This window comes from Carcharodon carcharias, chromosome 11, assembly GCF_017639515.1.
Source record: "Carcharodon carcharias isolate sCarCar2 chromosome 11, sCarCar2.pri, whole genome shotgun sequence".
Taxonomy (NCBI): domain Eukaryota; kingdom Metazoa; phylum Chordata; class Chondrichthyes; order Lamniformes; family Lamnidae; genus Carcharodon; species Carcharodon carcharias.
The window spans coordinates 12,418,129-12,562,307 of NC_054477.1; the positions used below are offsets into that span (position 1 = coordinate 12,418,129).

The 144,179-nt window shown below is 44.3% G+C and overlaps 2 protein-coding genes and 1 long non-coding RNA gene across 6 annotated transcripts in view; 1 reads left to right on the forward strand and 2 right to left on the reverse strand.

The window, feature by feature from the left end:
- Positions 1–10,829: 10,829 nt before the first annotated feature.
- Positions 10,830–82,662, reverse strand: gucy2f (guanylate cyclase 2F, retinal). Its single transcript, XM_041199335.1, has 17 exons — positions 81,918–82,662; positions 63,504–63,805; positions 53,327–53,681; positions 50,285–50,369; positions 50,019–50,115; positions 44,718–44,852; positions 42,135–42,215; positions 34,486–34,662; positions 30,991–31,147; positions 29,173–29,322; positions 27,579–27,727; positions 25,313–25,476; positions 22,642–22,834; positions 18,105–18,279; positions 15,716–15,814; positions 13,251–13,345; positions 10,830–10,919 (listed from the first exon to the last, which is right to left on the reverse strand). Exons 1-17 carry the CDS (start codon positions 82,660–82,662, stop codon positions 10,830–10,832), a joined length of 3,249 nt encoding a protein of 1,082 aa, XP_041055269.1.
- Positions 82,663–137,564: 54,902 nt separating this feature from the next.
- The window catches only part of LOC121284142, a 16,751-nt gene continuing 10,136 nt past the window's right edge, over positions 137,565–144,179 (reverse strand). The window contains exons 2-3 of the long non-coding RNA XR_005944441.1: positions 141,193–141,299; positions 137,565–137,582 (exon numbers count right to left, since the gene is read on the reverse strand). This is a non-coding gene — a long non-coding RNA (uncharacterized LOC121284142). The remainder of the gene's footprint in view (positions 137,583–141,192; positions 141,300–144,179) is intronic.
- The window catches only part of tsku (tsukushi small leucine rich proteoglycan homolog (Xenopus laevis)), a 10,627-nt gene continuing 4,270 nt past the window's right edge, over positions 137,823–144,179 (forward strand). The window contains exons 1-2 of one of the 4 annotated variants that reach the window (XM_041199322.1): positions 137,823–138,136; positions 143,798–144,179. The exon at positions 143,798–144,179 is cut by the window's right edge and continues 4,270 nt beyond it. In XM_041199322.1, the coding sequence (XP_041055256.1) occupies positions 143,805–144,179 (375 nt within the window). In that variant the 5' untranslated portion in view covers positions 137,823–138,136; positions 143,798–143,804. Of the gene's footprint in view, positions 138,137–138,582; positions 138,647–138,909; positions 139,002–142,160; positions 142,292–143,797 lie in introns of those variants that run through there. The other 3 variants (XM_041199325.1, XM_041199324.1, XM_041199323.1) reach the window with 3 other exon arrangements.

Below are 144,179 nucleotides of genomic sequence, written 5' to 3' on the forward strand. Positions count from 1 at the left end.
ATTGGGTGATCACTCCATTGAATATGTCTGTTAATCCACCAGACTGAGATTCTCATTATCCCAATAGCACACTGACCTCTCTCATGGGCTAAGAATTTATTAGGAAGAGGGGTTGGAAATGCAGGCTAAACTTTTTTTTAATTCATTAATGTGATTTGGGCATCATTGGCTAGGCCAGCATTTATTGTCCATCCCTAATTGCCCTTGTTCAGAGGGCAGTTAAGAGCCAACCACATTGCAGTGGGTCTGGAGTCACATGTAGGCCAGACCAGATAAGAATGGCAGCTTTCCTTCCCTAAAGGGCATTAGTGAAGCAGATGGGTTTTTATGACAATCAGCAATGGTTTCATGGTCATCGTTAGACTTTTAATTCTAGCTATTTATTGAATTCAAGTTTCACCATCTGGCATGGTGGGATTCAAACCCCAGTCCCCAGACTATTACTCTGGGTCCCTGGAATACTAGTCCAGTGACAATACAACTGTGCTAGTATCTCCCTCACTGGGAGGCCTGCCTGCCTGCCCTTGAGCCTAATGAGGCACTTAAGTAGCCAATTAATGGCCATTTAAGGGTCTTATCCATGGGGCTATCGGTATTTGATCTGCGATGAGGGGAGACCCATGACCCCATATAGGGAGCCCAGTAGCTTTAGCTGGGCTGGTTTTGGGCATGTTCAGGGGGGGCAACCTCCTTCACGGGCCCTCTGGGCTCTTCAGAGGCAACCCCCCAAGGTTAGCTTCCCCTTTAACCTTCCCTCTGGTCTCTTGCACCTGGCCCCAACCCTCCTCACCACTCACTGAGTACCCCTCTGTACTTACCTGGACTCCTCAGTATTGGGGACTGCTTGTAGTCCCAGCAGTAGCCACTGCCCCAGCTGGCGCTGCTGGGATTACAGATCTTCCAGCCAATGCTATTGGCCAACAGCTTTGCAAGGCAGGACTTCCTCATGAGAAAGAGGGTGAAGCCTCACCTTAAAGCAATTAATACTCCTCCCAACGTTATATTGGTGCAGGGCAGGCTTTCTTCCTGTGGGCGAGCTTCCTCCAATTTGAAGATAACACAAATCTTAGATGTATTATGAACTGTGAGGAGAATAGTGATAGATTTCATGATGACACAGGCAGGCTGGTGGAATGGGCAGACAAATGGCAGGTAAAAAAGTGTGAAGTGATTTATTTTGGTAGGAAGAACAGAGAAAGGCAGTAGAAGCTAAAGGGTAAAATTTTAAAGGGGTGCAGGAACAGGGAGACCTGGGCGTACATGTGCACAATTTTTTTTTGATATTGTTCATTCATGCAATGTGGGTGCCGCTGGCTAGGCCAACCTTTATTGCCCATCTCTAATTGCCCCTGAGAAGGTAATGATGAGCCGCTTTCTTGAACTGCTGCAGTCCCTGTGGTGTAGGTGCACCCACAGTGCTGTTAGGGAGGGAATTCGAGGATTTTGACCCAGCAACAGTGAAGGAAGGGTATATGTTTCCAAGTAAGGATAGCGGGTGGCTTGGAGGGGAACTTGCAGGTACTAGTGTTCCCATGTGTCTGCTGCCCTTGTGCTTCTATGTGGTAGAGTTTGCGGGTTTGGAAGGTGCTGTTGAAGGAGCCTTGGTGAGTTGCTGCAAGTGCATCTTGTAGATGGTACACACTGTTGCTACTGTGTGTTGGTGGTGGTGGGAATAAATGTTTAAGGTGGTGGATGGGGTACTGGGTTGTTGAAGGTGGCAGTACAGATTAAGAAAGCAATTAAAAAGACATGCAGGATCCTGGGCTTTATATATAAAGGCTTTGAGTACAAAAGCAAGGTAGCTATCAACCCTCTTGAAACACTGATTCGACCTCAACCGGCGTATTCTGCCTATTTCTGGGCATCACACTTTTGGAAGAGTGTGGAGGCTTTAGAAAGGGTGCAGCAAAGATTCATGAGGCTGCTTCCAGGGATGAAGGACTTTAGTTACGTGGATAGATTGGAGATGCTGGGATTGTCCTGCTTAGAGGATAGATAGTTGAGAGGAGATGGGTGTTCAAAACCATGAAGGGTCTAGATAGAGTCGATAGTGAGAAACTATTCCTGTTGATGGAAGCATCGAGAACCAGAGAGCACAGTGATTGGAAAAAGAACCAAAGGCAACATAAGGACAAACTTTTTAGGAGTAAGTGGTTAGGATCTGGACTGAGAGTGTGATGGAGGCAGACTCAATGTGGTCTTTCAAAGGGAATTGAAATAGCTGAAAAAAACTTTCAGGGCTAGGGTGAAAAGGTGGGGTAATGGGACCAGCTAAACTGCTCTTGCAGAGATCCAGCACCAGCTCAATGGATCGAATGGCCTTCTTCTGTGCTCTAACCACCCTATTATTCTAGGAAATTTCTGCTCGTTTATTACTGGTCACTGGTCGTCAGACAAGCAACATAAGAAATAACAGACAGTGAAGGGAGGTAGAGCCTTGGGGCATTTTACAATGTTAAAGGCACTAAATGTAAATTGTTGTTGTTATGATCCTCTGGCTATAACTGGATTGATAGAAATGGAACCAGGAGAGAGCAGTGCCACTTAGCTGGACAACGGGGGAGAGATAGTGGAGGGTGTTGTGGTCAACAGTGTCCAGGCCACAGACAGGTTAAGAAGAATGAGAAGATAAAGCATAAAAAATGCAAGTTCTTTCTTTACCTACTTCCACTGCTTAGTTGTGTTCAATAAAGGTGAAATACAAATGTTTGTTTCATTCCAGTTGATGCTTTTGGAAGAATTGTGCAAGATTAAATTACTGAAAATGAGAAAAGACCAGTATGAAAGCGATCAATAACTGGCTTTCATTTCCATTGGATAACCCCAATATTCATGCATTCAAGAGGCTTTTTTATTTATTCTTTCATGGGATGTGGGTATCATTGGCTAGGCCAGCATTTATTGCCCATCACTAATTGCTGTTGAGAAGGTGGTGGTGAGCTGCATTCTTAAACGTCTACAGTCCATGTGGTGTAGGTACACCCACAGTGCTGTTAGGAAGGGAGTTCCAGGATTTTGACACAGCGACAGTGAGAGAATGATGATATGGTTCCAAGTCAGGTTGATGAGTGGCTTGGAGGGGAACTTGCAGGTGGTGGTATGCCCATGTGTCTGCTTCCCTTGTCCTTCTAGGTGATAGAGGCTGCATGTTTGGAAGGTGCTATTGAAGGAACCTTGATGAGTTCCTGCAGAGCATCTTGCAGGTGGTACACACTGCTGCCACTGTGCGTCAGTGGTGCAGGGAATGAATGTTTAATGTGATGGATGGGATGTCAATCAAGATGGCTGCATTGTCCTGGATGGTGTCAAATTTCCTGAGTGTTGTTGGAGCTGCACTCATCCAGGCAAGTGGAGAGTATTCCATCACAACTCCTGACTTGTGCCTTGTAGATTATTAACGGGCTTTGGAGTCAGGAGGTGAGTTACTCACTGCAGAATTCCCAGCCTCTGACCTGCTCTTGTGGCCACAGTATTTATATGGCTGGTCCAGTTCAGTTTCTGGTCAATGATAAACCCCAGGATGTTGATTGTGGGAGAGATTCAGTGATGGTAATGCCATTGAACATCAATGGCATGGTTAGATTCTCTCTTATTAGAGATGTTCATTGTCTGGCACTTGTGAGGCATGAATGTAACTTGCCACCTAATAGCCCAAGCCTGGATATTGTCGAGGTCATGTTGCATTTGGACACGGACTCCTTCAGTATCTGAAGCATCGTGAATGGTGCTGAATATTGTGCAATCATCAGTGAACATCCCCACTTCTGACCTTATGATGGAAGGAAGGTCATTGATAAAGCAACTGAAGATAGTTGGGCCGAGGACACTACCTGAGGAACTCCTGCAGTGATGTCCTGGAACTGAGGTGATCCCATCTAACATGATGGTAGTGCAACATAACACGATGGAGGGTATCCTCAATGTGAAGGTGGGACTTTGTCTCCACAAGGACTGTGCAGTGGTCACTCCTACCAATACTGTCATGGACAGATGCATCCGCAACACGTGGGTTGGTGATGACGAGGTCAAGTAGGTTTTTTTCTCTTGTTGGTTCCCTCACCACCTGCCAGACCCAGTCTAGCAGCTATAGTTAGCTCCATCTGTAGTGGTGCCACCAAGCCTCTCTTCATGATGAACATTGAAGTCCCCCCCACCCCCCACCCCGCCGGAGTACATTCTGTGCCCTTGCCACCCTCAGTACTCCCTCCAATGGTTTTCAACATGGAGGAGCACTCATTCAAGATTCATTGGCTGAGAGATTGCTGAAGATGATAACTGGCAAGAGGTTTTCTTCCTCATGTTTGACTTGATGCCGTGAGACTCCATGGGGTCCAGAGTCGATGTTGAGGACCCCCAGGGCAACTCCCTCCCGACTGTATACCACTGTGCCGCCACCTCTGGTGGGACTGTCCTGCCGGTGGGACAGGACATACCCAGGGATGGTGATAGTGATTTCAGGGAATGTAGAAAAAACATTATCCAGGGTTCCTGATGACTGTTCAAAGATCCTTGTTGGAAAGGGCTCATATTCAGTTTGGACTTTTCTAATTTCAGTGAACACCATATTGTTTCATGGGATGTGGACATCACTGGCCAGGCCAGGCGTTTGTTCCCCATCCCAAATTGCCATTGAATTGAGTGCCTTCCCAAACCACACAGGACAGTTATGAGTCAATCACATTGCTCAGGATCTGGAATCACATGCAAGAATAGCAGATTTCCTCCCCTAAAGGACCATTAGTGAACCAGGAGGGTTTTCTTTTAATGATAGTTTCATGGTCACCATTACTGAGAGGCAATATTTTAATTTCAGAATTATTAATTGAATTGAGACCAGTTGCTATGGTGGGATTTGAACCCAGTTCCCCAGAGCATTAGCCAGGGTTATTAGGCCAGTGACATTACCATTATGCCACCATTTAACCAAATTAGTCCAACTTAACATTCTAGACTGAAAATGTCACCTCAGAAAAGTGTGAGAGAAGCAGCTGGTATCTTGGACCTTGTACCTTAATACCTTTAGAAAGAACATTAGGAAAAAATGAAAGATATTTTCTTTAAGTAAGGCAGAAGCATTCGCTCTCTCTGAAGTGTTAGTTCCTGATGAGTGGATCAGAGCTGGCATGGTTTTATCCTTTGGGTACCAACCTTCCCACTTCTGGTGAACAACATGCAACATGCACAGGCCCAATGGGCCAAATGGCCTCTGGCCCTGCTGTATCATTCTATTACTCTATGATAGCATCATAAATCACTGCACTACTAACAGATAATAAGGATAAGTGTACACACCTGCGTAACAGCTATTATTAGGATTTCAGGAGCAGAGGATAGTGTCTCTGAATCATGGCCCAAATAATTTACCATCCATTAATTTCAATGAATACCATATTGTTTCTGTTGTGTATTGGGCACACTATCATCCACACCTGAATTCTTGATACACATTCCTTTGGATAAAGCTCAGCACCAGAGTGAGTACGTCAGAGGACTTGCAGTCCAGATACATGAGTTCACAGCACAGCAAAATTAATTAATAATTCTGGAATGAAACAAAGCTAGTACTGATAATGGTGACCATGAAAATATCAGAAAAAGACATCTGATTCATTAATATCCTTAGTGAAGGAAATCTGCCATCATTACCTGGTCTGGCCTGGTCTATATATATGATACCTGATCCACAAGGCCACCTGAAATGGCCTAGCAGGTCAGTTAGTTGCTGAGGAATGGGCAATAAATGCTGTCATTGCCAGTGCCACCCATTTCCCATGAATGAATTAAAAAAGGGAGTACAGAAGGTGATTGTGTGGAATTTCCAAGTACAGCTCAATATCTTACTGTAGCAGCACTCCATGGTAACATGCTGTCCCATGAAGTGTTGGAACACAGGCCTTCATCTTCAATTCCCCACAAAGTCAACATCTAAGTTCAATCTTGCCAACTTCTCAATTACAAAGGCAATGCAGCACCTTTCACCACTTGGGGCTGTCCTGGAGCATTTTAGAGGCAACTTGGGACCTAAAAAAAATCATTATTCATATGGCTGAGATGATCTGCCCGCAGACACTTTTTGTGATGTCATCCCATGATTGTGGGATGTCCTCCGAACATGGACCAACAATCCTCCAAGCACCTTTCAGCACATACCACTAGGTGAAGGGCAATATACAATAATTACCTCTTTAGTTTGGAGGTTCCTCACAGGCAAGTCATAGAGTGACAAATGCATTGCAAGAAGGAATTTCAGCATTGATCTATACTGAATGAGGCAATTCTGAGCTTGAAATGGTCACTGTTCACAAAGGCACCAACAGGGAGGAGTTAGTGACCTTACTGCTATAACTGAACCACTATTATATAAAATTATTATACACAATTTGTATGACTGCCCTGATTATTGGAATATCCTGAAGATTGCAAGCAATGTATGTCAGACCTCTCATAATCTGAAGTGATACAGATATGGAGCCCTATTCATTGACAATTTCCTTGATGTATGTTATTATACCGTGAGCCAAATCTTTTCAGCTCATCGCTGCGAGAACTCATTAATAAGCAGTCCTGCATGGGTGAGCTCTTCCTTTGTACACTTGCTTGGAGGAGTCCAGCTCCAACAACACTGAAGAAGCTGGACACCATCCTGGACAAAGCAGCCCACTTGATTGGCACCCCATCCACAAACATTCAATCCCTCCACCACCGACACACAGTAGCAGCAGTGTGTACCATCTACAAAATGCACTGCAGCAACTCACCAAGTCCCCTTAGACAGCACTTTCCAAACCCACAACCACTACCATCTAGAAGGACAAGGGCAGCAGATAGATGGGAACACCACCACCTGGAAGTTCCCCTCCAAGTCACTCACCATCCTGACTTGGAAATATATCGGCATTCCTTCACTGTCGCTGGGTCAAAATCCTGGAGCTCCCTAACAGCACTGTGGGTATACCTACACCACATGGACTGCAGCGGTTCAAGAAGGCAGCTCACCACCACCTTCTCAAGGACAACTAGGAATGCGAAATAATTGGTGGCTTAGCCAGCAATGCCCACATGCCATGAATGAATTGAACAAAAGAGTAGACACCTGAGAGAGTTTGCTAGTATTATAACTCAAAAGTACTATTCCCTTTCATGCTCAAGGCATGCCATCAGGGCAGTATCATCCCATGAAGTCTTGTAAGTTAAAATCTCAACAGGATTTGGGGAGGTGGATCTCAGCATGACTGCAAAGGTGGAATCTGCTGTAAGCTTCAGAATGTTTGAGGTGCCACACAGAAATTTCGTGATCAATCTGGGTGCCTGATCTCGGGGTCACTATGGAATTTCCATGGGGATAATTTTACAAGACAATACAGCCCTTTTGGCAGAAGACCCACTCTTGCATGTTACACGTTAATACAAAGCACCCGTCTCACATGAAACAAAGAGAAATGATACTGAAGTAACTGAGGAAGCCACCAACACCATCACAGCTTAAAACATCACAGCCGAGAGGTAAAGAAAAAAAAAATGACACAAACCAACCAAACAATCCTATGTACACGTTGCACATGTTCACATGTACCAGCTACCTTAGTTACTACTTCACTGCAAGGAGTTGCTCTGCTTTTAACCTTCTGTCCTCTCCAATTTCATCCAGTTGCAAACCGTGACCATTACTTCTGTGGAAAATATTTAGACAGCTGCATGACTCTTGTACAGTTGGTTCTACTCATGGGAATCCCATTGGATGTGTGAGTTTAGCAGAGCAGTGAATACGGCTGTCATAGTAACCATTGTGGTCAAACCTCCTTTCTCTGCTTTGCCAATGTCTCAACTTTGCCGAGCCCTCTCAACTTCCAAAGCTGAGAGTTATCGGTTTTAAACCCCAATGCAGGGTTTGAGCGTGTAATCTAGGTTGGCTGAGAGAGTGCGGCACTGTCCGAGGCACTGTCAATGGGAATGGAATTTTAAAGGCATCCATCTTTGATAATCCATCTTTTGGATGAGATATTGACACAATTTGGAAGAACAGTTCTCCCTGTGCCCTGAACAATATTTGTCCCACATCTAACATAACCAAAAAAGAAAAGAAAACCTGGTCCTTGTCACATTGCTGTTTGTGGGAGCTTCCTGTGCACATATTGGCTGCTGTGTTTCCTACATTACCAAATGACTTCATTGCCTGGAAAGCATTTTGGGATGTTCTGTGGTCATAAAAGATGTTATGGAAATTAAAGTATTTTTAAAAAATTAATGTGGTATCTGCTTGTATTGCTGGATGTTAAAAGGGACACAAAATCATACAAGTGCCCAGGTTCATTTTTTAATCTCTGCGGAGCTAACTTGTCATATCTATGGCAAGAGGTGGGTTGTTATAACTGGATTTCCAGGCCATGATCAAGGTTTCTCATCCAGATCATTGGGATGTGCATGTGCACAGCATAGCTGCAATATAAAAGCGTGGATGTGAGGTGAGGACAGGATTGGGTTTGGCTATAACATCCTTCCTGGCCAAAGCACCAGTCACATGGAACCACTAAGCTACAAAACTGTCAATAATCTAGATCTATAAAGCTAGAGAACAGCAACACACACTGTCAACTTTGAACGAAATGTTGAAGAAAGTACTTGTGTTTGTATAGTGCCTCAAGATATCCTATAGAACATTACTGTCAATAAATATTTTAAAATGTAATCACTGTTGTAATGTAGAGGATGCAACATTCAATTTGTTCAGAGCAGGCTCCCACAAACAGCAGTGAGATAAAAGACCAGATAATCTGTTTTTTTTAATTGATCTTGGTTGAGAGATAAGTATTGGCCAGGGCATCAGAGAGGATGCCTCTGTTCTTCTTCAAAATAGTGTCGTGGACCTTTTACGCCCACCTGAAAAGACAAACAGTGCCTTGGGTTATCGTCCCATCCAAAAGCTAACACCTTCAGCAGTGCAGCATGCCCTCAGTAATGCACTGGGAGTCTCAGCCTGGGTTATGTGCTCAAGACTTTGGAATGAGACTTGAACCCGCAAGCCTTTGAGGTGAGCGTGCTACTGCCGAGCAGCTGAGAGTGGCTGGTCAGTTGCCCATCACGCACACTGTCCAGTTTACCTTCCCACAAGGTGGACACACTCTCTCCCAGTGGATTTGAAACTCAAAGCCCATTAGGCATGGGGCGTGAAACACATTAGTTTATTCTGTGATCCCACATTTCCAGCAGTTAACCACACCTCCAGGACCTCAGGTCAGAGAATCAGGGCCGCATTGTTGAAGCCTTAACTTCAGCGTGTACAGTGCACAAGTGTGGCCTCCCTGCTCGAAGTGTGGGATCACAAGGTCAGCCCATTAGTCCAGTATATGTTACATATTATAAAGTTAAAGGTTGAATCTATCATACATAGAGTTATTTTTTGCATTGTGATTAAGTGTCTTTGATTTGTGCTGTAGATTTGACCACCTATCTGCTACTCTGCATTTCCTCCTTTATAGGGCATAGGGCCATCATTAACTTGGCATCAGATATATCAATGGCCGTAACTCTAAGGGACACCACACCGTCCACGACATCAAGGTGTTAAGTACTCTCAATGACAGCAGCTCTTCATTCAGTGTCTCCTTTAAATGGTATCCACAATGACCGAAGGCACCCCTGCTGCACCCCACCCCCCCCCAACCCCAACCACCCAGCCCCCCTACAAATAAAAGATTTCTAACTTCTGTCTGAATTGTTCTTTAGGGCTTTTCATCTCCCCCAGTGGTCTTGCTTTGATTTATTAGTCCTCTGTTTGACCTGCATTAACACTCCAAACCCACCTATCCCTTCCAAACACACCATCAGCCTACATGATGCACTCAGCCTACCATTTCACTCAATGAATGGAATTCGAGACCTGCCAGTTTTATGACAGGGTGGCAGATTTTGTGGTGTGGTGGATAGCGTCCCTGCCTCTGTGCCAGAAGCTCTGGGTTTGAGTCTCATTTTGAGAAAGTAGGCCACCTTACAACCACAGAAGGTGCGCTGGTAATGTGATCTATAGTAGGTGGTAAGAGCAGGAGAGTCTTTTGGTCAGCCAGAACCATGTGGTGGCTGCAGGACCAACAGCATCCCCATGTTAAGAGACTCCATGTGCAAGCTCTTGTCACAGGCTGTACTCTGTGGCAAGCGGCCTCCTTGCCCCAAGGGACTCATGCTGATAATGACAGGATGGTGACATTACAATTGCTCCATTATGCTTCCTTGCTTGCTCAGCCATTGCCTGTTCATTCATGACACATAGGAGTGTTTTGAGGTACTGACCCCTTTTCAAGATTAACCACCTCACGTGTTTTCACCCATTTCCTTTCAGAAATGTATCTAACTGTTTCGCAGATTCTTTTTACCTGTCGACTGTAGCCCAAACAAACCAGCAGTCAACACAACAGAATTTCTTTTCTAGCCCATTAACTATTATGTCCCTCACATTCTAACAGGATGATTCTCTCTCCACCTTCACCTCCAAAGGCTCAGGACGGTAGTGATGCGCACATTCGCAATTGATGTTCCCTTTGTTTTCAACAGGAGAGCATAAGATATGGATGCAAGCTGCCTCCAATGAATTCCAGGGCATCTGGAACTCAACAAAATCAAAAACCATAGACTGCCATTGAGATAGGCAACTAGATTGAGAGCCTTTGTATGGGTCAGAGAAGGATTTCAAGTCTGTAAGATGTCTTGGACCCTTAGTCAAAAACACTCTGGTAACCAACAATCAGCCAGGTTCATTCTGGAACTATATGCCGTTCCACTTTTCACATTGGCCTTCCTCACTGATAGTTATCTCTAAACCCATTGATGAGATGTCCTTACCCTGGTTTGATTGCTGGAGGTTCAGGTAAAGGTGCAGTAAAGTTATCTTTTCCTACAAGCCAATAGGTTTCTTGTATGCCTTTACCCTGAAATATGAAGAACAAGGGTCCATATTTTCCTCTGGCTCTTAATCAGCACAAGAATAGATGTACAAAAATCGGCATGAATAAACAGATGAACAAGTATCAGTAACTGGCATTTCATATAATAGCACTGCTACAAGACTTGCATTTAACTAACACCTTTAACATAGAAAAATACGCTAATGTGCTTCACAGGAACGTAGCCAGCCAGAAATTGGCACTGAGCCAAAGAATGAGACATCGAGAGAGGTGATTAAATGCTTGGTCAAAGAGGTAAGTTTTAAGAAGCCTTGTAAAGGAGGAGAGAGAGAGAGAATCGGGGCAAGAGAATTCCAGAGCTAAGGGACAAGGTGGTCACAGGCTCAACCACCAATGGTGGGACAAAGGGAGTGGGGAATTACAGAAGAGGCCAAAACTGGAGGAACATAGAGATCTGGAGGAGTTTGCAGAGCTGTACAGAGTAGAGATCACGGTAGGCCATTGCTTCAAGTTTTTGTCAGCGATGAAGAAACTGTAGTCAAGAGATTTGAGACACTGGGATTATTTTCACTGGAGCAATGAAGGCTAAGAGAAGATTGAATAGAGTTGTTTTTAAATTATAAATGGTGGCATGAATAGGGAAAGACTGTTTCCTCTGGTCAATGAGAGCAAGGATAGAGTTTAGATCATTGACCCGAAACATGAACTCTGCTTCTCTTTCCCTCCACAGCATTTTCTGTTTTCACTTCAGATTTCCAATCTCCACAGTATTTGGCCTTTGTTACAGAGTTTAGGAAGATTGTTGAAATGTGAAATGCATTGTAGTAGTTGAGATGGAGAGCATTGCATCGTTTAGGAGAAAATGGGTAAATGTTTGAATCAGACGTAGATACAGGGAGAGGGCTGGTTTCAGAATGTTCCAGCAAGGAGCTGGTATGGATATAATGGGCTGCAAATGCATATCATTCTGAAATATTAAAACAGAAAATGCTGGAAATGCTCAGCAGGTCAGGCAGCATCTGTGGAGAAAGAAACAGAGTTAACTTTTCAGGTGGCTGACTTTTCATCATTTTATTATTCTTGTTCTCATCCCATATAGGTTCAAGCACTGGTACAATCTGTGAATGTGTTTTGCTAACTCAGTTTAATGTGTTGTGCTGACTAAGTGTAACCTGTGAATGTGTTTTGCTAACAATCTGTAATTTATTCTCAGAACACAAAAAACTCACAATAGAGAAAAAAACACTGAAGATTATTGCTGCAGTTAGGGAGCTAGCACCTGCACAGATGTGATGGGCCAAATACCCTCCTCTTGTGCTGTGACTTCAATGGTTGACAATTGTGCTAGTTAAGTGAAAACTTATATGTTTGAATGTTTATTAGGAGTTTTATACCCTTGTTTCTCTGCAGTTGCCACTTGTAAATTTGTGGTTGAAAGAAAAATCAGACAGTCACTAAAAGAAGCAAACACCTATTAGGAAATCAAATATACAACAATGAGAAGCTTTCTGCTGCCCTCCGATGACGCTAGCCCATTTTACATCATGCCTGTCATGTTGCTTGACCCAAATAGGTTGATTCTACTCAGTTTGATGCTGATTACCTTCAATTTTTAAAATTTATTATTATGCATTGCCGAAAGGAGACATTTTGTCGAAGACTTTCATCTTGCACTCATCACGACAATCAGGCAAAGCGACAACTTTATACTGTATGGGGGGCAATTGGCTAGGTGGTTGGTGTGCCTCAGGTTGGTGCCAGCAGCATGGGGTTAGATTTCCCTGTTCTGGCTGGGGGTGGATTCGGGACTTGCCTCGTTGCCCTGCCTGTGGTGGAGGCACCGCGCTGTGGGTCGGACCTGCCTTTAGGCAGAGAACTCAAGGAGAAGATGGCCATGACACACTATTGTAGCCCAGTTTCTGTCTTAGGCTTGGGCTTGGGTTTAAATCCATTCCAGGCTGACGTCTGCCAGGATCCAGAACGGTTTGCTGGGTGCGGGCTCTGCGGGAAAGGTCCTGCGCCCTTCCAACCTCAGACACTGAGGATCCAAGGAATGAATTTGTAGGAGGAATGGAAATGTCATATTGGTGTAGTGGGGTCGTAATCTGAGATTAAGGCTTACCAGTGGAGCAAAAGAGGGGGTTCTTTATTTTGAGTAGCATGGGCTTTACCTGGTGTCATAGTGCTTCAGACTGACGGTGGGTGTAGGTAGTGGAAAATGACCCAATCGTCAACATGGACATCCCCACCTTGAAGAGTGTGGTGTTTTGCATGCAGCGTGTTTCTCAAGTAGCAAAGGAAGAGGGCCACTAATGCACAAAAGTTTGCAACTTGTTGAGAAATGATCGTCCTCACCTTCAACTCGGTTTTCCCTCTGACCTGTATTCGATAGCCGTCATTCAAACTGTGGAGGATTTTTACTGTGCTCTGATTGACATGAATTCGATAAGCTGGAATCCAGAAACAGAAAATTAAATCGAGAACAAGAAATACTCTCCTTGCTTTGTCAGGCTGCCTGGATTTGAAAGAAAGCATTTTCATTTATATAGCGCCTTTCATGAACTCAGGACCTCCCAAAGCACTTCCCAGACAATGAAGTGCTGTTTGTAGTGTAGCCCCCATTGCAATGTAGTAAAATGTGGCTGTCAGTTTGTACAGAGCAAGATCCCACAAAGAGAAATTAGATAAATGACCTCATACTCTGTTTTAGTGATGTTGGTTGAGGGATAAATGCTGACCAGAATGCCAGGAGAACTCCCTAACTCTTCACTGAGATAGTGCCATGGGATCTTTTCCATGCATTTGAGGGGGCAGACAGGGCCTCAGTTTAACATCTCCCCTGAAAAATAGTACCTCTGACAGTGCAGTAGCACTCCCTCATAATCCATCCTTATAATGGTATTCATTTCTAAATGTCTAGTGACTTATGGTAGGCTCACTTTCAACCTTTCTAACTGGGTGGTTATTCCTTCACCACCTCCCACCCTCCCCACCCAATGTGAAGCAATGGTCTCCACTCACTCCCAATGGTCGTCAAGCACTATTAGTAACAGCTGAGAGAATGATTTAGTTTTAAGAGCTGAATTCTCACTGAGTCAGGAAGACTCTGCAGAGCGTTAAAAAGGCGGGTGGAACCCAGAGGTACCCACTTGCAACAGATCCAAACTTTGCTGGCAGGGGAAGGGGCTGGGGTGTAAATCACACAAAAGAGAAACCTGAACTCAGCAGGACTATTTGAACTTAGTGCTGAGTTCAAACATGCCCCATTTTGGTTGCTCCTTAACCTGCAGTTTGGGAGTCACAAATTGATGGAGTAGTTGTAAACGCTCTTGAAGGGTGGATAAGGCCTGCTTAAGTGTCATGATTTGAAGTTTTTTAAGTGCCCCGTTCTTTACACATGAAAAATGGATGAAGCTGTCAGAGTTAAAAAAAAAACATCTGCTGTATTGCTTTGATTGATAGACCACCTATCTAACCGTATAGGTTAGAAAAAAGCATTATCAGCTATTTGTGCAATTTCAATAGAGTTATTTATTGAAATTTCCCAAGGGGTGTTGTTATGTCATTATGAACATTTGGCTGAATTTCAAAAGCTACAATTATCCTGGCAGGAGGCTCTGAAACAATAGTTTTATTGACAGTTTAAAGGGACAATTAATGAATGAGCTGCCTTTGATGTGAGGTCTGAATAGAAGTTTGTTTGTTTTTATAATAGATTAACCACTTGATATTTAAAAGTTCTGAATGGGTTTCATGATTTTTTTTTACTATTAGGTGTGTATGAGTGAGAGCCGTACTAGATTGTTAGCGGCTTAATTTTTTTCATCTCCACATGGCTCCTGAGCTCTGCCTATGGTAGATAGTGGGTGAGTGGCTGTGGTGGGAGCACGGGGTTATGAGGAGCCATGGGGGTATGAGGGGACATGGAGGATGGGTGGGGGGGCATGGGTTGGTATTGTAAAGCCATAGAGGACATAACAGAGTGTTCAGGATGGGTGGGGACATGAATTGCCATGGAGAGGCCATGGGTGAAATGTGGTGGAATGAGGAGGTGTGAGGGGTGAGGACTTGAGGACCTACCAGCTTCTAACACAACTGGGACAAAGCCCTAGAGAACTGAGGCGGGGTTTCTAACCAGCCCTCTTTGGCACTTGTCCACCCACCCCCACATCCCCCTGCTCTGCCCCATGGCCGCTAATGAAGTGCTTCTTGAGTCAGCAGGCCTGACTCCATCCAGCCCACTGCTCCCTGGAGAGAAATTTGTGTCTAACGGGGTCCTTTAAACTGATGCGGGTCTGCCGAGTTGGGAATACTTAGGGTCAGGTTTTCACTATCAAGGTCGGTAGCTCAAGTTGGGAAGTTTTCCAACTCAAGTTACCCGCCACAATAGCACAAATCTGGCTGTGAGTATTGGACAATTGATGAAAGAGCCAGTGGAGATAAAGACCTTTTTTTAACACAAGAAGTTATGATCTGGAATGTGCTGCCTGAAAGGGCAGAGGGAGCAGATTCAATAGTGATTTTCAAGAAGAACTTAGGTAAATACTTGAAAATTTGAGCTGTGGGCGAAGAGGGGAGGAGTGGAATAAATTCCATAGCTCTTTCGAAACGCCAGCACAGGTATAAGGGGCTGAATGGCCTCCTCTGTATGAATCATTCTATAATGCTCAGGGTACAAATGACAAAGCACGACCGTGTCTGTTGGAATGGGTGGAGACACGTTTAACATCAACCTCAATAAAATCCTCTGCTTTCTTTTTCTTGGTAGCCCCAGTTAATATCGGACACCACAAACATTAACCCGACTCAGTAATACTCACGCAGGGCTGTAGATTCCATGCGTGAAGCTGTGTTAATTGTATCTCCAAAGAGGCAGTATCTGGGCATGGTGAGTCCCACAACTCCAGCCACACATGGCCCTGTGAGGGAGGGCAGAAGGGAGAGGGTGAAAGCTTTCATCATGGTCATGAAGGAGAATTCTGAATGAGCTGAGAGGTGCACACAATGATAAGATTTGATGGCCTTGCAAAACAAATGTGTTTCCAGGCCCATGAATTCATTAAAAGAACTGATTGAGGAATTTTGTACAAGGGCCATCACTGAATCCCCCACTATCCACATCCTGGGGGTTATCAGCTTTGTGTGAAGAAAAAGGCAGAACTTACAATTTGAAAATTGTTGAAAAGAGAGACATGTTGTCGAAGCTTTTCAGCTTGCACCCATCAGGACAAATGCAAGAATGCCAAATTTCAGATGATCACAACAATTTATACTAAAGGAGAAAAGGGTGCTGATTGGTTAGCAAGTCAACTCTGAATGGCCAAGGCATTGCCCTGGAGAAAGGAACAGGGAACCAAAGGTTCCCCAAGCTCCTGGGTAATTCCAAAAAGGTGCAAGGCTTGATAATATTCTTTCTGTTTGCAGAGAATGTGGCCCTGCTTTTGAATGTATCTTACTTCTAGCAAGTGTAAATGTGCCAGGTTACAAGCTCAACTGATTATCTTAAAATGGTTACTATTGGCACACTCAGGGATGTTCAGTCAATGCTGTCCAATCACTGAATCACACCTAATCATAGGCTTTTTTTTAACGATTTTATATAATAAAGTGTTATATAATAAAACTTACAATTTCATAAAATGCCTTTCACAACCTCACGATATCGCAAAGAACTTTAGAGCCAATGAAATACTTTTGAAGTGTAGTTGCTGTTGTAATGTAGGAAACAGAGCAGCCAATTTGCATACAGCAAGCTCCCACAAATAGCATGAGATAAAAATTTCCAGAAAATCCTTTTTCTGTAATTGTCTTTACATTCATTCATAGGATGTGGGCATCACTGGCTAGGCCAGCAATTATTGTCCATCCCTAATTACATTTAAAAGTCAACCACATTGTCGTAAAAATGTTCACAAATGCACTTTAGGGAAGGAAACCTGCCACCCTTATCTGGTCTGGAGTCACATGTAGGCCAGACCAGGTAAGGTTTGCAGATTTTCTTCCCTAAAGACATTCATGAACATTCTTACAACAATCAGCAATGGTTTTATCATAGTCATCATCAGGCTTAATTCCAGATTTTTAATTAATTAAAATTTCACCATCAACTGTGGTGGGATTTGAACCCAGGTCCCCAAGAGCATTACCCTGGGTCTCTGGAATACTAGCCCAGTAACAATGCTATTATGCAGCCACCACCCCTGGGATAAACATTACTTTGCATCTCACCCACACAATACATAAACTGTGAGTTATTGGCCTCCATTATAACTTGGGATGGGATTGCTCTGTGTGTGAGGTAAGGTCAGGCTATAGACTCCCTTGCTGAGGCCAGGAGAGGTTTTTTAACTCCAAGCCCTCATTTCCATCTCCAGTCCTAGACTCCCACCTGAAGTCAGCAAGAATCAGCACCTGGCAGGTGAGCAGGAGTTAGAATTCAGGCAGTACCATTGGTACCCATGAGACACAAGTACATATAAGTGGTGAGAGGCATAAAGCGGGCTGGGCCAGAGGTGGTTGGGGTTGGGAGAGGGGGTGCAGGCAAGGGAGGCCCAAGGTTTCTGTGTAGAGGTCAGAGGAGAAATTCTGCCCCCTCCTGGCTCACAAAGAAATTACCTCAATATGCTGTCTCTGGCTCTCAATCCAACTCCAAGAAGGAAAGCTGCTATTACTGCCCATAGCCCCAGAGGATTAGTCATTGAGGATTGAGCATATTCCACAGAGAACAATAGATTTTTGGGGTTAAAGGGAATTAAGAGATAAGGGGATGGTGCAGGAAGGTGGAGTTGACGTGGAAGATCAGCCTGGTCTTGTTGAATGGCAGACCAGGCACAGAGAGCTGAATGGTCTACTCCTGCAGCTATGTTATCTGTTCCTGTGCTGGGTTAAGATAGAAGATAGGAACTCGACTAAATAATTAAGTATTTGAAAGGGACCCCACTGGCATGTCCTTATTGTCTGCAGCCAATTGGAACAGGGTGGAAAAGGAGTGGGTAAGACACCTGCTCTATTTTAACTGCCCCCCTCTGGTGGAAATTTAGGCAGAGGTCGATGTGGGGAGAGGGAGCTAAAGTCAACATTGATGTCAAATTCCCCTTTGCTGGGATTCCTAACCTCAATAGTGTCAAAATCTCTCCCAGGAGGCTCTTTCATTTTAAGGAGAGATCACAGACGTCACATGTGTTAACATTTCTGTTCCGAGGCCCTTACCTGAATGCATCCCTATTCTTATCTTGATGGGGACATCAGGCATGTGTCTCATTTTGAAGGTACCCACTGAGCTGAGGATATCCAGGGACATGTTGGCTATCTCAGCAGCGTGCTTATTGCCATTTCTCTTTGGGAGCCCTGATGCCACCATGTAGGCATCGCCAATGGTTTCAACCTGAAGCAATTAAAGGAAATGCTAGCATTTGTACAACAACCTCTCAGACCACAAATGACTCAAAGGGTTTTTAATGAAGTGAATTACTATTTAATGCAATCCGTCCAATCATTACTGTGTGATCATTGGCGGCTGTGCCTCTAACTGCTCAGGCTCTAAGCTAGGGTTTGTCAACTGTGATTAAATGTTTTCCTTTGGTTTCATCACATGACCGTCCCCCACACTCCAGCCATTCGTCAGCCAGCTCATCCATCCTCGTGACTTACTGCCTCCCTAAGCCAATTGGAAAGCAAAAAGATTCATTACCCAGTTGGATGATGCCTGACTGTTAGCTAAACAGCCCTTTCTTGCCCAAATTCAATATTTTTATAGCCAATAAAGAGAAATGGTCAAGTAAAGTAACAAAAAAACAACAATCTTTTTTCATGTCCCTATCATTTTTCTCCAGGGTTGCACACAGCGGAGTCCTGGAGATTGATCTTCAATTCCTGGGGACTCCAGGCCAATACTGGAGGATTGGCAATCCTATCCTAAGCTCTGGAATTCCCTCCCTGCTCTCCTCTGCCTTTCTCCCCTCTTTTAAGCTGTTGTTGTAGACTCAATAATAACTTGCATTTATGTATCACCTTATAGTAAAAAAAAACCCAAGGCATCTCATAGCTGTGTAATCAACAAAGAATTGGCACCGAGCCAAAGGAGATATTCGGACAGGTGACTAAACGTCTGGTCAAAGAGGTAGATTTTAAGGAACGTCTTAAAGGAGGACAGAGATTTGAAGAGGCATGAGGAAGAAATCCTAGAGTTTAGGCCCTATATGGCTAAAGGCACGGCCATCAATGGTGAGAGATGGAAAGTGGAGGATAGCGTTGGAGGAACGTAGAGTTTTCAGAGGTGCGTAGGGCTGGAAGTGATTATGGAGGTAAATCAAGGCCATGAGGGGATCTGAAAAAGAAGTGTTAGGCCTTTAGGGATCAGGAGTCAATGTAGGACAGTGAGCACAGGGGTGATAGATGAGTGGGATTTGATGCACGTTAGGATTCAGGCAGCAGAGCTTTGCTTGAGCTCACTTTTAAGGAGGGTGCAAGGTGGGAGGTGAGGAATGGAACAGTCAAGTCCAGAGAAAACTCATGTTATGTAGACAACCATGTCAGCTACATCCCACAAACAACAATGAGTTGAATGAACCTTTTTTCATTTGTCAAGGGAGGATTTTTAGACAAGATAACAGACCTCTCCGATTATCAAATAGTGTCCTGGGGTCTTTAACACCCCACTGAAGTGGCGGACAAGGAAATAAGAACCTCAGTTTAATAGTTCATTCCAGAAAGATTTACCTCCGGTAGTGCAGCAATCTGCCAGTACGGAGAGGCAGCACATTTCAAAACCTGGCTAGAGGCTCAACCCCATAATCTTTTGGAGCTAGTAACTAATTGAGTGATTGAAAATTATGAGTGGCCTAGACAGGCTGGATAGGAAGGACCTACTTCCCTTTGCAGAGAGGTCAGTAACCAAGGGCATAGGTTTACTGTAATTGGAAGAAGGTTTAGAAAGGATTTCAAGAGTACATTTTTCACCCAGAGGATAGCGGGGGTCTGGAACTTACTGTCTGAAAGGCTGGTAGATGTAGAAACCCTAATCACATTTCAAAAAAAAAAATTGGACATGTAAATGCTATTGTGGCGCTATAATCCAGGAGTTCTTAAAGTGTGTTTCACAGGAATCCTCTGGGTGGTCCGGGGACTGCTCCAACATGCAAGTCACCAATATGCAACACCACGCCCCAGGCCATATGGGAGAATGGAGCAGAGCCCTTAGTCCATCACTCGCTTGACATCACTCGATAAAACTGGCTCCTGCGTGAATGGCATGAGTTGTCATAAACGCAAACAACAACAGTCGTTTTATAAGCAAGATTTATGTTTGGTTAATATCGATGTAAGATAACTATTAGTTTCTCAGAAGAAGATCATGATGGTCTTATAAAACATTAGAAAGCTTCAAATGAACATGCTCTCTGTTTGGAATATGACATTTTCTATATCCTTGTTTCTAGCATGAATTAATAATTTACTTATGATATTTAATTTTAAAAATGCACATAAATTTATTACATTTCCATTCATTCTGATGAGTTTTTCTCTGCGGTGGCAAGCGAAAGCGGGTGGGGTAGCACCATTGCAGGGTCTTTTTCTGGGATATGCACTTGAAGCGCTGTAACCTATAGGGCTTCAGATCAAGAGTTGGACGGTGGGATTAGGCTGAATAACTCTTGCTTGGCCAGCATGGACTTGTTGGGACAAAGCAATTTGTCCTGGTACATGAATCACAAAAAGTTAGTGTGCAGGTACAGAAAACAATTAGGAAGGCAAATGGAATGTTGGCGTTTATTGCAAGGGGAATGGAATATAAAAAATAGGGATGTTTTACTGCAGCTGTACAGGGCCTTGGTAAGACCACAGCTGGAGTATTGTGTTCAGTTTTGGTTTCCTTATTTGGAAGAGGAGCCAATTGCGTTAGAAGCAGTTCAGAGAAGATTCACTCGACTCATTCCTGGGGTGAAGGACTTATTTTATGAAGAAAGATTGAACAGGTTGGACCTATACCCATTGGGTTTAGAGGTGACCTTATTGGAACATATAAGATCCTGAGGAGACTTGATGGAATGAAAACTGGGAGAATGTTACCTCTTGTGGGGTAGACTAGCACCAAGGGGCACAGTTTAAAAATAAGAGTCCCCCTTTTAAGATGGAAATGAGGAGAAGTTTTTTTCTCTCAAAGGGTCATTATTATGTGGAATTCTCTTCGCCAGAGAGCAGTGGAGACTGGATCATTGACTTTATTCAAGGCTGAGTTAGATATATTTTTGATAGACAAGGGGGTCAAGGCTTATGTGGAGACAGACAGAGAAAGTGGAGTTTTTTTATTCTTTGATGGGATTTGGGCATTGGGGCAAACCAGCTTTTGTTGCCCATCCCTAATTGCCCTTGAACTGAATGGCTTACTGGGCCATTTCAGAGGGCGGTTAAGTCAACCACGTTAACACTGACACACGTCAGCAAGAATCAGACATGAAAAATGAGCAAGGGGTTGAGATGTCCCTGAAACAATATCCTAGCGAGGAGGCAACACCTTCAGGAAGGATAGGAAAGCATCGGAAAAGGTGCATTACAAGTTTGCTAGGGTGTTACCGGGGATTAATGAGTTGGAATTATAAACAGGGACTTATGCAGTTAGGGATTCACTTTCTTCACCGGAGGTGAGAAAGTTCAAGGGGTGACCTTCAAGCTGATTGGTAAATTGTTCCCATTGGTTTGCGAAACGTTCATGTGAGGACAGAATTTAAGATAATCATTAAAAAGAATTACAGGAAGAAAATCGTTAAAGAATGATTAAAAACTATACATTTTGAAAGGGGATTTGAGCGTGGCTAGTAAACATGAAGATTTAAGAGAATGGGGAGGCCAGCAGGCAGTGAGGTTAGAGCAGCAGGGCTCGTAAATAGAAAGAAATACCAAAACAAGCTCGATGTGTTGAGCAGCCTATTTGAGCGAAAGAATGTTCTATGGAGACAAATTTCTCTCGGAAAAGCGCAGAACCTCTCGCTTGTCAAGTTGGCAGTAAATTCCGCTTTTCCCGAGCTCCCGAGCTCTTTTGACAAAAGTACAACAGTTGGGTGAGAGAATCGCCACAGAATCGCCACATTCACCCGTGACTTTAAAAATGGTGCCAAAACTTTGTGTGTAGAAGGAGGCGCTGGGTGTTGGGGGTGAGAAAATGGACCAATCCCATCAAAAGCTTAAAGACAGAAAAAGGCTTATATTCTTATAGCAATCTTGCGCAATCTCAGAATGTCCCAAAGCACTTTACAGGCAATGAAGTACATTGGCAGTGTGGCCAATGATGTAATGTATGAAACGCAGCAGCTATTCTGTGCACAGCAAAGAGCCAAGAAATAATTGACCAGATAATTTGATTTTAGTGGTGTTGATTGAGGAATAAATATCAACCAGAATACTGGAGAGAACACCCCCGCTCTTCCAAAATAGCACCTGGAGATCTTTCCTCTCCACCTGAGAGGGTGGATGGGCCTTAGCTTAATGTCCCATCCAGACGATGGCACCTCTGACAGTGCAAAACCTCCTCAGTACTGCACTGGGAGTATCAACATAGAACTTCTGCTCATGGTCTTGAAGTGGACCTTGAACTCCAGGAACCTGCCTACTCAGAAGTGAGGGTGCTAGCAGTGGTTATCAGAGCCGCAGCTTAGACAATGCAGGAGAAAGGACTGACATAACTACTCTATTCTTTGATCCGTTACCACATTGGCATTCACATCTAGGCTGCAGACAAATGAATCCTTACCTTGTAAACATCATGATTGCCTAAAACAGCATCAAACAAAGTGTAGAGGTCATTCAAGAGGTCAATGACCTGTATAGGCTCACTCAATGCTGATATGGTTGTGAAGCCAATAATGTCACTAAAGTAGATCGTCACCTGATCAAAATATTCAGGTTCCACATTCCCGCCCATTTTCAAGGCTTCAGCAACAGACCTGGAAGAAAAAGCAAGTGGGGGAAATGGAAGCAAGATGGTGATAGACAATTTTTACCCTTAGATGTTGCAACAGGTTCCTAGACAAACCCATTGCTAGCTTTGCAGTGTTCTCACGCACAGATGCTGAAACCAATATTATCATTAGAGTCATAAACTCATGCATATGTCAGAGCTACCTTCTTACTCTAAACTGAACCTTGTGAACCCAATTGTAGACGTATTTAAGAGGAAGCTCGATTAAAAAAAGACATGAGGGAGAAAAGAACAGCAGATATGCAGATAGGGTGGATGAAGTAGAGTGAGAGAAGGCTCATGGGGAGCATAAACACCAGCATGGGGCCAGATGGCCTGTTTCTGTGCCGTAGGTTCTATGGAGCTTCCCTGGGGATATTTGCGGGCGGGCTGAAGACAATCCTTGCCGTGCGGGGTGAGCTGCCTGTGGAGATGGTGAAAGGCGCAGGAAGCTCGTTCTGAAGGCATAGCTGATGCCCGGAAGACCAGTTTCAGGACAACCTCTGTGTTCGGGCGCACACTGCTCAGAAATAGGCGCAGGTTGATTTTTACCCCGTGGTTTTGGTTGAAATCATTTCACTGAGACAATAGATCAGGTTCAGCCATCCACACCTTTTGACACATTAAACCAGTAAGAGGTTTCCTGAACGAGGACTCATGTTGACAGTTCCTGGAACCCAAAAATGAGGAGATAAACCTGCAGAGATTAGCCTGTGATTAATCTAGAACTTTTGAGCTGGTACATTGGAGCTGTTGAGTGACATTCTGGTCACACAGGTAAAGTAACATCGTGGGTACGTTATGAGTTTAGTAATCCAGAGGCCTGGACTAATGATCCAGAGTCACAAATTCGAATCCCACCATTGTAGCTGAGGAATTTAAATTCAAATAATTAAATCTGGAATAAAATGCTTGTACCTATAATGGTGACCATGCGACTGCCTGATAGTCATAAAAACCTTTGGTTCACTGAAGTGGTAATGACCAGGAACTGTAACCAGTCCATCAATAAGAATCATTCAATTTGAAAGCGGCCAACATTTAAAAGTCCAAAAAAAGGTACTTCAAAAAGGCTGTTTGCATTAAAGATCTTCAGAAATTAAACAAACTGTGCCTTCCGATATTCTATGGAATCTTGAAGCTGGACCTAAAAAAAACCTCTTGAAAACCATAGACACGATGAGTGACTTCTTCAATATGCTAGTCAAGAAATGACAGAGACAATTAAGCCAAACAATGAAATGCAGCCATCCAAGACTTACAGGCTTTGTCTCAGATTGCAACGTAAACTTACAGGCTAATGAGCTACGAAACCATTGTGTCTGGGTGTATCCCAAGATTCATTTTTTTTTATTCATGGGATGTGGGCTAAGCCAGCATGTATTGCCCATCCTCGTTGAGAGGGCATTTAAGAGTCAACCACAGTGCTGTGGGTCTGGAGTCACATGTAGGCCAGACCGGTTAAGGACAGCAGGTTTCCCTCCCTAAAGGGCATTAGTGAACCAGATGGATTTTTATGACAATCGGCAATAGTTTTGTGGCCAACATCATCAGACCTTTAATTCCATATTTTTATTGAATATTCAAACCCTGGTCCGCAGAGCATTGCCCAAGGTCTCTGGAATAATAGTTCAATGATAATACCATGATGCTGCCACCACCTCCCCCTGTGCTAATGCTAATCCCAAAGAGCTGTTTCATTACAGCGAGGCCTGATGATGTGACAAACCAGAAACTTCCCCATTAAAACTTTTTCACATGCTGGAAAAACTCAACAGGTCTAACAGCATCTGCGGAGAGGAACACAGTTAACGTTTCGAGTCCGTATGACTCTTCAACAGAACTAAGGAAAAATAGAAATGAGGTGAAATATAAGCTGGTTGGGACAGGTGGAGCTGGATGGGGGCCAGTGATAGGTGGAAGCAAAGAAGAGATTGCCAAAGATGTCAAAGGTGTTAAAGATGGCAATCTCTTCTTTGCCTCCACCTATCACTGGCCCTCTATCCAGCTCCACCTGTCCCACCACCACCCCCCCACCAACCCCACAATGTGCTCTCATGATTATTTGCATGTGACGATCACATGATTTTAGCTAGTAAGACAAAGATATGCTTAATTCAGGTTCCTACTCCGGTCTAATTTTACAAAGTCTCATTTCCCTGCTCTCCTCTCAAATTAATCCCATTTTAGGCTGAAAATGGACAAAAGGAATGTCACCCTGCTTAGACCAATTATCTTGCTCCCTTACCTCTGGCCCAGCTCCCATGAGCTAACTCAGCGCAGAGGTAGGGGGGTGTGGAAGAAGAATTGGTAAAGAAATGGCTTCAAATATCTACCTGCACAAGGTTATAATTTCCCAAACCTTTACAGAAAAATTGGCACTAGCAGTGTACATGATGAACCCATCCCAAGCCCTGCTCCCATTTGGAAGGTCAATTAGCTTCAGGCCAATGTATTTACTCACGGAGGCAACATCTGTGATAGAAGTTTCTCAGTTTTCTGTTTCTCTACTTCTAGTTCTTCGGTACGCTCATGGATTAAATCCTCGAGATTGCTGGAGTACTGTTCAAGCATGCGGAGCATTGAGTCAATGATGTTTGTCTTCTTCCCCTTGTTTATGGTTTTAAACTGCAAAGACACAGCAATGAATCTATGAGATAACCCCACCAGTACAAGCATTAGAAAAAAAGGCGTGCATTTATATAGTGCCTTTCACTGCCTCAGGGCCTCCAGAAGCACTTTACACCCAATGGAACACTTTTTTGAGGTGTAGTCACTGTTGTAATGAAGGAAATGCAATGTTCATTTGCGCACAGCAAGCTCCCACAAAGAGCATTGGGATAATGACCAGATCGTCTGCCAACAGGAACAGAAAATAATTAATGGCCAGCCAGCGTGAAGCACTGCCGGGGTGGGAGCGGAAGGAGGGCGGGCGAGGACATTGACGTGGGCACAGACGAGCACTGACAGAAAGCTCCTTGAAGGCAGAGAGCAGCCTCAAGGAGCTGAAGACCTGAAACCCAGGAAATAAAGTTTTTAAAATCAGGAGAGAGATGTCCAAGCATCACAAACAGGCACCTGAACTTATATGGTGCAATTGTCTGTCATTTTTACACAGCCTTTCCAACCTTACAGTTGGCGGACGGGTCAATCGGCCAGGCAGCCTTTACATTTTCCAGCAAACCTCATCCAAGGGCAGGGTGAGGTTTCCGTTGTTAAATAAAATAAAAATATAAATATGTGGACACTATTTTTATAATCTATATGTTCAGGTGCCTGATTGTGGTGTTTGGGCATTTCTTTCCTGATTCCCTAAAAGGGTTGAATTATGAGGATAGGTTGCATAGACTAAGCTTGTATCCCCTAACTTGAGCTGTTAAGATGACTTAAGAATTTTATAGAGGGAGAAACGATTTCCTCTGATGGGGAGGTTCAAAACAAGAAGGGGCATAACCTGCAAATTGAGCTAGGCTGTTGATGGTAGGAAGCATCTCTTCACACAAAAGACAATGGAAGTCTGGAACTCTCTCCTCCAAAAACCTGTTGAGGCTGGGGGCCAATTTAAAATGCCAAAACTGAGAATGGTAGAACTTTGTTAAGCAAGGTGATTAAGGGCTCTGAAACCAAGGAGTTAAAGTACAGATCAACCACCATCTAATTGAATGGCAGAACAGGATCGAGGGGCTGATGGCCTATTTCTAACCATTCGTAATAGCACCAAATCCAAGTTTGATCAGTATTCCACAGTCAGACATGGTGTGAGTGGAGAGTCAGAAGGTGCATGGCCTGCTGAAAGACAAAGGTAATGGAGGGCTAGATGCAAATGGTTCCTCAGTAATGTTAAGAGAACCATTGACACATTAGTTCCAAATAAGAACCAATTTTTCTATTTAGAATCAATGATCAATAACACAGGGCAGTGATCAATAACATAGGGCAGTGATCAATAACACAGGGCAGTGATCAATAACATAGGGCAGTGATCAATAACACAGGGCAGTGATCAATAACATAGGGCAGTGGGCACATTTCCCAAGGGGATCAACTTAAGTCATGAAAAATTTTAAATTAAGATCATTGTTTCTTTCCTCTGGTGTCCTATGGAATGTCATTCATCTATTGGACCTACTTGAATACTGGCGGGCAGAGTATCTTATATGGTTTTCGATATGCATTAAGATGGTTTAATCAATTCCTTTATCTGTTGAGCCAAAGACTATAAGAGCATAAGAAAAAGGAGCAGGAGTAGGCCTTACATGCCTGCTCTGCCATTCAGTATGATCCTGGCAGATCTTTGACTTCAAATTCACTTGATTCCTTGATTCCAGTAGCATTCAAAAATCTATTGATCTCAGTCTTGAATATAGACAACAACAGAGCATCCACGTTTTGGGTAGAGAATTTTAGAGATTCACAAACCTCTGAATGATGAAATTTCTTCTCATCTCAGTGCTAAATGGCCTTTTCCTGTGACTCTGACCCTTAACTCTAGACTCTCCAGCCAGGGGAAACAGCCTCAAAGCATCTAACCTGTCAAACTTTCTCAGAATCTTATATGTTTCTGCGGGATCACCTCTTTTAAACTCCAGAGGCTCCACTTTACTCGGCATCTCATCATAGGACATCAATCTCATCCCATGTCTCAACAATCTTGAAGTGCTTTAAGGGACATGAAGACATCTCACACTCAGCACTTCTTAATCCTTGGGAGCCCTGTGCAATCTACTCACTCGGTCAAAGATCTCATTAAAGGTAGGTCTCCTCTCAGGTTGATCACTCCAGCACTGTTTCATCAATTGAATACACTCCATTGGGGCTTGGTCTGGAGAGACCGTGGGTCGACACATAGGGGGTGGCTTCTTCACCTTCTTAATAATCTCTACAAGTAAACAAACAGTTAAATATTATTGTGTGGAAAGGATCAAGTGATGCAACTTACTTTTGCTGCAGAAAAGCCAACTGAGGAGACACTTAGAATTGTACAACATAGAAGAGATATGGGGAGGGAGGGGAGGGCAAGAGAAATAAGGGGGTGGAAGCAATGGGGGGGACGCAACTATATCTTAGGGTCTGAGGGAGGGAAGAAGGATGGAGGGAGATCAGAGGCATTCAGGGTGGGAGGCAGTTTCATTCTTTCATAGGGTGAGGCAAGGCCAGTATTTGTTGCCCATTCCTAATCTGCACTTGAACTGAGTGACTTGCTCGGCCATTTCAGAGGGCAGTTAAGAGTCAACCACATTGCTGTGGGTCTGGAGTGACATGTAGGCCAGACAAGGTAAGGATGGCAGCTTTCCTCCCCTAAAGGACATTAGAGAACCAGGTGGGTTTTTACGACAATTGATGATAGTTTCATGGTCACCATTGCTGAGACTAGCTTTTAATTTCAGATTTTATTAGCTGAATTTAAATTCCACCAACTGCTGTGGTGGGATTTGAACCCCTGTGGCCAATGCATTAGTGGGGCCTCTGGGTTACTAGTCCAGTGACATCACCGCTATATCACCATCTCCTCCGCTGTCTCTGTTGGGGAGAAAGAGGTCAGAGGTGTTGGGGATTGTGAGTCCGAAGGACTGGAGGAAGTTTTGAAGGAGTCATTGGGGAGTGGAAGGGAGAGGTCACTAGCATTGGGTCATTAGGCTGAGGGGGATGTTCGATTGTTGATGGGGGAAGCGGATAAGCTGAATCCTACATGTAAGCAACAAATTGCATTTATATAGTGCCTTTAACATAGTAAAAGTGTCCCAAGGTATTTCACAGGAGTGTTATCGAACAGCATTTGGCATATTCGCTAGATCCAGCAATCCTTTCCTTCCTTTAACTGATGGGTTTCCCAGGACCCAGGAAACCTGGCTGGCTGGAGTGAAATTTAACACGGGGATTAATTTTGAGATATGCAACCTCTTAAGTGAATGACCCAACTCCTGGCATTAAAATCCCCTAGAAATTTGTATCTAACATGCACCTCTCACATTTCTAAGCATCAAAGACACAAAAGAAAGAAAAAGAAACAATCACTTTTTGCTGGCTTTTTCTGACCTCCAGCAGGGAATTTATAAGCATTTGCCAATCTGCAAGGTTTCCTCATTTGCGGCAATTAAGGTCTAAATGACCTTCCAAATAAAGTGTTCTTTAGGTCAGCGGTATGCAGTCATAAAGCTATTAAGATGTTTGAAAAAAAAACCTTTAATGCTATAATATGAGTGTTTATTTCAGCACCATGGCCTGGAAAGAAGCAGCCAATCCAGGGAGATAGGTACGCCCCATCAACGTTTAGACAGATTAACCGTCACTGCGAAGGAATGCTAGAGTTAGCACAGAGCTCACCTTCAGGGCTGAGGCCTAACATGCAGTAAGGAGACCCTCGAACCACCACTTCCTGCAAAATGATGGCAAAACTATAACTGTCTCCTTTCATAGATGCCCTCACGGCCAACTCGGGATTTCTCAGGAACTCAGGAGCTGTCCAAAATAACTCTGAGAATAAAAAAAAGGACAGATTTATATATGTGTACACACATATATATATAACATATATATATATATATATATATATATATAGATATATATTTTAATAGATCAACCAACCTGCAGCAGACCTTCAGTCTCTCGGTAACAGTATATCAACAAATTGCATTTATATAGCGTTTTTAACATTGTAAAAAAATGCCTCAAGGTATTTCACATGTGTCAGCTAACAGCATTTGAAACTGAGTCACACATGGAGAGATAACGACAGGCAACAATCTGGGGTCATGGGTTCCAATCCCACCACAACAACTAGTAGAATTTGAAATAAAATGTGGAATTGAAAGCTTAGTCTCAGAAACAGCTTTTATCAATTGTTGTAAAAACTCATCTGGTTCATGAATGCCCTTTAGGGAAGGAAATCTTCTGTCCTTACCTGGTCTGGTCTACATGTGACTCCAGACCCACAGCAATGCAGCTGGCTCTTAACTGCCCTCTGAAATAACCTAGCAAATCACTCAGTTCAAGTGCAATTAGAGTTGGGCAACAAATGCTGGCCTTGCCAGTGATGTCCACATCCCATGAAAGAATAAAGGAAAACAAAGATAATGTTTAAGGCATGTCTTAAAGGAGGAGAGAGATAGAGAATAGCAGAGGTTTAGGGTGGGGAATCCCAAAGCTTAGGACCCTGATGACATGGCTGCCAATGGTGGGGTGATGGAAATCGAGGATGCTCAAAAGGCAAGAATTAGAGGAGTGCAGAGATCCCGGAGGGTTCTAGCACTGGAGGAGGTTACAGAGATGGGGAGGAGTGAGGCCATGGAGGGATTTGAAAACAAGGATCAGAATTTTAAAGTTGTGGTGTTGCCAGACTTGGAGCCAATGTAGGTCAGCAAGCACAGGGATGATGAATGAATGGGACTTGGGGCGAGATAAGATGCATAAGAACATTAAAAATAGGAGCAGGAGTAGGCCATTCAGCCCTTTGAGCCCATTCTGCCATTCACTGAGATCATGGCTGATTTATTCAACACCATTTTCCTGCACTATCCCCGTATCCCTTGATATTTTTAATATGTTTTTAATAAATATATCAATCTCAGTCTTGAGCATACTCATCGACTGAGCCTTTGTAGCCCTCTGGGGCAGAGAATTCCAAATAATCACCACCTTCTGAGGGAAGGAATTCCTCCTCATCTCACCCTAAATGACCTGCCCCTTATTCTGATACAGACAGCAGACTTCAAAGAGTAACTGAAGCTCCTCAATGTTCTATATTGAAATTTGTCATCAGGATAGATAGAACATTATTGTTCATTCTTAACTGTTTTTACAACAAAGTGACTTGCAAGGCTGCCTCAAAATGATTAGGAGCAAACCATGTGGCAAGGAACAGGTGCCATGCGTAGATCAGACCAGACAAAGGTCTCGGATTGGCATCAGTAGACCAGTTAGATTGTTGGAGTGGGGCTTGAACCCACGATCTCTTGATTCAGAAGCAAAAGTGTGACCTACTGATGCAAGATTGACATTCTTATAGTTACATCAAGGCTGCCAAAGGCAGGATGGCCAATTAGAAGTGGGTGGAAACACTTCCTCACCCGATTTATCTGACCCCTACAACAGTTTTCTATGAACAATCAATGTTAAAAGATCCCTGCTAGTGCCCTTGCTTACCTTCTGGTGGTGGCTTCTTCCATGGAGCTTTTTGCGTCTCCAATAAATCTAGGTACCCGTAGTCAGCAATCTTCAGCACAAACCGCCCATCCACCAAGCAGTTCCGGGATTTCAGGCGCCCATGGGCAAAGTCTCGGTGGTGAAGATACTTCATTCCCTGTCAGTTAAAAGCACAGAGATTGAGAGATCAAATCAGTTGCCCAGGCCATCACCTCTGGAATTTCATCCCTAAAGCTCTCTACCTCCTCCTCCTCCTCCTTTAAGACATTCCTTAAAACCTGTTGACGTTTCGAGTCCTCATGACCCTTCGACAGAACTGAGTTCTGTTGAAGGGTCATGAGGACTTGAAACGTCAACTCTTTTCTTCTCTGCCGATGCTGCCAGACCTGCTGAGTTTTTCCAGGTAATTCTGTTTTTGTTCTGGATTTCCAGCATCCGCAGTTTTTTTGTTTTTATTCCTTAAAACCTACCACTTTGACCAAGGTTTTGATCACCTATACTAAAAATTGGGAGGTCTTGTGGTGCAGTGGGGAGCATCTCTGCCTCTGAGTCAGAAGCTCTAGGTTTGAGTCCCACCCCAGAACTTGATGGCCAAGGTGTGTTCATAACATGACCAAACAGGTTGACAATCAACCTGCAAATCTTTCCAACACATGGCAATGGCTGGGAATAAGAGTGGGAGAGATTCCTGTTCAGCCATGTGATGGAAAGAAAGTCATAGCCTCTACCATCACGATTCATAGCTCCAGGCTACAAGATGCTTTAAAAGTACATGTTGCCACAGCAACTCAGACTTCCTGAATGAACTGTGGCAAGCCACCACCACTATTTCATCCAGTAACTCTGCCGTAAAGTGCCTTGGGATGCTTTGCTATGTTAAAGGTGCCAACGTGACTGTTATTATATCACCTTTACTGTGTTAAAATATCCTAATACGTCTTAAATAATAGATCGCAACCTGTCTCCTCATCATCTTTCCCAATTCACCCACTCTCTACATGAACATTGACACGAATCCATTTATATTGCTATCTTCAACAGCTTTCTGTGGGCAATTTCTATAACATGAAAGATTTCTCCCTGAGTGATTTAATTTTTTTCATTGTTAAAAAAATGAATAAAGGAAAGAACAAGCAGGGCTGTTTCCGATGGTTATGTTACTGGGCAAGTAACCTGAAGGCAGCCTACTGATAATCCAGAGTAATGTGAGTTCAAATCCCACCATGGCTATTTGAGAAATGGAATTCAGTTTTTTTTTATAAATACACGGAAACATAAAGCTGAGATCAGTAAACGGGACCATGAAGCTGTTTAACTCACTTTAGGAAAGGAAGTCTGCCATCCTTATTGAGTCTGCACCCACACTGAACTTTGCCCTATTTGCAGCTTACACAGGGCGTAGGATTGCTGGGTAGCCGATTGGAACTTCAATGTCATGAATCACAATTAAGGACTGTTTATTGGGATGATGAGCTTTTTGGAGACCTGCTGTGTCAGCTGTTGCTTACAGGGTACCATTCTTGCCTTTATGTCAGAGGGTCATGGGTTCAAGTCCCACTCGAGAGGCTTGAGCACCAAAGTCTAGGCTGACACTCCTGGTGCAGCACTGAGGCAGCAGGCGCAATAGGCTTCATCAACGGCCTTTCCTTCATCATATGGTCAAAAGTGGTGCTGTTTGCTGATGATTGCACAATATTCAGGATCATTCAGGATTCCTTCGATAGTTAAGCAGTCAGTGTCCATGTGCAGCACAACCTGGACAACATTCAAGCTTGGGCTGATAAATGGAAAGTAAAGTCACCCCACACAAATGCTAGGCGATGACCATTTCCAACAAAAGACAACCTAACTCTTTCCCCTTGACATTCAATGGCATTACCAGCTCTGAATCCGCCGCTATCAACATCCTGGGTGTTACCAATGACCAAAAACTGAATTGGACCAGCCATATAACAACTGTAGCTACAAGAGCAGTTCAGATGCTGGGAATTCTCTAGTGAGTAACTCACTTCCTGACTCCCCAAAGCCTGCCCACCATTTACAAGGCACAAGTCAGGAGCAATGGAGCACTCTCCACTTACCTAGGTGAGTGCAGCTCCAACAACACTCAAGCAATGCAGTGCAATCTAGAACAAAGCAACCTGCTTGACTGGCACCACACCCACCACCTTAAATATTCATTTCCTCCATCACTGACACACATTAACAGCAGTGTGTACCATCTACAAAATGCACTACAGCAACTCACCAAGGCTCCTTAGAGAGCACCTTCCAAACTTGGGATGTATGCCACCTAGAAGGACAAAAGCAGCAGACCCATGGGAACACCACCAACTGCAAGTTTCCCTCCAAGCCACACACCATCCTGACTTGGAACTATATCGCTATTCCTTCACTGTCGCTGGATCAAGATCCTGGAATTCCCTTCCTAACAGCACTGTGAAAGCGCCTATATGGACTGCTATAGTCCAAGAGACTGGCTCACCTCCACCTTCTCAAGGAAAATTGGGAATGGGGAACAGATGTTGGCCTCACCAGTGATGCTCACATCCATGCCAGCTCTCTGTAGAGTAATCTAATCAGTCTCATTCCCCTGCTCTATCCCCGTAATCATGCAAGTAATTGCCCTCAAGTGCCCATTTTCTAAGATCATTGATTGTCTCTGCTTCCACCACCCTTGTAGGCAGTCGTTCCAGGTCATTACCCCTCGCAACATAAAAATGTTCTTACTCATACCCCACCTCACTCATCTCTTGCCCAAAACCTTAAACCTATCCTCCCAAGCCTTTGCACCATCAGCTAATGGGAACAGCTGTTTGTCCACCTTATTTAAATCTGTCATAATCTTTCTCACCTCTATCAAATCTCCCCTCAATCTCCTTTGCTCCAAGGAGAACAACCTTAGCTTCTGCAACCTAACCTTGTAGCTAAAACCCCCCCATCCTTGGAACCATTCTGGTAAATCCACCCTGCACCCTCTCAAACGCCACCTTTTGCATGAGACATTAAATTGAGACCATGTCTGCTCTCTCAGGATACAAAAAATCCTTTGGCACTCTTGGAAAGAAGAGCAGGGGAGTTATCCCCAATCACCTTGCCAATATTTATACTTCAATCAAAATTGCGAAAACATATTATCACATTACTGTTCCTGGATGTTTGCAATTGGCTGCCATGTTTCCTACAATATAACAGTGACTACATTTCAAAATTACTTCCTTCGCTGTGAAACACTTTGAAATATCATGAAAGGTGCTGAACTTTCTTTCCTTTTCTGTTATCTGTAATGTTTCCCCATCTTATTTTCTCTTTTCCATTCTAGTTCCAGTACAAAAGGTCAAGCTAGAAATTTCCCAAGAACGTTACATTAAAAAAAACTCTTAAGCAAGACCAGGCCAAACCACCCACCAGGGCTGCTCCATTGTCACTTCATGTGTGATAATTCCCTGATGGATTCCCCTACCACTGCCCCTCAGTGTTGGCCCTGAGGCATACCTTGATTAAATCCATTAGGAGGGAGGATTTGAACATCCAGTCGAGCTTCAGATCATCGTTCCTGAGGAGATCATGAAGACTTCCTCGGGAGCAGTGCTCAGTCGCGATGGCTAATGCTCCGCTGTCACAGAGGAAACCCAGAAACGGGTTCACGTTCTCATTGCGCAAGTCTCTCATCTTCAAAAGCAAGAAAACAACATGAATTAGAATTAAATACAAGCGACCTGGAAACTTGCAACAAATTACTGCTTCAAGAAACTTGAAGCTTATCATACATCTGTGGGCAGGTGTCTGTAGCGAATGCTCATGAGTGTGCATAGAGTTGCATATATCTGCATAGTAGATTTGTGAGTATATGAAATGTTGCATGTATCTGTATCATACATCTGTGAGTACATGCAAGAGTACAGGTACCTGCATGATGTACCTATGTATCTATGCAGGGTTGCACGTGCCTATCATATCTCCAACCTTACACATATCTTTATTGTGTGTCTATGAGTATATGCAGGGTCGCACTTATATGTATCGTATGTCTGTGAGTGTATGAATTGTTGCACGTAGCTGTATTGTACGTCTGTAAGTTGATACAGGGTTACATATACCTGCACCATATGTCTGTGAGCGTATATAGTGTCGCATGTATCTGTACTGTATGTGTGAGTGTAAGCAAGAAGTTCATGGCCTATAAGTTCATACTAAAGCACCCAAGCACTGGTCTACTAATTCCTGGAAGTGATCTACCACCCGTATTGGGAAGGAAATGTACCCTCTGATTTCTAATACCCTGCCCCTGACTTCCAACCTCTCACCTCCCACTCACTTACCTGAGGGCTGCTCCAACACTGTGCAGCTCCGAGGGATACATATGTCAGAGGTGTAAAACTAGCTGCAAGACTTTGTGGGCCTATGCCTGTATTGTTGCTCCACATTTTGTTAGACCTGTAAGGTGTTTCCATTTTTCTCACATTTCCCACAACAGCATTTTCTTGCTCCATGAACATATGAACATATGAATTAGGAGCAGGTGCTGGAGTAGGTCATTCGGCCATAAGACCACAAGACGTAGGAGCAGAAGTAGGCCATTCGGCCCATCGAGTCTGCTCCACCATTCAATGAGATCATGGCTGATCCGATAATCCTTAACTCCACTTTCCTGCCTTTTCCCCATAATCCTTGATTCTCTTAGTGATTAAAAACCTGTCTATCTCCGCCTTGAATATACTTAACAACCCAACCCCTACAGCCCTCTGCGTTAAAGAATTCCACAGATTCCCCATCCTCTGAGATAAGAAATTCCTCCTCATCTCTGTTTTAAATGTGTGCCCCCTTACTCTCAAATTATGCCCTCTGACCCTAGACTCTCCCACAAGGGGAAACAACCTCTCAGCATCTACCGTGTCAAGCCCCCTAAGATTAATGGGCAGGATTCTCCCCCCATCGGGGGTGAAGTTGAAGAGCGGGCGCGCACTGGCACACCTCCGATCAGCACCCCCAATCATGATGTCCGCACAGAAGCGCTATACGCTCCCTGTGCAGGTGGGGGGGATATCCCTAAACCTGAGAGTGCACTCTTTCGCATATGCACATGAAAGAGCGCACTCATCTCCCTGAGGCTAAGTGCTGCCTCAGGGAGATCACCTCTACTGTCAAAAACATTAAAAATAGAAAAAACAAATTTCCCTGACATGTCCCCTTATGTGACACTGTCACATGAGTTTGGACATGTCCATAACTTTTTAAAAAACTTTAATTAAATTTTTAAAAACCTACATGAAACCCCATCCCGCCCGTGGATGAGGTTTCATGCTTTTTCTGAAGCCCGCCAGGGCTATTGGCCTGCCCACTAACCTTAAGGTTGGACGGGCAGGGCCATCATTTGCTTCAATGACTCTACATTGACAGGTCGGCGGGTGCACAGTTGATTTTTGCTGAACTCCACCTACCTGAAAATTTAAATGGGGCACGATGACGTCGGGAGTCCCGCCCGATGTCACCGTGTGTCTATTTATGTGTTGGCAAGCTCCCCACTCGGCGACAGGAAAATCCTGCCCTATATGTTTCAATAAGGTCACCTCTTATGCTTTTAAACTCCAATGAGTACAGGCCCAACCTACTCAGCCTCCCCTCATTAGAAAATCCTTCCATTGCCGGAATCAACCTAGTGAACCTTCTCTGGTCTGCCTCCAATGCCAGTATATCTGTCCTTAGATAAGGGGATAAAAACTGTTCACAGTATTCCAGGTGTGGTCTAATTAGGGCCTTGTATAGTTTTAGCAAGACTTCCCTATTTTTATACTCCATTCCCTTTGAAATAAAGGCCAACAGACCCCTCGAGCCTGCTCTGCCATTTAATAAGGTCATAGTTGATCTGATTATGTCTACCCCCAGTGACCTTTGACTCCCTTGTTAGACAAGAATCTGTCCACCTCTGCCTTAAAAGTTTTCATTGACCCTTCCTCCACTGCTCTCCAGGGAAGAGTTCAAAAGACTCACGACCCTCTGAGAGAAAAAAAATTCTTCCCATTTCCATCTTAAATGGGAGAATCCTTATTTTTTAAACCGTGTCCCCTGTTCTAGTCACTCCCAGGCAGAGAACCATCCTCTCAGCATCCACCCTGTCAAGTCCCCTTAGGATCTTATGTGTTTCAATAAGATCACCACTCAATCCTCTAATCTCCAATGGATACAGGTCCAGCCTGTCCAACCTTTCCTCATAAGATAACACCCCCATCCCATGTATCAGTCAAGTGAACCTTCTCTGAACTTCTTCTAAAGCATTTATACCCTTTCTTAAATAAGAAGACCAAAATTGTACACAGTATTCCAGATGTGGTCTCACCAACGCCCTGTACAATTGTAGCAAAACATCCCTACTTTTACATTCCATTCCCCTTGCAAAAAACAACAACATCCCATTTGCTTTCCTAATCATTTGCTATACCTGCACACTAACTTACCCTGATTCATGTACCAGGATACCCAGATCCCTCTGTATCTCAGGGATCTGCAATCTTCTCCATTTAAATAATATGCTGCCTTTCTAGTCTTCCTGCCAAAGCGGATAAGTTCACATTTTCCCACATTATACTACATCTGCCAAATTTGTGCCCACTCACTTAACCTATCTATGACCCTTTGCAGACTCCTTATGTCTTCTTCACAACTTACTTTCCTACCTATCTTTATGGCATCATCAATTTTATCAACCATACATTCAGTCCCTTCATCCAAGTCATTGATATAAATTGTAAATAGTTGAAGTTCCAGCACTGATCCCTGTGGCACTCTACTCGTCACATCTTGCCAACCTGAAAAAGACCCATTTATTCCTATTCTTTGCTTCCTGTTAACTAGCCAATCCTCTATCCATGCTAACACATTACCCCCTACACTGTGAGCTCTTATTTTATGTAACTATTTTTGATTTGGCACCTTGTCAAATGCCTTCTGGAAACCTAAGTACCACAGGTAATCTAAGGTGATCTATCCACAGGTTCCCCTTTATCAATGTTGATTATTACTTCCTCAAAGAACTCCAATAAATTAGTCAAACATGATTTCTATTTCGCAAAACCAGGTTGATTCTGCCTGATTGCATTGTAATTTTCTAAGTGCCCTGCTGTAACCCCCTTAATAATAGAGTCCAGCAATTTCCCTATGACAGATGTTAAGCTAACTGGCCTGTAGTTTCCTGCTTTCTGCAATAGAGGAGTCTTATTTGCTATTTTCCAATCTGATGGGGCCTTTCCAGGATCTAGGGAATTTTGGAAAGTTAAAACCAATGCATCTATTACCTCAGCAGCCACTTCTTTTAAGAATCTAGGATGAAGTCTATCAGGACCTGGGGACTTGTCAGCTTTTAGGTGTAATAATTTTCTCAGTACCCTTTTCCTGGTGATTGTAATTATTTTGAGTTCCACTCTCCCTTTCACCTCCTGATTCACAATTATTTCTGGGATGTTATTTTGTGTCCTCTATTGAAGACAGATGCAAAATGTCTGTTCAATTCATCCACCATTTCCTTATTTTCCATTATTAATTCCCCATTCTCACTCTCTAGAGGACCAAAGTTCAACTTCCTTATACCTATCCTTTTTAAATATCTATAGAAACTCTTACTATCTGTTTTTATATTTCTGGCTAACCTCCTCTCTTGGAATAATTTCCCCTTCCTTATTATACATTTAGTCATTCATTGTTGTTTTCTATATTCTGTCCAATCTTCTGATCTGCAATTCATCTTTGCAAAATTATACACTTTTTCTTTCAATTTGGTACTATCTTTAACTTCCTCAGTTGGCCACAAACGGTGCTTTGAAGGTATGGTGTGCAGGTATAGCAAGTGATTAGGAAAGCAAATGGGATGTTGTTGTTTTTTGCAAGGGGAATGGAATGTAAAAGTAGGGATGTTTTCCTACAATTGTACAGGGCGTTGGTGAGACCACATTGCTCAGCCACCATCTTTTCTGCCAACATTTGATTCCAACTTACTTGACTCAGATACCTTCTCATCCCAACAAGTTGGCTTTCCCCCAATTAATTATCCCTGCCCTGGATTGTTCCCTTTCCTTTTCCATGACCAACCTAAACCTTATGTTACAATGGTCACTGTCCCCTAGAGTCTCTCCCACTGATATTTAATCCACTTGGGCCAACTCATTCCCTAGAGCCAGGTCCGAAAGCCCATGCCCTCTCATTGGACTGGAAACATACTGCTGCAGAAAATGATCTTGAACACATTCCAGGAACTCTAGCCCCTCTTGCCCCTTTGCACTATTCCTATCCTGTTCTATATTTGGACAATTGAAGTCTCCTATTATGATTACTCGATTATTCTTGCACCTATCTGTAATTTCTTTGCAAATTTGTTTCTCCACATCCCTTCCACTAGTTGGTGGTCTACATACTACACCAATAAATGTTATTGCGCCTTTTTCATTCCTTAACTCTAGCCAGACAGATTCTATCCTTGACCCCTCTGGAACATTCTCTCTCTCTAGCACTGTAATGCCATCTTTAATCAATGTTGCCACTAACCCACACTCACCCCTGCCCCTTTTCTTCCTTTCCTGTCTCTCCTAAACACCTTGTACGAAGGAATACTTAACGCCGAGTCCTGCCCTTCTTTGAGCCAGGTCTCTGTAATAGCAATAATATCATAATTCCATTTGTCAACCTGTGCCTCCTGTCACCAATCTTTTTAATCACACTCCGTGCATTCACATACATGCACATTAGCCTTGATGTAGGCTTTTTTACTTTCCCCCCGTTCTGACCCCATTGAATGACTTACTATTGCCTAATCTAATTCTACCAAACCCTCCAAGTATTCTATCTATCTTGATTCTACTCTCTGATATATCCTCATTATCAGTTAATACTTCTGTACTTCCCACTGCCAGATTTTCTCCTCTCCACTCTGAATTTCCCCTCAGGTTCCTATCCCCCTGCCAATTTAGTTTAGCCCCACCCCCCCACCCCACCAGCATTAATAAAACACCCCATGAGGACATTAGTCCCAGTCCTGTTAAGGTGTAAAGTGTCCTTCTTGTACAGGTCCCACCTGCCCCAGTTCTGGTCCCAATGCCTCAGAAATCTAAAGCCCTCCCTCCTACTCCATGCCCCCAGCCACATGTTGAACTGTTCAATCTTCCTATTCTTACGCTCACTAGCACATGACACTGGGAGTAATTCTGAGATTACTGCTCTTAAAGTCCTGCTTTTTAACTCTAACTCCCTAAAATCTGTTTTCAGGACCTCATCCTCTTTCCTACCTATGTCATTGGTCCCAATGTGGAACATGACCTCTGTATGTTCACCTTCCCCCAAAAGAATGTCCTGCAGCCACTCTGTGACATCCTTGACCCTGGCACCAGGAAGGCAACATCCTGAAGTCATGTCTACAGCCAGAGAAATGCCTGTCTGTTCTCCTAACTATGGAATCCCCTACTACTATAGCACTTCCACTCTCCCTCTACCCCTCCTGTGCAGTTGAGCCACCTGTGGTGCCATGAACTTGGCTGTGCCTACAATCCTCTGGGGAACCATCTCGCTTACCAGTATTCAAAATGGAAAAGCAGTTAGAGAGTGAAATAGCCTCGGGGGATTTCTGCACTACCTGCCTGTTTCTCTTAGATACTCTGGTGGTCACCCATTCCCTCTCTGCCTGTGCACTTCTTAGCTGCAGTGTGACGACCTCTCAAAATGGGCTATCCATATAATCCTCAGCCTTGCGGATGCACCACAGTGATTCCAGCCACCGCTCAAGCTCTGCAACTTGGAGCTCAAGTTTCTGCAGCTGGTGACACTTGCTGCAAGTGTAGTCATGGAGGGCACTTTGTGCATGCACGACTTCCCACATTCCGCAGGATGCACAATCCGCATGGCCATGCTGCGCTGACATACCTTTAACTTTATGTAAGGTATGCTACTGCAGTATTTGTTTACTAATTTATTTTAAATATTTTCTTAATTAATTTCAAATAATTCCTATGTATAGTACAATTTACTGTGCTTATTAAATGCTAGCAGCACCCACAAATACAACTAAAAGTTATCCATTTCTTAATTACAGTTATGTATTTAGGACTTGCGCTGGTTTCAGTTTCATGATTGCCTCTCCTCTCGCACTGTTTTCAATCTCATTTATGACCCACCCAGCGTGAAATGCATGTGGCAGCGATCAGCGCTGCCTGTGTTGGGGGGGGGGAGGAGGGCAAGCACACAACTTCACGCATGCATGCAGGTGCACGCTGGAAAAGATGAGTTTTGAAAATTGAAAATACATCATTTTAAAATGTTAAAAAAAAGTCCCCTCATGTGACTTTGTGACATGAGCAGGGACATGTCAGAAATTAGGATGAAATTTTTAAAAGTCTTTTTAATGACGGGTCGAAACCTCATCCCGCCTTTTAATTGTTGGCGGGTGCACCGCCAATTCCTGCACACGTCTGCCAACCGAAATATCGACCAAGTGCACAATGATGTCACGACGCAGTCTCGACATCATCGCGCGTCATTTTATGCTCAGCGGGTTAGGGTTAGGGTTAGGGTCAGGCACGTGCCCACCCACTCAGCAAAAAATCCTGTCCATGATTTCTTTGGGTAAAATGAGACAAATGTTGATACCAAGTCAAAGCAGGAGCTAAGCACGGCGACTGGGTCAAAATCCTGGAGCTCCCTCCCTAACAGCACTGTGGGTGTACCTACACCACATGGACTGCAGCGGTTCAAGAAGGCGGCTCACCACCACCTTCTCAAGGGCAATTAGTGATGGGCAACAAATGCTGGCCTAACCCACAGCACCCACATCCCATAAAAGAATCATTTTTTTTTAAATCTAGGAAAAGTGATCAAAGACCTGGCCAAAGAGGTAGATTTTTGGAGCATCTTGAAGGAGAAGTAGAGAGGTTTAGGGAGGGAATTCCAGAGCTTAGGGCCCAGGCAGTCGAGAGCTCAGCTATGCAGGGAAGGGAAGTGATAGATGGCCCAGAGAATTGGAGAAATGCAGAATGTTGTATGGCTGGAGGAAGTCACAGAGATAAGGAGTGACAATGCCATGGAGATATTGGAGTCTAAGAATGAGAATTTTTAAATATCTGTATAGGCCTGGGTATATGGATTTGTCTCTGTTTCCATGGATTTACCTTTCTGAGTACTTTGGTTGTAGCTTTCTGTATATCACTGAGACTTCCAGAGTGAAATTTCTTTAGCCAGACCCAATCTCCCTGTTAAGGCAAGAAATATACATTTTACATGGTGCAAAACATTTTTGAGTACAATCAAAATGGGAATAATTTCCATTGCATCTGAGAAGTGAAATTAAATCCACTCAGATGAAGCTGATAAAGAACTAGTAATTATAGATTCAATGCTAAATACATCCAACCAATGAGCAGCAATCGCATATATGCAATGCTAGACCCGCTCAAGAAGGCAGCTCACTACCACCTTCTCAAGGGCAATAAGGGAAGGGCAATAAATGCTGGCCTAGCCAGCGACACCCGCATCCCATAAAATGAATTAAGAAGCATCTAACAAGCAGTAATTTCATAGACTCATTGTTAAACCAATTATAGAGCAGCCATCAACAAAGTCATTGGACATTGAACTGTATAGTGTACAGGATAGAACAAACATTGGAGGAGATAATGTGTTAAGCTTTATGGTGCTTTAGCCAGGATACACCTTGAATACCACATCTAAGTTCTAGTTCCCAAGGAGCAAGAGAGACATTTAAGCACTGGAGGCAATGCAGAGAAGAGTCAAGAGATTGACCCTCAATGTTATGAGAATGACTGACTTGCTCTCAGCCATTTCACACTATGGAGCAAAGTCAAAACCTGCCTAGAGGTGCCTGAGAGGTGATCTTAAACAGATATGCTTGATCAGCGCTTCTCAAACTTTTTTGATTGAAGGACCACTTTTCAAATGGATTAGTAGTCATTGTCCCCTGCCAACCCTATCTAAAATATGATACTATATAATGCTCATAATATGAAAGTGCTGCATGGAAAGAGTGTTTTCATAATGCCTTTAAGAAAACAAGCATATCAGTGAGATGGGTCTGCCTACTTGTCTAGGCAGGATCTGTCTATCCAATTAGCCCACTCCACACCGCACATGTAGTGGCCACACTCTGCTCCTGCCTCCTGGCTTGTACCAAGCCTGTTTGTCTGCCGTGTATTCGTTACTCATGGCCACGACTCTCTGGGCAGTCGCTCATCTGCAAGGTCAGCCCTGCTCAGTGAGCACTTTCACATGGGCCAGAATTTTACATCCCGCGGGCGGGTGCCTCCTGGCCTGAGCTGACGTGAAATAGCACATGAAGACTTAGGGCGAGTGCCCCGACATCATCGCGCATTCGCGTGATATTTCGCTTGGTGGGCACATGCGGCAGTCAGAAACGCGTCACTGGCAATTAAATGGGCAATTAAGCCCATTAGCAATGCAATCAGCAGTGATTTCGCTTGGGCCCATCCACATTTACGCTTGGAGGATGGACCATTTTCCCAATCGGCATTCGGATTTGTGTTCAAACCTCAACCCAGAATCCACGTGGGGAAATAGAGTAAAGAGAAATCCGGGCACTCGTTTTTTGTGAGGTATGCTTTCAAGCGCTTGATTGTGCTGCATGGACTTATTTTGCACCATTTTTGTTGTGTCCATTGGTCTGAGGAGGTCTGCAGCTCCCTGGGGCAGCTATCTGCCTTCAGGGGGATCTCTTGAAGTACTCACCCGCACCCTCGGTTACATTGGTGCCCAACCTCTTCCCGCCCCCACCCCAGCAGGGCTGAGTATTTCAGTGCACATTTTACGCTAGCAGGCCATTAATTGGCCAGCCAGCGTGAAACCGTGGTTGGGGGCCAATCGTTGTCGGTGGCCCATTTCCGGTCCATTCCCAGGCCTGTCAATTGCCCTTGCCTGACAACTGACAATTCAAGCCATTATTTCATGAACCCCCTGAAAAGCCTTGAAGTACCTCCCCACGGGTCCGCAGATCAAAGTTTTAGAAACATTATGCTAGATTGCTAAGGGTACAGAAAAATGTGTTGCAAAATATCACTTGAACTTAAAGTGAGGATGAGGAACAGGAGCAACCATTCATTACATCTACAGTTTCCCAACCTGTGGATTTTATCTCCAGAAGTTGGGGTCATTAGAGAGTCATTTTGGCACAGCACACTCACTAGGGAATCTAAAGTCTATGTAAAGGAATAAGACTCTACGCTTGTAAAAGTTATTTTTCTTTTGCGCCAGAAAAGTTATTTGGCAGTTATTAAGACTTATCATGCAATTAAAAGTTACCTACAATTACGAATGGGCAAGTCCTTACTTTTTCTGGGATCTTTAATGAGTATGCATCATGTAAGTATCACAGTTAAATGACCTTCCATATACTTGAATGCTGGGTTTCTCAGTGCAATGCTGTTATAGTGAAACTTGTGGAGGAGCAGGGGAACTGGAATGGAAAATTTCTACATTTCTACATTTTAACTATACATATGTGGATTTCTGCATTTTAACTATACATATGTGGAAAGTTGCTGTCCAATTTACTCCTTGGTAATGGTGAGCACTGATAGCTTTATCTCTATTCTTATGACAAAATTCAGCCTAATATCAATAAACATGTTACCACGAATGACTTGTTTTACAGTGAAATAAATGCCCCTAAACAGCACTGTAAAATTTATTTAACCAACTCCTTGAGAGCAAAAGGACTTTACCTGATATAGCGCTACGTTTGAGTTCTCATAGGTTAATGCTGTCAAACTTTTGCCAGATAGCGAATGCGCCCCGGATTTAAGACTTTTCCTCTCAGATAAGCTTCTTCCATCACTCGAATCATCCAGATATACTTTCTAGGTTGAGAAGGAAAAAGAAACATAATTTTTGAAAAACTAATCCTTAGGATATGGGTGTAGCTAGCAAGGCTATCATTTATTGTCTATTCCTAGTTTCCCCTCAAAAAGGCGATGGTGGTCTGCTTTCTTGAACACTGCAGTCCATGTAGAGAAGGTGCTCCCAGGGCATTAATTGGAATTTCACTTGAACACATATAAAGAAACACTACTGAAACTGTGGTGTGGTTGAGTTAGGAGGCATATGCTTTTAATGTTTCACTCTGTAAATAAATGTTAGACTGAGTAAAGATTGTTTCCAGCACTATCCTTAACCAACTGGCTTTCTATGTGCCTCCAGACCCACAGCAATGTGGTTGATTCTTAACTTCCCTCTGAGATGCTTTAGCAATTCGCTCAGTTGTACTCATGAAGGCAGCTCATCACCACCTTCTCAAGGGCAATGAGGGATGGACAATAAATGCCGACCTTGCCAGTGTCGCCCACATTCAGTGAATTAAAAGAAAACTGGTTTCCCCTAATGTGACCGTGTCACAGGCTTGTGCTACACAGTTAACTAGCAGGGACTGACTTCTGTTTGGCCTACTAGAGAGTCTGTCTGAGGTTTATTAGCTTCTTCCAACTGCAAGGTCATCCCCAGCGATAGATTTTAGTCTGGGCCCTAGCTTCCAGTACCAAGCTCCGCCAAGTGCGTGCCTAAACTGAGTGGAAGGCTGCCAACTCTGGTTGGACATATCCCTGATGGATTCATGACATGACTTCTCACCTCACTTGGTCAAACAGCCTGCTTTTCCCCTTTCTGATATTTATATAATTAATGAACAAGTGTTCAAGGAAAGTGTTCAAAAAAATAGAATTTTATTTAATGGCCCCATGATTTTTATCCCAGGCTTTCTGTCAGTCATTTCCAGGCAATTAATCTTTAATATTCCAGAGACTTTCAGGATTATTCAGAAAAGGTGGAATGGGATTAGACCATTCAGTCCATTCAGCCAGCTCCTTCCGGACCAAATAGGATTAATCTTCCTTTTTGTGGATTCCCTCTTGTCCATTTCATCTTTTGAGGAAAATCTTGGCATAAATACCCCCAGACCCCTGAAGGCAATGAAGCAAACTTCACAAGTTGGTTGTTAGTAAGGAAGATCATTCAATCCATATTAAGTAATCAGAAGGATCACACATATCTTGATCCCATCACAGGGTCCAAGGTATCCAAAACGATTCCAAACTTGTCTCGATGATATCCTAATCCAAGAACTTCCAATATTATTTTTAACTGTATATTCATCCAATTTGGATGAAGGAAAATAAATTCTAATTGGCAGATAATCTAGCCCCCAAACCATCATTCCTCTCCAGGCTTTGCTGGACCTGCTATATATTCTTAGCGCTTTCTATTTTCATTTCAGACATTCAGTAAACGTGTTTTCCCTCATTTATACATCAAGTCCGCAACACAGAAAATGGCCATTCGGCTCCACTGGTCTTCATTGGCATTTATGCTCCTCCTAACCATTTTCCACTCACTCCATCAGCACATTCTTTTATACCATTCTCCAACATGTCCTTATCTGGTTTCTTCTTGAATGCATTGACTCAATCCACTCCTTGTGGTTGTGCGTTCCACGTTCTCAACATTGTCTGGGTAAAGATGTTTTTACCTCCAATAGTCATCTAAGTCATTTCATAAGGAGCTTGCCTTCTGCATGTAGGAGGGTGAGATTCCACGTGTAGGATAACATTTTGCTGTTTGTTATCAAATGCTTGTTCTCTTTGAAATGGAGATTTTGTGGTAACTCTTTTGAGTACAAACACATTTCCATCTGTTTCAGATGAAGTTACATTGTTTCATAGTTTGCCATTGTGAGATTTGAACTCTTGATGATATTTCATTGTTTCATAGTTTGCCATTGTGAGATTTGAACTCTTGATCTTGGGGTTACAAACCCAGTACCATATCCACTTGGCTAACCTAATTCCTGTTTGCAAGGTATTAATGGTATGTTAATTATATTGTTAAGATACACAGGTGAAAGGCATTATTTAATTAAGCACTTATTAGAGCACTTATAAAGAGAGACTGCTGGGGCACTGGGTTAGTAAGTGGAAGGCAGGTATATTTTTTCCTTATCCTTTCATCGGAGTACATAGGAGATTTACAAGAATGTTGCCAGGGCTTGAAAATTGTAGCTATGAGGAAAGATTGGATAGGCTAGGGGTGTTTTCCTTGGAACTGAGGAGGCTGAGGGGTAACTTGATTGAGGTATACAAGATAATGAGGGACCTATATAGAGTAGACAGGGATGTCTTATTTCTTCGAGCAGAAAGGTCAATTACCAGGGGGCACAGATTTAAGGTGATTGGTAGAAGGATTAGAGGGAACATGAGGAAAAATTCCTTCACCCACAGGGTGGTGGGTGTTGGAATTCACTGCCTGGTTTGATGGTGGAGGTAGAAACCCTCAACTCATTTAAGAGGCACCTGGATCTGCACCTAAAGTGCTGTAACCTGCAGGGCTACAGACCAAGTGCTGGAAGGTGGGATTAGAATGGACAACTAGTTTATTGTTTAACTAGCACAGACATGGTGAGCTGAATGGCCCCTTTCTGTGCTGTAACTTTTCTCTGGGATGTGGGCTCATCCCTAACTGTGTGGCTTACTAGGCCCTTTCAGAGGGTAGTTAAGAGCCACACTGGATAAGATTTCCTTCCCTTAAGGACATTGGTGACCAAACCAATGATAGTTTCATGATCACTAAGTTTAGTTTTATATTCCAGATTTATCAATTTAATTCAAATTCCACCAGTTGTTGTGGTGGGATTTGAACCCACATCCCCAGAGCATTAGCCTGGGCCTCTGAATTACTGGTCTGGCAACATCATCACTATGCCACCACCTCCCACATGTAATGTCTTTCCAATGTAATGCTGCATTCTTTAAATAAATGAGCTTTCAAGAAAAGGATTTGCATCTAGTTTCATATTTCATCAACTGGCTTGAGATCCAATTTTCACAAGGTTATGTTGGGAATGGACAAGATTAGTGGCAAAGAGTCCATATCCCAGGGCTTTGGGGAGTGAGGAGTAAGAAGGGAGCTGGATAGAAGCCTTTCACTCTAACATTGACAGGGTTACAGAATAACCTACCAGGAAAGGACACTGAATCAAACAAAGCAGTCTATTCCTTCTTCCTTCATTTTCACTATATACACTGAAGACTTATGTCACTGGCTCCTACTCCAATTCATTCTTTCTCAGGACCCCAAAGCTGTAGAATTCCCAAACCTCGCTTAGCCTTCACTTCCTCTTTCAATCCAAGTACTTTGAAACCGTTCGGAGTGATTAGAGGGCTGAATTTTCCTGACTTAGATTTTAAAAGGGGAGGCGACTTAATTTCCGAATCCATAACCATGAGACGCATCAATCCGCCTATCAGCCGATTAAGAACCTGCCATCAGGATCACCGCCCAACTCGGGACGACAGGTGGTTTGAGGAGGCGGGCGGGTGAATCAGCAGGTGCGATTTTAAGGGTAGTTGACCGTCTTCACTGTGACTGCAGTGAGCGTGTTGCTGATGAGACTGGCAAGCAAGAGGACAGCGCAAACACAAGGCGAGGTGAGGCTGAAAAAGGTGGCAGGCATAGCTTCAACCGAAGTACCAACAACGACAGCAGTCTCAATGAGACACAACAGCAATGGCTGCAGATGAGCTCAAACTTGCCCTTTTCCCGAGTTAATTTTCGGTTTGCGTATGACTTTCATGTTGCTCCGACCTCCAGCAGTGATCTCACCTCCTCTGTGTTGGTGAGGTATAGACACTGCATGGTAACACTTCATTGTTCTGGGAAAATGGCTGTAAACGCGGGGAGATGGTATCATTACAGTACTAGTACAGAGCTAATGCATGTGTTCAATTAATAAATCTGGATTATGAAGCTAGCCTCAGTAATGGTGACCATGAAACTGCCATCGATTGTCATAAAAATCCATCTGGTTTACTAATGCCCTTTAGGGAAGGAAATTCTGCCATCCTAAACTGGCCTGGCCTACATGTGACTCCAGACAGAGGGATATTGGCCCTTTACACCAATATGAAACTAAAAAAATAGCTTCAGGAGGCATTTTTAAAGAGAGGAGAGATTGAGGGATATTGCAAGAAGACAGATTGCTGAGTTGGGTTGATCTATGAATGGGCATCCCATTCATCACCTTAAAAATTAACTCCCTCCACAGTGGCATCTGTGTGTACCATCTACAAGATGTACTGCAGCAACTCACTAAGCCTGCTCCAATAACACCTTCCAAACCCGTGACCTCCACCATCTAGAGGGACAAGGGCAGCAGACACATGGGAACACCATCACCTGCAAGTTCCCCTCCAAGTCACACACCATCCTGACTTGGAAATATATCCCCATTCCTTCACTGCAATTGGATCAAAACCCTGGAACTACGCCCCTAGCAGCACTGTGGGTGTACCTACAGCACATGGACTGCAGCGGTTCAAGAAGGTGACTCACCATCACCCTTACAAGACAATTAAGGGTGGGCAAAATATGCTGCTCTTGCCAGTGACACTCATATCCCAAGAACGAGTGAAGAAAAATAAAAGATAGACTTGTTAATCCAAATGGCTTTTTCCTGCTGTTACTAAGCTTGGTAGAGTGGGATGAATTAGGGTGGGAGCTAACACTGGCATGTGTGGAGAGGGGAAGGCACTGGCACAGGTACAGGGGGACGTGGTGGTGTTGTCACTAGACTGGTAATGTAGAAACCCAGGGTTAATATTCTGGGGACCTGGGTTTGAATCCCAGCATGGCAGATGGTATAAAAGTCTAATGATGAACATGAAACCATTGCCGATTGTCATAAAAACCCATCTGGTTTATTAATGTCCATTAGGAAAGGAAACCTGCTGTCCTTACCTGCTCTGGCCTACATGTGATTCCAGACCCACAGCAATGTGGTTGACTCTTAAATGTCCTCTGGGCAAGGGCAATAAATGCTGGCTGAGCCAGTGATGCCCAATTCCCATGGACCAATAAAAAAAATGGGCCATTTGGACCAACTGGTTTGTTTCCATTCAATGTATAAAAACGTTCACATTCTTTCCTACATAACGTTGCAAAGCAATGTGAGCGACCGAAGCCAGAGGAAAAACACCAACCTTTTTGCTGAGCTGTGGGTTGAAGAAAGTGAGGTCCTCGAGGGTCATTATGATCTTATTTGTCCCTTTCATCATCTGTATCTGCTGAACTCGGTGCCTGAAACAAGAACAATTTCATTCTGCGTTGCTGCTTTACTAGGTTACATGCTGTCGCCTCTGCAGCAGGGGAAGTGATTGAACCCACTGACTCTGGACTCAGTAGCGAGTGGACTAGCAACTGAACCAAGCTAACGTTTGCTACAAATAAAATGTTGAATGTATCATACCTGATGATGTACGAGAGACTTAGTCCACCCAGCACAAGAGCAATGATGAACCCAAAAGCCAATATGACGACTGTTAACTCAATACCTGGAGAGAGAAGAGAGACAGATCAAAATGATAATTAATACACAGGAAACTGTTGATTCCAGGAGAGGGCCACTTAGTGCACCAAATAGCCTCAGTCAGGGTATGACCTGTAGACCCACTAGGGTCAATGATTCCGTATGAGAGCCTCAGGTCCATGTGTCAACAAACTGGGCTCTTCAATTTCCTTTAGGGACTAATCAAGGTGAAGGATCAAACCCATTAGCAGGGCACCATGAAAAATGAAAAGAGATGAGGTAAATCAGGGGGTTAAAAATTAAGAACTGGCACTTCTTTAGCACCTATCACCACCTCAGGACACCTCAAAGTGCTTCAATGTCAATGATGTGCTTTTTGAAGTGTAGCAACTATCACAATGTAGGAAAATGTGGAACACAACAAGCTCTCACAAACAAAAATGTGATAAATGTCCAAATAATTTGTCCTAGCAATATTGGTTGATAGAGAAATATTGTCAAGGAGAATGGATAGAATTCCCCTGCTCTTCTTCCAGCTACTGCCATGGGACCTTTTACACACACCTGAAAGGGCAGTCAGGGCCTCAGTTTAATCTCTGATCCGAAAGTTGGCACCTCTGACAGTGTGGCACTCCCACTGGGAGTATCAGCCTAAATTTCTGTGCTCAGGTCCCAGGAGTGGGACTTGAATCCACAACCTTCTGTCTCGGAGTCAATGATCAGGTTGCATCAAGTTGAAATACCGAGAGAGGTTAGGACGTCCATAACTTCAAAGTTCTGGGAGAGTTTGATCCAGCACAATGAAGATTGAGGACATAGGAAGGCGAGAAGTCTGTCCCACTGTATATCTGGAGGCTTAGAAGGAATGAGTGTCTTCCTGACTCCAGGACCTATTGGACTTCGATGCCCAGGGTCATGAACAGGAGTCTGCTTTCTGCCACTGTCTGCTACAACACAAGTCCAGGACAGCTCTACCATATTTATTCTCAGTTTACTGTTTTAATCCAAGAAGTCTCAACAATATATCTAATTAAAGGATTTTGAGTTTCTGTCTGACTGCTCCGGTTGTAGGTTCTCAGAGGTCCCAATCCCTCTGGTAGAGGTCCAGCCAACACATCATAGAATCATGCAGTACAGGAGGCTATTTGGCCCATCATGTCTGTGCCAGCTCTCTGAAAAACCCATCTATTAATTCCACTCCCCCTATTCTTCCTCCAAAGCCCTGCAAATTATTCTTATTCAAGCATATATCCAATTTCCTTTTGAAATGTGCAGGACTTGGATATTGTTAACTGAATACGAGATGATCCCTTGTTAGGACTAAGTATATTGTAGCCATTACACTTCTCATCAAATTTTTTCTTTGTTCTTTGACAGGAATGCTCTACAGGGTTTGGGGGAAAAAAGTAATTACTACCACATTGATCATGAGTGTTTATTTGGACTTAACGCCATCCAGTACTTCATATAAAAGCAACTGTTCTAACAGTGGCATTAAAACATTGAACAAATGAAGTTAAGCCTCTTGATGTGGTAATTTCTCCTTCCCCTCTGCAGTTGGGCAGTCTTTTCACCCATCTCCAACTGGAGACACAATCGTCCACATCAGTTCTTTGGGGAGGAGGCTACTTTCAGCTCCTACTCAATCCTCCTTCCCCTCCACTACTGCACTTGCTTTTGCATTGCATAAGCAACAGGACCTTCGACCAAATAATCCATGCTTGGTAAAAGCAAAATACTGCGGAGCTGGAAATCTGAAATTAAAACAGAAAGTGCTGGAAAAACTCAGCAGGTCTGGCAGCATCCGTGGAGAGAGAAACAGAATTAATGTTTTGAGTCCGTATAATTCTTCTTCAGAGAAGAGGTCTGAAGAACTCTGCAGAAGAGTCACATAGGACTCGAAACGTTAACTCTGTTTCTCTCTCCACAGATTCTGACAGACCTGCTGAGTTTTTCCAGCATTTTCTGTTTTTATTTTGGTCCATGCTTGGGTTGGTTTTTGCTCTACATGAGCCTTTTCCTACTGTATTTCATCTAACCCTAGCAGCATAGCCTTCTATTCCTTTCTCCATCAGCTGTTTATCTAGCTTCTCCATATGTGTCTGCACTATTCTCTTCCACAGCTCAATTTTTTTCTGCTCTTTCACAGAATGGGGGCATCACTAGCTGGGCCAGCATTTATTGCCCATCCCTAATTGCCCTTGAGAAGTTGGTGATAAGCCGCCTTCTTGAACCACTGCAGTCCATGTGGTGTAGGTACACCCACAGCGCTGTCGGGGAGGGAGTTCCAGGATTTTGACCTAGTGACAGTGAAGAAACAGTGATGTATTTCCAAGTCAGAGTGGTGAGTGACTTGGAGGGGAACTTGCAGGTGGTGGTGTTCCCATGCACTTGCTCCCCTTGTTCTTTCAGGTGGTAGCGGTCATGGGTTTGGAAGGTGCTGTCGAAGGAGCCTTGCTGCAGTACATCTTGTAGATAGGTCATACTGCTGCCACTGTGGCTACCGCGCTCCCAGATGGCACTGCTGAGACCACAGAGCTGCCAGCCATCTGATTGGCTGGCAGCTCTCTAAGGCAGGACCTCCTCCTGAGAAAGGAGGGGAGCCTCACCTTAAAGCAATTAACACTGCTCCCTGATTTAAATTGTTCTGGGCAGCCGTGGAGGATCATGAGTGGGCTGTCCCCCAACTTTTTAGCAGGGGGTGTGGGGGCAGGAACCGTGGTGCCCTGTAAAATCCAACCCTATGGTGACCTTATCAAAGTCCTTTCATTGATCTTTAGGTCAATCTCCAATGATAGGTATAACCTTTCAGTTATGTTGGAATAAAGCCCTGGCCTTGGAGGAAATCCAGAAGCCTCACTGATTACGTTCACTTACCAGAGTGTCTTCTATAGCCGTGGAATCAACCATCAACAGTAACTTCCAGGAAAAAAAATCAGAGAGAATTTCTTTCTGAAAACACAGAAGTTTTTGAAAGCTTACCTCCTGTGCAAATAGTATCTGGATCAAACCAACAGCTGGAGTCAGCACCTGGAGATGACCCCCCAGGGAAGTGAATGGTGATGCCCCTGTCCTCCACCATTTCGGTTGCCATATTGAGAGTGTAGGTGGGTGATAGGTGGTGACTTCTCCCATCGGTGTCCAAGATGATGTAGTTCGCTATCCCTTCACCTCGGCTGTTGGTCCCGATCTTCTGATTAAAACCAGCGAATGTCAAGTTCTTGGTGTATTTGGCAAGAGTCATCCCTGATATGTGGAGCCCATCTCTCTGAACATTCTCCATGGCCTTGGCAATGAAGTAAATGCCGTTGTAAATTGTTCCAAAGAGAGGTGAAACCTGTGGAATGAGGTTAATTAAATTTCAGCACACAGATTAGCCTGCAACTTGGCTTCTGCGCTACTGACCAGAACGATAGTCCAATTCTCCACTTCAACCTTATTTGACAGTAGCTCAGATTGAGTTTGGCATTCTAGTGGTTATGGTATTGGGACTAACAGACAGAGAAAGAGGCTCCCAACTGCACCGTGGAAAGTTTGCAAGATTGAAACTGGGGCTAAAAGGGTTAAATTATGTGGCCAGGTTGCATAGACTAGGTTGCTATCCCACTAAGTATAGAAGATTAAGGGGTGATCTAGTTAAGATGTTTAAGATGATTAAAAGCGCCCATAAGGTAGAGAGAGAAACTATTTCTTCTGTTGGACGGAAACTTGGACAATGAGTCATAACCTTAAAATTGGAGCTAGTTTGTTCAGGGATGATATCACGAAGCACTCCTTCACACTAAGTATAGTGAAAACCTGGAACTCTCTCTCTCTAAAAGGGACTGAAACTCTGGCTCAATTGAAAATGTCAACACTGAGATCAATAGATTTTGTCAGGTTAACATATTATGAACAAGGAAGCAAAACAGGCAAAATAGCATTGAGCTACCAATCTGACATGATCTAATTAAATGGCAGAACAGACTCAAAAGGCCAAATGGCCTCCTCCTATATTCCTATAGGTTGTAAAATTGAATTTAGTCAATCTAGGGATTAGTGCCAAAAATGACAACGAGAGTTGCTGAATTGTAAACACCTAACTAGACCACTAGTGTCCTTCAGGGAAGAGAAGTCCCAGCTGTATCTGCTCTGGTTAACTTTTAATGCTCTCTGAAGTGGACTGTCAAGATGGCAATCCCTCAGCATCTTCTCAGGGTAACCAGGGTTGAGTAATATCTATGGCCTTGTCAGTTCTAGCTGCAAAGATCAATACAATAAGCTGAAACATTGTTCGCAGGTCATTCAGCTGTGGAGTGTTACACAACTGAGTTAGATCCTGCCTGACCTGTATACACACGTCAACTTTCCACCTGTATGTCAGTCCAAAATCTGGCTATTTTGCTTTCTGCTGGTTCACAAGAGCATTCTAAAGAATTTGCCACCACATCAACTGATTGGCAATCCATTCCAAATCATTGAATCATAGAATCAGAATATGGGGAAAGTGAAAAGGTCTAATCAGGGTTAAAGCACATGTATGTGAATCGACAGAGGGGGGGCTAATAAAATTGGCAACCTACATAAACCGGTTGACAGATGGATTTATGATATTATTGCTATAACAGAAATCTGGCTCAAAGAAGGGAAGGACTGGGCGTTAAATATTCCAGGATACAAGGTGTTTAGGATAGACAGGGAAGGAAGAAAAGGTGGGGGCGTGGGTAGTGGCAGCATTACTTAAAGATGGCATTACAGTACTGGAGAGAGAGAGAATGTTCCAGAAGGGTCAAGGCTAGAGATAAGGAATGGAAAAGGTGCAATAACATTGAAAGGTGTAGTATATAGACCATCAACTAGTGGAAGGGATGTAGGGAAACAAATTTGCAAAGAAATTACAGGGAGGTTCAAGAATTATAGAGTAATTATATAGGGGGACCTCAATTATCCAAATATAGACTGGGATAGGAATAGTGCAAAGGGAAAAGAGGGGCTAGAGTTCCTGGAATGTGTTCAAGATGATTTTCTGCAGCAGCAGAACATTTCCGGACCAATGAGAGGTCAGGCACTGTTGGACCTGGTTCTGGGGAATGAGTTGGCTCAAGTGGATCAAGTATCAGTGGGAGAGCCTGGAGGGGACAGTGACCATTGCATCATAAGATTTAGGTTGGTCATGGAAAAGGACAGGGCATAATCCACAGCAGGGTTAACTAACCGGCAGAAAGCCAACTTTGATGGGATGAGAATGCATCTGCGTCATGTGAATTGGGATCAAATGTTGGCAGAAAAAACGGTAGCTGAACAATGGGCCACCTTCAAAGAAAAAGCACTGCGGGCAATGTCAAGGTATATTCCCTTGAAGAAGAAAGATAGGACAAATAAATCCAGAGTGCCCTGGTTGACGAGAGAGATAAAGGTGAAGATGAAAAGGAAGAAGTGAGTGTATGACAGATGCCGGGTAGAAAATACAATTGTGAATCAGGCTGAATATAGAAGGGCCAGAGGGGAAGTGAAAAATACTAATAAGAAAAGCAAGGAGAGAGCATGAAAAGAGACTGGCAGCGAACATAAAAGGGAATCCCAAGGTCTTCTGTAAGCACATTGTCATAGAGTTGATCTTCAGACAACTTTTCTTAGTGGAAACATGTGACTTTGTTTACAAGACAGCAGAAGCAACTACACATGTGCATCAAACTCCATAACCAAAGAAGTGCTCCCCCTGTATATATTACCCATGCTCTTAACACATTGGTTTACACAGATCATGTGATCTTACAGTACAGGATTATTCTTAAAGGTACAGTCCAACATTTACCAAAACTGTAATTACTATATCCCTCCCCCTTTAACTCTTCTGTACATTTTGTATTTACAAGTATATTTATCTCATGACATTATAATATTTACAAAGGTTATAAAATTACAAGTTCAGTCCTTTAGGTGATTTCCTGATCCATGTGGAATGTTGCAGCTCCACGACTTCAGATTCTTTTGTAGGAGACACATTCTCTGAAACCGCATTAACATTAGGTACCTCATTAGGCACTTGCAGTTCAGTGTCTTCCACTCCGACAGAGACATCAGGCACGTCTGTCCTTGGTTTAGCATCTTCAACAAGAGCCACTGATTCAGTAATGGTTACAGGTGGGGCAATATCTTGTTGTGGTGTCTCTTTTTTTCTTAAATGATCCACATGCTTATGGGTGATACCACTTCCACATGGTATGACAATGGTCCGGTCACTGAACTTGCTTTACCAGGTAACCACTTCAGTCCTCCACCAAAACTCCTTACATATACTGCTTCTCCAACAGTAAACTGACGCTCACGATTATGCAAATCACGGGTCACTTTTTGGTTCCCTTGACTTTTCTCCACCTTCCCCTCCAAACCGGGAAGTATTAGGCTCAGTTTTGCCTGAAGACAGTGCCGTATCAGTAATTCTACAGATGTTGCTCCTGTTGTAATGTGGAGGGTTGTTCTGTAGTGAAATAGAGAATGAGCAAGTCTGGCCTCAGGGAGTCACCTGCTAAATTTTTTATTCCCGCCCTAAAGGCTTGTACTGCCCTTTCCGCCAGTCCGTTTGATGAAGATCTCCACATGGTACGGTGGAGTCTCCACATGGTTGATACCGTTGATGCTGATAAATTGTTGGAATTCAGCACACGTGAATGCAGTGCCATTATCTGAGACCACTACCTCTGGCAATCCATGGATGGCGAAGCTCTGGCGTAGTTTTTCTATAGTAGCGCTCGACATTGGTGACCTTACCACATAAACGTCTAACCACTTGGAGTGAGCATCTATAATCAGTAGAAACATGGGACAGAATTTAGCCCTTGTCGGAAGGGCTTGGCAGGGGGTGGGCGGAGGTGGTCGGGAAGCCGATTAAGGCCCCGCCCAGCGTGAAACGCGAGCGGCAGCGCTCGGCACTGCCTGTGTGGGCGGGAGGAGGATGGCAAGTGGGGCAAACAGAAACTCACGCATGCATGCGAGTGTGGGCTCGAGAGTCTCCCTGAGGCACAGAGGTCCCTCAGGGAGATGAACAGTTTTCCAAAAGAGCAATGAAGATTTATGAAACGTTATAAAACATGTCCCCTCATGTGACTGTCACATGATCAGGGACATGTTATTAATTAAATTTTAAATTTTTAATTTTATTTTTATCGGATGTTGGAAACCTCATCCCGCCCGTGGATGAGGTTTCCTAAAAAAGTGCAAAGGCCGCTTGGCCTTTTCCGTCTGCTCACCAATTGTAAGGTTGAACGGGCAGCAAGACACTTTGTTCAGTTACCTTTTTAATGGCCTTAATGGGCTTTTTAATGGTCAGCCGGCGTGCTGCCAACTCCAGCCCGCGCCTGCCGAATGAAATGTCGTGTGACTGCGTGTTGACATCTGGACGCTCGCCCGAAATCAATGCGTGTCATTTTACACTCAAGCGGGTCAGGTGCGCGCTCACCCATGAGGTAAAGATTCTGCCCACGATTCCAAGGAAAGGACCGACGTAGTCAATGTGCAATCACACCCAGGGTCTACCAGGCCACTCCCATTGGGTGCAATGGAGTTGCCACCATCAACCTTTGTAGTTGCTGACATTGCACACAGTGCTTTACTACATTCTCAATACCGCCGACCATCCCTGGCCACTACAGATAACTGCGCGCTATGGTCTTCATTCAGGAGATCCCTGGATGGGCACTGTGTAGCTCAACTAAAAGTGGTTCCCTTCCCTGTGGGGTAACTACTGCCTGTGCACCCCATAAAACAATGCCATCTTGACTGCTCATCTCATGTCTTCCCTGAAGAACGGATTCAATTCATCGGAGACTGGCTCCTGGGAGAACAAGCATGCAACACTTGGTCTCTCACTCAAGACAGGAGTGGATCAAGATTCATCCAGTTTCTTATCTGTCTGTCTGGCACTGACTGTCGAGGTATCTAGAAAATTCATCACTAATGCAAGTTCCTGTGGAACTGGGGCATGTTCGTCATTCTTTTGCAAGGGCAGGCGACTCAGGGCATTAGCATTTGCTATATGAATCCCTAGCTTATGTACAGAGTGTATTCATATGCTGCCAAAATTAGGGCCCATCTTTGTATTCGTACAGAAGCTATGGGAGGTATAGCCTTTTCTTCGCTAAACAGACCCAAAAGTGGTTTGTGGTCTGATACTATCATGAATTGTCACCCGTGCACATATTGTTGGAATTCTTTGACACCAAAAATAATCGACAGAGTTTCCTTTTCGATCTGAGAATATCCTTTTTGAGTTGCGGCAAGCATCCTGGATACATAGCCTATTGGACTCTCTGTGCCGTCATACATTTTATGAGATAGTACTGCTCCCACTGCTCCCACTGCATAAGGAGGCCCTTGTGGGTATTTATGGTGATGAGTTTCCGGGAAGTGCCATCCAGCTCCAGTTGCTGATGTGCATGATTTATGTCAAGCTTTGTATACTTTGTCCCTCGTGCTAGTTTGGCATATAGGTCTTTAATTTTAGGAATAGGTTACGTGTCTAGTTTGGATGCTCTGTTGACCGTTAGTTTATAGTCCCCACAGATCCAGACGGTCTGGTTTAAGGACAGGCACTGTGGGGGCTGCCCACTCTGAGAACTGAACCGTTTTTATGACACCCAGACTCTCTAGCCGGTTCTACTCAGAGTCAACCTTCTCTCTCAGGGCGTATGGCACAGGTCTTGCTTTCAAGAAGCGAGGGGTTGCGTCTGGATCCATGTAAATCTTGGCCTGTAGGTTTTGGATTTTTCCCAGTTCATCCTTGAAGATGATGTCATATTTTTTTAGCAGCTCTGGTAGTCCACCAGCTCTTAACTGGAAGATTTCGGACCAGTTTAACTTAACCTCCTTTAACCAATCTTGCCCTAGAAGGCTTGGCCCTTCACCTTCTACCAACATCACTGGTAGCTGTGCCGATTGGTCTCTATAATGAGCAGTTGCTCTGATGATACCTTTTACTTGGATTTCTTTGCCTGTGTCCATTTTCAACATGGCAGATGTTTGTTCCAAATGTAATTGTTTATTTAGATATCTGAAAGTGTGCTTTCCTATTACAGTGGTAGAAGCTTCTGTGTCTACTTCCATTTTTAATGGTTTACCATTCACTTGCATTGTAACAATAATTGGCTTTGTCTTCCCAACTTTCATGTTGAATAATGAATAAATGTCAGAATTGGTTGTTTCGGGCTCTTCTACATTATAAACTTCATTGGGCTTTGTTTGTTGTTTGGAAGCCTGTTTAAATCTCGCTTTGCAATGTTTCAATATGTGTCCACTTCTGTGGCAAAAATAACACTCTCCTTTTTTATATTGCCAACCGCTAGAAGAATGATCGTTTCCACGTTGCTGAAAGTTATTTTTCGATTTAATTGCTAAGCTGTTTCCTCTCATTTTTCGGTTAGCGGGAGTTGTTTCCCACTTCGTGGCAGAGTCCCGGCTTTTCGCACCACTTTTGGCTGACTGTTCCCAGCCGATTTGGAACGCAGCGCCATTTTGCACCCGTTGAAATGCTTGTGAATCCCTTACAGCGCTTTCCATCGCCAGCGCTATTTCTAACGTTTTCTTAAAATCAAAGTTCACTTCAGCCAGCAATCTTCGCTGAATAGTGTCCTCCTGCATGCCACATACTAAACAATCTTTCAGCATGTCATTCAGGGTTTCACCAAAATCACAATATTCCATTAGTTGCTTTAATTTCACCAGGTAGATAGCAATTGTCTCACCCGGGGCTCTATTTCGTGAATTGAACCTGAACCTCTGCAATGTGACCGAGGGCTTGGGTTGAAAATGTCCCTTAATGAAGTCTATTAATTCAATGAAACTCTTTGAATCTGGGGCACTGGGGACAATCAAGCTTTGAATCAAACTGTAGGTTTTGCTTTCACAAATAATCAGGAAGATTGCTCTCCTCTTCTCCTCCCCGTGATTTTGTTTGCTTGAAAGAAGAACGCGAGCCATTCTATATACTGAGACCAATCGTCTGTGGCTGGCTCAAAGGAATTGACTCTGCCAAACTGTGGCATTTTGGATGAGTATATCTTCTGTCATTTTTAACAAACTTAGATACTCACAATTGCTGGGTGAGGCACAGCATCGCTTCTGATTTATCCTCGTCGCCAGCTTGTTATAGAGTTGATGTTCAGTCAATTTTTCGTAGTGGAAACATTTGACTTTATTTACAAGACTGCAGTAGCAACTACTTGTGTGCATCAAACTCCATAACCAAAGGCACGAAAACAAATAATGCTGGAAAAACTCAGCAGGTCTGACAGCATCTGTGGAGAGAAAGACAGAGTTAATGTTTTGAGTCCATATGACTCCTCGGAGCTCTGAAGAGTCATACAGACTCAAAACATTAACTCTGTCTTTTTCTCCACAGATACTGTCAGACCTGCTGAGTTTTTCCAGCATTTTTTGTTTTTGTTTCAGATTTCCATTATCCGCTATATATTGCCTTTATCCATAACTAAAGAAGTGCTCTCCCTGTAGAGGTTCCCCGTGCTGCTAACACATTGGTTTACACAGATCACATGATCTTACAGCACAGGGTTATACTTAAAGCTACAGTCCACCAATTGAAGGAGGTGCAAGTGAAGCGCTGCTTCACCTGAAAGGAGTATTTGGGGCCTTGGGCATTGTGGAAGGAGGAGGTAAAGGGGCAAGTGTTGCACCTTCTGCAATTCCATGGGAAGGTGCCACAGGAAGGGATGAGGAGTTGGGGTTGACGGAGGAGTGGACCAGGATGTCATGGAGGGAATGGTCCCTACAGAACGTGACGGTGGGGGGTGGGGGTGGGGGGACGAAGGGAAGATTTGTTTGGTGGTGGCACAATGCTGGAGTTGGCAGAAATGGCAGAGGGTGATCCTTTGAATGCAGAGGCTGGTGGGATGAAAAGTGAGGACAAGGGGGACCCTATCATGTTTCTGGGAGGGAGTGGAAGGGGGGAGGGAGTGGAAGGGATGAGGGCGGAGGCGCAGGAGATGTGGCTGAGGGCCCTGCCAACCACAGTGGAGAGAAACCCTTGGCTAAGGACATGTCAGAAGCACCAAGAGGAGACTTGATAGAGGTATTCAAGATCCTGAGGGGTATGGACAGAGTAAATCTTGAGAAACTGTTCCCACTCAAGAGAACATCAAGAACTAAAGGGCACAGATTCAAAATAATTGGCAAAAGGAGTAAAAGTGATATGAGGACAGTTTTTTCACCTAGAGGGTGGTTGGAGTCTGGAATGAGCTTCCTGAGAGGGTGATGGAGGCAGGTTCCATTGAGGTTTCAAAAGGGTATTGAATTGCTACCCGAAAAGAGAGAACATGCAAGGTTACGGGGATAAGGCCGGGGAGTGGGACAAGATGGAATGCTCTTTCAGAAAGCCAGTGCAGACCCAATGGCACGAATGGCCTCCTTTCATACTGTTAAGTTTCTGTGCTGTGAACCTTACAGAACAGATAGAGGCCATTCAGCCCATCATGGTTTAGGCAGTTCTTTGGAAGAGCTATTCAATTTTTTCCATCCCCGCCCCTGCTCCTTTTCATAGCCCTGCAATTTTTTCATTTCATTATTCATCCATTTCCTTTTTGAAAGTTACTATTGAATCTCCTTCCACCACCCTTTCAGGCAGCGCATTCCAGATCCGAACAGCTTTCTACATACAAAGGTTTCTACTTTTCTCCTCACTGATTCTTTTGATAATTATCTTAAATATGTATCCTTCCTGCCAATCTCCCTATCCCTAGTCAATCAAAACTCTTCAGGATTTTGAACACCTCCATTAAATTTCCCCTTGGCTCTCTCTACACTTTGGAGGGCAATCCCAGTTTCTCCAGTCTCTCCTGGCCTCTGAGAATATAACAATCTGTTAATTATACTATTATACTTTTTCAAAAAAAGTAATAAAAATAGAAATTACTGGATATACAGATTGGTTTAGTCTTGATCCATAGGGGGGAATGGAGGGTAAACTAGTCAGTGAATTATGCGCTACAACTAAGGTGGAGAAGCCGGGCGGAGGGGATGGACTTTCAGTTGGAGATGAGTGGGGAAGAAGCATTATGCAGGTAGTTGTAGAGTCAGTGGGCTTATAATAAATGTAGATACAGGTAGGTATAGAATGAGAAATGTTCAGGATGGGAATAGGTAGATCAACTCAATAGATAGGTTGGCTTGAAATTCGGATTTTATGAAAGAGGGAGAATGGAAAGCAAAGAAAGAACCATTTTAAAGCAGCAAGTTGTTATGACCTGGAACATGCCACCTTAAAGGGCAGATTCAACTGTAAATTTCAAAAGGGAATTGGATATATACTCACAAAGGAAAGAATTGCAGGTCCATGGTGAAATTGGGAATAATTGGAAAGCTCTTCCAAAGAGTTGGCACAGACAAGAGGGGCCAAGTGACCTCCTTCTGTGCTGTATGATTCTATGATCCATTTGCACTGTGCTCTCCTTTCTGTAGAGTCATAGTGTTGGATTAGTGACTCCAACACCCATTACCAAGCTACATTGTGACACCCACTAATCAAGGGATTTCCCTGAGATCAACTGAAATATTTCTTGACAAGCATCAGCGAGCAGGTAGAACAATGATCTATACTCACAGGAAGGTGTAACCAGGTCTGCTTTAGGAATATCCCCTTCGCTGTCGCCTTCCCTCCCTATCCTCTGCACTCCTACAGTCTTCTCCCTCATCTCTCACTATCTCTTCCCTCACCTTCCCCCATTCTCCACGTCTGCCCTTGCTTTCTCTCTCTGGTTTCTCGCCTTTCCTGCCTGCCATTCTTTACACTTATTTACCCCCTTTATTAGTTTCCCACCTTTTAACTCTGCTTCAGTTGAAAAATTCAGATTGATCTTGACTAACTGTGGGCGATACCATGGAAGATGGACTAGCCTATATAAAATATAGCACTGTGACACCCCAGTCCATTGACTTCAATGGGTAACACTATTAAAGTAATGGCAATGACTGTTACTCTTACTTTCCCAATTACATTCTGAGAAGGCCTGTCATTCCTGCCTGCTCCAAAGGTGGCAGCATAACCCCCTTCAGCCTGTTCCAATGATCACAGCCAGCTGACAGATTGTGCCCTCCCACTAACCATGAGCAACACCATTGGACGTTGACTAATTTTCTTAGAAACAATTGATTAGTGGTTTAGCCTGTGTACCTGCTCTGGCTGCTGGGATGTCGCTATTTCCCCGTTTTCTTGTGCCTTTATGAATGCCTCGTAGAAGTTAATCTCTTCTGACGCTATTGTTATTGTCAAAACAGCGTCGTACGCCGCTCGCAGCTTGCTGTTGTTCATCAGCACAGAGTAAGACGCATTCTTGTGAGGAAGACTGTAGAGTAAGGTGTCGTACGGTACAAAAACAAACCTGCCATTCGTCAACCCCATCTCATGGGCTTTCTGCAGGAGAACTGCCTGCTCCTCACCTCCAATGAGAACCGAGTGCATGCACATGATTATAACTGGAATACAAAATAACCGCATTAGCAGTAACTATCAGGGTCAAAGTATTGAACAAACATCAGTAGAAATACATCCACTTTTATCAGTAGCCCATACACCATCGTAGATATTCAGTCCCTCCACCACCAGTGCACTGCATTTACAAGGCGCACTGCAGTAATTGGCCAAGGCTTCTCCACTAGCGCTTTGAAAACCCACAACCTCTACCACCTTGAAGAATAAAGGCAGTGGTTTCTTGGGAACACCAGCATCTTCCAAAATTGTCCACCAAGTCACTCACCATCCCAGTTTGAACAGATATTGGCTGCTCCTTCATTGGCACTGTGTCAAAACTCTGGAACTCCCTTCACCACATGGACTTCAAGAAGTCAGCTCAAAACCACCTTCTCAAGGGCGCTTAAGGATGGCCTACCCTTGCCAGCAACGTCCAACTCCCAGGAATCAATGAAAAACACAAATGTCTATTTGGCCATTCAAAGGGGCAATAGTCCCCAATGCCTCAATGGGTAAAGTGGTAATGAACATTGCAAAGCAAGAGCGTCACCGCTTCATTTCCTGGTCTGTGCTGACTATTCTAATCTCAACCACAGTAGCAGTAAGCATTGGCCTCGGTATTCCAAGGCGAGGGAAGTGGGAAAATCCAGCCAGTGTCCCAGCTTGACTCCCCTCCAATAACCGTTGTTGGATGAGCTTCTGTGGGCCCAGGATGAAGTGCAATTAACTCATCTCCCTCCCTCGCCTCAGTTGAGCAGCTTCATTGCCTAGGCTCACACAGAACCACTTAGATGAGGTACTGGAGTGCAGTGGACATTCATTAGCTTAAATTCAGCATGAGTCAGATCCTTCAGAAGAAGAAGGAAAATTGTTGGGAGGCAGGGTGAAAATATATAAAATTTTAATAATCAGCATTCTTAAAGAATCTATAACATCCAAGACAATCAGACAAAACAATATGGCTTCATGGAAATGGTGCATGTGACAAATACATTATGGTCATTCAAAAATTATTTCTTAATGCTGTATGGCCCCACTATGAATAAAGTGATCAGTGTAACAAAAAACTTATGGAAAAACCATGTTGAAGGATATAAAACTTGAAAGTTATTGAAGAAGCATAATTTTATGCATGAAATAATTGGTTATTCTGTCCCTGTTAAAAGCTGTAAATCTGCTGTGTCACAGCATGAACAACTCTGCTTCACACTCTTGTCCTTCAGGTAGTCTAGGTACTCAAAGAATACTCACCCCTTTACAGGAAATATGTGACCACGTTAGAGCGGAGATTCATGTTTTATTCATTCAAGGGATGTGGGCTTCGCTGGCTGGGCCAGCTTCTATTGTCCATTCCTAATTGTCCTTGAGAAGGTGGTGGTGAGCTGCCTTCTTGAACGGCTGCAGTCCATGTGGTGTAAGTACACCCACAGTGCTGTTAGGGAGGGAGTTCCAGGATTTTGGCCCAACGACAGTGAAGGAACAACAAAAATTTTCCAAGTGAGAATGGTGAGTGACTTGGAGGGGAGATTCCAGGTGGTGGTGTTCCCATGTGTCTGCTGCCCTTGTCCTTCTCTATGGTAGTGGTCATGGGTTTGGAAGGTGCTGTCAAAGGAATTCCTGCAGTGCATCTTGTAGATGGTACACATTGCTGCTGCTGTGCGTCAGTGGTGGAGGAAGTGAATGTTTGTGGCTGTGGTGCCAGTCAAGCGGGGCTGCTTTGCTCTAGACAGTGTCAAGCTTCTTGAGTGTTGTGGGAGCTGCACTCATCCAGGCAAGTGGGGAGTACTCTATCACACTCCTGACTTGTGCCTTGTAGATGGTGGACAGGCTTCGAGGAGTCAGGAGGTGAGTTACTTGCTGCAAGATTCCTAGCCTCTGACCTACTCTTGTAGCCAGAGTACTTATGTGGCTGGTCCAGTTCATTTTCTGGGCATTTATGAGCATATTGCCAGTAATAAAATATTTTAGCTTTGAGAAAAGATTGGATAGGCTGGGGTTGTATTCCATGGGATAGAAGAGGCTGAGAGGAGATTTAATTCAGGTGTGTAATATTATGAAGGGCTGAGAGGCCATTCAAAGGAAGGATCTATTTCCTTTATTGACAGCGATCAGAGGATATAGGTTCAAAGTAATTAACAGATGAGTTGCTTGATGAGTAACTCTTTCATCCTCTTTCAGAGGGTGATGGGGTTCTGTAACTCACTGCCTGGAAGGGTGGCAGAAGCAGAACCCCTTATAACATTTTAAAAATATCTGGCTATGCACTTGAAGTGCCATAAACTACTGGGCTACCAACCAAGAGCTGGAAAGTGGGATTAGGCTTAATAGTTCTTTCTCGGCCAGCACAGACAAATGGCTTCCTTTTGAGCAGAAAATTTTCTATGTTTCTATATTTGTGAGAATGTGAACAAAAAGCTATGGCAATAAAAGACCACATAGCCAATCAACTCTGCTCCTTCAGAGGACACTGATAATCCTCTAGAGCAGCTGTCATATTCTACATGAGCATCACTAATTCTCATGACTTCAGGGTGCAAACCCTGGTCTTGCCCGAATTATCCAGATAAGAAATAGGAGCAAGAGTAGGTCAGACGGCCCCTCGAGCCTGTTCCACCTTTTAATTGAATCTTGACTAATCTACTACATCAGCTCCACTTTGCCACCCCATCCCCAAATCCCTTGATATCCATAGTATCCAAAAATCTATCTATCTCAGTCTTGAATATACTCACGGTTTGAGCATTCAGACCCCTCTGGAGTAAAGAATTCCAAAGATTCAAATTTCTCCTTATCTCTGCCCTAAACGACTGGCCCCTTACCCTGAAACTATGATACTTAGTCTAAGCTTTCTGGCTAGTAAAATCAATCTCTCAGTGTCTACTCAATCAAAACCCCTTCAGAATCTTATATGTTTCAATGAGATCTCTTCTCATTCTTCTAAACTCCAGAGAATGTAGGCTCATCCTACAAAATTTAGATGTGTGCTCTCAGCAAAACCCTATATAATATCAACAAGACTTCCATACTTCTATACTCCAACTCTATTACAATAAAGGCTAACATACCGTTTGCCTTCCTAATAGCTCACTGCACCTACATGCTAACTTTCTGTACAGATCATGTACAGGAGCCCCAACACTTACCAACACTTCATCTTTAAAAAAAACATTCTGTTTTTCTATTTTTCCTGCAAAATTGAATAATTTTTCATTTCCCAAAAACTATACTCTATTTGCCAGCTTCTGCCCACTTACCTAACCTGCCTATATCCCTTTCCAGGCTCTTTGCTTCTTCCTCACAGTTCACTTTCCCACCAAGCTTTGTGTCATCAGCAAATCGGGATAAATTACACTCGGCCCTCTCATCAATGTCAGATATAGACTGTAACACAAGCACTGATCCTTGTGGCACACCGCTCTTTACAACCTGCCAACCTGAAAATGACCTTCTTTCTTTATGCTCTCTTGTTTTCCGTCCATCATCTAATCCTTAATCCAAGCTAATATATTACCCTCAGCTCCACAAACCCTCATCTTGAGTAACCTGTTACGTGGAGCCTTATCAAATGGCTTTTGAAAATAGGGTTGCCAATCCTCCAGGATAGCCCTGGAGTCTCCAGGAACTGACGATCAATCTCCAGGACGCTGCTAAGAGGAAAATTATTGGGACTTTAAAAAAAGGTAGTTCTTTTTTATTACCTTTGAAAATTTCTCTTTACTAGAGATAAAAGTATTGAAAGTGGGGGATAAAAAAGGCTGTTTGGCTGACAGTCAAACATCGTCTAATTGGGTAATGAGTCTTATTACTTTCCAGTTGGTGTAGGAAGGAGTACGTCACAAGGATGGATGTGTTGGCCGACTAATGGCTAGAGCATGGGGGCAAGTCATGCGGTGAAACCTCCAGGGAGACATTTAATCACAGTTGGTAACCCTATTTGAAAGAACAATTATACCACATCCACTTGTTCCCCCTTATCTATGCTGCCAGTTACACACCTTAAAAACTGTAATAGATTTGGCAAACATTATTTCCCTTTTATAAAACCAGGTTGGCTTTGTGGAATCATCTTTCCATTTTCCAAGCGCCCAAAATCAACAATAAAATTTGCGTCATGGACCCCAGGAATTGGGTAGCTGGGATACAAGGAGAGGCTTAGGAAACTAGGAAATGTTCAAACTTGAAAAAAGAATGTTCAAAGTTTATCGTGTTGTAAGGGCTGTGGTAGATCCATTGGCCGGAATTTTCCGGCTCCACTGGCATCAGGCATCATGGCAGGCGGGTGGGGGGAAGTGAGGAACAATATGGCGAGAAGGCTAAAACTCGGTTTTACCCCGTCGTGAAATCTGTTTGCGATTGTCCGCTCCACTCGCCAATGGCAGGCCAACGCCGCCGGGCGTCAGGAGCGTTATTTTAATACATTGGCATCTCACTATACACACTGCTCATCGGAATCATGCCCCCACGTCAAATTTACCGCACACATCTACGTGATTTCAGAGCAGCCCGCTTCACGACTGCTTTTAAAAGACGTGCACATGGCAACCTGAACTTCGAGGGGAACTCGGAGGTGAGTGCGCACAACCTCGCGAGCATCACCCGTAGGACATCAAGGAAGAGGCGCCGCCCGTTTGCAGGGGGCACAGGCAAGTTGCTTTTTTCAGGCTAGATTTCAGTGTGCTGGCAGGGCAAGGGCTCCAGTGTGGGTCAGGCTGAGGGTGGAGGAGGAGTGGGGCAAGGCAGCACAGACAGACTGAAGGAAAGGCAGAAACACATGCCAGGGTTGGAGGCATGGTGGGGGGGATGGGGGTGAGGGAAGCGGCCACACACTTTTGGAAAAGTTTGTCAAAAGTGACCATTCTTCCCCAGCTGAGACTGTTCAGCTGCAGCTCCATTGATAGGCTCGGGGTCGGTGCCTCTGAGGTTTTTCTGCCCACCCAAGCAACCCAAACACTTGAAAGTGGCACCAAATGCTCCAGAGCTTTTCACCCCTCGGGTACAGGCTGTAAATTAATGTGCACTTTAGGAGACAGCAGAACAATTGGCCGACTGGACAAGTTTTACAATCCCCTTGTGAAAAGCGGCCATAGCGCAGTCACTGGTGGAGGTTCTCACAGCCTCTGCAATGTCTTTATTCAGGTTTGGACCAGTCTCCCTCATGGTTCAAGCTAACAGTGTAGCCTTGCAGAGTGGGTTAGGAGAATGTCTGTGCCTGAGCTGAGGGCACAGCCTGCAGCCCAATGGGCAAAGCTGCTGCCAATCGGTCAAGCGGAGTGGGACGGTGATGGGTGAGGTTTCAGACAGCCAATGAGCGCATTACACACTGGCCAGACAAGTAGTGACCAGCACTCTCCTGCATGCATGAAGGAACCTTCAGACTTAACCAAGAGAGTTTCCTGGGACAGATATGCTAACCCACACGCCTGTCTCTCTTTGATCCTGTTGGAGGAGAACATCATGATCATGGAGTTTGGTGATTTATGATCTGCCTCATGGCTGACAGGGAGCAGAGAAGAATAAGGAAGCAGTGGAGGCTCCCGGCTCAGCAAAGGGAGAAGAATCTCCCTCAAGATGAAGGGGAGACAGGGCCTGCTGTGCACGCAGCTGAAGATCCACAGACAGCTGTCGCTGGTAGGAGCCTCACTAGACCCAGGGTCTAAAGGCAGCGCCTGTCATTCCTGCAGATGACTGAGAACCAGTGTCACCGAAAGTTGTGCATGTCTAGGGAACTGGTCAGTCACATCTGCCACCTGCTGCAGGATCTGGCGCCACAGGGACATGGAGGGCATCAACCTCCAGTGGCTGTGAAAGTGACAGCAGCCTTCAATTTTTATACCAATGGCTCCTTCAGGGCTCTGCAGGTGACCTGTGCAGGATCTCACAAGCATCCAGGAACAAGTGTATCCAGGAGGTCACGGATGCCACCGTCACGATGGGAAGCTATGACCTGAAAAGTCACCATTGCAGCTCACGGGTAAAACATGCTTTGTGCATTTCGCCCGGGATCAGGAAAGCCAGGAAGCAAGAGCGATAGGATTTGCCCAGATCTCAGGTTTTCCACAGGTGCAGGGTGCCATGGACTGCAGTCACGTGGTGCTCAGATCTCCGTGACAATGAGCAGTCAACTACGTCAACTGCAAGGGCTTCCACTCATTCAATTTTCAGCTGGTGTGCGACCACCACAAATGCATCCTACAGGTCTGCACATGATTCCCAGGGAGCGTCCACGATTCCTACATCCTTAGCTGGTCTCAAATCTCTGACGTCTGCCAGGGTCCAGAGAGGCTGCAGGGTTGGCTCCTCAGGGACATGGGCCACCCACAGAGGACGTGGCTGGTGACCCCTGTGCAGTGGCCTCAGACTGTAGCAGAGCAATGGTAAAGCAAGGCTTAAGCCGCGACCCAGACTTTGGTGGAGCAAACCATAGGCATTTTGAAAATGAGGTTCTGGTGCCTCGACAGGTCCGGTGGAGACTGCAATATAGACCCCAGACGGTGTGGCGCATCATTGTTACTTGCTGCGCGCTCCGTAATCTGGCACTGCAACAGGGGGAGGACCTGGCTGAGGAGGAGATGGAAGAGCTGCACATCTCCTCCCATGAGGAGAACGTTGAAGGGGATGACGGTGATGAGGCCCTCGAAGACGAGGATGCTGGCGATGAGCCATCGCACAGGCCGGACAAGGCAGGAGCACTCGGGAGGCCATCATAGCCACAAGATTCGTGGAGGATGATGATGAGATACAGTGAGGACAGTCCCAATAGCCTCACCTCACATCTGTGAACATTTGACTCCTGTATGGCTGATGGCAGCGCACAAACCCTCATGTCATAGAGACGCAGTGGAGACCCTAACAGTCGCTAGATTCCATGAGGATGGTGACAACATGCAATGAGGACACTCCATAGATCATCACATTGCCTCTGTGAATGTCTGACTCCTATCTGGCTGAGCCTGAGCACTCAGGGTATGTACACTGTCATCAGCCACCCAGGAGTCAAACATTCACAGATGTAAGGTGAGGATATCAGCACTGTCCTCACTGCATCTCGTCATCATCCTCCACGAATCTTATGGCTATGATGGCCACCCGAGTGCTCCTGCCTGGCGTGGCCTGTGCGATGGTTCATCGCTGGCATCCTTGTGTGATCAGGGTCATATCATGGAGATGCAGCCGTGATACTTAAAATGCACCTGAGCCCTTCAGGAGCACAGTGTAACTGGTCACAGATGCGGAAGAGATGGGGGCCAGCTCCACCTTAAAGGTGCTGAGAGCACACAGAGAGAATGACGGAACTCTGTGACACCTGCCCACGACGTTCTGGCAGCAATGACAAGCACCATCGAGCTGCATCTATAATGTGTCCAGTGAGTGTGAGGCTGGACCATCACTTTGCTCGGAAGGTTACACAGTGATCAGGGAAGAGGCCCTGGACTGAGACATTTGCCTTTATCTTGTGCAGGAACCACATCTGAGTGACAGTAACACTGCTCATCATAACAAGGAGCCATAGGTAAGGAGACATTCTTGGGAGTTATTTTACAGTAGTGATTATTAAGTGATTAACAGCCACGCAACTACATCTTCTTCCCACGCTCCTGATCTATGGACACCCGGTGAGGAGTGGGGCCAGGAAGGAGGAGGGCCCCCTTGTGAACCTGCTCTTGGCTTGGCCAAGTTAGCCATTAACAGGTCCAGGCAGCGGGCGATCGACGAGGGAGTCCCGCCGGATTGTTTGTCCCTCTTCCGCGGCTACGTTCGCGGCTGGGTGTCCCTGGAGAGGGAGCACACGGTGTCTGCCGGCACTCTCGAGGCCTTCTGTGCTCAGTGGGCACCGCGGGGACTGGGGTGTTTTATTGATCCCCTTAATCACATTTTGGTTTAAAGTTTGTAAGTTTCCTTTAAACTTCGTCCTTGGCTTTACAGCTGACCTGAATTAGGGGCTGTGCTTAATTTGTCCTTCATTTTGTTAATTTAGTTTAATTGTTTGAACTCAAAAGAGTTACATCTTCTTCCCACGCTCCTGATCTATGGACACCCGGTGAGGAGGGGGGCCAGGAAGGAGGAGGGCCCCCTTGTGAACCTGCTCTTGGCTTGGCCAAGTTAGCCATTAACAGGTCCAGGGAGCGGCGATCGAGGGGGTCGTCCCACCTGACTGTTTGGCCCTCTTCCGCGGTTACGCTCACAGCCGGGTGTCCCTGGAGAGGGAGCACACGGTGTCTGCCGGTACCGTCAAGGCCTTCAATGCCCGGTGGGCACCACGGGGATTGGGGTGCTTTATCCACCCTCTTAATCACATTTTGGTTTGATGTTGTAAGTCTCCTTTAAATTTTGTCTTTGGTTTTGCAGTGACCCTAACTCAGGGGCTGTGTTTACTTTATCCCTCATTTTGTTCATTTGGTTTATTTGGTTGGCTTTTAAAAGAGCTACATCTTCTGAACCTCCCTAATACTGCCGCTATGTCTTGGTGACCCAGCACTGTCCACAGTGGAGGCGGAGGCGGAGTCAGCCTGTTGACTGCTATGCCTTGTCTGTGATGACCTTGATGGGCGTCCTCTGGAGGGCCGAGACCTGGAGGGTCCCGGCCTGCTTTCGGGTTCCTGTTGTGTGGCAGTGGCACCCTCCTCAGCCTGTGGAGCTGGAGCTGCTGGGGTCACAGGAAGAGAGGATTCAGATAGGCTGGGCATTCCCAGAGTCACCGGGGTGATGAGCTGCTGGTCCTCCTCCCTATGGGTGCCCAAGGGCCCCTGGCTGATTTATTGAGGAGCAGGGAAAACTGGAGTGAGATCGAGCTGCCCCACACCCCTCTCATGGTGACACTGTTGGAGGCCAACTATGGCATCAGTGATGGAGTTCAGCCTGTGCAGCAGTGAAGGACTGGATCAAGGTGTCCATGGCGTCCGCCATCCTACCAGTGTTGACTTTGGTACATTGGCATGCCAGCACTATCACCTCAGAGTGAAGGCAGACGGACTCCTCCATCGTGCCTTGCAATCTGAGGAGTGCAGCAGATACCCCTTCCTGATGTTCCTGAGCTTGCCTTTGCAGCTCCAGTAGCTGAGGTATGACTGTGTCACCTGACTCAGGCTCAGCAGATTTCTGGCCCCAGCAGTCCTCCGAGTGCCAGACACCTGGGAAGTCCCTGTTGCCGCCTGCTGTGGATCAGACAGTGCAATGTGCTCACCAGATTGTGAACCCTAGGGTACTGTAAAGCTTTGTCCCACCGAGGTGTGTGTCTCTGCGCTGGTGGAGGGCGTGGGTGAGCGCAGTGACTGGTCTTCAATTAGACCGTCATCAGATTCTTCTTCCAAGGTGTCTTTGGGGGTTGAGTCAAGGACCTGGCTCATGGACCCCCTCAGCTGCTTCCCAGATATGCCTGCAAAAGGAAGGAGGGATAATTAGTGCCTGGCAGGGGACTGAAGAACAGGGGAACTCACTCACAGAATGGTTGTCTGATGGATGTTGCACTGCTGGATCGTCACTTGGTTGAGCCCGCCAACCTCACCGTCAGCACAGGAACAGTCCAGATCCTCACCGGCCAGCTGGATGACTCTATTTTGAAAGTCTATGAGGACCTTGATTTCAGGCATTCCTCCACCGGTCTGCGACCCCTCCCTTTTATTGTGTGCCAGCTTGTCCTGCATGGATACAGATGGAGAGAGTGTAAGCAGGATGCCTGCCAGGCCAGATGAGAAGGGTGCCTGGCACGTGTGGGTGGTGAGTGGTGCCATGGATGGGATGAGGACACAATCCGTAGGGCAGGTGCAGGTGTTGGTGACATCCCTTGAACTGGCAGCGAATGAGATCCATGTGCATGTGCGATGGGTTTGTGAATGTGTAAGTTGAGAGTGATGAGAAGACTGACTTACCCTGGCACAATGGAGGAGATCATTCATCCTCTTTTGACACTGGGTGGCTGTCCTCTTTTGCAGGCCATTGGCACTGACTACTGCTGCCACCACCTCCCATGTTAGTTTGGTGACCTTGCTTGCTGTCTTCACCCCAGAGCGAGGGGTGAGGACTTCACGACAGGCCTCCACAGTGTCCAGCAGGCACCCGAGGGAGGCATCACTATATCTGGGGGGCAACATGTTTCCTTCCTTTGATAGCCATGACTTTCCAGCAGCTTTCAATCCCTTGGAGAGAGCCAGCTCTGTGCAAGGTCACCCTTTAAATATGGCACCCAGATTACTGAAGGCCTGAGATGATGGCAGGGAGGGCAAATCAGAGGCTGTCCCACCAGCAATGTGGCACGTTTCCTGGAAATGTATTATTAATGAGGCGGGACGGCCCGGAATGGGATGATAAGGTGCGAAAAGCCATCATTGCAGCCAACGGGTAAAACACTCTTTTTCCTGCCCGCTTACTGCACTTTGTGAAATTCTGGGATGATTCCACCCATTATTTGACCTAACTTTGTGCTGTAACCAGAGGTGACCACAAAGCTAAAGCTCAGATAGGGGTAGATGACCAGACAAGTTTAAGGTTAATTTCTTTCACCAAGCAGGATGGGGCAACAGACCGAGCATGGAGGCATTAGAATTGGAGGGGTTCATTGAATGTACTCAGCAGCTGATAGAAATGAATAAGCAGTACAAGGGTTAAAGAGTCAAATGTTATTCTGCAACCCCATTACTGGTCATCTGGTGGGTTGGGCCAGCCACCCTCGCTAGACCCTGCCTGATTTTCGTTCTGCTGTTTGGTTCAGCAAAGGTTTGGCAATCCACTTGATTAATGCTCAGCCATGAACACAGAGGTGTACGAGAAGAACAATAGGAGGTCTCTTGAGCTGGTGTACCCAATCTCGCCATCTTGTACATCTCTATGTTCTTGTGGTTAAATCAACTGACTAAGCAGAGGAATTGACCATTCAACACAATAAACTCAACTCTATTTAGAAAATAACATTTTGGTATAGAATACAAAAGTAATTTGAGACATCATGCGTGGCGAGCATATCGTGCTTGGGAGGAAGAAGATAACTTTGAATCTACGGTTCCGAAAGCTCTCCAACACCAGGGTTTTTCTCCCCTTATGTTTTAGTTCTGTTATAGGCTGATCAATAGAGATTGATTGCCGTGATTAGTTAATGATCCATTCATGTTATAAGATATGACTATCACAATGGTAGAAAGGGGAAGTATTGTCACTGAACTGGTAACCCAGAGACCCAGGGTAATGCTCTAGGGACCCGGGTTTGAATCCCACCACAAAATCTGGGATTAAAAGTCTAATGATGACCATGAAACCATTGTTAATGGTTGTAAAAGCCCATCTGGTTCACTAATGTCCTTTAGAGAAGGAAATCTGCTGTCCTTACCAGGTCTGGCCTACATATGACTCCAGACCCCATAGCAATGTGGTTGAGCATGGGCAATAAGTGCTGGTCTTGCCAGTGATGCCCATGTCTCATAAATAAGGGGATTTAGGTGGACCTTGTCCATTTTTCATCTAGCAAATCCTATATCCTAGTTCCTTCTCAACTAGAGATTAGGACTACATAAAACATATGGCACAGAATCTGGTCATTCAACACAATTAGTTCACGACGCAGTTTATGCTCCATTCAAGCCTCCTCCCATTTTATCTCATCTAAATCTACCATCCTCGCCCTCTATTACCCATCAAGTACTTGTCTAGGTTCCCCTTGAATGCATCTATACTGTTCACTTCAACCACTCTCTGTGCTAGCGGGTTCCATATTCTCACCATTCTTTGGGTAAAGAAGTTACTCCTGAATTCCCGATTGGATTTCTTGGTGACTATCTTCTATTGATGGCTTCTAGTTATGCTCTTCCACACAAAACAAAACATTTTTCTGTATCCACTCTATCTAAACCTCCCATCCGTCGAAGCAAAGTCAATAAATTGCTCTTAAAGGAAATGGACTACCCAGTATCCCAAAGCTGTGTTTTTTCATTCTTTCACGCAATGCAGACGTCACTGGCAAGGCCAGCATTTATTACCCATCCCTAATTGCCCATGAACTGAGTGGCTTGCTAGGCTATTTCAGAAGGCAGTTAAGAGTCTACCACATTGCTGGTGACCTGGAGCCACATGTAAACCAGATAAGATAATGATAGCTAATTTCCTTCTCTAAAGGACGTTAATGAACCAGATGGGTTTTTACAAATGATATAAGCTTTTAATTCCAGATTTTATTAATTGAATTCAAATTCCACCAGCTGCCGTGATGGGATTTGAACCCTTGCCCCACTAGCTCAGTGAAATTACCACCGCTGCCGTCTCCCCCTATTGTTTACCGCTAATAAAATACTTTTGAAGTGTAGTTACTATTATGATGTTGGAAAAAAGAATTATTAAAGGGTATGGAAAGCAAGTAGGAGAATGGGATTAATCTAAAAGGCTCATGTACAGGAACCAGCACAAAATTGATGGGCAGAATGGACTGTTTCCATAGTGGAACATGCTATGATTTGCGTGTTGGTACAAAAACCATAATAAAACAATTCAATTGTAATTTTTTCTCCAGCTCCCACTTGCTTTCAGGAAGTACCCTTAAGTGCCATGAAACAATTTAGCCTTTGATTCTTCCCTCCTATCTTTTCTCAGGGCCTGCCTGGACTGAGATAGGGATTTCAGGAACCCACCTTGGACAATTTTGATTCCATGCACATATGTGAAACCTGTTGTACATCTCTACCAATTCTCATTTCTATTGAATTCAATGTATAACCAGTGATAGTGCTGTTACAAACTATCACCCAAAGTCAGAATTATCCCATTTGTGTGGGAGAGGGGAGACTGATCTGACAACTTGCCCATATTCCCAATATTGATGTAACCACAGGCTGGCATCAACATCTCACACGTTATTACACAGAAACCTTTGAAACAAAAACAAATATTTTTTGCTTCATATTTCTCTGGAGTTGATTGTTTTAAGGTTGTTCTACATCCCAGTCTGTTCCCCAGAATGGGCAACACTGGCTTTTGAAATCAGGCCATTCATGGCTACCTCAAGAATAGTCTACCCACACAAGGCCCTACAGCAATGGCATCACCCCTCTCATGTACAATAGTCTATTCATGAAACACAAAATATACCAAAATATAAGTGCATAGAGCTTAAAAGCAAGGATGTTATGATGAACCTGCACAAAATACTAGTTCAGTGTCAACCCAAGTTTCGTGTCCAGTTCTGGTCAACAAACTTTAGGAAGAATTGGGAAGGCATTAGAGACGGTGCAGAAAAAATTCATGAGAATGATTCCAGGGATGAGGAACTTCAGTTACATCTATAGATTGGAGAAGCTGGAACTGTTCTCCTTGGGAATGTGAAGATTAAGGGGAGATTTGATAAAGGTGTTCAAAATCATGAGTCTGTATAGAGTCCACAGGGAGAGACTGTTCCCTTTGGCAGAAGGATCAAGAACCAGAGGACACTGATTTAAGGTGATTCATAGAATCATAGAAAGTCTATGGCACAGAAAGGAGTCACTTGGTCTATCATGTCTACCAAAAATGAACCACCAGGCCTAAACCCACTTTCCAGCATTCGGTCCGTAGCCCTGCAGGTTACAGCACTTGAGGTGCATGTCCAGACACCTTTTAAATGAGTTGAGAGTTTTTGCCTCCACTGCCCTTTCAGACAGAGACAGAGCCTGCACGACAGCGCGCGGCATCACGATGTTTCGGTCGGCAGGCACGCTATGCAGCGCAACACACACCTGCTATTAATTAAAGGCCTTGTCAAGGGCAAAAATCTAAGGAAAGATATACTGGCATTGGAGGCAGTCCAGAGAAGGTTCACTAGGTTGATCCTGTTATGGAGGGATTTTCTTATAAGGAGAGATTGAGTAGGTTGGGCTTGTACTCATTGGAGTTTAGAAGAATGAGAGGCGACCTTATTGAAACATATACAATTCTTAGGGGGCTTGACAGGGTAGATGCTGAGAGGTTGTTTCCCCTTGTGGGAGAATCTGGGACCAGGGGGCATAATCTCAGAGTAAGGAGCCGGCTATTTAAGACAGAGATGAGGAGGAATTTCTTCTCCCAGAGGATGGTGAATCTGTGGAATTCTTTACCGCAGAGGGCTGTAGAGGCTGGGTCATTCAGTATATTCAAGGATGAGATGGATAGGTTTTTAATCAGTAAGAGAATCAAGGGTTATGGGGAAAAGGCAAGAAAGTTAAGTTGAGGATTATCAGATCAGCCATGAGCTCATTGAATAGCGGAGCAAACTTGATGGGCCAAATGGCCTACTTCTGCAGGTGTTCCAACGGACACCATCCATCCAGGTGAATCTGGGAGTGTCCGGCCCATCTGAAACCCCTCTTCCTGTCACCTCAGCAGCTCCAGCTCCACAGTTCGAGGAGGGCGCCACTGGCACACAGCTTGAGTGGGCAGATAGGCTAGAGGCCTGACCCCACACATGTTAATGTGGCTGCATCTGAACTGTCTCAGCTGCAGAGGAATGGTCATTTAATTCAAGATTTCCCAAATGCATAGCCACTTCCCTCCTTCCCAACCCCCGCACATGCTTGCGCACTACCTTCAACCGCAGGGCAGGCCTTATATCCAGCTGGGGGGTGGTGGAGGGGGTACAGGAGAATCATTCTGGTGGGCTGGCCTTATAATGATATGCAGATGTATTACAGTGAGGTTTCTAACATCCGATGGTGGGAAACGCAACCCGCCATCGACGGGCTGAACGGATGATTGCAAATTGGTTTCACAACATCGTAAAACCAAATTTTGGCCTTCTCGTCATATTGCCCCCTCACACCGCTGAGAATGCCTGACCCCAGCAGACACAGAAAATTCCACCCAGAGAATTATGTTGCTAAGTTTACTGATGATTCCAAGCTAGGCGGAAAGGTAAGGTACAAAGAGGACATAGAGAGGCTGATAAAGAGATATAGACAGGCTAAGTGAGTGAGCAACATGATGGCACATGGAGTATAATACAAGGAAGTGTGAAGTTATTCACTTTGGATATAAGAGTAAAAAGCAGAATATTTTTTAAAAGGCGAGAAACTTGTGATTGTTGATGTTCAAAGAGACTTGGGTGTGCTTGTACAAGGAACACAGAAAGTTAGCCTGCAGGTGCAGCAAGCAATTGGGAAGGCAAATGGCACATTGGCCTTTATTACAAGGGGGTTGGAGTATAAGAATAAAGAAGTCTTGCTACAATTGTACAGTATTTTGGTGAGAGGGCATCTGGAGTACTGTGTGCAGATTTGGTCTTCACATTTAAGAAAGGATGTACCTGTATTGGAGGCAGTACAGTGAAGGTTCACTAAGTTGGCACCTGGGATGAGGGGCTTGTCTTATGATAAGAGGCTGAGCAAATTGGGCTTGTACTCTCTGGAGTTTAGAAGAATGAGAGGCGATCTAATTGAAACCTATAAAATTCTGAGAGGGCTTGATAGGGTGGATGCTGAGAGATTGTTTCCATCAGCTGGCAAATACAAAGCACAGAGGGGCACAGCCTCAGGATGAGGGCTGGATCATTTAGGACAGAGATGAGGAGAAATGACTTCACTCAAAGGCTAGTGGGTCTTTGGCATTCTCGATCCCAGAGGGTTGTGGAGGGTCCATCATTAAATACATTTAAGGCTGGAATCTATTATTTAGGAAGACTGAACAATGCACTTAGAAAAGCTTAATATGATTAGAACTAATTAACATGGTTTTACTGAAGGGAAATTGTCTTTGACAACTTTATTGGAGTTTTTTGAGACATAACAAGTAGGGTAGATAGAAGGCAGCTAGTAGATATAGATATATATCAGATTTTTGGTCTCTCAGGGAATTAAGGGATATGGGGAGTGGGCAGGAAAATGGAGTTGAAGCCCAAGATCAGCCATGATCCTTTTGAATGGTGGAGCAGGTGCACCTTGTGGTCTATCCTTGCTCCAGTTCTAGTGTTCTTAAGCTTAAACAATCCCATCTGATGAATTGAGAATGAGGACTAAAGCCAAAACCTATTTAATAAAAGGGCTGCATTAATATATTTGATGTTTAGGCAGATATCCTTTGTGACTACTTAGAAGTCTACTTTCAGATCTACATGAGGATTGTTATAGAGTCATGGAGGTCTAAAGCACGGAAAAAGGCCCTTCAGGCCATTGGGTCTGTGTTGGTCAAGCAAGTACCAAACTATTCTAATCCCATTTTCCAGCACTAGGTCCATAAGCCTTGTATTCCATGGCATCGCAAGCGCACATCCAAAAACTTCTTAAATGTTATGAGGGTTTCTGCCTCTACCACCCTTTCAGGCAGTGAGTTCCAGATTCTCACCACCATCTGGGTGAAAAAATTCTTCCTCACATCCCCTCTAAACCTCCTGCCCCTTACCTTAAATCTATGCCCCCTGTTTATTGAACCCTCCACCAAGGAGAAAAGTTCCTTCCTGTCTACCCCTCATAATTTTATACACCTCAATCAGGTCCCCCCTCAATCTCCTCTGCTCCAGGGAAAATAACCCCAATCTATCCTCATAACTAAAACTCTCCAGCCCAGGCAACATCCTGGTAAATTTCCCCTGCATTCTCTCTAGTGCAATCACATCCTTCCTATAATGTGGATTCCAGAGCTGCATGCAATATTCTAGCCGTGTCCTAACCAGCATTTTATACAGTTCCAGCATAACCTTCCTGCTCTTATATCTATGCCTCGGCTAATAAAGGCAAGTATCCCATATGCCTTCTTAACCACCTTATCTACCTGTTCCGCTACCTTAAGGGACCAGTGGACATGCACACCAAGGTCCCTCTGATCCTTGGTACTTCCCAGGGTCCTACCATTCATCATGTATTCCCAGGATTTGTTTGTCCGGCCCAAGTGCATCACCTCACACTTATCCAGATTAAATTCCATTTGCCACTGATAAGCCCATCTGACCAGACTGTCTATATCCTCCTGTAATCTAAGGTGATCCTTCTCACTATTTACCACCCCACCAATTTTTGTGTCATCCACAAACTTACTGATCAACCCTCCTACATTCAAGTCTAAATCGTTTATATATGCCACAAACATCAAGGGACCCAACACCGATTCCTGTGGAACCCCACTGGACACAGGCATCCAGTCACAAAAACACCCTTCAACCATCACCCTCTGCTTCCTGATTGCTGCAAGTTTATTTCTGTCTGTATGCCTGTGTCTATACGTGTGTGGATGCGCAGGTGGGAAAGTATGTATGTGCATCCCTTTGAGCATTTGAAACAATTAACCATGCTTTTTTCATTAATTCACAATATGTGAGCTTCACTGGCTGGGCCAGCATTTATTGCCCATCCCTAGTTGCCCTCAAGAAGGTGATGATAAGCTGCCTTCTTGAACCACTGTAGTCCATGCGGTGTAGGTACACCCACAGTGCTGTTAAGAAGGGAGTTCCAGGATTTTGACCTAGCGACAGTGAAGGAATGGTGAAATATTTCCAGGTCAGGATGGTGAGTGACTTGGAGGGAAAATTTCAGGTGGTGGTGTTCCCATGCACCTGCTGCCCTTGTTCTTCTAGATGATAGCGGTTGTGGGTTTGGAAGGTGCTATCTAAGGAGCCTTGGTGAATTCTTGCAGTGCGTCTTGTAGATGGTACATACTGCTGCTACTGTGCGTCGGTGGTGGAGGGAGTGAGTGTTTGTGAATGTGGTGCCAATTAAGCAGGCTGCCCAATCCTGGATGGTGTAAAGCTTCTTATGATAATCAATTTCATTATAAATAGGCATTTGGTTGTAGAGAATTTGGGTATTGCCGATAAAAGAGATATGTCAAAACTTTTCATCTTGCACTCATCAGGGCATTTTGCAAGAATACCAATATAAGGGGAAAACAACAATTTATGCTGTATATATACAGGTATGTATTAATACTGTATGTATGCAGTATAACTTGACATTTTCCCCTTGCATTGGTATTCTTGTGGTGTCCTGATGAATGCAGAATGAAAAGCTTCAACATGTCTTTTTGCAGCAATTTCATTATACATAAGTGTATGTTTTACACCCATTAATTTGAACTGATGAGCTGTCTATTATTAGCTGGGACTTGAGCTAATTGAAGAAGCATAGTTTGTACCCTGTCATGGATTACCTTGATTTATCAATGTCAACATACAATGAGAGCACTTTATGTTCTAAGCAAACTTACTTCGAAGGTCAGGAACATTTCTAATCTTCGTTAAGGTTTTCACAATATCCTCATCTGTGAATCCCATCGAGGTGACAATGCCAATTGGAAGTCCATTGTATCTGAGAGCATTGGCTACTTTGTTGGCCGTGTCTACCCAGATATTTTCATTTGAAGATATTATACCAATATGAGCCCAGAGAAAATGTTTCATCACACAATACAAAACTCTGACAGGTGGTAGCAAGGTCCTCACAAATGTAGGGTGGCTGTTGGCATTATCAAGCTGAAAGTTAACACAAGCCCATGAAAATATTCCCTTATTCCAGTTCTTGCCCATCAGTGAAGCTGCCTCACAATAGCCTGGGTTCACTGGACCCAAAAATACAGATGCACGTTTCTCAAACTCCACAAAATCACTGAGTGCCTTTGAAGTCTGACAATCATCTTGAAGCACTACATATTCAAGCTTGTGTCTGTTGTATAAGGAACCACCCTGGTTGATTCTATCAACTGCCAACTTGGCAGCCATACTGGGAAGAGCTTTGGAAAAATTGGGGTCACAGTTCCATGGTCCAACGACTCCGATCTTGAAAGCTAAAGTGCGCGTATGATTTGGAAAGATTAATGTCCCCAGAAGCAGCCACCATAATGATGGGAAAAATTTTAACTTCATAAAAAACCTTTGCTTTGGTGGGTGGAAACATCGAGGGTGATTAGTGAACTCCAACAGATAGCCTCTTAATGTCCAACAGATGCTCAGCATTTTCCTGAGAGCATTTAGAGCCAAGTCCTGAACAGGTAGGATTCATTCACGAATAATAGTGACCTCTGTCCCTGAAGAAATGAGTAACATATTTGAATCATAAAAGATGTACTCAATATCATTATACCTGATATTACCATATTGTTACATAGGAACAGCTGTAGGCCATTTAGCTTCTCAAGCCTGTTCCACCATTCAACTAGATCATAGCTGATCTGAGCTTAAATCCACATTTCTGCCTTGCTCCATCTCTTAATACACGTACCTAACAATAATCTACCAATATCAGTGTTGAAATTTTCAATTGCACCCCCCCCACAAACAACAGCCCCCCCACCAACGCCCCCCCCACCACCCCACACCCCCCTCCCATTCTCTCCCCCACCTCCCCCCCCCCCCCCTCCCCCCCCCCCCCCCCCCCCCCCCCCCCCAACCCTCAACTGATTTTTTTGGTAAGAAATCCCTCATTTTACAGTACGAAAGACTGAATCATTTCAAAACTCAACATTGTCTTTCCAAATTAAACTATATGTGGGTATGAACTATCAGGGATTTTTTTTGTATAATCAAATGATTCCTTTTCAAACATCATCTGACATGATGCTTGATAATGATACACCACACTGCTTGATTAATAATGGGTAAATAGAAAAGGGTGCTCAATTTTCCCAATTCTGGTCCACAACTGCCATGATTTCTGGAGGACTTCAGCAAAACTTATAAATTTCAAGGCATGAAACTGATGTTAAGGAATCCAAATTATGTTTAATCCCTCTAAATTTTGACTTTTAGCCAAATAGTCAATTCAGAAGAATGAATGAATGGAGGGGAAAAAATGATACAACTGAAAGAGAAGGACAGACAAAATTAATTAAAAATAACTTTGGCCAATGTGAATCAGTTCAGAGCAATTGAAGCAGAAACAAGACACATTGATCTGGATAAAGTTGGATTTTAAATGTATATATAATATATACACATACATTTATGCACGGATGTTAAATGACCTTGAAGACATTAGAATCAGCAGGTATATTATATATATATATATATATATATGTGTGTATTCCCCCAAAAAGTGATTTTATGCTTTTAGTAAAAGGAATACACATCACAAAATCCAAGTGAGCATAGAGATTTTGCAATTACACTGTTGACCAAAAATGTGAAGGGGAAGTTGTATACTGGGACAGGGGACAGGGGCATCCTTAATTCCAATATAGATTACCTAGGTCAAACCTATTAGCTCAGCTCATCCTAAACCTGCCAACAAGACACTAATATCTTAGCTCATATAATCAGAATCTATTAAGTATAGACTTTTCGATCTGTAATATATTTGAAAGCTTTCATTTAAACGTTGCACAGGAACCCTATGCCTCTGACACAAATATTCCAGTTTTTATGATGAAACTGGTGTGTCATATTTAGACGTTTTTAATAAAGTCATACTTTTTGCTCCACTCTGGGCTGTAGCTATTTGTCCAGGCATTTGAATGGTCGATGGGAAAATACAGCAAATGCAATAAAATTCATAAATCTAGGCAAATACAATTATAGGTGAAATATAGTTATTAGTGAAGATATGTCAGCTCAGTTGATTGGAGCATTCGACATATTCTTACTAACTAACTTTAAACATGACTAGGACACATTGACTAGATCTTTGCCTAAACAATACAATTTACATTGTGTTACAAAGACTATGAAATGTTCTTCCAGTTCCACTTACCAAGGTAATATAAATGATGGATTGGCGCGCAGTTTCTAGTTTGTTGGCCTCGCACTTTTCTTGGGTAGGGCTTGTACTTGCCCCGGGTTTAGCCGTGGTTAGAAAAAAAACCCATTAAAAAAACGATAGAATTAGAATCCTCTCAACCTCCTTAATGATTCCCTAGCGACTATTAACACAATTAACATCATCTTAACGGTCAACATATACTTTTTGCTTCTAATTTTGAAACCGGTTGCTCTTTATCCGATTAAGTTCCTCCACTGAAACGAGAGAAAGGAAAATCTATGTTGTCTCCAAGGTTAATCCATCATCTTCCACGCTTTACTTATTAGTAGAGAGTATTCCTCATGAGCTGTCGAGGTAAAACGTGCATTTCCAACGGGAGTGTTGATCGGTGTTTCTGATTTCAGCACCGCGAACAGCAGAATCCAAATTTCAGCACCATGGATAGGACCTACCATGGCCGTTCTGGTCAATATTAGCGCCTTTTAACTTGCAGAAATACACACCAAACGTGTGGCCAAGATTTAGGAGTCGCTGCTCGGGCCGTCACTTGTTTAAAGTTCTAGAAAGCACCCTATTCCTCTCTCTATCTCTCCCTCTCTGGCATTTGTGTGCTCTTCCAACAATTGCCTGCAAAAATGACCTCCAATTCACGCTGCGTGTCCTGAGACGGATCTAATCTCCATCCCTGGATACTTGATTTTTTTCAAATTGCTATTAATCCGATTGCGGTGTCGATTTGGAGAGAAAGGGGCGGGGCTGGTTAGGAAATGGAGACGTTGCCAGATAATGAGGTGAGGGTGGGGAATCTCTACTTTGTAGTGTGGAATCGGAAAGCAACTGTTGCCGTTTACTTTGCAGTAAAATATTTGTTTCTAAACCTGTCCCTTAAACAATAGTCCTTCCTGCTTTCCACGCAGGATTCAGATCGTAACCAGCCAAAGATCTGTACTGAAGGAAGTTTCTAATTGTAATTGTAGTTTTTCAATATTAATGTTAGTTCTGCCTAAGTTAGACTCAACGCACCGAAAAACTATCTTTCAAAAGTGCAACCACTGCTATATTTATAGGTCGAGATATGTGGAACAACATTACTGTTTAGACATTGACAACTAAATGGCTGGAGCGATTCTTACACGACCTTTCCTGCCTGGGGTCGGGCTGTAACTCCGGATGGAATGAAGACTGAGCAATTTCTCATGCCTCATTCTTTCCTGAACGTTGATAGTTCTTCCCTCAGAACCTGGCCACTTCAAGTGCCCACGTGCACCGGCGAGATAGCGACGCTCATTGCCCATGTGCATTACAGTAATGTCAGTCTCAAAGTTGCCGCTCACAGCGTTAAGGGCAAAAAGGTTTGTGCTTACTCACTAGTCGGTAACTGGAGGTAAGGGAAAGGAGAGAAAGGGAAACGAAAGGAAATACGAAGAGATGGAGAGATACTCGCTAGAAAATGTAGTTTATTTTAGCCTGGGGGGCTATAGGGATCATAGCCTGATGTTGCTCGCTAACTTGCTAATACTTATCCCTTAATCAATGTTACAAAACCGGATTATTTGCTATTTGTGGGAGCTTGCTATGCAAAAATTGGTTGCTATGTTTCCTACATTGGAACAGTGACTATACTTCAAAAGTACTATAAAGCACTTTGGGACTTCCCAAGGTCATGAAAGACTCCATATAAGTGAAAGCTTTTCTTTCTTTTCTATCTAAACAGGACTTAGAGTTTGCCAACAGGTGGATGCAATAGACGGAGAGGATAAGGAGACTATCATGGGGGTCGAAGGCTTCAGTCTTCCCAATGTTTACCGGGAAGAAATTGAAAATTATCCAAGACTGGGTGTCAAACAAGAAGTCTGGCAACACAGAAGGAATGGAGGACTGAAAAACCCATTGTGTGAAATAGAATTGAGTGTCAATAGTGTATATGTGAAACCCAACCCCGTGTCTTTGGATGATGACTCTGGATATGGACAATATTTGGAAAAGGAAGAAATGGGGCTAATTTATATGAGAACCATGGGTCTCGTTCTTCTTGATGTTTCTGTTGCATGTATTGAACGAAAACAATGTATGAAATCACGGGATATTCAAAAGCACTGTAAAGCCAACTAATTACTTTTAAGTTCAGTCACTGTTGCTTTTCAGACAATTGTAACATCCAACTTACGTACAACAATCTCCCACAAACATTAGGGAGATAAGTGAGAAGTTGATGAGTCAACTGTATATAGCACTGAATATCAGTATATATCAATGAATCAGAAGGTTGTGTGCTCAGGTTCCATCCCACAGGTATAAGCAAATAACCTGAACTTACACTCCATTTCTTCACTGTTCAAGGTGTGTCTTTCACATGAGATGTTAAACTAAGGCCCTTTCTGATGGAGGTAAAAGATCCCATTATACTATTTTGAAGAGCAGAATAATTCTCCCCAGTGTCCTACCATCACTCATCCCTCAATCAATGTCATTAAAACAGCTTATCTGGTAATTATCTCATTGGTGTTTGTGTGTTCTTGCTGCCTGAAACTTGCTATTGCTTTCCCACAATACAACACTTCAAAATGTACTTCAGTGGTAGGCAAGATTCTAGAAACAATTATTCAGGATAGAATTAGTAGTCACATAGTAAAATATGGGATAATAAGGAAGAGCCAGCATGGATTTCTAAAGGGGAAATTATGTTTAACTAACTTGCTGGAGTTTTTTTGAAGAGGCAACTGAAAATGTCAATGAGTGTTATGCTGTTGATGTGGTGTACATGGACTTTCAAAAGGCATTTGATACAGTGCCACATAACAGACTTGTGTGAAAAGTTATTGCTCATGGAATAAAAGGGGCAATAGCAATGTAGATACAAAATTGGCTGAAAAATAGAAAGCAGACAGTAATGGTCAATGGATTTTTTTTTGGCTGGAGGAAGGTTTGTAATTGAGTTCCCCAGTGTATTGGAACCCTTGCTTTTCCTGATATATATTAATGATACAGATGTTGGTGTGCAGGGGACAATTTCAAAGTTTGTGGATGATACAAAGATTAGGAGTGTTAGAAACTCTGAGGAGGGCAGTTTACAACTTCAAAAGGACATGGACAAGTTGGAGGAGTGGGCAGATAGGTGGCAGATGAAGTTCAATGCAGAGAAATGTGAGGTGATGCATTTTGGTAGGAAGAACATGGACAGACAATATAAAATAAGAGGTGAAGTTTTGAAAGGAGTGCAAGAGCAGAAAGACTTGGGTGTATATGTGCATAGACCATTGAAGGTGACAAGGCAGGTGGAGGGAATAGTTAATAAAGCATATAGTGCCTTGGGCTTTATTAATAGTAGCATAGAATACAAGAGCAAGGAAGTTATGCTGAATTTATATAAGACACTCGCTAGACCTCAGCTGGAATATTGTGTACAATTCTGGGTGCCACATTATAGGAAGGATGTGAACATATTGGAGAGAGTGCAGAAGAGGTTTACAAGAATGGTTCCAGGCTTGAGAAACTTCAGTTACATAGATAGATTGGAGATGTTGGGACTGTTCCCTTTGGAGAACTGAAGGCTAAGAGAAGATTTGATCGAGATCTTCAAAATCATGAGGGAGCTGGACAGAGTAGATAGGGAGAATAAAAGCAAAATACTGCAGATGCTGAAAATCCAAAACAAAAACAGAAAATGCTGGAAAATCTCAGCAGTTCTAGCAGCATCTGTGGTGAGAGAAACAGAGCTCTGAAGAAGGGTCATATGACCTCGAAATGTTAACTCTGTTTCTCTCTCCACAGATGCTACTAGGCCTTGATAGGGAGAAGCTGTTCCCACTCGTAAAAGGATCAAGAGTGAAAGCGCACAGATTTAAAGTGATTTGCAAAAGAAGCAAATGTGACGTGAGAACAAACTTTTTCACACGGTTTTCATGCGGTTTGAGCTTGGAATGCACTGCCTGAAAGTGTGGTGGTTCAATTGAGGCATTCAAGAAGACATTAGATGATTATTTGAATAGAAACAATGTGCAGGGGTGCGGGGAAAAAGGCAGAGTAATGGCACTAGGTCATATTGCTCATTTGGAGATCTGATGCAGACACGATGGGCCGAAAGGCCATTCTGTGCCATTAACATTCTGTGATTCTGTGATGTGCTGTAAAACAGTTTAGCACTTGCCAAGATCATGAAAGGTTCTATATAAATGAAACCTCTTTCTTTTCATCTACAAACTTCTACCTTCCTGCTCAATGGGCAGTATGACCTACTCCTCTTTCTATTCCCTATGTTCTTATGAAAGTCTCTACTGTGCCCTCTCCAAAGAGCTTGGGGAGTGAGAGAGAAGGACATTTTAAAATGCAACCATTATGACAAGAATTTAATGAATTCAACCTTATCGCAAACACCTCAGGTTCCTGACTGCCTTGTCAATCTACTCACACACCATAAACAGACCAAGGTGTGTGCCTGACACACATCAGTTAATGAACTGTACACCAACAGCAGCAGTCACACTATGACACTCGTCCTTGGAGAGCATTAATTATGTGTACATGTGGCAGCAGGGGATATAATGCATGCGACACTAACTTGCTCAATCTCACCAGGTGCAGCATCCTCTCCTGCGGATTGCCCAGTGGGTCCTCATTGCAATTCCAGCAACACAATACTGGAGAAAGATATCTGGGCCCTCTCTAACTGAGACAGTTAATAATTTATGTTGGTTTCCAAGATACAAACATTAACTCACAAAGAGAACCAAACGGTTTTTCATTTATACCCATGTACATTTAATATGGGTGACTCCGGCTCTAAATTTTTGTTAATTAATTCCCACCTCCCCACACCATCTCCACTTAAGCCAGTCTCATTTCGTCCTAATGCCCCCTTTATACACTCTCAAAATCTAATGTTGTTCTTCCCTGTCCTCTACCATCCCCCCAGTGCCCATCATACCCATTCAGACACAAACAGCTACAAATATTGGATGGAAGCTAGGTAATAGCTGGTATACCCCTCTCCACCACCATATGCAAAGAAAAAAGTGTTGACATTTATAAATCACCATTCACAAATTCAAGACAACACAAAGAACTTTACCACCAATTAAATATTTTTGAAATGTGGTCACTATTGGACTGTCAGAAACGTGGCAGCCAGTTTATGCACAGAAAGCTCCCACAAACAGCAAAATGATAATAATCAGATGTTCTCTTTTACTGACATTAAAGAATAATCTTGTTTTATTTATTCATAGGATGTGGGTGTTGCTGACAAGGCCAGCATTTATTGCCTAACCCTAGTTGCCTTTGGGAAGGTAATGGGGAGCTGCCTTCTTGAAATGCTGCATTCTGTGTGGTGAAGATACAATCGCAGTGCTGTGAAGGAGGGATTCCCAGGATTTATCCCAGTGGCAGTGAATGAAGACCAATATGGTTCCAAGTCAGGATGGCGTGTGACCTTGAGGGGAACTCGCAGGCAGTGGTGCTTCCATACATATGCTGCTCTTGACTTTCTAGTTGGTAGAGGTCATGTGTTTGGAAGCTGCTGTCAAAGGAGCCTTGGTGAGTTGCTGTAGTGGACCTGGTAGATGGTACACACGGCAGCCATAGTGGAGGGGACACATGTTTACTGTGGGGGTTGAACTGCCAATCAAGCAGGCTGCTTCGTCCTGAATATGGTACTTGTTAACTGTTATTGAAGCTGTACCCATGCTGGATGCTGAGAGACAACACTTTGAGGTATGCTGCCCTGGGCCATTTGCCTAGAACATGGCACAGTTTGTTGTTACCTCATTAGGTTCAACAACAACAACTTGCATTTATTAAAGTACCATTAATGTAGGCAAACGGCCCAAAGTATTTCAATAGTTCATCATCAAACAAAATCTGATAGCAAGCCACATAGGGTGGCAGAGAGGTGGAAAGGGTTAGGGAGGTAATTCCAGAGCTTAAGTCCTAGACTAGAACTTCTCAAACTATTTTCCAAAATGACCCATTTTCACACTTAAAAATTAACATGACCCTAGACACCAACAAAACAAGACAGCAATAAAGCAGCATATTAACAGTCAGTATATATTTATTAAAGTTTGCATCTTATAGATCAACATATGATACATCATATAAATATGAAAGTATGATAATGAAAATCCTGGCCCACAGTGGACTTCCATCGGTGTTAAATCCACATCTGCCCCCATTGCTACCATTCCAAGAAGATACTCTGGGAAACCTCTGGCTTTTTCACCTAGATGCGTAGTTATGTCGCAGCACACTTGATCAGAGCTGCCGCAGCCAATCAGTATCCAATGCCAGGAGTTTATCTTGTGATTAGTTACTTCCCACTGCCAGGACAATAACGAGATTAACGTGATTTTATTCCTCATGACCCATTCGCCAACTTGGACAGCTGAAGGCAGGACCACCAATGGTGGAGTGGTGAAAATGGATTTCTTAAACCTATGTCACTTCCTCTTGCCTTTGTTCCTATGTTATGCAGATACAGTACACAACATTGAACATGGTTGCCACTATCTGTAGACAGGGTGTGAAGCCAGGCAAATACTGTTCACCAGTCCTCAAATCACTCACAGCCCAACTCTAATTTTTAAATTTTACCAGAATACCTTGCACTTTGTCCTGTACTACGTCCACATGACCACACATAATCAGCAACATAGTCAAGGGCCTCCATTGAAAATATAGGAGGCTTCCACCATGGCAATGAATTCTGGGATACTTCTTCATTCATTGTACAATTGACCAAAGATTCAGAATAGGCTCCAGGGGCTGAATGTGCTACTCCAGTTTCTGTGTTCAAATGAAACACCAATTGCATTAAACACTTCATATAGAAAAGAAAAACCTTTAACTTTTAATTCCAATCTTTATCATGTAGGCAGTTTAATGTTTTAATTGAAGGATGGGGAAGTAGCTGATATGGCACTTGGAAGATTGGCATCTCCAGACAGCTGGTCTTCTGGGCCTACTTTTCTCACCAAGGTAAATTACCAAGACAGTGTGCACACTGGGCATCTTCTAATTGTTAATTATTATTTTGCAGTGCAGACATTAACTTGCACTTGAAAGCTGAGGCAGCTGAATGCCGACATGCCTGAAGAGGTTAAAAGATGGGAGCATGAACATTTCAAAACAATTCGGGAAATAAATAGGTCCAGTGAATTTATTTAACGAGCAACTGAGTTATACATACCAGAGAAGGTCCAGATATGATCTGTGCTGATTTAGCTGTTCACAGTCTGGGCCATTGGTATGGAGGCTGCAAATATTTTTTTTTATTCATTCATGGGATGTGGGCATCACTGGCTAGGCATTTATTGCCCATCCCTAATTGCCCTTGAGGAGGTGGTGGCTTGAATCGCTGCAGTTCATACGGTGTAGGTACACCCAGTTTGGTACAACTGAGTGGCTTGCTAGGCCATTTCAGAGGTCATTTAAGAGTTAACCACTTTGCTGTGGATCTGGGGTAACATCTAGGCCAGACCAGGCAAGGATGGCAGATTTCCTTCCCTAAAGGACATTAGTGAACCAGAAGGGTTTTACGACAATCGGTTCCAGATTTTTATTGAATTCAAATTCCACTATCTGCCATGGAAGGTGGTCCCCAGGGCATTACCCTGGATCTCTGGATCACTAGTCCAGTGACAATACCACCACACCACTGCACCCCACTGAATTATAAGGGGGATACAATCAGAACCTCTGTGTTCCTTTGGTTAGAGAAAGGAAAATGTTTTTTTAAATTTGTTCTTGGGATGTGAGTGACACTGGCAAGCCCAGCATTTATTACCCATCCCTAATTGTGAGGAGGTGGTGGTGAGCCGCATTCTTGAACCACTGCAGTCAACATGGCATTTGTACATCCCACAGTGCTGTTTGGAAAGGTGGTTTCAGGATTTTGAACCAGTGATAGTGAAGGAACAGCGATACAGTTCCAGGTCAGGACGTTGTGTGACTTGAAGGGAATGATGGTGTTCCAATGTGATGGTGTTTCCCTTGTCCTCCTAGGTGGTAGAGGTCATTGGTTTGGAAGGTGCTGAGTTGCAACAGTGCACACTAAGATGGTAGATGGCAGATGGCACAGTCTGCTGGTGGAGGGAATGAATTTTTAAGGTGGTAAATGGGGTGCTGATCAAGCAGGCTGCTTTGTCTTGGATGGTGTCAAGCTCCTTGAGTGTTGTTGAAGCTGCTCTCATCCTGGCAAGTCGAGAGTATTCCATCACACTCTGACCTGTGTCTTGGAGATGGTGGACAGACTTTGGGGAGTCAGGAAGTGAGTTAGCTACTCACCGCAGAATTCCCAATTTCTCACCCACTCTTGTGGCCACAGTATTTATATTAAAAAAAGAAAGACTTACATATAAATAGCACTTTACACAACCACTGAACATCTCAAAGCACTTTACAGTCAATGAAGCACTTTTTGATGTGCAGTCACTGTTGCAATGTAGGCATAGCAGCAGCTAATTTGTGTACAACAAACTCCAACAAAGGACAGTGACCGGATAATTTTCTATGATATTGATTGAGGAGTAAAAATTGGCCAGGACACCAGGAATAACTCTGCTGCTACTCTTCATAATAGTGGCATGGGATCTTTTACATCCAGCCAAGCAGACAAATGGGGTTTCAGTTTAACGTGTCATCCGAAATACAGTAACTCAGGCAGTACAGCACTTGCTAAGTGATGCAATGGAGTGTTAGCTTTGTTTTTGCGCTCAAATCTTGTGACAGAGGCAAGAGTGCTCTCAACTGAGCCACAGATACAGTTGCTCCTGCTGTTTTTGGTCAGTGGCAACTCCCAGGATTTTGATGGCAAGGGGTTCAGTGATGGTAATGCCATTGAATGCCAAGGGGAGGTGGCGAGATTCTCACTTACTGGAGATGGCCATTGTCTGGCGTGAATGTTACTTGACACTTGACAGCCCAAGCCTGGAAATTGTCCAGGTCTTGCTGCATTTGGATATGGATGGCTTCAGTATCTGAGGAGCCGTATATGGTGCTGAACATTGTGGAATCATCAGCGAACATCCCCACTTCTTACCTTTTGATGGAAGGAAGGTCATTGATGAAGCAGCTAAAGGTGGTTGGGCCGAGGACGCTACCCTGAGGAATTCCTGCAGTGATGTCCTGGAGCTGAAATGATTGACCTCCAACAACCACAACCATCTTCCTTTGTCCTAGGTATGACAACCAGCGGAGAGTTTTCCCCCTGATTCCCATTGACTCCAGTTTTGCTAGGGCTCCTTGATGCCACACTCAGTCAAATGCTGCCTTGAAGTCAAGGGCAGTCACTCTCACCTCACCTCGGAAGTTCAGCTCTTTTATCCAGATTTGAACCAAGGCTGTAATGAGATCAGGAGCTGAGTGACCTTGGCAGAAACCAAACTGAGCAGGTTATTGCTAAGCAAGTGCCACTTGACAGCACTTTTGAAGACCCCTTCCATCACTTTACCGATGATCGAGAATAAACCGATGAGACGGTTGGATTTGTCATGGAGGACTTTGCCACTGTCAGTTCTGTTGCTCAGGTCGATGCCCAGTGGTGAGTTCAGTTTCATTCCTTTTAGGAGTTCGATAGAACTGAGTGGCTTGCTATGCCCTTTCAGAGTCAACCACATCCAGATGTCAGATTTCCTTCTTCCCTAAAGGAGTATTATTGGACTTTGATTTCCAGGTTTTTATTGGATTAAAACTCCACCATCTGTTGTGGTGGGATTCGAACCCTGGTCCCCTCGGATCTTACCAGGAGTTGGATTTCTAGTCCAGTGACAATACCACTACGCCACCGCCTCCCCACCATCGTACTGAATGTTAAAGGCAAAATACTGCGGATGCTGGAAATCTGGAATAAAAACAGAAAATGCTGGTAAAACTCAGCAGGTCTGGCAGCATCTGCGGAGAGAGAAACAGAGTTAATGTTTCTGACTCTTCTTCAGAGCTAAAGAGTAGAAATGTGATGTGATGGGTTTTATACTGTTTAAGAGGGGTTGGAGCAGGTGGAGCAAGACAGAATGTCTGGGATAAGTGACAGCTAAACAGAGATTGGCAAAGGTGTCATGGACACAAGACAAAGGGAGTGTGAATGGTAGTGATAAAGAGTAAAGAAGGTGCTGATAGTAGCATAAAGGTAAGATAGCAGAAGGTGTTAATAACAAAGGTCAACGCTCTGTGAAAGCACGACATTGAAACAAATGACAGATGGCCCTGTAGGGGGAGGGGGGTTTGGGGAAAAGGATTTAAAAAATGAAAAAATAAATAAAAACATAAAATAAAATTTAAAAAATAAATAAAAATTGGATTAAAAAAGGTGTCAAGCTAGAGGAGAGAGTTCATGGTCTGAAGTTGTTGAACTCAATATTAAGTCCAGAGGGCTGTAAAGTGCCTAGTCGGAAGATGAGGTGCTGTTCCTCCAGTTTGCGTTGAGCTTCACTGGAACATTGCAGCAGGCCAAGGACGGACATGTGGGCATGAGAGCAGGGTGGTGTTGAGATGGCAAGCAACAGGGAGGTTGTGCTTGTGGACAGACTGAAGGTGTTCCACAAAGCAGTCACCCAGTCGGCGTTTAGTCTCCCCAAGTTAGAGGAGACCACATTGGGAGCAGCGAATGTAGTAGACCAAATTGAAGGAGGTGCAAGTGAAGTGCTGCTTCACCTGAAAGGAGTGTCTGGGGCCTTGGACGGTTAGGGGGCAGAGGTAAAGGGGCAGATGTTCCACCTTCTGCGATTGCATGAGAAGGTGCTGTGGGAAGGGGATATGGAATTGGGGGTGATGAAGGAGTTGACCAGGGTGCCACAGAGGGAATGGTCCCTACAGAATGCTAACCGGCAGGATGAGGGGAAGATGTGTTTGGTGGTGGCATCATGCTGGAGTTAGCGGAAATGGCGGAGGATGATCCTTTGAATGCGGAGGCTGGTGGGGTGAAAAGTGAGGACAAGGGGGACCCTGTCATGGTTCTAGGAGGGAGGGGAATGGGTGAGGGCAGAAGTGTGGGAGATGGGTCGAACACGGTTGAGGGCCCTGTCAACAGTAGGTAGAATCCCTTGGTTAAGGAAAAAGGAAGACATGTCAGAAGTGCTGCTTTGGAAGGTAGCGTCATTAGGATAGATGTGACAGAGGCAGAGGAACTGAGAGAATGGGATGGAGTCCTTACAGGAGGTAGCTGTGGGAGTCGGAGGGCTTGTAATGAATGAATATTGGTGAACACTCTATCACCAGAAATGGAGATAGAGAGGTCAAGGATGGGAAGGGAAGTGTTGGGGATGGACCATGTGAAGGTGAGAGAGGGGTTCCGTGTGCTGTTTTAACAAGTTCATGAGATGACTCACAGAACAGAAAACCAATGTCTTTACCTTAGTTCTTGGAATGTGGGCATCGCTGGCAAGGCTGCCATTTATCAACCTTTCAAGTTACCCTGAGAATGAACCCTTTTTGAACCCTTACAGATGGCGGTTTGAAATAACCGAGTTGCTCACAAGGCCTGCTGAGGACTGTTAAGAGGTTATGTTGGCTGTAGGATTGGAGTTAGATAAAAAGCTCGACTGGGTCAAGATGGGAGGTTTCCTTCCTTCAAGGGACATTTGTGAATGAGGTTGTTTTTTTTTTACGACAATGTGACACCTTCACGGTCACTTAAACTGATACTGGATCTTTATTTCTAAATCCTATATGAATTGAATCCAACTCTCATGGTGAGATTTGAACTCCTTTTTAGATTATTTGTCCAGGCCCCTAGATAATTAGTCTACATTTCTGTGTTATTTCCACATTACAGCATCTAGACGTTTCTTCAATGAGTCAGATGAGGGGCCCATTGTCAATTACTGATCAAATCTTATTCTTTTCCACCACTGATTGTTTTGTGGACATCTTCAACTCTGGATATTTCCATCGGTTACAGACGCAGGGCAGATATTCCCAAACTTGGCTTACTCCATGGGAACTTGGCAATTTAACAAGGACATTAAACAGTCATTTACACAGGTACAGCTGTTAGCACCAGGGGGTTAGTAAACATTTACCTGGCTCCACGCCATTAATGACGAATCACTGTAAATTAGGCTGTTCTCCTATTCCCTGAGCTCATTTAGTAAGAGCTGCAATGGCACATCAGCAAATAAGAAGCAGAACATTTGGGGAATAAAGCTCTGAATAATTTCAAAATATAAAGACTGCCTCAACCCCCAGGGTTTAATTAGACATATGCCTCAGAGAGCATAAAAAAGCAGGAAAGAAAACCAAGGAAAATATAGAATAAACTTCCTCTTTGGCTCCTCAGGTCATCAAAACATAAACTGAGGGTAATAAGAACATTGGAACATAGGTACAGGAGTAGGCCATTCAGCCCATCAAACCTGCTCCACCATTCAATACGATCATGGTTGATCATCCACTTCAATGCCTTTTTCCCCACACTATTCACATATCCCTTTATGTCATTGGTGTTTAGAAATCTGTCAGTCTCTGGTTTAAACATACTCAATGACTGAGCTTCCACTCAGGTAGAGAATTCTAAAGATTCACAATCCTCTGAGTAAAAAAATTCTCTTCATCTTAGTCCTAAAGGGCTTCCCCCTTATTTTGAAATTGTGTTCCCTGGTTCTAGACCTCTCAACCAAGGGAAACATCTTACCTGCAACTACCCAGCCTATCCCTTTCAGTATTTTGTAGGTTTCAATGAGATCACCTCTTATTCTTCAAAACTCTAGAGAATACAGGCCCACTTTTCCCACTCTCTCTTCATAGGACAGACCTGCCATCCCAGGAACAAGACTGGTGAACATTTCCTCTATGGTAATAATATCCTTCTTAAGATAAGGGGACCAAAACCGCACACAGTACTCCAGGTGTGGCTTAACCAAGCTTCTATATAATTGAAGCAAGTCTTCGCTACTCCTGTACTCAAATCCTAATCTCTGTATAAGTCTCTGTTGGATCCCAAGTGTTTCCTCGCTATGGTGAAAGATTCCTGAAATTCTGAGCTGCTGATAATAGACACCAACATATTTCTTACTGGAGATGTTACATAAGAATTACAAAAAGAGAAAAGATCCAGGTCCATCAAGCTCAGAATCCTCAGCATTGATAATGGAGTTGTTGGCTGATCATAGCGATCAATCTCTATGAATTAATCTGCAACAGACCCAGACATATGGGGAGGAAACCACCTAGAGGTGGAGAACGATAGGTCCAAAGTCACCTCTTCCTCCCAAGCAATGCTAACTTAACACATGTCGTATCTTAAATTACTCAAGTACTGCCACCCAAAAATCTGATTGCCTGAAAGCAATCAATCTCATCCATGGCTCATTGGGTAACATTCTTGTCTCTGAGTCAGAAGGTTGCGTGTTCAAGTCCCAGCTCAGAGGCTTGAGAACAAAATCCTGGCTGAAACTCTCAGTGCGGTACCAAGGGAGTGCTGCTAAGTTAGAAGTGCTGTCTTTCAGATGAGAGGTTAAATCAAAGCCCTTCCTGGCCTCTCCAGTGGACCTAAAAGATCCCATGACACTATTTTCAAGAAGAGGAGGTGAGTTGCCTCTTGCGTCCTTGCCAATATACTCAACAACAATCACTAAAAAAAATGTCAGTTGAAAAGCAGATTAACCAGTCAGTTATTAAAAAACAATTATTTCATGGGATGTGGGCATCACTTGTAAGGTCAGCATTTGATACACAACCCTAATTGCCTTACTAGGCTATTTCAGAGGGTGTTTATGAGCCAACCACATTGCTGTGGGTCTGGAGTCACATGTAGGTCAGACAGATAAGGACAGCAGATTTCCTTCCCTAAAGGACATTAGTGAACCAGATGGGTTTTTACAACAGTCGATGGTAGTTTCATGGTCACCATTAACGAGGCTAGTTTTCAATTCCAGATTTATAAGTGAAATTCAAATAGCTGCAATGGTGGGATTTGAACCTGTGTCTCCAGACCATAAGCCTGGGCCCCTGGATTATTAAACCAGTGACATCATTACTACCACCATCTTCCCTCATTTTTGCTTATAGGATCTTGCTGAGTGCAAATTGGCTGCCATGTTTCCGACATTCCAACAGTGGCTACATTTCAAAAAGTGTTTCATTGTCCGAGGTCATGGAAGGTAATATATAACTGTGAATCTTCCTTCTTATCTAAAAGCATTTGATGAATCAACACTTCCTCTAGTTCATCAGGGTATTGTGAAATTTAAAAACAAAAAAACTGCAGATGCTGGAAATCCAAAACAAAAACAGAATTACCTGGAAAAACTCAGCTGGTCTGGCAGCATCAGCGGAGAAGAAAAGAGTTGACGCCTCGAGTCCTCATGACCCTTCAACAGAACTGAGTGCAGTAAGTTCAGAGAGAGAGAGATTAGAATGGGTGAGAGGAGCAGAGAAATTGAGACGACTAATGTCGCGCCGACAGTTCTTAATGAAAAGATCAAGAGAAGGTAAGAATCCAGAGGGAGGCGTCCAGGTGGAGGGAGAATATTGGAGGTGGGTAAAAGGATCCATTGAAAGGGGAGAGGACTCCTGCCCAAAGAAGTGAGCCCGGAGACGAAGACGGCGGAAGAAGAGTTCAGCATTGTGCCGAGCCCGAAATTCATTGAGGTGAGGGCGTAAGGGTATGAAACTAAGTCCTTTGCTGAGCACTGAATGTTCAGCATCGGAGAGGGGAAGGTCAGGGGGTATAGTGAATACACGGCTGGGGCTGGGATTGGAAGACAAGGTGGGGATGGAGGGACAGGCAGGGGTGAAGGGTCCTAGATGGGTGTTGGTGTCGATGAGTTGTTGGAGCTTGCGTTCCTTAGCACTTGAGAGAAAGAGAAAAAGTTTCTTGTTGAGGCGTCGGATGAGACGAAGAATAAAATGAAACTGGGGGCACGCACAGCTTTGAAAGAGGGTACGGCGGTGCTGCTGGAGGGAGAGGTCGAGTGTGTTCGTATGGCAGCACATGGCACTGAGTGTGGATCTCAGAATGTGACGGGAACAGCAGTCCGAGAAACGTTTTATGTCCCAGAGATACCTGTAATCCTGGGTGGGTTCGAAACATGAGGGGTGGAATTTCAGTTGAAATCCACGTGGGGTAAGTCGGAGACGGAGATAGTCACTGAGAAAGGAGAAATGGCTGTGAAAGCGGATTTTAGTAAACACCTTGTCAAACACCAGGAGAGAAATGGAAAGCAATGAAGGTGAGCAAGGAAAAAGAGAGATATGGAAATCTTGTCACAGAGACGAACAAAACTTCTTCAAGGAAGGCATTTCTTGAAGAGCAGTGGCAGTCTGTTGAAGGGTCATGAGGACTCGAGGCATCAACTGTTTTCTTCTCCGCCGATGCTGCCAGACCTGCTGAGTTTTTCCAGGTAATTCTGTTTTTATTGTTTATTTAACTTGTTATACCTTGTGTGGGGTTTAAATCTCCTCCTTAGCTCCTCCTCCCACTCCACATGGCTCAATGGGTCATTTCCTCCTTGATGTGGTACACAGCCATTGGAACTAGGCAGAAAACAGGTGAGAATGGAATGGCCGCCTGGTTTACACTCCAGCTGAAGTTTGTTTCCAAGACAATGGGCTGCCAATCTGCTGGTGCCTGGTGAAAATGAGAATTCACCCCATCCAGACCAGGATAATGGGGGGTTCCTTCCCCAGTCTGTAGTGAAGCCATTGCCTTCACATCAACTCTGAAGGGCCTTCTGCAATCAGTCTCAGCATTCCTGATTCGAGGAGCGCTTATAACCAAAAACAGCCAGAAATTTCACACTCAACCGAGGTCCAGGTACCTCCTGGAGTGAGGGCACATTCATTGGGATGTGATCAAACAACCTACCAATATTGGCTCGTAGAAACCAAGGGCCTTCAATTTTACAGCGCATTTCACAACCTCAGGATATCCCAAAGCTCTTTACAGCCAACAAAGTACTTTTGAAGTGTTGTTACTGTCATTGTGTAGGGACCGTGGAAGCCAATTTGTGCACAGCATGCTCCCACAAACAGCAATGTGATAATGACCAGGGAATACTTCACACCCGTCTTCACCCAAGAGAATGAGGATGAAGGTATCGAACTCAGGGAGAGAGACTGTGAGGTTCTTGAGCAAATTGATGTGGGGGTGCCAAGGTATTGGAGGTGTTGGTAGGCTTAAAAGTGGACAAATCTCCAAGTCCGGGTGATTTGTGTACCAGACTGCTGAGGGAGGCAAGGGAGGAGATTGCAGGGGCTCTGACCCAAATTTTTAATTCCTTTCTGGTCATGGGGGAGGTGCCAGAGGACTAGAGAACAGCTAATATGGTTGCACTATTTAAGAAGGGCTGTAGAGATAAGCCAGGGAACTACAGGCCAGTGAGTCTCACGTCAGTGGTAGGGAAACTATTGGAGAACATTCTGAAGGAGAGAATCTATCTCCACTTGAAGAGGCAAGGTTTGATCAGGGATAGTCAGCATAGCTTTGTCAGAGGGAGGTCATGCCTAACAAATTTGATTGAATTTTTTGAGGAGGTGACCGGGTGTGTAGGTGAGGGTAGTGCAGTTGATGTAGTTTATATGGATTTCAGCAAAGCCTTTGACAAGGTCCCACATGGGAGACTTATAAAGAAGGCAAATGCACATGGGATACAGGGTAATTTGATGAGGTGGATTCAAAATTGGCTTAGTTGTAGGAGACAGAGGGTGATGACAGAAGGGTGCTTTAGTGACTGGAAGCCACTGGAAGCCACAATGTCCAGTGGCGTACCACAGGGATCTATGCTGGGTCCCCTATTATTTGTCATTTATTTAAACGACATAGATGACTATGTGTGGGAGGGTGGGGGAGGATTAGTAAGTTTGTGGATGATACAAAGATTAGCTGGGTGGTTAACAGTGAGATTGAGTGTCTTGGGCTACAGGAAGATATAGACGGGATGGTCAAATGGGCAGATAAGTGGCAGATGGAATTTAACCCTGAAAGGTGTGAGATGATACACTTTGGAAGGAGTAATTTGACAAGGAAGTATTCAATGAACAGCATGACACTTGGAATTTCTGAGAAACAAAGGGCCCTTGGTGTCTGTCCATAGATCTCTGAAGCTGGAGGGGCATGTTAATGGGGTGGTGAAAAAGGCATATGGGACACTTGCCTTTATCAATCGAGGCATAGATTACAAAAGTAGGGAGGTCATGTTGGAATTGTATAGAACCTTGGTGAAGCTACTGCTGGAGTACTGTGTGCAGTTCTGGTCGCCACATTATAGGAAGGATGTGATTGCGCTGGAGGGGGTGCAGAGGAGATTCACCATGATGTTTCCTGGGATGAAACATTTAAGTTATGAAGAGAGGTTGGATCGACTTGGGTTGTTTTCATTGGAGCAGAGAAGACTGAGGGGCGACCTGATTGAGGTGTACAAGATTATGAGGGGCATGGACAGGGTGGATAGGGAGCAGTTGTGCTCCTTAGTTGAAGGGTCAGTCACGAGGGGACATAAGTTCAAGATTGGGGGGGGGGCAGAAGATTTAGGGGGGAATTTGAGGAAAAACATTTTTACCCAGAGGGTGGTGACGGTCTGGAATGCACTGCCTGGGAGGGTGGTGGAGGCAGGTTGCCTCACATCCTTTAAAAAGTACCAGGATGAGCACTTGGCACGTCATAACACTCAAAGCTATGGGCCAAGTGCTGGTAAATGGGATTAGGTAGGTAGGTCAGGTGCTTCTCACGTGTCGGTGCGGACTCGATGGGCCGAAGGGCCTCTTCTGCATTGTGTGATTCTGTGATTCTGTAATCAGTTTTAGTGATGTTAATTAAGGGATAAATATTGGCCAGGACAAATGGGGGAAGTGCCCTGCTCTTCTTCAAAATAGTGACCTGGGTTCTTTTATATTCATCCATAGGTTCAAACGGGACATCGGTCTAACATTTCATCCGAAAGACCCCAGACAAACAGGCCAGCACTCTTTCAGTATTACACAGAAGTGTCAGCCTAGGTTTTTGTAGGACTGAACCTACAAACTTTGACTCAGATGGGAAGAGTGCTCCCAACTTCACCACAGTAGCAGGCAGCACACAAGCTCAAACAAAAACGGAAAATGCTGGAAAAACTCAGCAGAGCTCTGAAGAAGAGTCATACGAACTCGAAACGTTAACCCTGTCTTTCTCTCCGCAGATGCTGTCAGGCCTGCTGAGTTTTTCCAGCGTTTTCTGCTTTTGTTTCAGATTACCAGCATCCGCAGTATTTTGCTTTTAGCGCACAAACTCAGTCCAGTTGCTTGGGTGAGATATCAGAGGGGATTTATGGGAGCAGCCTCCAGTGGCCGAATAGCCACCAGGCAACTGACTAGACAAGCTCTTGCACAGCTACGGGACAATAGGTGCCGGCAGGCTGCCTGAGGCCAACCCCAGGAGGCAGCTGAAGAGATCGTAATTCGCCAACGTTGATGGTAATTTCTTTGGGAATTGTCAAAGGTGTTGCCCTCTGCCTAGGAAGGTGTTGCTGTCTCCTTAGCAGGAGCTAAATTATCAGGTGACTGATTATGACACGTGGACACTTTCTTCCAGCTTTTAAAACCTTTGTTTTTGCTTTTTCAGGTCTTCAGCTCCCCAAGGCAGCTCTCTGGGGGGAGCTTTCCGTCCGTGCCCGTGTTGATGTCATCACCTGCCCTCTGCCTGACCACCCCCCACCCCCCCCCACCCTTCCCTCCCACCACCCCGGCAGCGCTGAGCTTTTCCGCGCGCATTTCACGCTCGCTGGCCGTAAAATTGCGGCCGGGGGCCGATCGCAGTTGGCAATCCATTTCTCATTTGATCCCGGGCCCAGCAATCCCGCCCACCTGCCAAGCTGAAAATTCAGGCCATGGTGAAGATTCACTACTGACCTACATAATCCTAATCTGATTTGAAGCTCAATGCAATGACAACTGATTCACTTGTGTCCTTAAATATGTATATTAAGTCTCCACACGTCAACAGCAAATAATAGCACCGCTTTGCTATTGCGGTGTCACGCAACAATAGATTGGTCTAATCTCCCCACTGTACAATGTCAGCTCCACACGAAAGGGCATTCCCAAATCTATATAGACATTATTGACAAAATAAAATCACATCATTCCTGACTGGGCACCTCGAATAATCCCCTTCCCATAACATTACTCATGCCTTGTAACGAAGGAACTTTACTCTTTATTTATTGTGTGGTGGTGGATTTATCTTCATCAAGGTGAAGGATGTCAATGTGATGAATGGGCAATCTTCCAATTTCTGAAAGAAGTTGTCTTGCATTTTTACAGGACCTTACATAAACTCAGTACATCTCAAAGACCTTTACAGCCGATGAGTACATCTGAAGTGTAATCACTGTTGTAAAATGGGAAACACAGCTGCCAAATTGCTGACAGCAAATTCCCTCAAACAGCAATGTAATGATGTTCAGATAATCTGCTATTCATGGCATTGTTTGAGGGATGAATATTTCAGCCTCATCGCTATCCCATCCCAGCCCCATTCCCATCATCATTCCCATAGGATTGCTAATAGTAGCATCTTTGGCAACCTCCCGTCTCATGAGATGAGAGTTTGTGCCTTGGGGCATCAATTCTATGTTAAGCACCACTTGGTGTGACTCCAGAGCCCCACTCTGGCAATGCAGTCTCTGCCACATTTGCTGCAGAGGAAGCCAGCGGGCTGAGAAGGTGCAGTATTTGCTGGCCTCTGTTTTATCTGGGCCCTCTTCTTGGCCAGCAGCGTTTTGTGTTTCTATTTGTTTCCTCCTCTGTCTCAGGCTTATCCATGGCATCTCTAAGCAGGACAAGGTCACCAACTCAGAGGTCCTGCAGCAGGGTACTTACATCCACATGCACTCGTTGCTAACCCAACAGCGTCTGCATTGGCTCGGCCACATTCATCAGATGGATGATGGCCGTATAGCCAAAGATCTTACATACGGTGAGCCAGCTAATGGGACACAACATCCTGGGAGTCCATTCCTCCACTACAAGGACACCTGCAAGAGAGATATGAAGATGGCGGACATTGACACTGACAACTGGGAGACAGCCACTGACAGCCGTGACCTCTGGAGGCAGACTTTTGGCGGGGCATTGGCAAGGGCGAGCAGAAATGGTCCCATCGTGTTTATATCCCTGGGCTTAAAATCCCAAGGGCACGCTTAACAATTTTGGCGAAGCAAGTTCAAATCTCAGCCGGAGAATTTAAATTCAGTCAATTAAGTAAGCCTGGAATAACAGGCCAATGTCAGTAATGGTGACCATGGATTGTCATTTGCTCATGTCCTTTTAGAAAAAGAAATCGGCTGCCCTTACCCGAGCTGGCCTCTATGTGACGCTGGACCCACACAACATGGTTGACTCTGAACTGAAATAGCCCAGCAAGCCACTCAGTTTGCTCGCCACCACACTTCCAAAGCCAGTTAGGGATAGGCAATAAATACCGACCTTGCCAGTGACACTGACATCCCATGAATACATTTTTTTTTTATATATATATAATTCCCCATCTCCACCCTCTGTTTTCCCTGTCGATGTCCTGGATTTCAACAACTTTCTTCCCTCAGCCAACTTTAACTGACAGAAGCTGATCAGCACTGATCCTGCTTTGTACACTAAGCCCCGCAGGGAATCTGTATGAAGGAAAGGGAGCTCTGTCACGCTGAAGCTCAGAGACAGCATGAAATCCCACTGGAGCTGAGCAGCAGGGGTAGGCTCTGAATGAATACAAATAGCAACAGTCTGGCCGAGGGGTTCTGTATCCGGTCACATCCCTTTATTTGGCCGTCAGTTTATTCCTCTGTCCCGAAGGCCGTAACTCTGGGCTGGGACACAGTTCCATGGACACTGACAATCGCCTCACTCACCAAACAGTTTTCACCTGTGGGTTTCAGAAGGCACCTGAACTGGTTAACGCATTCCTCTGTCCAATATTTAAATTTAGTCAGGAACTCTTTTCAGATGAATTGAAGTTAAGTTCATGCTGTGAGGAAATTAACCATCCTGACAAGTCATTTGACTGTGGGGAAAGACCACACACACCAACAGAGCCACACATATAAACACACACGCATAGGCAGGCACACACACACACCAACAAACATAGACGCACACACACACGCACCGACATACATAGACGCACTCACACACACACACACACACACAAACACAGACACACATAATTACACACACAGACACACAGAGACATACATAAGCACAAAGTCAGACACACAGACAGATACATAGACACATGTAAACACACACATAAACAGCACAGACACAGATAATACAGACAGATAAAAATGCACAAACATAAACACACACACACAGTCATACATAGACACAAGTTAACACACATATAAACACACACACACACACACACACCGATAAAGATACACATAAACACAGATAAATACACACAAAAAACATACTTAAACACACATGCAGACATACACATATGTACATTGTAACAAACACATACAGATAGACACATGCAGACATGGGCACACATGTACAGGCACAAACACAGAGACAGATACACACAACACACACACACAAACACAGACACATACACAGGTAGACACACACACACACACACACACACACACACGGACAAAATAATCTGTAAAGTTGAAGCAAGAGTTGTGAAATGGCTGAAAATGATATTAACCTTGGAGCCCCGACAAATGAATTCAAAATAAATTGAAACATAGCATGTGTAAGTAGCTGAAGGAGGCAGGGGCCAGAAGTAGAAAGAAGGCATGAAGAGCTGGCAAAGTGGATCAGGCTCAAACAGCCGTGGAGCCTGGCAAAAGAAGGAAGGGTGGAGATGGCCAATCAAGGTGCTCTGACCAAGGATTGCAAGCCATCCCCTCACCTCCGAAGCACAGGTGCACTCACCCCATTTCACCAGAGTTTCCTGGCAGTAAGAAAATGGAGTTGGAGTTGTCATTAATATGTGATGGTCAATGTTAAGATCAGAGTGCCCAGTCAGAGCACCCAGGAGAAAGACAAGATGCTGTTTTTTGAGCTTGTGCCAAGCTTCACAGGGGTAAGAGGTGAGTGTGATGTTGTGGTAATGTCACTAGACTAGTAATCCTGAGGCCCCTCAGGAGTAGAGGTTCAAATCCCAGCACAGCAGCTAGTGCATTTAAGTTCAATATATTGATTAAACTTGCTTAATTAATAAATCTGGATTTGAAAGCTGGTAATGTGGGTGACTCTTAACTGTTCTAGTAAACCACTCAGTTAAAGGGCAGCTAGGGCTATGTAACTTGCCAGTGACGCCCACATCCCACGAAAGAATAAAGGATAGGGAGAGGTTGGACTGGGTGCGGGATGGGGAATTGAACCAGTAAGAAACACAAAGGCCGGGGTTTTCTGGCCCTGTTGTGGCAAGACCAGCCACAGGTGATTCGGCAGCCCAGCCAAATGTCCATTGACTTTTGACGGGACCGGATGATCCTGGGCAGTAGATGGGGCTGGAAAGTCCCACCCATAGCCTATAATCCTGCACTTGTTTAGTTACCAAACTCCACAAGATCCCTGGGGATTCAGCGAACAGACAAACAACTCCAGAGAGAGGGCCAGAGACAACAACAACTTACATTTACAAAGCACCTTTAACGTGATTAAATGTCCCAAAGCGCTCGTAGGAGTATTGTCAACAACATTTGACATCAATCTATATGAGGAGATATTAGGACAGATTGCCAAAAGTTTGATCAAAGAGGTAGATTTTAAGGAGTATCTTAAAGGAGAAAGGAGAGGTAAGGAGACAGAGAGGTTTAGGAGAGAATTCCAGAACTTAGGGCCCAGGCAAAAACTGAACTGAATCAGCCATGTAAATGCTGTGGCTACAAGAGCAGGTCAGAGGCTAGGAATCCTGTGGCAAGTAACTCACCTTCTGACTCCCCAAAGCCTGTCCGCCATCTACAAGGCACAAGTCAGGAATGTGATGGAATACTCTCCACTTGCCTGGATGAGTGCAGCTCCCACAACACTCAAGGAGCTCAACACCATCCAGGACAAAGCAGCCACATCCACAAACATTCACTCCCTCCACCACTGACGCACAGTAGCAGCAGTGTGTGTACCATCTACAAGCTGCACTGCAGGGATTCACCAAGGCTCCTTAAACAGCACCTTCCAAACCCACGACCACTACCATCTAGAAGGACAAGGGCAGCAGACACATGGGAACACCACCACCTGCAAGTTTCCCTCCAAGCTACTCACCAGCCTGACTTGGAAATATATCACCATTCCTTCACTGTCGCTGGGTCAAAATCCTGGAACTCCCTCCCTAACAGCACTGTGGGTGTACCTACACCACATGGACTGCAGCGGTTCAAGAAGGCAGCTCATCACCACCTTCCCAAGGGAAATTAGGGATGGGCAATAAATGCTGGCCCAGACAATGAAGCCCACATCCCATGAATGAATAAAAAAAGGCAGCTGAAGGCACGGCTGCCAACATTGGGGTGATTTAAACGGAGAAAAAGCAAGAGCCAGGATTGGAGGAACAAGGAGATTTTGTAGGGTTCTGGGGTTGAAGAAGGTGACAGAGATAGGGAGGGGTGAGACCATGGAAGGATTTGAAAAAAAGGATGATAATTTTAAAATTGAAGCATTGCCAGACTAGGAACCAATGTAAGTCAGTGAACACTGGGGTGATGGGTGAACGGGACTTGGAGCGAGTTAGGACATGGGTGGAGTGTTAGATGAGCTCACATTACTAAGGGTGGGGGATAGCAGTTTGACAATAAGATTAAATGGTGATATTGAGGTGGGGGATCAGGATGGGCATGTGTTTCTTCTGAACGGTTGTGGTTATGCATGCGATTGCCACTATTGAAAATAAAGACCTCTCCATTAAAACCTCAAAAGGAAACGTTATTTCTCTCTCTCTGTCTCTCGCTTTGCTCTTTAGACATCAGAAGGATCAGTAAAAAAAGAATAGCTGGTATTCACATGGTGTCTCTCACACCGGAGGACATCCCGAAATATTTCACAGCCAATTAGGTTCATTTGAAATGTGGTCACTATTGTGATATGGGGAAAGATAATAGCCATTTAATGCACAGCAAGATCCCACATAAGCTAAATGATCCGTTAATCTGTATTTTGGTGCTGTTGGTTGGGGAATAATTATTGGCCAGGACGCCAGGAATGTTCCATGTCTCTTCTTTGTAGTAGTGCCATCTGACTTTTTAATGTCCACCTGAGAAGGCAGACAGGGTTTAACGTCACATCTGAAAGATAGCACCTCTGACAATGCAGCATTCCTTCAGTGCTGCACCGAAATGTCAGGATGAATTACATACTCAAATCCTGGAGCAAGGTTTGAACCTCCAACTTTCAGGCATAGAAGGACGAGGGAACTGAATCAGGGATGGCAAGTAAACTGCTATCAATCATTTTCTGCCCGTCAGCAGAATGTAAAAGGATTGTTCCGGTTAAATATCTCCTCACTTATCCAGCTACTAGGCAAGAGATGAGGAAACCAGATCTGACTCTAGAAAAATAGACAGCGTTCATTATCAGCCATGCTTGCTCCTTATCCCTTGCTACCAAACCTAACAAAAATCTATTGATCTCAAAGCTGAAAACTCCAACTTACATCTGAGCCTTTTCATAGAATCGTAGCATAATGGAATGATTACAGCACAAAAGAAGGCCATTCAGCCTGTTGTGTCCATACTGGCTCTCTGCAAGAGCAGCCCAGCCAGTCCCACTCCCCTGGCTTTTCCCTGTAGCCCTGCATGAATCCTAGATTTCTAACACCCTTTGTGTGAAGAAGTGCTTCCTGATTTCACTCCTGAGTAGCCTATAGCACTAATTCTAAGATTAATTCATCCACTGGAGAAAATGGTTTCTCTGTTTCTACTCTATGGAAGCCTTTTAAGATTTTACTCAATCAGATGAACCCTTGATTTTCAGAACGTCATGTGGCTCTGAGTTTCACTGGTAGAAAATCTTAACTATCCCTAATGTATTCGGCAAGATCTCATCTCTCTTTGTGGCAATAACTCAGACATGTGCACGTTGCTGTAACACTGCTGCCCTCTAAAGGTCTGAATATACCTGTGCACGTTCATTTAAATTAGAGGGGAATGATCCAATAGTGAGTGAGACCTCTTATCTGCCTTCAATGCGGAGCAGGTTTACAGAGCATCCCCTCGGTTCAGAAAAGAAATATTCAGTTTTACATTCTTACTCAGCAATAGCCCACTCACTCAGGTCTGCCAGGACCAGCCAGCTCCAGAGATCATGACAGCCTTGGTCCAACATGGACAAAAGAGTAGAAGTCCGGAGCTGAGGTGAGAGTGACTGCCCTTGACATCAAGGCAACATCTGACTGAATGTGGCATAAAGGAGCCCTAGAAAAACTGGATTCAACGGGAATCAGGAGGAAAACTCTCTGCTGGTTGGAGTCATACCTAGCACAAAGGAAGGTGGTTGTGGTTACATATGGACATACGGACATACGAGTTAGGAGCAGGAGTAGGCCACTCAGCCCCTCAAGCCTGCTCTGTCATTCAATAAGGTCATGCCTGATCTGAATGTAACCTCAACCCCACATTCCTGCCTACCCCTGATAACCTTTCACCCCCTTGTTAATCAAGAATCTATCTAGCTCTGCCTTAAAAATATTCAAAGACATTGCTTCCACCAGCTTTTGAGGAAGAGAGTTCCAAAGCCTCACAACCTTCTGAGAGAAAAGATTTCTCCTCATCTCTGTCTTAAATGAACGACCCCTTATTTTTAAACAGTGACCCCCTAGTTCTAGACTCTCCCACAAGAGGAAACATCCTCTCCACATCCACCCTGTCAAGACCCCTCAGGATCTTAACGGTTTCAATTAAGTTGCCTCTCACTCTTCTAAACTCCAGTGGATACAATCCTAACCTGTCCAACCTTTCCTCATAAGGCAACCTGCCCATTCCTGGTGTTAGTCTAGTAAACCTTCTCTGAACTGCTTCTAATGCATTTACATCTTTCTTTAAATAAGGAGACCAAAAACTGTACACAGTACTCCAGATGTGGTCTCACCAATGCTTTACAACTGAAGCTTAACCTCCCTACTTTTGTAATCAATTCCCTCACAATAAATGATAACATTCTATTAGCTTTCCTAATTACATGCTGTACCTGCATACTGACCTTTTATGATTCATGCACTAGGACACCAAGATCCCTCTGAACCTCCGAGCTCTGCAATATCTTATCATTGAGATAATAAACTTCTATCTTTGTGTTATCAGCAACCATTCATCGGTCCCTTAATCCAAGTCGTTTATGTAAGTTGTAAAAAGTTGAGGCCCCAGCACTGATCCCTGTGGCACACCACTCATTACATACTGCCAACCAGAAAAGGACCCTATTATGCCAACTCTCTGCTTCCTGTTAGCTAGCCAATCTCCTATCCATGCCATGAGCTTTTATTTTCTGCAATAACCTTTGATGTGGCACCTTGTCAAATGCTTTCTGGAAATCTAAGTACGGTACATCCATTCCTTTATCCACAACATAAGTGACTCCTTCAAAGAACTCCAAAAATTGGTTAAACATGATTTCCCTTTTACAAAACCATGTTGACTCTGTCTGATTGCCTTGAACTTATCTAAGTGCCATGTCATAATATATTTAATAATAGCTTCTAACATTTTCCCTATGACAGATGTTAAGCTAACTGGCCTGTAGTTTTTTGCTTTCTGTCTCCCTCCCTTTTTGAATGAAAGAGTGACATTCGCTATTTTCCAATCTAATGGAACCTTCCCTGAATCTAGGGAATGTTGGAAAATTAAAACCAACACATCACTAGCCACTTCTTCCAAGACCTAAGGGTGAAGTCCATCCGGACCTGGGGATTTGTCAGCCGCAGCCCCAACAATTCACACAATACCAATTCCCTGGTGATTGTAATTTTCCTGAGCTCCTCCCTCCCTTCCTGGGATTTCTGGGATGTTACTTGTATTCTCTATAGTGAAGGCAGAAACAAAATATCTGTTCAATTCATCAGCCATCTCCCTACTTTCCATTATCAATTCCCCAGAGGCACTTTCTGCAGAACCAATTCTCACTTAGTTAACTCTTCTTTTTTAAATAACTATAGAAACTTTCACTAACCGTCTTTAGCGTATGAGAGAAAGCTAGCTAATAATATAACTTTTCCCTCCTTATTAGTCTTTTTGTCACTCTTTGCTGTTTTTTATATTCTTTCCAATCTTCTGACCTGCTACCTGTCTTTGCATAATTACATGTTTTTTCTTTAAGTTTGATACTGACTTTAATTTTTTTAGTTAACCACAGATGGTGGGCCCTCCCCTTGGAATCACCTCACTCTCAAGACGTTACTGCAGGAGTTCCGCAGGGTAGTATCCTAGGCCCAACTATCTTCAGTTGCTTCGTCAATGACCATGCCTCCATCATACATACAAACATACAAATTAAGAGTAGGAGTAGGCCATTCAGCCTTTCAAGCCTGCTCCACCATTTGATAAGATCATGACTGATCTGATTGTGGCCTCAACGCCACATTCCTGTCTAGCCCCCTTTGACTCCATTGTCAATCAAGAATCTTTCTAATTCAGCCTTGAATATAATCAATGACAGTCTCCACTGGTCCCTGAGAAGGAGAATCCAAAAGACCAACAATCCTCTTTGAAGAAAGATTTCTCCTCATCTCCATTTAAATGGGAGACCCCTTATTTTTAGACTATGTTCTAGTCTCCCCCACAAGGGGAAACAACCTCTCAGCATCCACCCAGCCATAGGGTTGGAACTGGGGATGTTTGCTGATGATTGCACAGTCTTCAGTTCTGATATTATGATTACAAGAGCAGGTCAAATGCTGGGAATTCTCTGGCAAGTAACTCACTTCCCAACTCCCCAAAGCCAGTCCACCATCTACAATGTACAAGTCAGGACTGTGATGGAATATTTTCCATTTGCCTGAATGTGCCACACAACAGACTTATGAGCGAAGCTAGAGCTCGAGGAATAAAAGTGACAGTGGCAACATGGGCTGAGACTTTATGGCCCCACCACAGCGTGTCTCCTCCCCCGCCCCATGGATACAGTGAGCCATTTAAATCTCCATTCAGTTCGGTGGGACCATAACATCCCGCTGGGCAGGAGGGGGCCACAAAATCTTGGCCATGGATATGAAATTGGCTGTGTCACAGGAACCAGAGAGTAATGGTTAGTGGATGTTTTTCAGGCTGGAGGAAGGTTTATAGTGGAGTTCCTGAGACACAAGTGTTGGAACGCCTGCTCTTCCTGATATATATTAGGCCTTAGACCTTGGTGTACAGGGCACAATTTCCAAATTTTCAGACTTGGAAGTATTGTGAACTGTGAGGAGGATAGTGCAGAAATTCAAAAGGGCATAGACAGGTTGATAGAATGGGCAGACAAGTGGCAGATGAAGTTCAATGTAGAGAAGTATGACGTGATGCATTTTGTTAGGAGGAACGCAGACAGACAATATACAATAAAAGGTACAATTCTAAAGGTGGTGCAGGAGCAGAGGGACCTGGGTATATATGTGCATAAATCATTGAAGATGGCAGGACAGGGTGAGAGCACAGCCAATAAAGCATACAGTAGCCTGCATTTTATCAATAGGGGCATAGAGTACAAAAGCAAGGAAGGTACATTCAACTTGTGTAAAACACTGTTTTGTGCTTAACTAGAGAATTGCATCCAGCTCTGATCACCACACTTTTGGAAGGAATATGAAGGCGTTAGAGAGAATTCAGACAGAATTCACGAGAATAGTTCCAGGATGAAGAACTTCAGTTATGTTGATAGATTGGAGAAGTTGGGACTGTTCTCCTTGGAGAAGAGAAGGCTGAGAGGATATTTGACAGAGGTGTTCAAAATCATGAGGGGTCTGGACAGAGTACACAGGGAAAAACTTTTCACACAGGTGGAAGGATTGAGAACCAGAGGGCACAGATTTAAGGCAATTGGTGAAAGAAGTAATGGTGACATGAGGAAAGCATATGAAAATAAGAAATAGGGACAGAAGTAGGCCATTCAGCCCCTCTAGCCTGCTCCACCTTTCAATGAGATCATGTTTGATCTGTTTGTGTTTCGAATTCCACATTCCTATCTACACCCGATAACCTTTGATTCCCTTGCCTAACAAGAATCTATCTACCTCTTTGTCTTAAAAATATTCAGTGACCCCGCCTCCATCGCCTTCTGAGGCAGAGTTCCAAAATCGCACAACCCACAGTGAAAAAATTTCACCTCATCTCTGTCCTAAAAGGGGGAACCCTAGTTTTAAAACAGTTTTTTAAGATGAATTCATGGGATGTGGGTGTTGCTGGCTAGGTCAGCATTTATTACCCATCCCTAGTTGCCCTTGAGAAGGTGGTGGTGAGCTGCCTTCTTGAACCGCTGCAGTCCCTGTGGTGTAGGTACACCCACTGTGCTTTTAGGGAGGGAGTTCCAGCATTTTGACCGAGCGACAGTGAAGGAACGGCGATATATTTCCAATCAGGATGATGAGTGGCTTGGTGGTGTTCCCATGTGTCTGCTGCCCTTGTCCTTCTAGATGGTAATGGGTTTGGAAAGCGCTATCTAAGGAGCCTTGGTGAGTTCCTGCAGCACATCTTGTAGATGGTACTCACTCCTTCTACTGTTCATTGGTGGTGGAGGGAGTGAATGTTTGTGAATGTGCTGCCAATCAAGCGGGCTGTTTTGTCCTGGATGGTGTCAAGCTTCTTGAGTGTTGTGGAAGATGCACTCATCCAGGCAAGTGGAGAGTATTCCATCACACTCCTGACCTGTGCCTTGTAGATGGTGGACAGGCTTTGGGGAGTCAGGAGGTGAGTTACTTGCTGCGGGATTCCTAGCCTCTGACCTGCTCTTGTAGCCACAATGTTTATATGACTAGTTCAGTTCAGCTCCTGGTCAATGGTAACCCCCAGGATATTGATAGTGGGGGTTTCAGTGATGGTAAGGCCACTGAATGTTAAGGGGTGATGGTTAGATTCTCTCTTGTTGAAGATGGTCATTGCCTGACACTTGTGTGGCATGAATATTACTTGTCACTTGTAATCCCAAGTCTGGATATTGTCCAGGTCTTGCTGCATTTGGATATGAACTGCTTTAGTATCTGAGGAGTCGCGAATGGTGCTGAAGATTGTGCAATCATCAGCGAACATCCCCCCTTCTTTCCTTATGATTGAGGGAGGTCATTGGTGAAGCAGCTGAAGATGGTTGGGCCAAGGACACTACCCTGAGGAACTCCTGCAATGATGTCCTGGAGAGGAGATGATTGACGTCCAAGAATTACAACCATCTTCCTTTGTGCTAAGCATGACTCCAACCAGGGGAGAGTTTTCCCCCTGATTCTCATTGACTCCAGTTTTGTTCAGAATTCCTAATGCCACACCAAGTCAAAAGCTACCTTGATGTCAAGGTCAGTCACTCTTACCTCTTGTCTCAAGTTCAGCTCTTTCGTCCATGTTTGAACCAATGCTGTGATGAAGTCAAGGAGCTGAGTGGCCCTGCCGGAACCCAAACTGAGAGTCCGTGAGCAGGTTATTGCTAAGCAAGTGCCGTTTGACAGCACTGTTTATGATCCCTTCCATCACTTTACTGATGATCGAGTGTAGACTGATAGACAGTAATTGGCCAGGATGGATTTGTCCTGCTTTTTGTATACAGGACATACCTGGGCAATTTTCCACACTGACGGGTAGATGCCAGTGTTGTAGCTGTACTGGAACAGCTTGGCTAGGGGCACGGCAAGTTCTGGAGCACAAGTCTTCAGTTATATTGCTGGGATATTGTCAGGTCCCATAGTCTTTGCAGTACACAGTATTCTTGTGAATCTGTCCTGATGAGTTCAAGAATTAAAGCTGCGACAGTATGCCTCTTTTTTCAGCAATACTCAAGTTCTATTCTACCAAGCAACTTACTTGTGGAGACGAAGAATGATCAACACCTGGTATGGGTTCTTATGCAGAGCAATAGAGGCAAAAACCCTGAGCTCGGTTAAGAAAACTTAAGCAGAGCAATGAGTGAGTGGGCTGAATGGCCATTCTCATTTATCATTATCTTGTGGCTGCAGAAAACAGATAACTGCCACATGCTTTGCTAATCTGTGCCCAGATTATGTGGGTAAATGAACACTTTCAAGCATCTAATCTAACTCTTTGTCTTCATTTGTAAGGTTGACTCAAAGGACTGCTGTCTACAATTGTAGAGAAGAGCAAACTTGGGGGTGATTTGATCATGGTGTAGATGATGAAGGGAATAGATTACTATCATGTATAGAGTGTGTTTATGATCATGTGTGTTTCTAATAAATAGGTTAGGGCAAACCAAGGGTGACCATCTCAGGTTGCAGAAGGCCATATCAAGGTTCAATGTCAGGAGTTGATTCATTCCCTAGGGAACAGTGAATGTCTGGAACATGCAGAGGACACCAATTCATTGAATTTCTTCAAGCCAGAACTGAACCTGTTTGTGTTTGGGGGAAAATCATGGGCTGGAATTTTTTTTTAAATTAAGCAACTCACCAAGGCTAACTCAGCACATTGATTGACCTGCCGGTCCTGTCCTGATTCCACTCGTTTTGCTTCCACTATCCTCTCCTACACCACAAGAATTCTGGTCACCAGGGCGCAATTGCATTCCCAGAATTAATGCCCTTAACGGCCATAACAGGGTAAACCACTGATCCCAGGAACTGTGTTGGGAACTCTGAAGGGGAATGAATCTGCACTGCCAATGTCAACCAATAGAGGGCAATGTTGCCTGTATCCATGCTGTTCAATAAGTCAAAAGCAAAAAACTGCAGATGCTGGAAATCCAAAACAAAAATAAAAATACCTGGAAAAACTCAGCAGGTTTGGCAGCATCTGTGGAGAGGAACACAATTAACGTTTCGATTCTGTATGACTCTTCAACAGAACTAAGTAAAAATAGAAAAGAGGTGAAATATAAACTGGATTGGGAGGGTGTCGGGGGGAGGGGTGGGACAGGTAGAGCTGGATAGAGGGCCAGTGATAGGTGGAGATGGACAAAAGATGTCACAGACAAAAGGACAAAGAGGTGTTGAAGGTGGTGATATTATCTAAGGAATGTGCTAATTAAGGGTAGAAAGCAGGACAAGCAACATACTGATAGCCCTAGTGGGGGTGGGGTGAAGGAATCGAAATAGGCTAAAAGGTAGATGTAAAACAATGGATGGAAATACATTTAAAAATAATGGAAATAGGTGGGAAAAGAAAAATCTATATAAATTATTGGGGAAAAAAAGGGGGGTCGGAAAGGGGATGGGGATGGAGGAGAGAGTTCATGATCTAAAATTGTTGAACTCAATATTCAGTCCGGAAGGCTGAAAAGTGCCTGGTCGGAAGATGAGGTGCTGTTCCTCCAGCGTTGAGCTTCACTGGAACAATGCAGCAGGCCAAGGACGGACGTGTGGGCATGAGAGCAGGATGGAGTGTTGAAATGGCAAGCGACAGGGAGGTCTGGGTAATGTTTGTGGACAGACTGAAGGTGTTCCGCAAAGCGCTCGCCCATTCTGCGTTTGGTCTCTCCAATGTAGAGGAAACTGCATTGGGAGCAGCGAATGCAGTAGACTAAATTGAGGGAAGTGCATGTGAAATGCTGCTTCACTTGAAAGGAGTGTTTGGGCCCTTGGACGGTGAGGAGAGGGGAAGTAAAGGGGCAGGTGTTGCATCTTCTGCGGTTGCATGGGAAGGTGCCGTGGGATGGGGTTGAGGTGTAGGGGGTGATGGAGGAGTGGACCAGGGTGTCTCGGAGGGTATGATCCCTGCAGAATGCCGCCGGGGCGGTGTAGGGAAGATGTGTTTGGTGGTGGCATCATGCTGGAGTTGGCGGAAATGGCGGAGGATGATCCTTTGAATGCGGAGGCTGGTGGGGTGATAAGTGAGGACAAGGGGGACCCTATCACGGTTCTGGGAGGGAGAGGAAGGTGTGAGGGTGGATGCACGGGAGATGGGCTGGACACGGTTGAGGGCCCTGTCAACCATCGTGGGTGGAAAACCTCAGTTAAGGAAGAAGGAAGACATGTCAGAGGAACTGTTTTTGAAGGTAGCATCATCAGAACAGATGCGACGGATGTGAAGGAACTGAGAGAATGGGATGGAGTCCTTACAGGAAGCGGGGTGTGAGGAGCTGTAGTCAAGGCAGCTGTGGAGTTGGTATGTGTGTACGCAAATTGCTGCTTTTCCTACATTAGAGTGTCACTGGGTCAAAATCCTGGAACTCCCTCCCTAACAGCACTGTGGGTGTATTACAGTGTTTCAAGAAGGCAACTCACCACCGCCTTCTCAAGGGCAATTAGGGATGGGCAAAAGTGACAACCCACATCTCATGGAAGAATTTTTAAAAATCGAACACATTTCAAGAATATTTTATTGGCTGATAAGCATTTGGAATGCCTTGCAGAGCCATCGAAGATTAAGTTCTGTGTTTCTATCCCTTCCACAGATGCTGCAGTTTCTCTTTGAGTTACTTTCTCAACATAAAACTTCACCTGACGCTATTTCTGACAAGATCCCTCAAGCTATTTAGTTTGAACAGGGGAGGTGGGCCAGAGCTGAAAGCATCTCTTATGGGCGGTGAATCTTTGTAATAAATATATATATTCATTCAGGGGATGTGGGCATCACTGGCTGGGCCAGGATTTATTGCCCATCCCTAATTACCCTTGTTCAGAGGGCATTTAAGAGTCAACCACATTGCTGTGGGTCTGGAGCCATATGTAGGCCAGACCAGGTAAGGAAAACAGATTTCCTTTCCTAAAGGACATTAGTGAACCAGATGGGTTTTTATGACAATCAATAATGGTTTTGTGGTCTTCATTAGACTTTTAATTCCAGATTTTTCCAAATTTCGCCATCTACTGTGGTGGGATTCGAACCCTGGGCTTTACCCTGGGTCTCTGGAATACTAGTCCAGTGACAATACCACTATGGATGGGTTTGTACTGGTAGTGGAGTTTCTTTCACACATTCATGATGTGTTATCCGTTAACCAACATCACTGACAGAGAAACATAGAACCTCCCTGTTATGATGTGACAGATGATGTGTGTTAGGTGGACCAAATCCACAAGGGAAACTTGGACAGACTATCGCAATGGTTTATTAACAGTTTATTAACAAAAGAAAAGAATTCAAACGCAGATTACAGTTACTTGACATTTTAACAAATCCCAAAATTCCTTATTAACCTGACTCCCAACTGTACAACTGCTTTAAGGCAACAGTTCAAAATAGATATTAAATTTAAATAAGCAGTCCTGCAAGGTTACCACATGCACCCACTCAGCAGTGGAATTCTAAAGGCTTTTAACACAACTTCAGTTACTGGACATAGCAGACTTCTGCAAAAGTGGCTAGAGGCTTTTCCCTCAAGGCTGTTTTACACGATGTAACTTTCATGATGTTACATGGCTACACACAAAGCCTATCTTTTTAAATGTTTTCTCTACTGAATGTGTAAAATCCCATTGTTCTACACATCTTTGGCAATTTCTACTTTTCCCGTATTATAAAAATTGTTCATGTTACCAGTATGGTCAATTTTGGGAAAAATAAACACACTGTTTGGCCTTGCCTATCTTGTTAGCTGTAAATGTCATAGCATCACTTTGAAAATCACTTATCTAAAAATTCAAATTTCATTCACACCTTTTCTGTGGAATCCTCATCCTCGCTTACCCACCTCTATTTTAAAAGTCTGCTTTACACCTGACTCTTCTGATAATTTCAACCATGCAGTCTACCTGACTCTAATTCAATTAAATTAGTCACACAGACAGAACCATCCACACTCAGACCCAAAAGCCTACAATAATATTATGAAAAATGTTATAGTTTTGTGACACCCTCACCATGGCAGCAAATGCACCAGTCCTCCTGCAACAGTATTTTCCAAACCTGCGACCTCTACCACTTAGAAGGTCAGGGGCAGCAGGCACATGGCACCACTGCTTGAAAGTTCACTTCAAGTCATTCACCATCCTGACTTGGAACTATATCGCCATTTCTTCACTGTCACTGGGTTAAAATCCTCGAACGCCCAACACCCCTAGCCCCACACCCAACACCACCACCCCCCACCCACCCACTCGCCCTCCCAGCAGCACTAGGGGTGCCAATTCTCCAGGATTGGCCTGGAGTCTCCAGGACTTGAGAATCAATCTCCAGGACACAGCTGTGTGAAACCCTGGGGAAAAAAAATCATAGGGACATTGAAAAAGATTGTGTTTTTTTTTGCCATTTTCTTTGAACATTTCTTCTTACCAGATATAAAATGGGAAAGAAAAGGTTGTTTGGTTGACAGTCAACCATCGTCCAATTGGATAATGAGTCATTTTGCTTTCTGGTTGGCATTGGAAGGCAGTACGTCACAAGGATGGATGTAAAAACAAAAAACTGCGGATGCTGGAAATCTAAAACAAAAACTGAATTACCTGGAAAAACTTAGCAGGTCTGGCAGCATTGGTGGAGAAGAAAAGGGTTGATGTTTCGAGTCCTCATGACCCTTCAACAGAACTAGGTGAATCCAAGGAACGGGTGAAATATAAGCTGGTTTAAGGTGTGTGTGTGTGGGGGTGGGGGGGTGGGGGTGGTTTGGGTGGGGGGAGAGAGGTGGAGGGGGGGTGTGTGGTTGTAGGGACAAGCAAGCAGTAATAGAAGCAGATCATCAAAAGATGTCACAGACAACAGAATAAAAGAACACATAGGTGTTGAAGTTGGTGATATTATCTAAACTAATGTGCTAATTAAGAATAGATGGTTGAGGAATTAAGGAATAGCTCTAGTGGGGGTGGGGGGAGCATAAAAGATTTAAAAATATTTAAAAATAATGGAAATAGGTGGGAAAAGAAAAATCTATATAATTTATTGGAAAAAACAAAAGGAAGGGGGAAGAAACAGAAAGGGGGTGGGGATGGAGGAGGGAGTTCAGGACCTAAAGTTGTTGAATTCAATATTCAGTCCGGAAGGCTGTAAAGTGCCTAGTCGGAAGATGAGGTGTTGTTCCTTAAGTTTGCGTTGGGCTTCACTGGAACAATACAGCAAGCCAAGGACAAACATGTGGGCAAGAGAGCAGGGTGGAGTGTTAAAATGGCAAGCGACAGGGAGGTTTGGGTCATTCTTGCGGACAGACCGCAGGTGTTCTGCAAAGCGGTCGCCCAGTTTACGTTTGGTCTCTCCAATGTAGAGGAGACCATGTTGGGATCAACGAATACAGTAGACTAAGTTGGGGGAAATGCAAGTGAAATGCTGCTTCACTTGAAAGGAGTGTTTGGGCCCTTGGACTGTGAGGAGAGAGGAAGTGAAGGGGCAGGTGTTACATCTTTTGCGTGGGCATGGGGTGGTGCCATAGGTGGGGGTTGAGGAGCAGGGGGTGATGTTGGAGTGGACCAGGGTGTCCCGGAGGGAACGATCCCTACGCAATGCTGACAGTGGGGGTGAAGGGAAGATGTGTTTGGTGGTGGCATCATGCTGGATTTGGCAGAAATGGCGGAGGATGATCCTTTGAATGCGGAGGCTGGTGGGGTGATAAGTGAGGACAAGGGGGACCCTATCATGTTTCTGGGAGGGAGGAGAAGGCGTGAGGGCGGATGCGCGGGAGATGGACCGGACACGGTTGAGAGCCCTGTCAACGACAGCGGGTGGAAAACCTCGGTTAAGGAAGAAGGAGGACATGTCAGAGGAACTGTTTTTGAAGGTAGCATCATCGGAACAGATGCGATGGAGGCGAAGGAACTGAGAGAATGGGATCGAGTCCTTACAGGAAGCGGGGTGTGAGGAGCTGTAGTCGAGGTAGCTGTGGGAGTCGGTAGGTTTGTAATGGATACTGGTGGACAGTCTATCACCAGAAATTGAGACAGAGAGGTCATGAAGGGAAGGGAAGTGTCAGAGATGGACCACGTGAAAATGATGGAGGGGTGGAGATTGGAAGCAAAATTAATAAATTTTTCCAAGTCCCGATGAGAGCATCAAGCAGCACCGAAGTAATCATCGATGTACCGGAGAAAGGAGGGGGCCGGAGTAGGACTGGAACAAAGAATGTTCCACATTCCCCATAAAGAGACAGGCATAGCTGGGGCCCTCAACCGTGACCAGCCCATCTCCCGTGCATCTGCCCTCACACCTTCTTTTCCCTCCCCCTTGTCCTCAATTATCACCCCACCAGCCTCCGCATTCAAAGGATCATCCTCCACCATTTCCGCCAACTCCAGCATGATGCCACCACCAAACACATCTTCCCTTCACCCCCACTGTCGGCATTGCGTAGGGATCGTTCCCTCTGGGACACCCTGGTCCACTCTTCCATCACCCCCTACTCCTCAACCCCCACCTATGGCACCTCCCCATGCCCACGCAAAAGATGTAACACCTGCCCCTTCACTTCCTCTCTCCTCACAGTCCAAGGGCCCAAACACTCCGTTCAAGTGAAGCAGCATTTCACTTGCATTTCCCCCAACTTAGTCTACTGTATTCGTTGATCCCAACGTGGTCTCCTCTACATTGGAGAGACCAAACGTAAACTGGGCGACTGCTTTGCAGAACACCTGCGGTCTGTCCGCAAGAATGACCCAAACCTCCATGTCGCTTGCCGTTTTAACACTCCACCCTGCTCTCTTGCCCACATGTCTGTCCTTGGCTTGCTGCATTGTTCCAGTGAAGCCCAACGCAAACTTAAGGAACAACACCTCATCTTCCAACTAGGCACTTTACAGCCTTCCGGACTGAATATTGAATTCAACAACTTTAGGTCCTGAACTCCCTCCTCCATCCCCACCCCCTTTCTGTTTCTTCCCCCTTCCTTTTGTTTTTTCCAATAAATTATATAGATTTTTCTTTTCCCACCTATTTCCATTATTTTTAAATATTTTTAAATCTTTTATGCTCCCCCCACCCCCACCAGAGCTATTCCTTAATTCCCCAACCATCCATTCTTAATTAGCACATTCGTTTAGATATATATCACCAACTTCAACACCTATGTGTTCTTTTGTTCTGTTGTCTGTGACATCTTTTGATGATCTGCTTCTATTACTGCTTGCTTGTCCCTACAACCACACCCCCCCTCCACTTCTCTCCCCCCACCCAAACCCCGCCCCCCCCCACACACACACACACACACCTTAAACCAGCTTATATTTCACCCGTTCCTTGGATTCACCTAGTTCTGTTGAAGGGTTATGAGGACTCAAAACGTCAACTCTTCTTCTCCGCCGATGCTGCCAGACCTGCTGAGTTATTCCAGGTAATTCTGTTTTTGTACAAGGATGGATGTGTTGGCTGACGAACAGCTGGAGCTTGGGGGCACGTCATGTGATGAAACTCCAGGAATACATTTAATCACAGTTGGCAACCCTAGACAGCACTGTGGGTGCACGTACACCACGTAGACTGCAGCTGTTCAAGAAGACGGCTCACTGCCACCTTCTCACGAGTGATTAGGGATGAGTAATAAATGCAGGCCTCGCCAGCGACACCCACATGCCGTGAACGAATATAAAAGAAATAATCCCTACTGGTTTCCTTTTGCAGTTTACATTACCTTTAGGGCTCATTGTTCTGTATAAATTTGTTGAGGGATGGCATTTTCTTTGCGCTGCAGTGATAAAGCTGGAAGAACTCCAAGTACCTAAAAACCACCCCCTCCTTCTGTGCTGGGTGAACAAAGCCACCTTTCAGTGCCAACTGCACTGAGAGTTAACTACACGCTAATTATGAAGGTGTTTCTACAAGGGTTTAATTGGTGTATGCAACTAACAATTCCAGTGGAAGTACCCCTGACTTAAATCACCTTCATTCTGACAAGCTGTCTGCGTTGTCTGTCACCATTAATTCTATTTACAAACATCACTCACAGGGTGGGAGAGATTGTCAGGAAGTCTGATGTTCTCACCTCTCTTTTATCTTACCCCAGCTGTCCACAGCCAGATGTTAATGCCTTTGTTCAGAGTACTGCTTTGTTTGGGGGGAGTGGTGCGAGGCTGTTGTTGTGTCTGGTCATTTGATGGGTTAATTTCCACTTTTATTTACTAGAATTTAATTAAAAAGCAGAACTGTCAGTGTCAAATGTCAAAAATTAGATGTGTATATTTTATGTGTATGTATGTCTATACTTCTGTGTCTCTTTGTTTGTGGGCTCTGTGTGTGCATGTCTGTGTCTCTGTGTTTGTGGGTTCTGTGTGTGCATGTCTGTGTCTTTGTATGCCTGTATTAGTACATGATCCCATCGCTATAGGGATATCTCCAAAGCATCCCTAGAGAGATCAAACATCTCCATCAACTCATGGGAATCCCCTGGCTTGTGACCAATCAAAAATGGAGAAGGTTTATTTGGGAAGGCACCGAGCACATCAAGAGATAATGATACTTTGGCCCACAGTGCGAGATGGAGAAATAACAGGGAGCTTACAGATAGCTGGCAATAGAACTACAAATATCTTTGAAGCAAAAACAGAATTACCTGGAAAAACTCAGCAGGTCTGGCAGCATCGGCGGAGAAGAAAAGAGTTGATGTTTCGAGTCCTCATGACCCTTCGACAGTTCTGTCAAAGGGTCATGAGGACTCGAAACGTCAACTCTTTTCTTCTCCGCCGATGCTGCCAGACCTGCTGAGTTTTTCCAGGTAATTCTGTTTTTGTTTTGGATTTCCAGCATCCGCAGTTTTTTTGTAAATATCTTTGAAGCATCCTTCTCTGTGAGCTGGATTATTTGTGGTGGGCACATCCTGTCCTGTCCTTCTCCCTTGCACTTTGTGGTCTCAAAGGATGAATAAACAGGCCTCTGAGTGAGTGAAGGTCAGTTTGGAAATGCTGCATTCAGTGAGGGACCATGAGACACATGAAGCATATTACACTGGTTAAATCAGCAAATGTAGCCACCTCTGATCTGATTTCATCAATAACTCAACCGTGGGAAGGCTGTGTATGATGACTTTTTTTAAGGTTGTGACTTTACCATTACTGAATCATATCCCTTTTGTCCCTCGACTTTCATGCACATAGCACGTGTCACAGGACATCCATGAGGACAATTCCTAGGAGAATTCTTTCTGTGGGTGCAGCATAACAGAAATTACAGCCATGCACCCTGAGTTCTCTGCCAAGCATTTCTTAGACAGCAGTGATAATAAGTAAGATTTTATTCAGATGGGACAGTGACAAGTTTAAAAATCCATATGAAATGCTGTTCAAACTTGTCTCTGGTTCTCTAGGAAATTATACCTTTACATCTAGGCCCCAAAGCTCCAACCTACAGTCCAAGCAGTTAAACTAGACAGAAAGCCTGATCTAGGCTTTGGGCGTTTCCTGGATTATAACTGTACAAAGATGATGTTATATTAGTATCCTGGGGTGAGCAGCAGACGTGGATGAGACACACCTCTACAACATAGTACTTAGTACTAATGGTTTTATTTTTGTCCTCACCATTGGTCTTGCTTCATTTCCTTTGCAAAATAAAAACTCACTTTGGATTTAGTTAATTCGTTTTATGTCTATAACACAAAGGAACTGTTATCGTAATGTTCATGCAATTATCTCCACCTTAGCTTTTGAAACAATGGGACTATTTATGCTCAGAGAACAAGACAAACATTGACTTATTTCCTTCACTACCAATTATCTCCTTAAACCCATCTCCCCTGCCCTCTCTCTGCGAACACTTCATCAAGTATGCTGGGCTTATGGACTTCTTTGTCACTAAGATTGAAACCATTTGTTTCCATGCATTGCTTCCTCCCTGCCTACAACACCAAACCTTGCCCAAGTTTCCTCCCTCGCTCCATACCTGACCCTACACCCTCTCAATTTTCTCTCCTGTCTCTTCTCATGTAACGTCAATCGATGAGCCCTACGTTTTCCTTTATTAACCCCATTCCCAACCAACTTCCCATAATAGCCATAAGCCATATGCCACACATATTCTCATGTTGTAAACAGTTCCCTCTCCTCAAATACCTGTCCCATCACCACTCCTCAATAAAAAAACCTTTGGCACCTCTGTCCTGCAAGCTACCATCCCACCTCCAATCTCCCCATTCGTTCCTTCAATGCTTTGGTACTTCCAAATCTGTGCCCATCTTTCCTGCAATTACATGTTTTAATCTCTCCAGTCAAGTTTCCTTCCTTAAGGGGTCTTATCAAAGTCACAAATTATATCATATATAACTGTGTTCATGGTGAGCTATACTACCTTGTCTTCCTTGACCTCTCTTCAGCTTTTAACAAGGTTAGCCACATCATCTTCCTCCTACACCTTTCCTCTGATATCCAGACCACCTTGCCAATTTTGTCCACATCCTGAGTGCAAATTCTTAAAAGGAGATGATTGAGAAGAGTGCTTTTGGATATATATGATGACATGCTCATATCTTACATTGCACCAAGTCCCGTTCACATTTTGTACTCGTTTGAGCCTGATGCACCAGGCAGAACAGTACTGAGGGAGAACTTCACTGGCAGAGGTGCTGTCTTTTGAATGAGATGTTATAACTGAAACCCAACAACCCTGGGAAATCACTCTGCTCATCCAGTTCTGGCCTCATGTGCACCCCTGACTGCCTTCACCCCTCTGGCAGCCAAAGCTTCCGTTGCCTACATGCTAAACTTTTGAATTCCCTCCCCAAACTTTTCCTCCTCGGTACATCTCTCTCCTCCTTTAAGACACTGGGTCTTTGACAAAGCTTTTGGCTACCCATACTAATTTTTTGGCTCTGTAACAGTTTTTGGCTGATTGCCCTGCTTGGGGCATTTTACTACTTTAAAGACACCAAAAAAAATGCAAGATGTAGTTGGCATACAGAATAGAATAGAATAGAATAGAAAATCAGGTCCTATTGTGTCTTGAGCACTATTTCAACTTAAAAGAAAACTGAAGGACATGGGACTTAAATACAAAGCTGGTAAACATCAAGGAATCAGAGAATGTTTTAATTGATTGATACTTAGAATGAAGCACTGGAAGCAGTGAGTTATTGTGATGGGGGTGGGGGGGGGGGGTGAAATTTAAAGCTTTTATGGAAGGATGTACTAGCAACTCAAGACTGAGCAACTATGAGGCACTGTGGGCCGTCAGCAGCAGCAGAATTGTACTCAGCCACAATCTGTAACCTCATGGCCTGGTATATCCCCCACTCTGCCATTACCACCAAGCCAGGGGATCAACCCTGGTTCAATGAAGAGAGCAGGAGGGCATGCCAGGAGCAGCACCAGGCACACCTAAAAATTAGGTGTCAACCTGGTGAAGCTATAACATAGGGCTACTTGCATGCCAAACAACATAAGCAGCAAGTGATAGACAGAGCTAAGGGATTCCACAGCCAATGGATCAGATCTAAGCTCTGCAGTCCTGCCACATCAAGTCATGAATGGTGATGGACAATTAAACAAATCACTGGTGGAAGAGGTTCAACAAATATCCCCATGCTCAATGATGGGGGGAGCCCAGGACATCAGTGCAAGAGATAAGGCTGAAGCATTTGCTACAACCTTCAGCCAGAAGTGCCAAGTGGATGATCCATCTTGGCCTCCTCCAGAGGCCCCCAACATCACAGATGCCAGTCTTCAGCCAATTTAATTCACTCACATGATATCAAGAAATGGTTGATGGCACTAGATACTGAAAAGGCTATGGGCCCTTACATTATTCTGACAATAGTACTGAAGACTTGTGCTCCAGAATTTGCCATGCTCCTCGCCAAGCTGTTCCAGTAAATCTGCAACATTGGCATCTACCTGGCAATGTGGAAAATTGCCTAGGTATATCCTGTACACAAAAAGCAAGACAAATCCAACCCGGCCAATTACTGCCCCATCAGTCTACTCTCGATCATCAGTAAAGTAATGAAAGGGGTCATGAACAGTGCTATCAAGTGGCACTTGCTTAGCAATAACCTGCTCACTGACGTTCAGTATGGGTTCCGCCAGGGCCACTGAGCTCCTGACCTCATTACAGCCTTAGTTCAAACATGAACAAAAGAGCTAAACTCCAGAGGTGAGGTGAGAGTGACTGCCCTTGACATCAAGGCAGCATTTGACCAAGTGTGGCATCAAGGAGCCCTAGCAAAACTGGAGTCAAAGGGAATCAGGGGGAAAATGTTCCATTTCCTTTAAGATAAAAGCAAAATACTACAGATGCTGGAATTCTAGAACAAAAACAAGAATACCTGGAAAACTCAGCAGGTCTGACAGCATTTGCAGAGAGGGATACAGTTGACGTTTCGAGTCCATATGACTCTTCATCAGAACCATACGGACTTGAAACATCAACTGTATCCCTCTCCGCAGATGCTGTCAGACCTGCTGAGTTTTTCCAGGTATTTTTGTTTTTGTTCCATTTCCTCTTGTGGGTGGGTCCAGAACTAGGGGGCAAGGTTTTAAAATTAGGGGTCACCCTTTTAGGACAGAGATGAGGAGAAATTTTTTCTCCCAGAGGGTTGTGCGGCTTTAGAGTTCACTGCCTCAAAAGGTAGTGGAGGCGGGGTCATTGAATATTTTTAAGGCCAATGTAGATAGACTTTTGTTAGGCAAGGGAATCAAAGATTATTGGGCTTAGATGGGAATGTGGAGATTAAAACACAAGATCAGCCATGATTTTATTGAATGGCGGAGCAGGCTCAAGGGGCCAAATGGTCTACTCCTGTTCCTATTTCTTATGTATGTTCTTATGTATACTTGGAGTCATACCTAGCACAAAGTAAGATGGTTGTGGTTTTTGGAGGTCAATTATCTCAGCTCCAAGACATCACAGCAGGAGTTCCTCAAGGGAGTGTCCTAGGTCCAACCTCTTCAGCTGCTTCATCAATGACCTTCCTTTCATCATAAGGTCAGAAGTGGGGATGTTTGCTGATGATTGCACAGTGTTCAGCACCATTCACAACTCTTCAGATACTGCAGCAGTCCATGTTCAAATGCAGCAAGACCTGAACAATATCCAGGCTTGGACTGACAAGTGGCAAGTAACATTTGCACCACACAAGTGCCAGGCAATGACCATCTTCAACAAGAGACAATCTAACCATGCCCTTGATGTTCACTGGCATTACCATCACTGAATCTCCCAACTATCAACATCCTGGGGGTCACCATTAACCAGAAACTGAACTGAACTAGCCATATAAATACTGTGGCTATAAGAGCACATCAGAGGCTAGGAATCTAGTAGTGAGTAACTCACATCCTGACTCCCCAAAACCTGTCCACCATCTACAAGGCACAAGTCAGGAGTGTGATGGAATACTGTCCAATTGCCTAGAAGAGTGCAACTCCAACAACACTCAAGAAGCTTGACACCAACCAGAACAAAGCAGCCCGCTTGATCGGTGCCCATCCACAAACATTCACTCCCTCCACCACCAATGTACAGTGGCATCTGTATGTACCATCTACAAGATAAACTGCAGGAACTCACCAAGGTTCCTTTGACAGCACCTTCCAACCCCACGACCACTATCATCTGAAAGGACAAGGGCAGCAGACACACGGGAACACCACAATCTGGAAGTTCCCCTTCAAGCCACTCACCATCCTGACTTCAAAGTATATCGCATTCCTTTACTTCACTGTGTCAAGGTCATGGAACTCCCTCCCTAACAGCACTGTGGGTGTACCTACACCACCTGGACTGCAGCGATTCAAAAGGCAACCCACCACCACTTTCTGAAGAGCAACTAGGGATGGGCAATAAATGCTGGCCTAGCTAGTCATGTCCACATCCCATGCATCAATAAAGAAACTAGATGGTAAAAATGGCTGCCTGATCCACTGATCTCTTACATGTATTAATATCAACAAGAACATTATTAAAACATCTCACAGCATTTCCCAGGAAAGACAAGATACTGAACCACACTAGAAGTTATCAGGTCAGATGACCAAAAGTTTGGTCAAAAAGATAATTTTTAAGGAGTGCCTTAAAGGAGGAAAGTGAGGAAGAGAGGTGGAGGGGTCTAGGAAGGAATTTCAGAGCTTAGGGCCCAAGTAGTTGAGGCATGGCCACCAGCGGTGGAACAATTAAAATTGGGAATGTGCAAGAGGGCAGAATTTCAGAAGTTCCACCATTTCAGGAAATGAGAGGAGGAAAATTAAAAGAAAACCAAAGAAGGAAATAAGTTGAGAATACAGAGCATGTCCAAATCTTCATGACATTTGACTTCCTACTTCTTATCTACATGCTGCCCTTTAGCCAGTTTCCAAATGTATGCTAAAACACCCAGCTCTAATTGCCATCACCTCTCTCGACTCATCCACTGTTGTTAAACTATCAAACTGCTTATCTGACATCTCGTACTGGATGAGCAGAAATTTCCCCAAATTAAACATTAGGAAGACAGAACACCTCCCTCAGCCCATCTGTTGCTGAAGCCCATTTTCATGTCTTTGTTACCTCTAGATTTGACTATTCAAATGCACTTCTGGGTGGTCTCCAACATTCTACCTTCCTTAAGCTTGAGGTCATCCAAAACTTTGTTGCCCGCATCCTACCTTGCATCAAATCCCCTGTGCTCCATGATTTACATTTTTTATCCTTTCATGGGATGTGGGTGTTGCTGGCTAGGCGAGAATTTATTGCTCATCTCTAATTGCCCTTGACAAGGTGATGGTAAGCCATTTAAGCAATGGCTCAATTTTAAAATTCTCATCCTTGTTTTTAAATTCCTTCGCCCCTCCCAATCTCTGTTATCTCTTCCAGCCCCACAATAACTGGCCTGTTCCTGATTTTAATCAGTCCACCATAAGTGGAGAAACTGTGAAATTGTCACCTTAAATTTCTCCGCCTCTGTACCTATCTCTCCTTCTTTAAGGTGCTTCTGAAAGCTTTCTCTGTGACCAAGCTTTTGGTCATCGTTTGCCCTAATATCACCTTACGTGGCTTGCTGTCAAATTTTGCTTTACAATGCTGCTGTGAAGCACACAGGGAACGTTTTAAAACAACGGAGGCACTAAATAAACAAAAACAAAAATACTTCGAAAAACTCAGCAGGTCTGACAGCATCTGCGGAGAGGAATACAGTTGACGCTTCGAGTCCATATGACTCTTCATCAGGACTAAGGAAATAGAGAGATGAGGTGAAATATAAGCTGGTAGAGGGGGGTGGGACAGGTAGAGCTGGATAGGGGGCCAGTGATAGGTAGAGGCAAAGAAGAGATTGCCAAAAACGTCATAGACAAAAGGACAAAGGAGTATTGACGGTGGTGATATTATCTAAGGAATGTGCTAATGGGGACATTAAAGGTAGCAAAGCAGGACAAGCTAGTGGCAGATGGCCCTAGTGGCGGTGGGGTGGGGAGAAGGGATAGGAATGGGCTAAAAGGTGGAGATAAGACAATAGATCAAAATAAATTTTAAAATAGGCGGGAAAAGGAAAATATATATTTTTTTTTAAATTATAAATTATTGGAAAAAGGGGGATTGGAAAGGGGGTGGGGATGGAGGAGAGAGTTCATGACCTGAAATTGTTGAACTCGATATTAAGTCCGGAAGGCTATAAAGTGCCTAGTCGGAAGATGAGGTACTGTTCCTCCAATTTGCGCTGAGCTTCACTGGACCATTGCAGCAGGCCAAGGATGGACATGCGGGCATGAGAACAGTGTGGTGTGTTAAAATGGCAAGCGGCAGAGAGGGTCATGCTTGCGGACAGAAATATTTGTTGTCACTAGAGATATTCAGACTATAAAGGAACCTTCATTGGTTATAGCTCAGTTTTTTATCAGGGCAGCTGTACAATGACAATTCAGAAGGGAGGATTTTGTTTGTGCTGTGAGGCAAGCATGAAAGAAAAACTAAATGTCTAGAACAACCGACCTCTTCTTAGGCATGGGTATGAACACTGCAAATTCCTAGTTTTAAAGATGTTATCACAAAGGTTTAACACTGCAAAGTAAATAACAATTTCAATGTGATTATGTCAACCAAATCACTTTCATCCCGACAAGACGGCGGCATGTCTGTCAGCATTAATTCTATTTACACCCATGACTCAGGGTCAGAGACAGGCTGGGCAGAGAAAGCCTGGTGTTCTCTCTTCTTTTTTATATATCTTTTCCTGGGTGTCCTCAGCCAGGTTTTAACAACACTGTTCAGACAATTTCAGCAGTCAGCACAACTGGCTTTGTTTGTGGAGGGATGGGAGCATAGGCTGATTATTCCCCTGGTTTTCTGATGTAAAAAGTTGATTGACAGAGTGTTGTAGACTGGCACATTCCAAGGTCCAGGACTAAGTGTTGAGGGACACAGTAAAGCTTGGGGCAGCCGCTGCAGAGGCACAATGCGGAAAGACCAATGTCTAAGGCCTTTCAGCCATAGTGGACTGAAGGGCTGGAAACTGTGCAAAACCCCTTAGGCTGTATGCCTGATAAGGAGTGTATATTGTGAATATCAAGAATATTGAAATTGGATTGAGGCACCTCAGAGTGGCACATGCTGTATGGGCAAAAGTTGAATTCTATTGCACATTTTTAAATTTTCAATTTGAAATGTTTTGGAATGTACTGTTACAAACTTTATGAATAAAGTATATTTTCAGAAAAAAGTTGCTCCTGGTCTTTGATCAGCTACATAGTTCTAATGTCTGCATGAAACATTAATGCTTTGTGTGCATTTAATTGTCAGGGTGTGCACGAATGTATATATGTAAATATCATTGTGTCTGTGAGTTAGAGTCTGAATGTGTGAATGACTATCAATGTACAAGCACGTACGTGAAGGGTGTGCCTGAGTGTGTGCGATTTTGGTTTTGGATTGAAGGCAGCCTAGGTTGAACAGTTTCCTGTCTCATCTGTAAATTATCTCCATGCCTGTGGGTAGTTTGCTGGAGGTGTGGTGTGTATTGCAGCAAGAAAGGTGGAGGAGAGGGTTGATGTGATGAGCTCAGTATTCACTAAAATAGGGTCTGTGGTGGCTCCATTGGTGAGGATCATGGCTTGCATGTCATCATGGAGTTGTCAGAGGATGGTGGCAAATTTCTGAGGGCAGCCAAATTTGAGGAGGTACACTGTTCTCCTTTATGGTGGACAGAGCCTCCCTCAATCCAACTTGCCCAGCATCGAGGTGCTAATCACTCAAAATCTGCTCCACTGGACAGAACATGTCATTTGTATGTCTGACACCAAACTCCCGAAGCAACTGTTCTACTCGGATGAAAGCAAAATACTGCGTATGCTGGCAATCTGAAACAAAAACAGAAAATGCTGGAAAAACTCAGCAGGTCTAACAGCATCTGTGGAGAGAAAACAGAATTAACATTTCGAGTCCGTATGACTCTTCTTCAGAGTTCTGAAGAAGAGTCATACGGACTCAAAATGTTAACTCAGTTTTGCTGTTCTACTCGGAACTTGGTTGTGGCAGGAGGCTCCCAGGAGGACAGCAGAAGCACTTTAAGGATGTCCTCAAAGTATCCCTGAGGTGGTCAAACATCCCAGCTGATTCATGGGGGTCCCTGGCTTATGAATAACCAAAATGGAGAAAGTTCACTGGCAAAGACACCAAATACATTAAGAGACTTCTACAGGAACATGCAGAGGTGAAGTCAAGGTGTTGGAGAGATTGCACAAACCTCCAAACAACTCACCTCCCCCACCCTTCAAGCACCCCTGCCCCACAAGTGGTAGAGTCTGCAAATCTTGCATTGGACTTAACAGCAAACTCAGAAACCAAAAAAACCAGAGTGAAAGCAAGTCATCTTCAATCCTGAGGGACTGCCGAAAAAGAATTGTGTGTCGATCAATGGTAATGTCAATTAGTGTTTATAAGTGCTTATCTGTGCTGCAGGGTCAGAGATGACATCTTACATATGAGACATCTGCCCCCTCAGTTGGGCACAGAGATCTCACAGTATTATTAAAAGATCAGGGGAATTCTTCTGGCATTCAGCCAATATTTACTTCACAACTAAAACCTAAAATAATGATCTGATCATTCATTAAATTGTGGACAGAGCCTCCCTCAATCCAAATTGCCCAGCATCGAGGTGCTAATCATTCAAAATCAGCTCCACTGGACAGAACATGTCATTTGTATGCCTGACACCAGACTCCCGAAGCAACTGTTCTACTCGGATGAAAGCAAAATACTGTGTATGCTGGCAATCTGAAACAAATGGGAACTTGCAGTGCACAAATTGGCTGCCATTTTTCCCTATGCTACAATAGTGACTACTCTACATAAAGTACTTCATTGAATGTCCTGGGGTTTCCTTCTATTTGTTCATAGGATGTGAACATTACTGCCGAAGCCAGCATTTATTGCCCATCCCTAATTGCCCTTGAGAAGGTGATGGTGAGCTGCCTTCTTAAACAGCTGAAGTCCATGTGCTGTAGGTACACCCTCAGGACTGGTAGGGAAGAAGTTCCAACATTTTGACCCAGAGACAGTGAAGGAGCGGCGATATAGTTCCAAGTCAGGATGATGTGTGACTTGGTGGAGAACTCACAGGTGCTGGAGTTCCTATCGCCAGAATTTTCCGTCCCCATTGGCAAGGGGCGTCATTGCGGGCGTGAGCAGGCAATATGGCGAAAAGGCCAAAAATTGGTTTTACACCGTCATGAAACTAGTTTGCGATTGTCCGCTCCACCTATCAGTGGCAGGCTGCCTTTCCCACCGTCCAACGTTGGGAACATCATTTTAATACATTTGCATCTAATTATAAGCCCTGCTCGTCAAAATCATCCTCCCCCCCACACTGGGTCACCCGAGCACCGTGCCAACATGTTTCACAACTGTACATCAGTAACATGCACCAGGCGAGTTGCACTTTGCTAGGGGCTTCGAGGTTTGTTTGCCTACCTTGTTTCGGACAGCACTCGTGGTCATCAGTGCCAGGCTTCGCGGACAGCACCACATCACTTTTATGGGGGCTCATGGGCTCTACCTACCAGACCAGCTTTTCAATGGCTGCAGGGTTAGGACTTGCTTGGGAAAGGGGGAGAAGTGGCCTCAGTCAAGGGAAGAGGCTGCAGAGCAGGGGCTGTACTGGGGAAGGGGGGTATCTGAGGGTGTGTGTGGGGGCAAAAGTTGATCTGTGTAAATGGCCTCAAGGTGGTGAGGGCTGAGGAGGCAGTCTCCAGAGGAGATGAGGCCAGATGATGATTTGAGTGTTTATGTGAGAGAGTGAGTGGCGATGTCCCTTGAGCTGGCAGTGAGTGAGATGCCAGCGAATGTGAGGTGCCTTGTGAGTGTGTGAACTTAGAGTGATGAGATGGTTGCCTTACCCTGGCGGCATGGATGAGATAACTCATCCATTTTCTGCACTGGATGGTCAACATCTTGTGAGTTGCATTGGCACTGACCACCACTGCCACCCCCGCCCAAGCCAGAGCGATGAGGCTGATGGGCCACCTGCAGCCAGAGTGGTGGGAGAGGACATTGCGGTGAACTCCACAGTATCCAGAAGGCATCCCAGGGATGCATCACTGAATCAGGGGGCTGCACTCTTCTTGGCTTTTGTGGCCATGTCTTCACCGGTGCCCTCCTGGGCTGCAAGCATTGAGAAGTGTGTGTGCAGCTGCAGTTTAAACATGGCGCCCTGCGAGAGGAAGCAGCAAGATTACAGCGTGGTGGGCAAGACAGCATGTCTTGGCTGCATAACTAATGAGGCGGTATTGAGGCAATAGGGTGTGAATAGCCGCCATTGGGGCCGGCGGGTAAAATGTCATTTTTCCTGCCCACTACGCGATTGAATACAAATCTGGGATGATTCTGCCCTATGCTTCTGCTGCCCTTGTTCTTCTAGGTGGTAGAGGTCACAGTTTAGAAGATGCTGTCGAAGGAGCAGCAGTGCATCTTGTAGATGGTACACGCTGCTGCTATTGTGTGCCAGTGGTGGCCGGAGTGAATGTTGAAGGTGGTGGACAAGGTGCCAATCAAGTGGGCTGCTTTGTCCTGTATGCTTCTTGAGCTTCACTCTTCTAGACAAGTGGAGAGTATTCCATCACCACCTCCTCCTAAAGGGCAATTAGGGATGGACAATAAATGCTGACCTAGCCAACGATGCCCATATCCCAAGAAGAATCAAAAAAAATTTCTGACTTGTGGCTTGTAGATGCTGGGCAGGCTTTGGGGAGTCAGAAGTGAGTTACTCTCCACAGAATTCCCAGCCCCTGATCTTGTAGCCACAGTATTTATATGACTGGTCCCATTCAGTTTCTGGTCAATTGTAACCTCCAGGAGCATTCAGCGATGCTAATCCTATGAAATGTTGAGGGAGAGACAGTTAGCTTTTCTCTTGTTGGAGATGGTCATTGCCTGGTCCTTGTGTTTAACGAATATTACTTGCCTAGAAAAGCACTACAATGGAGGCAAGGTCCACAATCTCCAACAGAAGCAGAGACCACACCCCAGCTTCACTCCTCCTTTGCCTTCTCCTTCTCCATATTCACTGCCTTCCCGTCTCTTGTTTGACACATGGGAGGGCAAAACACAAATAGAACATTAAGAAGGTTGCCTTTGCTTGTACTGAGATGCCTTGTGGGATGTGTAGAGGAGAGTTGGGCTCCTCTCTTAGAGCAGTGACAGATGGCTAGTGGTCAGGGTACCCACCTCCCCCTCCAGCTCTGGACTCTTCTTTCACCTCCATCACAGACTGCACTATGGCCGCAGCGATCCCTGACTCCAGCAGCATCACCTCTTGGGGGTCAGTGGGTAGAGATTTTGGAACCCCAACCCCCACCACGCTTTGTCCTCTCCCTGATGTGCCAGTTACACTGCAAAGTGGAGGCAAGACAATCCTCCCAATGAGTGGAACAATCAAAGGAATCAACTGAGGAGGGTGCAGAGGCTCCTGTGCAATCCTTCCTATAGCGTGGCGACCAGAACTGCACATAGTACTCCAGCTATGGCCTAATTAGCATTTTATACAGCTCCAACATAACCTCCCTGCTCTTATATTCTATGTCTAGGCTAATAAAGGCAAGAGTCATACAGACTCGAAATGTTAACTGTGTTCCTCTCTGCTGATGCTGCCAGACCTGCTGAGTTTTTCCAGGTATTTTTATTTTTCTTGTGCCTTCTTAACCACCTCTGCTACCTCTTAATGGCCTTTTCCTTGATTTCCATTGCTCCACCATTAATGGCTGAGTCCACAGCTGCCTGGGCCTTAAGCTTTGGAACTCCCTTCCTTAATGTCATCACCCCTCTCTACTTTTTTTTAAGACACTCTATAAAATCTATCTCTTTTGACCAGTTGTTATTCACCTATCTGGGCCATGTTTTGTTCGATGATCACACCTGTGAAGCACTTTACGATGTTAATCCCTACGTGAAAGGCACTATGTAAACACAAGTTATTATTGATTAGAACAAAAACAGAATTACCTGGAAAAACTCAGCAGGTCTGGCAGCATCTGTTTTTGTTTTGGATTTCCAGCATCCGCAGTTTTTTGTTTTTTTATTATTGATTAGCTACTTCTGCCTCAGAGATTTGAGTGTACTGTCCACAGTCAGTGAGGATAAAAGGGAGAGCATGACAAGTGTCTCAATGTCCCTGCATCTTTCCAGGTTATTGAATTGTTTACGGCACAGCATTGTTGTACCGGCTGCTAGGGCCTGGACAGTCACTGCCTTTACCCCCTCTCCCTATATCATCTTCTCCTGCGAGTTTGTTTTCTGCAAGGTTTGAAAGGTGTGACACCTTTCACGATCCCATAGCATCCCAAAGCGCTTTACAGTCAGTGAAGTGCTTTTTGAAGTATAATCACTGCTGTAATGTAGGAAACACAGCATCTAATTTACACACAGCAAGCTTCCGTAAACAGCAATGCGACAATGGCTAGATAATGTTTTAGTGATGTTGACTGGGAGATAAAGATTGGCCAGGACAATGGGGAGATTCCCCTCGTTTTTTGCAAATAATGCCATCTGAGGGCCTCAGTTTAACATCTAATCCAAAATTTGGCACCTCCGAGACTGTAGCACTCCCTCGGTACCTAGCTTTTCAAAGAAAGATAAAAGCAAAATACTGCAAATGCCTGGAAATCTGGAACAAAAACAGGAAATATTGGAGAGTTCTTCAGCTGAAGAAGAGTCATACGGACTCGAAACGTTAACTCTGTCTTTCTCTCCACTTCTGCTGTTAGACCTGCTGAGTTTTTTTTCCAGCATTGTCTGTTTCTGTTTTGTTCAGGGCCAGCGGACGTGCCAAAGTGCTTTACAGTCAACCAAGTACTTTCGGAAGTGTAGTCTGTGTTGTAGTGCAGGAAACTTGTAATCTGTGGAGATTAGAACACGCACTTTTTAGAACTTTTGACTCAGAGGGGAGGGTGTTATCAACTGAGCCACTGTTTATATTTTTTATATACATCCCCACGAGCGTAAGTCGTGAGTTTGATAGTACTATGTTTCCATTCATAAGCTGGGCGTTCCATTTGAGGACGTCATCCGGATGCGGCGCCACTGCTGATTGGTCGGCCTGCCCGCGCGCGCTCTCCCTTGTATCTGTCTCCCTCATGTTGCAAGCGGAGGAATTGCAGGTCATTGTGCCTCTCCTGTTCGTTCATCCGCGTGTGATGGCTCTGTGCAAAGGTGCGCTCCTCTGTTGCTAAAACAAGTCCTCTTCCCCTTTTAGACCTGGAATGTAAAAAGGGGAGGAGGGTGCTTGCCGAGATCGCCGCTGACATTTCCCCCCACCCCCAAGCGGGTTGAGATAATGCGAGCGTTACATTAAAACTGGGGGAGCCGAGCTGAGCCGATAACTGCGGGCTGGATTGCGCTGCCTTTCTCGGAACAGCCCAGTAGTGTTGGCTGGACACGTTGCATGCCGCCGGTAAGTTTGTTCATTGAGAAGGAGCCGAGCCTGCGTTACCTCGGCAGACACCAGGAGCTCTGATCGGGAGAGAGATAAAAGTCATTCTTTTATTCTAGAATTATTCCACATCTAAATCTGAACATAGTTTTTTTTTTAAATTTTAAAATAGAATTTTTATGAAAACAAATAATTTCACTATTGCGCCGGCCGACAGAAGTTTTAGTTTACGCGGTTGTTTAAACTCTAACTGACTTTAAAACATCTACAGTATACTTTTCTCCCCCACCCAACCTCCCCCTCCCCTCCCGAATAGTGTCTCATTCTCAGCACCAGGGCACGTAGAACGAACGATTCTGTACAGTGGACATGAACAAAAAACTTCTAGGAAATGCAGAAAATCAACTTCTTTTAAGGTGTTTTTTTTCCAAAAGTGGGTTTTTTTTGGAGCAGATCGGCATTTGCAAGTCTTAAGGAATATATTGGGAAAAAAAAAACACACCGAAGCGAATTTCTAAACTAGCGTTTGAGGTACAGTGGTTAAAAGCTACACGGGTCAAATTTCAAGCCTTCACACTCTTCTATTCCCCCCTTTCCCTCCCCCATGCGCTTTTTTAAAAAAAAAACTACTGTTGCTTTATTTCAACATTCTTGATTTGCAGAAGTAATTCTGCACATTGTAGTTACAAAATCTTAATTCATTGTTAAAAAGAGTAACCCACTGGTTAGAAATTGGGCGCAACCCCCAAAGTATTTAAGCTGGCTGCAGTGCGAAACTCGCCCGTCTGGTGCGAGAACACTATTTTAAAAAGTTGACGTCTCCCGACCCCCATCTCCTTGTGTGTCGCTTTAGGATCTCTGCGATTAAAGAACTGGAGCCTTTTCAGTGAGTTTGACTGAAACTGTTTATTGTTAGGAAGGGAGCTGCAGCTTTTTTTTAAGAAGTAGTTCTCATTTGCACGTTAGCAGAGGCAAACCAGCGCTCCTCCTTTCGCTGATTTTGAGCGCAGATTCGGCCGGGATCACCGCGGTTCACACTCCCCGGGTTCTGTCACCGGGATTTATCGAGTTCAGTTTCTCCCTGTTTGCAATCTGTGCTCAAACGATTCGGGAGGTTGGGAAGGGAGAGAGAGAAAGGTGGGGGGGAGGATTGCCTTTGTCCGTTTGAGAATATTGTGTGTTGGATTGCTCTGTTTTTGTATTAAAATAAGACAAATCTCAAATCTCTTGAATGCATTTGATGATTTACCACAGATGGGGTGTCGGGGTTCAAATCAAGGGGATAATCCATCGTGTGGAGGCTCGAGTTAACTTTGTAAAAAATGCCCTGTGAAAAGTTAGTCGCATTTCTCTCCAGAAGAGATACCGTGCGGCATTCTGCTCCAGCACAATGACCTCATGGCCCATGGTCAGTTTGGGAGTGAATGAGAAAATCGGAGAAGAGGTCATTGTAGGGGCGAGAAACTTTTAACGAAAGTAAACTTAACGGGTGTGATTTGTACTTGGTTGTTTGAACAATGTGGCGGTGTTTGAATTGGAACAGAGTGGAATTGCAGACAGAGACTGCCCAATGTGGTGGGCCTCCCGGTGTGGAATAGGTCGCAAAAGTCATCGCTTTTCTGCTCCGTGCGGGGTGGATCCGATGGAAGTTTTTTTTTGCAGCTGTCAGCCAGCAGCGAGCGGCAGGTAAAAGCGTCTTTCTCAATCCCCGGTGTAAGTGGAACTGCGAGCTATTGCCGCCCATAGGGCACTGAATAACCTCTCTGTATCGCTGGGGCCAGTTTGGACTGCAGCGACTGGTATGGAAATCTGGTGCCGGTGTACAACTCCGCCTTCTGGGGCAAGGGGTTCTGCTGCTGTTCAGTAAGTGATGAATTTCACGCAGCCGAGCACAGGATTGCCTTAAGTGTTTAAATTAAAGCTCAGATTCAATAGCGAACAAAAAGTGGGCGGAGGGTGCCAGTGGGAGTCCAACCCCCTGTGAGTAACCTGATTTTGGAATCACTGTTTTAAGTTAAACTATTCGGGACCATTTAATTATATTGGTGTAGATTAGTCAGCTTCTGAATAAACTACTTCTTACTATGAAAAAGTGCCCGAGACTTGCTATGAAAAAGTGCCTGAGAATATGAACGCGACATCAAGATCTTCCCGCAGACCAGCGGGAACTTGACCCTGCCCATTTTGTGGGTGGAGCCTGATTCTGGCGAGTTAAGCCCTAAAAGTCACAGGAAGTACATGGATTTGGGCGTAAATCACGCTCTCAACCTTCTGCATTGGTTCGGCTGATTCCGCTCCGACTATATGATGTGAGAAAACTCGACCTCAAAAAGTTGGGTTAAACCACAAAACAATCACTATTCAACAATCAGGACTTTGTCCTTCTGACTTAAGCAAGACCTGACATTGCTGGCACGGTTTAAGATAATGGCTTATTCAGTAACTAAATTGTTGAACAACTGCATATTAGTTGGCAATGGTGACTTGGAGAAAGTTAATTCCTAGAAGTGAAATCAGATAGCTTTCATTTTTTATTTATGACGTTACTCCTAATGGTGGGGAGGTCCCTGCCTCTGATCCAGATGCTCCGGGTTTGGGTCCCACCTCGGGACTTGAAGGTTGAGGAAGGTGCATTCACAATGTGGCCAAATAGATGAGTATCAACCCACAAAACACATGCTAATGACAGGTGGTAAAAGCGGGAGAGATTCCTGGTCAGCCATGTGTTGGAAAGAAAATTGGAGCCTTTTACCAAACTATCCACAGCTCTGGATTATAACATGCTGTAAAAGTGCATGTTGCCACTGCAACTCGGACTCCCTAAGTGATCTGCAACACACTACCAATCTAATCATACTTAGCAGTCTGGTCAAGTGTCACTCATGCATTCCCAATTTTCTCCCTTTCCTGGCTGTAGCTGGTGACCCATGGTGGGATCAGGAGTGTGTTCAGCTCATCATAGCTGTGCCAGCTCTTTGGAGAGAGCTATCTATTTACTAGCACTGCTCACTCTTTTCCCCCGTAATCCTGCAAATGTTTCCTTTTCAAGTATAATCTAATTCCAGTTGAAAACTTACTTTTGAATCTGTTTTCACTTCCCATTCAGGCGGCACATCCCATATAAGAATTCGCTGTTTTTTTAAATTCAAATCATCCCTCTGGTGAGTTGAATCTTGAACCAGCCCTAAAAAAAAATCACAGGAAGTACATAAATTTGGGTGTAAATCACGTTCTCAACCTTCTGCATTGGTTCGGCCGATTCTGCTCTGACTATATGATGGAAGAAAATTCAATCTCAAAGTTTGGTTAAACCATAAAACAATCACTATTCAATAATCAGGACTTTGTCCTTCTGATTTAAGCAAGCCCTGACATTGCTGGCATTGTTTAAGAGAATGGCTCATTCAGTAACTAAACTGTTGAGCAACTGCATATTAGTTGGCAATGGTGACTTGGAGAAAGTTAATTCCTAAAAGTGAAATCAGATGGCTTTCATTTTAATTTATAACTTGTTACTACAATTCCCTATTCTAACAATTAAATTGGTGCCCTCTGGTTACTGTTCTGCCAGTGGAAAGTTTTACATTCTTTGCTGTAAGCAAAACCCCTCATAATTTTGAACACCATCTTTGGCTTTGCACTGGTGCCAATGATGCACATCCAATTGTGAGTCTTCAAGCAGGTGTACAGTCCTATTTGAGCAAGGCATTGTCAGTTGCAATGGGGGCATTGTAGGTTGTCATTCACTGATGCAGGAGTGAGTGCCCCATGCTCTTCTTGTGATGGCGCTTTTCTGTGACAATCTGAAGATGTAGTTCCTCAAGTTTCCATGCTGCAGCATGGAGACCTTGGCGTTAAGTGCTTCAGTAATGCACAGGCTGTCCCAGTTATTGAAGTCAATCTTATATGAAATGAAAGAAAAACAAAAGCTCTGAGGAAGAGTCATACGGACTCGAAATGTAAACTCTTGTCTTTCTCTCCACAGATGCTGTCAAACCTGCTGAGATTTTCCAGCATTTTTTGTTTTTGTTTCAGATTTCCAGCATCTGCAGCATTTTGCCTTTATCTTACATGAAATGAGTCTCACTTGCATTAATCTGTGTAACCTAGACCCCCCACCACCACCCCCAACAGGTCTTCTGGCACCATCAAGCCCACCATATGCTGGATCTTTTGGTAGGTGACCAATTTTCTATTACCCTTCCCCAAAACTGTCTCTGCTATTAAGGAGAACATTCCAGTTTCTCTAGTCTTTCAGTCTGACAGATCTGGATTCATTGAAGATGGGCCTCCAGTATCTGACCCAAGTAACACTTCTGAATCTGAGCATGAATGGTGAGCACCAATAAATTGTTTAAACTGCAGACCATTAGAGTGCAGCTCTTACCTGTCCTTGTCCAGTGACCTGTGAGTGCTTCCTGAGTATTGATCAGTGTCCATGTGTCTACCCCTTCCTTGAAGCCAAATGCTAAAGATAATTATTGTGCCAACTTAGCTGCCCTAACTGAGATGGGCAAAGGTCTGAATGGTTCAGAATGTTGTTTGAGAGAGTGCAACTTCAATTTATCAGAATGAAATCCGAACTGCAAGGGTTAAATCACGAGGGGAGATTATACAAACTACCATTGCATTCCCTGGCATTTAGAAGGTTAAGGACCTGAATGGGGTAGATTTTGACTGCAATAGTGAAATGGGGGCAATAGCAATTTGGCAACGTGGTGGTTGACTGGACCTCCTCATTTCTTCCATTTCCCCCTTCACCTCATTTTGCAACCACCCAGTTGCTAAAGGTTTCAGCAGGAATTGATAAATCAAAATGTAATATCTTATCCATTCTGCCAACCTTTTTGCAGAAGAAATTATGATTTCTGAAGGAAACTAGATGAACAGGGCTGTGGAGTTAGAGTGGACGAATGGGGCTGACTGGATTGCTCTACAGCGAAAAGGCATGGATTCGATGGGCCGAATATCATCCTTCTGTGCCATAATGACACTTTCTCAAAGATGTTCATTGAGGCTTGGAATAATTATTGGACATTCTTCTGCCTTATAAATTGGTGAACAGTTACCAATCCCATATGACTGCTATCTTTATATACATTTTCATATTTTCTCCAAGCACATGAAGAACTCTTAAATTGGTATCAGAGTAACAGGGTATGCATTGTATATGTGGGGTGTATTGTATATGATTGTGTATATTTATTTAGAGAGAGGGGGCCAAATTGCCTACTGCTCCTATTTTCGTGTGTTTGTAAGTACACATACACGCACCTCCTTAGGCTTATTTACATTAAATCTTTCCCCGATTGTCAAAATAACATCTTACTGTGTGATCAGTAGGTTTTGGTTTGGCTGCTTGGTTAAGGTTTGCAGGATCGCCTCATTGGAAAGAAAGTGTCTTTGTATGTTCCACTTAAGGAAGACTTGTATGCTCAATGTCTTGCAGTTTCACTAGCTTTGTGTGATGCTTATTACCTTCGCCCCATAATAGTTTATTTTAATGTTGATTTGAGATGTTTTATCCAATCTCGTGGTAAAACTTGGCTGAACTGAAAAAGATGGCTTGCAGGCAATCTTGTTTTCTTGAATGCCTCTGTTCAATTCGGTAAGCTTTTTTGTGTCATTCTGAAAAGTTTATAACCAGACTTTAGTAACCTGTTTTCTCCTCTTATAATGTAGGTGAACAATGGCTTGCTCTGCCTGGTTGGTTCTGGTCGTGTTTCTCATCTCCTGTGACAGTGGCCTGATGACCTGCTTCCAAGGATGTCACTGTGAAGTGGAAAGTTTTGGAATGTTTAGTAGTTTCAGTCTGACCAAAGTTGACTGTAGTGGTGTTGGACCTCACCTCACTGTCGTCCCCATACCATTGGATACCTCTTATCTGGACTTATCTTCTAACCATTTGAAGGCCATCTCCCCCTTGATGTTTACAGGGCCTGGCTACACAACGTTGGTGAGTCTCGATCTTAGCTACAATGAGATTACTGGCATGTCTTCCAGCACCTTCTCTAAACTAAGATACCTTGAAGCACTAAACCTGAGTCATAATTCCCTGGAAGTG

Bases quoted from the DNA above. Each gene is read 5' to 3' on its own strand.
- gucy2f (XM_041199335.1), bottom strand. From the start codon at position 82,662: ATGCTGAGCATCTGTTGGACATTAAGAGGCTATCTGTTGGAGTTCACT. The intron at 34,663-42,134 runs GTAAATCCATGG...TTGCTTTTGAAG, and splicing joins CAACCAAAGTACTCAGAAAG to ATGAGAGACTTGCGCAATGA. The intron at 25,477-27,578 runs GTGAGTAGATTG...GTGTCTTTGCAG, and splicing joins TTAATGAGATCTTTGACCGA to TTTAAAACCATAAACAAGGG.